This window comes from Enhydra lutris, unplaced genomic scaffold (genome assembly GCF_002288905.1).
Source record: "Enhydra lutris kenyoni isolate GAN:26980312 unplaced genomic scaffold, ASM228890v2 scaffoldscaffold95, whole genome shotgun sequence".
In the NCBI taxonomy this organism is placed as follows: Eukaryota; Metazoa; Chordata; class Mammalia; order Carnivora; family Mustelidae; genus Enhydra; species Enhydra lutris.
Window position 1 is genome coordinate 940,623 of NW_019154179.1, and position 127,208 is coordinate 1,067,830.

A 127,208-nucleotide genomic window follows, 5' to 3' on the forward strand; every position below is an offset into this window, starting at 1 on the left:
GAATGAATGAGTGTGAACGATGCTCTACTTTTCTTATAATTTGTCTTCCAATTTTCTTTTCTTTAAAAAAGATTTTTATCTATTTGAGAGAGGGCATGAGCAGGGGGAAGGGCTTGGGGCGGGGAGGAAGGAGGAGAGAGAGAATCTCTTTTTTTTAATTTAATTTTATTTATTTATATGACAGAGAGAGACACAGCAAGAGAGGGAACACAAGCAGAGGGAGTGGAGGAAAGAGAGAAGCAGGCTCCCCGCTGAGCCCAGAGCCTGATGCAAAGCTTGATCCCAGGACCCTGGGATCATGACCTGAGCTAAAGGCAGACGCTTAAGGACTGAGCTACCCAGGTGCTCAGAGAAAGAGAATCTCAAGCAGACTTCATGCTGAGTGTGGCCCCCAACACCAGGCTCTATCTCACAACCCTGAGATCATGACCTGATCTCAGGTGACCAGCCAAAACCAAGAGTCTGACGCCTAACCAGCTGTGCCTTCCAGGTGTCCCTTGTCTTCTAATCTTCTAATTGTGTTTTTCCTTTTAATTACCAGGATACTTCATCATCTTTAGTTTTGAGTATTATGTTAAAATTTACGTAATTCTGGGAGCACCTGGCTCGCTCAGTGGGTTAAAGCCTCTCCCTTCGGCTCAGGTCATGATCTCAGGGTCCTGGGATCCAGCCCCGCAATGGGCTCTCCGCTCAGCGGGGAGCCTGCCTCCCTTCCTCTCGCTCTCTGCCTGCCTCTCTGCCTACTTGTGATCTCTGTCTGTCAAATAAATAAATAAAAATCTTTAAAAAATATTTACGTAATTCTGCAATCATATATGATTTACAAAATCTCTTTCATGTTTTCCAAACATTCCTTGTTTATGACCGGTTTGTATCACGGATGTAATACCTTTTCTTATTTTGAAGTTTTCTTGAATTATCTATGCTTTCTCTGCATTTCTGTTTTTCTTTCCCAAAGGAAAAGGTTTCTTCAAATTTATGACGAACTTCTCCTATTCATATTTAAGATTGAGGCATAAAAGCCTCATTGGAAATACCACATACCTGGGTAGAACCTGTCAGCGGGTTGGCCTCACTGGGTGGTGATAGGTGTCAGCCTGTCTTTTCTGGAGGGGAACCCCAAATATCAGTATCTACAGAACTTGGGAAAGGGGGACTGGTTGTTTCCCAGCAGAGGAGAAAGCTTAGCTCTGGCCTGGGACCATACTCCTGGCTACCAGTGTTAAGGGACCTGAGCAGATACACAGGGCTTCGGGTGTCCCAGCTCAGTGTGTAGACGTGCACTTGTGATTTTCAGGACAAACTTTATCCCTGTTGGACCATGTATCCCCAGAATCAGAACCCAGTTGCTTAAATGGGTCCTATCTTCTGCCTGCGAAGGGGCGGGGCTGTTCTCGGGCTGTGTGGTGGGTTGGGGGTGGAGTGCTGCTGGAGGGTCTGTGTTTGGCTCCACTCTGTCCTCCTGCTTCTGAAGGACCCAGGACTTCCAATTCCAGAACCATCTCAGGGTTAGGAGTGTAGATCTGCTCACTGCTGATCTTCCCAGCAGGCCGAGACGCTCTGCTTTACTGAGACAGACGCCATCCATGGATCTGCTTGTCAGCTTCCAAAGTTTTCTTGAGTTCTCCCCTTTGTTGCCTCTTCTTTCTTTATTCTTTTGGGTTCATGCCTGTTTAACTTATTTTGCCTTGTTTAGTGGAGTATTGAGAGGGAGCAAAAATTAAAATTTATTAGTCACTGTATTTAATTGTAGGGGATTTGTGTTATGTTCAGTATAAATAATATTTATGTAAAAATAAAAGAAATACTTCAGCCATAGAATAAACTTAAAGTAGAGCAGTAGTGGGGCACCTGGGTGGCTCAGTGAGTTAAAACCTCTGCCTTCAGCTCAGGTCATGATCCCAGGGTCCTGGGATCGAGACCCACATCAGGCTCTCTCCTCAGCGGGGAGCCTGCCCCCCACCCCTCTCTGCCTGCCTCTCTGCCTACTTGTGATCTCTGTCTGTCAAATAAATAAATAAATCTTTAAAAAAAAAAAGTAGAGCAGTAGTTGTAGTAATTATTTAAAAAAAACTACTCGAAAAAAAATTCGTTTTATGAAGATGAATCACTGACTTAATTAAGATTAATATCTGTGTTTAAGGTATTATGTAATTTTTAGTGCATAGTTATATATAATGACCCAGGGATTATGGAATTGAGTTTATGTGAGGACACTGATTATCAAATAAAACCGAGTTTTACTCCGTTTATACCAATTTGTGTCATACTATCTTTTTTTTATTAAAGATTTTATTTATTTATTTGACGGATAGAGATCACAAGTAGGCAGAGAGGCAGGCAGAGAGAGAGAGAGGAGGAAGCAGGCTCCATGCTGAGCAGAAAGCTGGATGTAGGGCTTGATCCCAGGACCCTGGGATCATGACCTGAGCCGAAGGCAGAGGCTTTAACCCACCGAGCAACCCAGGCGCCCCTGTGTCGTACTATCTTTTAATATTATCTTAAGTATGTACTTCTTAGAGGCATATAAACATGTTTAAATGATGGGTGGAAGCAATGTGATTTGAACGTTTATAACAATTATTTACTCTACTGAGACACTGTTTCCAACATTTTAAACCTCACATCTCTTTTGGACAAATACCAAATTCACCATTTCTTCCATCCTTGCCATTTTTGGTGAATTTCTCTCTCTTTATTCAAGCATAATTAACATACAATGTTATATTAGTTTCGGATAACAATATAGTGATTCACCAGTTCTATACATGACTCCATGCTCATCACGATGCTCATTCTTTTTTTTTTTTTAAGATATTTTTAAATTTTATTTGTCAGAGAGAGAGAGAGAGAGAGAGTGCACAAACAGGGGGAGCAGTAGGCAAAAGGAGAAGCAGGCTGCCCGCCTAGCAGGGAGCCTGATACAGAACTCAATTCCCAGACCCTGGGATCATGACTTGAGCCAAAGGCAGACGCCTAACGGACTGAGCCACCCAGGCATCCCATCCAGGATCCTCATTCTTAATCCCCTTCACCTTTGCACCCGTCCTCCCTCTGACGTGTTTCTCTTAAGAGCCCAGAAGATATTGGTTAAGATTTATCTCTTATATTTTGAATTACAAAACTAAGATTTTATTTTTATTTTCAAATATAAAGTATTGAATATAAAGTACTTCAAATCACGTTTTCTCACTTTCCCAGATTTTAATTAGTTCCCCCTGCTGGGGGTGGGAGGAAGGACAGGTGAGCCTTCCAGGTTGGCAATTCTATGTTGAGAATAATTTTAGAAGCAATGTGTTTTTCCCCCCCTTATTCATGAACATAAATGTTCTGTGAAATTTGGGGCAGGGGAAAAAATTGTCAAATGCTCTAAGTATATTACTACATACAGTGATTTCCAGAGGGAGGCCCTTCCCTTCCAGGCTTGACTAAGCCATTGTGATAATTGAACTGCTGATACAATATGCATCTGAAAACTGAATGACTAGATATACGTCTTCATCACGAAAAGCAGTCCCATGATAAGTTACCATTGCAAAACTAAATGGACGGCATTTAACATCTCCATAACCACAACACAATTGTTATTTCGTGCTTTTAGTAGCTTATTTAACTGCATCAAATTTATTGGTGGAAAAGTTATTTTTAAAATCCAATTATAGAAGTATAGAGAAAAATACAAGTGAAAAAAGAAAAATTGTATAACTAAGGTTTCACCAAAATTTAAAACTTTATGCTTCAAAATTATTTGAAATCATTGAGAAAGTGAAAAAACAGCCTTGACAGAATGGGAGAAAATACTTTTGCATGATATTGCTGATGAGGGACTCGTATCCAGAATGTATAAAGAATTGTTACAACTGAATGACAAACAGATAAAAAAACTGATATAAAAATGAAGCAAATTAGGGATGCCTGGGTGGCTTAGTCATTAAGTGTCTGCCTTCAGCTCAGGTCATGGTCTCAGAGTCCTGGGCTTGAGCCCCACGTCAGACTCCTTGCTCAGCGGGGAGCCTGCTTCCCCCTCTCCCACTCACCCTGCTTGTGTTCCCTCTCTCACTGTATCTCTCTCTGTCAAATAAATATATATTTAAAAAAAAAATCAGGGGGGCCTGGGTGGCTGAGTCCTTGGGCATCTGCCTTCACAGCTCAGGTCATGATTCCAGAGTCCTGGGATCAAGTCCTGAGTCCGGCTCTCTGCTCAGCGGGAAGCCTGCTTCTCCCTCTCCCTCTGCCTGCCTCTCTGTCTACTTGTGATCTCTCTCTGTCAAATAAATAAATAAAATCTTTAAAAAAAATCAACAAACTATTTGCATAAACATTTCTCTAAAGAAGATATACAAATATCCAAAAAACACATGGAAAAATTCTCAATACCATTGATTATTGTGGAAATGCAAATCAAAACCGCAATAAGACACTACTTCATATTGACTAAGATGTTTGTAATTAAAAGGCATGACAGTAAGTGTTGATTAGTGTATGGAGAAATCTGAACCTCCTCACATCACTGGTGGGGTGTACAATGTACTTTGGAGAAACGGTTTGGTAGTTCCTCAAAATGTTAAAATGGAGTTACCATATGACCCGGCAATTCCACTTTTAGGTATCTATCCCCAAAAACTAATAACATATGTCCATATAAAAACTGTACATAAATGTTCATAGCAGTGTTACTCATAATAGTCAAAAAGTGGAAATAATCCAGATGTCTTTCAACTTCTGGTTGGGTGGACAGAGGTGGTGTATCCCTACAAAGGAATGTTAGTCCACCATGAAAAGGAATGAAGTACTGATACAATGTAACATAGATGTACCTTGAAAGCATTATGCTAAATGAAAGAAGCCATACACAAAAACCCACATACTGTCTGATTCCATTTATATGAAATGTCCAAAAAAAGCAAATCCACAGGAAGAGAAAATAGATTAATCCTTCCTAGGGGCTGAGGTGATGGGAAAAAAAGGCAGGGACTGATAATGACCATTGGGTGTTTTTTTGGGGGGGGTAGTAATAGAGAGTTCTGGAATTAAATAGTGGTGAGTGGTACACAATATTGTGACTATACTAACATCACTGAATTGTACACTTTAAAAGTGTGAATTTTTTGGCATGTGGAGTTATGTCTCAGCAAAGCTATTATTAAAAAAAAAAGTAATTTCCCTAAATATCTCAAAAATTCTTTGATTTACCAAGTAGTTGTTGGAATCAAGATCTACCAAGATCCACATGATTTGGTTGGTTGATAAATCTTTTAAGGCTCTTTTAAAACCCATCCATTTCCCATCTCTTTCTCATGTCACTTATTTGCTGAAGAAGCCCCTTAAAAGCTACATTACATTAGTGTTATCCTTGTGTTGGAATGGTGAGAGTATATAATAGTGAATTTCCTTTATTTAAAAAAAATTTTTAAGCCCCTTTAACATTCCATTTTCTGGAAAAAGTAAGTCTGTTCCCCTGTTACGGGAATCTCCTGAGCTTTCAAAGACTTAGATTGTCATTAACCCGCTTCTCTTACCATCCCCCCTAATCATCCCCTCGACCTCCCTCGTAGCTGACCTCTGCCTGTTCTCCATTACCCTCCGGCCCAGCCTGGCCTCCCCAGGGTAGCATACAGAATTGCAACTCCAGATGTGGACTGACCAGAGACGCACCCATTGGGATGATTATTTCCCTTGATCTGGATGCCATCCTTCTGTTAATATAAATTAAGGTCTCATTACGTAGTTCACTTGCCAGCTCATTCTTTTGACTCATTTTCTCCTTGAAATCAACTGAAACACCTACAATGTGTTTGCCTGTGGCTGGGTACATTTTTTCACATAAACTTCTTATGCCTGTTTGTGTACTTTACCGTGGCATTTGTGAGCCTAAATGCAGGTTTTTAGTTTTAATTGGTTGCATTCAATTTCATCTTGTTGATTTCTGTCCATCTGTGGGATCTTTAGAGATCTTTCTGAATCCTGAGTTTCATACACTTTACAAATCTGAGAAGCATACTTCTCGGGTGCAAGGTCAAATACAGAACCCTAGAGCTGTCCTTTAAAGACCTTCCCTTCCATGTAACATTGATACATTGCCCCTTTGACCTCTTTGGTGTAATCAGCTACGAATCCACCAAATTGTACCATTATCCAGGCCTTAGTTCTCCGTGTGCTCCACAAGAATATCATGAAAGGCTTTGAGAAATGTCTATCTGAAACCAAGAAACAGTTCATTTATTTCCAGACCCATTTCATTTTTCCTTACCTTTCATTATAGTTTGCTGAAGAACACAGGGGTTTCCTTGCTCTTAAGAATGAAATGAGCCCCCTAGATTCTAGGACTAGCTTATTTTGCTGAAAATTTTGATATTCATATTACTCTGCTCACAAATCTATAATTTCTAGTCTTAGATATGTAGTCTTTAAAAAAGTGATCACTGAATTGTTTTAATAGACTTCTGTTCTAATAGACTTACTGATAGTTCCCTTCTTTCACCTTGTCTGTCTTAGAATTCTGTGTTATCCACGTGACATTTTGGATAAAATATTTATTGACTTCTGTATTTTCTTTTCAGAAAAATATTACCTAATTTTCTAAATTTCTATTTATTTAAGCTCTCTGAGATGAGTCTCAGGATAAACAGCATATGTATGTAGTGTATATCTTAACTACTTATTCATTTTTATATCCCATAGTAGGGAACAGCTTGCTTAAATCCATATACTACTCTACAGAAAATCAGAATGCAAAAAGTAACCACTGAATCCAGCCATGAATGCAGTGAAATCAACCCTAAGGTAAGCTGAGAGTCTCAGAGACTACTGCTTGCCATGTTCTTAAAGAAAATCCCAGACTCCCAATAAAACGATAGGTATTCATGAGACATCCCCAGAATGGCTGGAGAATCTTTCATTTCTGTGACGCACCCTTGCAGGACCATGTTAGGCTCTGTGGTCCTCAGCAATGTGAATGTGGCCAGGTGAACTTGATGCTTTGCTGTTTTCACTGTCATTCATCCAAGGAACATTTGTGTTTGGAAAGCGTGAGTAGGTTTAGGATTACAAGGAACTGGCAGCGCTCCCTCTGCCTGATGGAGTGATCCCACTGTAGGAAGATCTCACGTTCTTTCTCAAGTGGGGCTGCCGGCCGTGCATTCCGAATGGAAAACAGCCAAACTCTGGACAGCAACACATGGTTTGGTCTCTGCAAGGTGCACGCTTGATCCTGCTCAGAGAATTTGTCTCCTGCTAAGATAGTAAACAAAGCAGTAAATAAAGCAAACATTCTGTGGGAATCTTATGTGGGGGTGTGGGGATGGGTGCTCTGTCAGAGCTGACATTTCAGAAACATCTTCAGCCTGGAAGAGACATATGGGTTTTAAGTTACTCAGCCCAGTAATGAATGGACTGTGCTTCAGGGAGACATTCTAAATGTAACCATATTAATGGAGCTCATAACTTTACTAGTAGATTAATGAGGATCTGAAAGATAGGCTAAGTCTGATCTGTTACTGGATAATGTGGTGATTAATGTTCGTGATGTAATGAGGAAGCCCTAATTAGGAAACTACAGCGGGAAAACCCCAACAGGCTTTTTCACTTAACCAGCGTTTCCACCATCGAAAGAAATTTTGAAGTGTCATTTAATAAAGTTTGTGGACTCGGGATGTAAAAATCAGAGGAAAGCATATTAAATGTTGCACCGGGAGTGAGCAACTGAGACTTCATATCTTTCTTTATGAAAATTCCTGCATCAGAACAAATTATTGTAAAAATATTACTTGGGATTACTGGCCTATTTTGTGATGGTTCATTATACTCCATTTTACTCCATTCTTTTAAGAATATGGGAAACATACGGCATCATTTTCAAAGGGATGTTCACCTACAATCCAATTTTCACTCTCATTGTAACTTTTAATAAAGTCATTCAAAGTATAAGGGACAAAACCAGTGACTTCCATTTTTTAAAAGTGAAGTTTACACCCTCTTTTCATTGGACTAACAAACATTTTAGAATGCCAGATTTTGGTGATAATTTTCTGTACATACACAGTATATTTATATTAAATTATTCTTTCATGTTGAAAGAAAATTCTAGAAATAAAAACGTAGAAAATTTTTAATTTATCATGTACATACATACATAATAAGAGACAGACATTTTCTTACATTTGAGCTATATACATGAAACAATTATACAACTTTTTAAACAATACTGGTAAAATGCTTTTTTGCATCCTACTTAGCAGTTTCTAGAGGTTAATGACCAGATTCTAGAGGTTAATGGCCATCTGAGGACAATCAATGAAGCAAAGCTTTGTCAGAACCATTAACCTCAGCCAATCATTAATTGCTAGAAATGTCTTGGGTCTAGGAGGTTAACTATAGTACAAGATTAAGGAGAAGGAAATAAAAACTCTTAATACTATCTTTATGAGCTATGCTCTTTAATGGAATGTACATGGCAATTATAGGCCTATCAGATAGTTTAAACCATCATTCAGCATTCTGTCCAACAGTGCTATAATCAAAGGTCTTTCATTTAAAAGGGACATAAAGTCTATTAGTTTCTGTCTACTTCAGTTGCTTATGATTAGAAAAGTCTAGCCATTTGTCTGTAAGTCCACTTGGGTCCTCAACATGGTCTGGGACAAGGTCAGGAAGTCTTCTCAAACCACTACAATTTAAGTACTCCCCCACATTTCTCGGGTCCCAGAGAACTCCCCCTGAATCTTTCAGCTTCACATTTACCACTGAAGGCTTTGTGTTGAGCCAGGAAAACATCTTGGGTCTGCAGTGTCCGCTTTGTCTTCAGCACAGGAGGCCCTCAAAAACGTATATTGATTGGACTATGTAAATGTGAACCAAGTCTCCTTGTACATACCTAACAAAAGGCATTCTTACTTTCAAATGCTACACAACGCAACTGACCAGAACAGTGATGCCCATGACATATTATTAAGTGAAAGAAGAAAGTATTAAGGTATTAACTATTTTTAAAAAAGAATAGAGAATATTTTTAAAGTATTTGAATTAGTAAATAAAGCCACACGATTATGAACTTATGTCATCAGACGACTCTCTTTTAGAAGAAGTTCCAGATTTCTTAGAGAACAGGTGAGTTGGGAAGCTCTAGGCAAACAAAACGAAAATCCTCATTCTACTTAAGCATCCTACTTAACCTTGCCTTACATCAGTCATCCTTTCTTATTAACCTCTCACCCTTAGAAGCTGCTGGGGATGAGGGAGGGGAGTGTGTGGTAGGCTTGGGGAAGAGGGGACAATTATAACATGCAAATTATATTAAAGGGGGCTACAGCCCTAATAACCACTCATATTTATTGAGAGCTGTCCTCTGAGACTTTCAAAGCATTTATAAATGCTATTGTCTTAATCCTCTGGATGAGTGGGTGGCAAGATTCTTGATCTTTACTTGATAGATATTTTATTTATGATAGAGAAAAATTAAATGCCAGCAAAAGATCTTAACAGGAAGCAATTGGATGATGAGAAAGATTAATTTTAATGTATGCTTGTAAGTACAATTCAAGCAATCTACACTTCACTCTTGATTTTCAGCTGCATTTCTTCGCTTCTTCTAACATGTAAGATTCCCATGTGGTCAGATTCCAAGAAACTGTTCACAGTGGTTGCCTTAAGGGAGAGAAGTTTGGTAGCTGGAGGGACAGACTGAAGGAGGGGGAGATTTTCACTGTATATTCTTTTGTACCTTTGGGATTTCACTGTATACTTTTGTACCTTTGGGAAATAATATTAATTAAATTTTAAAGACACACAAAACAGTTTTCAAGAGAGCAAGTTCAATCAGAAGATCCACTCTCTTAAGGGATGCCTGGGTGGCCCCATTAATTAAATGTCAGACTCTTGGTTTCAGCTCAGGTCGTGATCTCAGGGTCGTGAGATCACGTCCAGCTCTGCACTGATCATGGAGCCTGCCCTCTCACTCTACCCCTTCCCTACCCCTTTGCTTGGGTTCTTTCTCTCTCTCTCTCAAAAAAAAAAAAAAAAAAAAAAAAGAACTGCTCCCTTGATGTTTTCCCTTCACTCCCCAGGAAACTTGGTGGCTGTAACATTGTAATATTATACATTGTAATATTCTGATAGAAATCGTTGCAAAGGGGCACCTGGGTGGCTCAGTGGGTTAAAGCCTCTGCCTTCTGCTCAGGTCATGGTCCCAGGGTCCTGGGACCAAGCCCCACATTGGGTTCTCTGCTAGGCGGGGAGCCTGCTCCCCCCACCCCCACCCTGCTTGCCTCTCTGCCTACTTGTGATCTCTGTCAAGTAAATAAATAAAATCTTAAAAAAAAAAAAGAAACCATTGCAAAGAAATGAATACAAAATTTACAGTCCATGTTAAGTGTATAAATTTGGAGATATAATAGAAATGAGAAATGCAGTGTGCTGGCATATTTTCAAATCACCAAGAGTTTTTAAAGGAAAGGGTCATCTTTCTTCTTTTCCAGATCTTATCCTGCCTTCAATTCCTTATCAATTTGGTCTTGATTGAATAAAATGCGTGTAAGGTCTCAGGCTGACTAGTAATGAAAATACAACTTTATAGCAGAGACAAGGAAAGAAAGAAATCAAGGTAACTGGTGTGTGTGTGGGGGGGTAAGAAACATACTTAATGATTGGGTATATATAATTTCGCACCCACCTTCTAATGTTTGACATTTATTCCAGTAAATCCCAAGGACAGCATCGTTTCCAGACCCTATATTCCAGCCTAGGGCAGAAGAACCCAGGGCCATTTCTGTCTCTGACTTCTGTTGAGTTTCAGGCAGTGCTTCTCCATCTGTGAAGTATATATGTAAACCCCCAGGAAATGAAAGTGCCTAACTCTCTTGTTAAAATGCAGGTTCTGGTTCAGCTGATCTGGAGAAGGGCCATAGATTCTGCATTACGGGAGGCACACTTTGAGTAGCAAGGGTTTGATAGAACTCGTGTCCGCTAGAACTAGATTCGGTTGCATAAGCTAATTATCCTGACACCAACAATGAAGGGGTCCATTTCCTCAGCAAACAAGTCTAGAGACTGCCAGGCTTGGGTTAACGTGGCATTTCCACAATGCCATCAGGAATCTCAGATCCTTTGACTGTTTGTGCTTTGCTATCTTTCATGTGTGATTTTCATTCTCACGTTCAGAATATAGTGGCTGTCCTTCTGCATATCACATTCATCTCCCATGCAGTTTGAAGAGTTCATGGCAGAGGGCAAAATATATATACCAGCTGAATCTGCTTCTTGTAATCAGGAAAATAGCTTTCGTGGAAATCCAAAATGCTACTTCTCATTGGCCAGTAGACTGTTAACATCTCGTTGGCCAGGCTATGTCACATCTGCTATATGTAGCTTCAAGGGATTGAAATAAATGTATAAGCCGATCATATTGTCTGAGCGAGCAAATATATGCTCTGTTAGGAAGGGAGAAGGAGAGAATGGATGCTGGGTATATGTGGTCAGCAGAGTAGGCTCCCCAAAGATGTCTGTGTCCCAGCCACTGGAATCTGTGATTGTTACCTTGCATGGTGAAGGGGACCCTGCAGATGGGATTAAGTTGAAGCTTTTCAGATAGGGAAATTTTCCTGGATTATCTGGGTGGACCCAATATAGTCACAGGGGTCCTTAGAAGAGGGAGGCACAAGGGTCTCAGAGAAGGAGATGTGACGATGGGAAAAGAAATCCAGGTGACATGGGGATGGGAGCCAAAGAAAGTGGACAGCTATTGAAAGTAGAAAAAGGCAAGGGAATGGGTTTTCTAGAGTCTCCAGAAGGAGACAGCCCTGTGAAAGTTGCAGTCCAGAGAAACCTGCTTTGAAATTCTGACCTTGAAAACTATAACATAAATTTGTGGTTTTTTGGAGCCACTCGAGCAGCCGTAGGATCCTGACCCAGTATCTACCAGCACTGCCTGCCACAGAGCTCAGAAGGAGTAGGGCTGCAGCGGGGAGAGAGAAAAGTATGAGGATACAGCACCGCACGCGGAAGGGCCATGCCTGGTCACATAACACACGCCATGGGTAGTCTGTATGGGGGCGAATGGCTAAAGATCGAGAAGACAGACCACAAACACATGAGAGCACATGCATCCAGCAAATGAAGACAATTGTCCTGACCTACAGACATTTCCAAGTTTGCTTGTTCTATTTTGTATTGGCAAAAAAAAATATTTCTTCAGTGGAATCATGGAGTATAAGGGAACCAGAGTGATTAGCCAGGCAAAACCCCTCCATTTACACCTGAGGAATCAGACTCAAAGGTAAGAATGTGATCCCCACAGTCATGTCCTGCCTTCTATGAGAGTGCTTCCTGCACACCCTGCTGCTGCCATGTCCAGGAAGGTTGCCACATACAATACACGACACTTAAATGAAATTTGAATGTCAAATAACAACACATAATTTTTTAATATAAGTTTTGTATGAGTTTCCCTATGGCTCCTGTAACAAATTACTACGCACTCAGTGGTTTAAAGCAACACAAATTCATTACCTGATAATTCTTTGCTTCAGAAATCCCACTGGGTCTCACCGGGCTAAAGTCAAGGTGTTCGCAGCACTGTGTTCCTTCTGAAGGCTCTAAAGGAGCCTTGCCTTGCCTATTCCAGCTTCTAGAAGTCACTTGCATTCTTTGACTTGGGGTCCTTCTCGTATCTTCCCACCTAACATTGTAGCCTCCTGCAATCTTTCTCCCTGTCTCTGACCGTCCTGCCTCCCTCTTATTAGACCTTTGTGATTGCATTGGGCCCTCCCAGATAATCCAGGATAATCTCTCCATTTGAAGAGCCTTAATTTGATCACATCTGCAAAGTCCCTTTTGCTATTTCAGATAACATATTCACAGGTTCCAGAGCTTAGAATGTGGACATCTTTGTGGACCATTTTTTCTATCATAAGTATGTCCCAAGTATTCATGGGACACACTTACTCTAAAAATTTATTCAGTGTCTTCTTGACATTTGAATTTCCTGGGCATATTGTATTTTTATTCGCTAAATGTAGTGATTCTGGTTTTAGGGGGTGTTGATGGGGTAGATCTTCTATGGCATGATAAATTTTACACCTAAGACTCTAGTAATAAACAAAAAAAAAGTTGTTTGGACTGGTGAGCTGCTTTTGAAATAAGTGCTTCCCACTTTGTAAAAATGGATATTAGCCTCTTAATATTTGGTATCATATTTTTAGGGAAAAGCTGCTAGGCAATTTCTATGAAGTTAATCTTCGATATGGACATTTTACTCCTAAGAATAACTGAACGTATCGCAGCAGTCAGAGAGAAAGGACGCCAAGTGTTTATTTCAAACATTTCCAATTTTTCCAAACACCAAATGGTTCAATTCTCTCAACCAGATCATTAATAAATCTGTTATCCAAAAATGTGGGTCTAAACATGGCTTAGCTTGGCTGTACTTAATTATTGAGTGTATAGAATGTCTTTCTTTTTTAACCAAAACACTTCATGGGTGAGAAAGGGACCAGGAGGTGGGATTACTGTAGCCCAGTGTGGGTTCAGAATTGATGTCTCTTGGACTGGCAGTGTTGAAACAGGCCCTGATTTCCACTCCAGTTGCTTTCTGGATAACCCCCTGGAAAAGTCGTGTCTGTAGACGCCAGAGGCCCCAGGCCATCTCCTTTCTACTGGCTTCTCTTGTCTCTTCTCTAGTCTGAGGGTAGCAGGGGACCTCCCCTTCTAGTGAATTTAACCACCTTGGACTCCAGAAATCAGTCAAAATGCCTTTCTTTGAGCAGATTTCCTCACACCTCTTTTATTTGTTTTTTTATTTTTCAAAAAGATTTTATTTATTTATTTATTTATTTATTTATTTGTCAGAGAGAGAGAGAGAGAGAGCACAAGCAGGCAGAGTGGCAGGCAGGGGCAGAGAGAGAAACAAGCTCCCCGCTGAGCAAGAAGCCCGATTCAGGACTCAATCCCAGGACCCTGCGATCATGGCCTGAGCCAAAGGCAGCATCTTAACTGACTGAGCCACCCAGGAGTCCCCTCACACCTCTTTTAATGACTAATTAAAACTGATTATAATTAGCAGTATGCACTGGCATGCTAGTTCAATAATGTTCAAGTCCGTTCAAATTTAAAAAAAGTCCCAAACTGTCTTAAATAGATTGCTCTGATGTTAGGAAAAAACTATCCAAAACTTAGAAAGGAAGCCAAGAAGATGACCGCCTTTTTTATATCATACTAAAGCATTGTTTAACAGAAGCATTGAAAGATTATTTAATTATCTGGGTCTAGGAGGTTGTACTATTATTTTACTTTGTTTGCTACCATTTTTTAAAGACTCAGACTCTATGCAGACTTAAGTATTAATTTGTGTCCCATCCAGGGGAAATGCAAGTTATTTCTCTCAGGTAGAACCCCAAGGGTTAGGATTTCGTTGCTCTGAAGAACATGAACCAGTTTTATTTCTAGTTTAGTAATGTTCTTCTAATATCCTTTTTATTTATTTATTTATTTTAAAGATTTATTTATTTATTTATTTGATGGAGAGAGATCACAAGTAGGCAGAGAGGCAGGCAGTGAGACAGAGGAGGAAGCAGGCTACCCATGGAACAGAGAGCCCGACGCGGGACTCGATCCCAGGACCCTGGGATCATGACCTGAGCCAAAGGCAGAGGCTTTAACCCACTGAGCCACCCAGGTGCCCCTCCTTTTTATTTTTTTAAGTGCCTTTCTTGATGAGCTATATAATCCCTTGTACCACAGAAGTTCTTTAATCCAGCTTTACACTCCTCACATTCTTAGCAGATTCCTCATAAATTAATGAATTGAATAAATTTTTTGACACGTACTCATCCTATATTTATATGACAGTCATGTTTTTAACTTTTTGAAAATTATGCTTTGACACTGGCTAAGTCCATGTGGCTTATGCTATGGATTTGCTTTACCACCTTCTTTCTGCATAGTGTGAAGGTCTGAATTTCTTAGCTTGGCAATCAAAGTTCTTCATATTTTGGTCCCACCTGACATCCCTTTGGTGAAGCACTCCCTCAACCCTCTTTCTCCCACCCACATCAACCTCTCCTCAGGAGGAATTAGAAGCCCCCCCCCCCCCCAATCTTTTTCACCAGCATCCCCAACCAAGTATTTATTGATAAATTGAACTATTTTCTTACCCTTGTGGTTGACATGAACCTAGAAGATATTCAGATAACGCATTTCATCTCTTAGTCACAGTAATTGTTTCTTCGGGTGGGGGGGTCATATGACCCATGCTGCTTCAGTCAGCATTGTTCTCAGGACATTTAGGGGAATGGTGTGACAACATCACTCTTTTTTCCCTGCTGACAATGGATAAAACTAGCCCTGGGATCTGGCAGCAGCCATTTTGGAGCCATGAGAGGACCTGACCTCAGGATAAAGCAGAAAGCAGCTTTGAGAAAAGGAAAGAAGCTGAGGCCTTCGTAACATGGTTTAGTTTCTGGATCAAGCCTTAAGATAGCCCTCCTTCTGGATTTTTCAATTCTGTGAGCCAGTAGATTTCACTGATCATTTAAGCCTTTTTGAATCAGGCTTTCTAATATTTCCAGTCAGAAGCATCTGAGCAGATATACCTGCTTCAGGCATTTGTCTATCCATCAGTGTTTCCTCAGTAATTTTGTATCTGCTTAACTTCCGCCAGAAGAGAAACATCTCTGTGATCTTGGCACCTCACACAGTTTCTGGTTCAGTCAGACTCAATGAGTGTTGCCTGAATTCCTTCTAAGAAAAGGCTTTTGGAGTCTCTATCTCGACATTAATACAAATAATGAAATAAAAACCTATTTTCCTCCCTTTCTGGCGGCTCCAGTGTTTCTAAAATTCCAAGGCTCGATAACCTTTCCCGGCATCCCATTTGTCACACCTGTAGCCACATGAATCTCTCCATACCCCCACCTCACTGTGCCTACTCCTGCCCGCTTCCTCTGGAAATTTTCAGAGAGGAAATGCCTGGGCAGTTAGCCAGGTTGGCAAGCTGTGGGTCTAATAGAGCCCTACATAAATATGCCCACATCCTATGTCAACAAGATGCCCTTGGACACTTCAAACGTGATTGTGGAAACTCAGCATGCAACATGGAGACCTACTCTGGAAGTTGTGTGCTCCACCCTCCAAGCAACCACACTTGGCGACCAGGCTAGGAAAATCACTGGGAAACACATCGTACAGGCAGATCCAGAGGGCCCGAGATTGAGTCTTTTCTCAAGGACCAGGCACAAATACTCTAAGACACTTTGGAATCATCTTTCCCAACCAACACTCACAATGTCTCACTCACAAGTGCACTTGTCTTTCCTGAGTAACCACTTTTTGACAACATGCCTTGTGTGAAGATTGACTATTCAAACTATCTGTGGGAAGCACGAGCCTGGAAAATTATTTTGTACTTCGTATATTTTCATACATTGACCGTAGCGAGGAAAAATCTTACTTTGAACAGGTTCAAGGAGCTAGGAGCCAGATGGATTTGGTTACTTAACCTTGAAATGCAGTAAGTTCTTCAACGTCAAGGGAGGGGATTGGTAAAAAGTGCCGATATCAATTCTAAAAGTATTGAATGACATGAAGCACTGCGTGCTGGTTCCATAATTGAGATGTTACTGTTGTGTTGGTCTCCCAGAAGCCACTTTGTCTAGGACAAATGGTTGCTAATAACCTATATATCATTTACCATCTCTCCATGTTAAAATAGAATGAAATAACCAGTATCAATCTGGTTTTTATATCATAGGCCAGAAACTTCTTTCCTCCTCACCACCTGGGGCCCTTTTGGAGTGTGGTGTTTGGCCACTTAAACATGCTGTTTCCTCAATCCCTATATTTCTCTCTCTCTCTCTAGATTCAGGAAGCACCTAGAGGTAAGGATAATAAGTAGGTGTGTGAGTTAGTCACCCACAGAAGGAAGCAGAATTTATGATTTGTATGACCTGCCCCACAGGGTCATTGTGGACTTTGGTTTTGAAAGGTGAGCCTGAACCTTCATGGTGTTTGACTGCATTCACATTTTAATGAATGTTTTCTGCACCCAAATTGAAAATGTTTAAAGGAAGCAAGATTAGCACTTTAATACAACAGAGGGGCAACTGTTATCTCTATACTGTCTGAGATGCCCTTGAATTTCTAAATTTATTTTATTTTTTAAAAAGATATTATTTAATCACTTGGCATGAGGGAAATACAAATCAAAACCACAGTGAGATACCACCTCACACCAGTCAGAATGGCTAAAATTAACCAGTCAGGAAATGATAGATGTTCTCGAGGATGCGGAGAAAGGAGAACCTTCCTACACTGTTGGTAGGAACACAAGCTGGTGCAGCCACTCTGGAAGAGAGTATGGAGGTTCCTCAAAAAGTTGAAAATAGAGCTACCCTATGACTCATCAAATGCACTACTGGGTATTTACCCTAAAGATACAAATGTAGTGATCCAAAGGGGCACGTGCACCTGCATGTTTATAGCAACGATGTCCACAATAGCCAAACTATGGGAAGAACCTAGATGTCCATCGACAGATGAGTGGATAAAGAAGATGTGGTATACATACACAATGAAATACTATGCAGCCAACAAAAAACCTGAAATCTTGCCGTTTGCAATGATGTAGATGGAACTAGAGGGTATTATGCTAAGCGAAATAAGTCAATCAGAGCAATTATCATATGATCTCTCTGATACGAGGAATTTGAGAGGCAAGGCAGGGGTGTCGTGGAGGGAAGGGGGGGAATGAAACAAGATGGGATCGGGAGGGAGATAAACCATAAGAGACTCTTAATCTCAGGAAACAAACAGGGTTGCTGGGGGTGGGGTTGGGGAGGGAGAGGGTGGCTGGATTATGGACATTGGAGAGGGTATATGCTATGATGAGTGCTGTGAAATGTGTAAGCCTGATGCTTCACAGACCTGTACCCCTGAAGCAAATAATCCATTATATGTTAATAAGAAATAAATAAAAAATTTAAAAATTACACGTATATATACTTGTGAAGCCATTACTACAATCGAGACAATGAACATATCCGTCACCTGAAATTCTTCATACCCCTTGGTCCTCCATCCACCAACTCAGCTGCCTTTGAATTCTGGATTCACGGAAACCATGTGAGGTGATATTTATTGCTGTTTAAAGCCACTAACTTTTGAGGTAATTTGTTACACAGCAATAGGTAATTAATACACAGTCTAATAAAGCTCACTCAGATTTGCCTCAGCTTAGAGACAATTTTTTTCTGACTCTTCTTATTTTTATTTTCCTATAGATCAGCTCCTTCTGGACCATGATTGTTAGATTCTTCATCTTTTCTGAATGAATTACATACTTCTGTTCCTAGTCAGAGTCCTGTTACCTGAACGCTCTTTGACTCTGGTGATATATGATACCTACTTCATTTCTCATAGCAAGCAGACCTCCAGTTCTGTAGTCCTGAACTATTCCCACACTCCATTTAAAAATTTCTTTTCTCCCTGTCCCAGTCCTCTCTTCCAAGCAACTCTGTCCCTTGCATTACACTTTTCTTGTATCGTCCATTCTTTTTGTCCTAACAATCTTTTTCTCTCTTTTCCAATTTTATAGTTTTCTAAATATACCATTCCCTAAATGTGCCTACTTTTTCACAATACTGGTGGCTTTTCATATGTGATTTGTTACAACCATCTATTCATTCATTCATTCATTCATTCATTCTTGTGTTCCTACCACGTGCCAGGCACTAAGCCAGGTACTAAAGGTACTTCTGCCTGAAACACCCTGGCTTCCAAATGCCTCTTCTCTACCAGAACTTCACGTAATCAGTTTATCTTTGATTAAGGGCTCATTCAAGGTCAGACACTGTGTTAGATGTGCTTTAAGTCTCAGTTCCAATTACCATCTCTCACAAGACTTCCTTTTTCCTCCAGCCAGAGTTAATTGCTTCTGCCACACTCTATATGGGTACCTTGAATAATGTTTTGCTTGTTCATTTGTTTATGCATTCATTATTTCATCAGATATTTTTGAGAGCCTGCTGTATGCCTGACACTGTTAGAACCTGGAGAAGCCGTGGTGTGAGGTAAGTGCCAACAGACATTTGTGCCTAACGCAATGGAAACTCAGAGGTGGAACCACTAATTGTGTGTTCTAATTGTTTCCTTTAGTTCTTGTGTTCTTCATAGACCTTGAGCTACCTGAAGGCATGGACTATATCTTCTTCTTGCTCTCTCCAGAAGCAGAACTTCTGGAAAAGGGAAGATGCCTATTAAAGATTTGTTGTGTGTTGGAAGCCCACTACTATGCTATCTGGTAATTGGGAATCAACCTGCTTTGGATCATTGTATGGCCACCGATCTCTCCTGGCCTCCACACGTTTTGCTTTGTACCTGTTCTCGAAGTTGATTTATAACAAAAGCTCACCTACAGCTCAATTGCATGGCAGATGCCCTGCCCTGGTCAGGCTGGTGACACTCCAAACCCAGATTTCTGGGAGATTTCTAGGAGAAGGCAGGTAGCTCATGAGGTGGTGGCCCAGGAATATAGGGATTTGAGAGAGAAATAAAGGGAAAAAAATAAGCTGTTGGAAGAGGAGATAGAGGCCACACACAAGGCTCATCTCTCTCTCCATTTTCCTAGGGCCAGTTGGCCCTGGTAAAGCACAACAGGTAGTTGCAGACTGGGGTCTGAAAATAGATGACCTAGAAACAAAAAAATAACTGAGTAACATTTCCAAATATGCCCCCAGCCCTGGGTGAAGGCCTGCGGTTGCCAACCTGCTGAGGTCCACATTCCTGCCAGCTTCAGACTGAAGCATGGTTACTGCTGAGAGATGTATTAAGAGCTGATGAAATAACTTGCAGCTTTTACACCGAACAATGCAAATATTCCCCTCATTCCTAGATAGTCGGATATGCTGAGCAGACTCTCATGAACTAGTTTTGGTGTGCCATCAGATTTCGTGGTTTAGAATCTATCTCCACTTACTGTGGTGGTCAGCGAGGCTCTTCTCCAGGCCCATTAATTCATGATAGAAAATGAGATGATGAGATCACAGTAAGCACAGAAATATTCCGCTGTTTGGAAGACTTGCATTCCAGTGTGGATATTAAGCTAATTTGCTTATCTTAATCCCATCTTTGTGTTAACCTGCATTTCAAAATGATGATGTGTTCTGGAATCTCAGACCTCCCGGTGGAGGAGTTAGGCAAAACCGAGGGGTGAGACACCCTTAAAGGCACTGCCACTTTGCTAAAAACAAAATATCCCTGTAATAAATATACTATGGTAGAAATCTCTTATGTCACAGAGTCTCAAATGAAAGCATTGATCCATTTATTTCTCTTAATTATATTTGATAAAAACAGGATTCATCACCAAAATAATTACATTGGTCATAATTCAAAAGTTATCTCCAAATGTCTAATTCTACATCAGTAAGTTAATTTATTTTATTAAAATGGATTGGAACAGACACAGTTTCATTCAAGCTAAGTTGTCTGATTACCCCTGTTTTTGGTTGATTTCTTTTGGAGGCCTTTAGGCACCCCTGGAAATACCAGTTAGAAAGATAATGTATCCTGAGCTGCTGCTGCTGCTTCTTCTTCTTCTTTAATCCCTCAGTAGACAAGTTTGTCTACCCTTCTGGGAGGAATACTTCCTCTGATTCAATGCTCTTTCTCTCTTTCTTTGTCCATCTGGAGAACATCCACTCACCTTGCAAGAATCAGGCCAAAGGCCATATTATCTATGGAAATGTTCCTAATTCCCTGCTTAACACTGGAAAAATTACACTCCTTCCTCCGTGTGCATTTCTGTCTCCTATTACCATGTGTGTGCACAAATATTTTTAAAATTAACTTCAGCTCTTAAATTTTGAGATAATTGTAGATTCATGTACAATTGTAAGAAATAATACAGGGAGATTTGTATGGTGCTTATCCAGTTTCCCTCAATGGGAACATCTCTAGAAACTATGCACAAAATCACAGCCAAGGCATTGACCCCGATACAGTCAAGATACAGAATAGTTCTATCTCCACAAGAATCTCTCATTGCCCTTTTTAGCTCCTCCCTCAACCACGCACAAGTGCCCCCTCCCCTCATCTTCAACGGCTGGCAGCACTTAATCTGTTTTCCATTCGTATAATTTTGTCATTTCTCGAATGTTCTATAAATGGAATAATACAGTACATAATCTTGGGGAACTGATTTTTTTTTTTCACTCAGCGTTAATTCCCTGGAGATTTATTCAACTCATTGCATGTATCAATAGTTCCTTCTTATTGAGCAGTTTTTCATGATAATGATGTAACCAAGTTTATTTAGGGGCATACACACTGGCAATTACAAGTCAATCTGCTACCAATATTTGTGTACAAGTTTTTGTGTAAATATAAGTTTTCATTCCTCTGAGGTAAATGCCCAAGGCTGGAATAGATGGCATGTTCGGTTTTGTAAGAAACTACCAACTTGTTTTCTAAAACAGCTTTACAATTTTACATTCCTGCTAGAAATGTGTAGGTGATTCCAACTTCTCCACATCCTTATCAACATTGGGGTGCTCACTATTTTTTATTTTTATTTTTAGATTTACTTATTTATTTGAGAGAGAGAGAAGAGGAGAGGAGAAGCTCAGAGGGAGGGGGAGATAATCTAAGTAGATTCCCCACTGATAGAACAGGATGCAGGGACCCCACAATACGAGATCCCATGACCCTGAGATCCCATGACCCTGAGATCTTGACTTGAGCCGAAATCAAGAGTCTGACACTTAATCAACTGAGCCACCCAGGAGCCCCTCACTATTTTTCATTTTGGCCAGTCTCATAGGTGTATAATGATATGTCACTGTAGTTCAAATTTTTGCATTTCTTTGATGGCTAATGATGATGACATCTTTTCATGTGCTTATTTGCTGTCTGTATACCCTTTTTTGGGTAAAATACCTGTATCTTTTGCTTATGTTCTAATTGGATTTATTTATTCATTCATTCATTTGTTTTATTCTTGAGTTTTGAGACATCTTTATATAGTCTAGGTTCTTGTCCTTTGTCAGATATATGACTTGCGAACATTTTCGCCCAGTCTCTAACTTGTCTTTTCATGTTCTTCACAAAGGCTTCACAGAAAAATGGTTTTGATTTTGATAATGTCCAAACCATCAAAATTTCCCTTAGTGTCTTGTTCTTTTACTATCAAGTGTAAGAATTCTGTGTCTACCTCTAGATCCTAAAGATTTTCTCAAAAGTTTTATTGTGTTACGTTTTACATTTAATTCTCTGATCCACTGGGGTTGATTTTTGCATCCGTTATAAGGTTTATGCTATGTCCAATTGCTTCAGCACCATTTTTTGAAAAAAAACATCCGCCCTCCATTGAGTTGCTTCTGTGTCTTAAAAAAAAAAATCAACTGAGTATATTTATGTGAGTCTAGTTCTCTATTCTGCTCCATTCACCTGTGTGTTTATGCCTCTACCAATATCACATGGCCTTACTATAGCTGTTATGGTAAGCCTCAAATTGAGTGAATCCATCCACTCTATTCTTCTTTGTCAAGATTGTTTTAGTCATTCTAGGGCTTGTGTCTTTCCATATAGTTTTTATAACACACTTGTCTGTGTCTACAAAAAAATCTTGTGGAGATTTTAACAGTATTTCATTAAACCTACAGGTTAATTCAGGAAGAAATAACATCTTTACTATGTTGTTCCAGTTGGAAGCAATTCATGAAATATGTGTATTTCCTTTTATTTATGTTTGCTTTGATTTTTAAAAAGATTTTATTTATTTGCTTGATAGAGAGAGACACAGCGAGGGAGGGAATATAAGCAGGGGGAGTGAGGGAGGGAGAAGCAGGCTTCCTGCTGAGCAGGAAGCACGATCAAGGGCTTGATCCCAGAACCCCAGGATCATGACCTGAGCCAAAGACAGATGCTTAATGACTGAGCCACTCAAGCACCCAAAATGTGAGTTACTTTTTTTTTTTTTTAAACAGAGAACATGTGAGAAAACAGGTACCATGAATGAAAGTCAGCAAAACAAGACACAATAGAACCAGACTAGCAAAGATACCAAGAATGATCACACAGAGGATACACAATGAATATGTTGGATTATATTTGAAGAACTAGAAAGGGCTATTATATGTATGAATAAAGACCAAAAAACTTCATAATGATCAGGCAAACACAGCAAGGAAGTGAGAAGTGATGGGAGGTGAGCCTCTGAAGCGCATGCTGGCGTTACTGTGGAAGCCCCTGATGCCAGGTGAAGAACAGAGGCCTTTGTATAGAGACACAACTGAAACACTGAAATCTGCGAAAGGGAGACTGCCGCATGCTGCGTGGGGCTTAACTAGGACTAATATGGTACCTATGTGCAGAAGGAACTCAAGGGGAGAAGAGGGACAAAAATCAATCAATAATTCCATGGCAGGAATGCCAGCATGTGATCCTAAGAAGAAAATGGAAAAAATGTATGGAAGGGAGAGAAGCATCGTGATGGAGAAACCAATGGTATTTGGTGCCTTCCTGTCAAGGGAGTGGGGAGGAGTCTAGTCTAGGCCTCAGAGTCTCTGACATCTTTTATTTCTTCCTTCTAGAACTTTCCCCAAACCCAAATCATCTGGTTTACCCTCAGCTTCCTCTCAGTCTTCAAGAGTGCCTATTGCTGGGTATGAGCAATGCATGAACAGAGGAAAGCTGAGGGACCCTGACCGTTCTGGAGGCATCAAGATGTAGACCCATCCTCTTACCTACCAGACACATGTGGACGTCACACCACTCTGCTGATACGAGGGTTATAATAATCATGGGTTAAATATTACAAAGCCCATTTGTATACCCTGTCTCATTTGATCCTTGAAACAATCCTTGACATGGGCTGACAAGACGTTTTATTACTTTTATTTTATGAGTGATGAAGCCGAAGCTCAGCGGGGTGGCAGGGACAGTCCCCACGTCACACAAGCAGTTTGGTGGTAAATCCAGGACTAGAATCTGCTAGGTGAAAACTCTTAATTTTTCCGCATCTTGGAAGGGGAGATCTCAAGATGGAATCTGTTGGTTTTTGTTATATTCCATTGTGCTTGAGTCCTTGCATAGGTACTGGGTAAACAAAGAAGAGAAATTACTGGAAATTTTAGTTCTAGCTGGTTCATAGCTATAAAGAGGGAATTGTGGAATGCAATAATGCATTTTGCAATTTCTCTGATGCTTTTGATCATAAGAAAATGGGATATGGGGGAGGGGCTCCGTTGTGGGGGCAGGGATGAAAGAGAGGAACAGAGTTGCTTAGAGAGATACAGTTGTAAAGGGGGATGGCAACTGAGTTTCTGACACTAAATTTTTTGGTGCCCTATGGTGTTAATTAGACATTTCTTTTCAACCTGATTGACAGTGCATTTTAATGAAGAAATAACAGAGCCCAGCAGAGCCTGGCAATATATTCTTTTCTTACAATTTACAAGCTGAACTTCCCTTGGCAACCTACATCTGGTTTGCTCTGCTAGTAAGTCTGTCAGTAGAACAATGTATAGGCTCTTTCATTTCAATAGGTTTGCTGTTATTAAAGCCTTCTGCATTTTCCTTAGCTTAATTCATTAGAGTTGTTAAATTTCATCAAATTACTTTCTTTAAATTACACACATACACACACACACACACACACACATATATATATGAAGTACAGTTTTGACCAGTCTGAATAAAAATAGGATAGTATGGAAATGTGTGAGCTTTGAAAGGATGAGACTGTATGTTAAGGATTGTATAATGGAAGCTTCATGGAATTATTAAGGTTTTTTTTTTTATTAAGGTATTTTTTTCTCCCTTTAAATGGGATATTTCCTGGAAAATTAGAATAAATCCTAAAGGATCCCCTAAGCCTTGTGTGACCAATTGGAAGCAGAAGTTCTCCACGCACTGAACGCCTTGGCCACCTAGGAGTGCTGATACTTGTCTAAGTGCTTGGGAATACTTATTTTTTAAGATTTCACCTTTGTTTTACATTTACAAACAGGTGTTTGAAAAGAAATACATCTTTTTTTGTGTCTGTTTCTACCTAGGAGTAAATGCCCATCTCTACCAGAGACTAACAGGGATCTTTCCTTTCTTTCGATGGGCCAGACACCGTTAAAAACAGGCAGGAGAGACTGGGTTGATGTACCATCCCTCTACTTGAGGACAGGGTTGGGAGCAGGGCTGAATCTACAAATGAGGGGTTAAGTGACTCTGGTAGAGGGCCGTAAAGCCAGAGAGCCAAGCAGATTGTTATAAGCTACTCCTCCAGAAAAATGGAATCCATTTAAAAAATTCCGGGAATAGCTTGGAACATGCAGTGTTCTTAAACAAAGGACCTTTGTGATACTCAGAATTACCAAATTTAGGAGAGGAAAAGACTCACACCTCACCTGCCTCCCTTCCCTTGGTCTACTGCCACTGCTTTGTCTAGATCAATTGAAAAGACCCCCAAATTTGGAGTCTAACCACAATTCTACATTTTTGTGATGAGGGCAAAGGGGGGCTTGTACCTTATTAAAGATTCTGTCCCATATGCTATTTCCAGGTGTTTGCCCACCTGGCTTTCATGATCTTTAGTTCTGTATTAGATGGCTTAGGCAGGAAAAATGCTTGAATTCTTGCTTCATACAAACTTCTTCTATTGCTACAGGCATACGATAGAAGAGGATCATAGTAAGAATGACATTGAAACCCATCCAGTGACTTCTGTTCATATGTTATCTATTAGAACTGGGTTATGTGACCATCCCTAAATGCAGAGGAAAGTGAGTGATTTCTGGGCCCACTGCTGCCCCAGATAAAGTCTAAGGCTGGTGGTAAGGAGAAAGGAGAGAATGGATCTTGGAGGGATACCAGCAGGTTCCTCCAACTCTTCCAATTCTCTTTTGGAAATTTTGACATTTCTTTTTTTTTTTTTTTTGAAGATTGATTTGTTTGAGAGAGAGTGAGTGAGTGGGGGAGGGACAGAGGGAAGACTAGAACCACAGGACTATTCTTGGCTTCCCTGAGTTTGATTACTTGAGATAATCATGCATATTTGTCTGTGACTGGCTTGTTTCACTGAGCATTTTATTCTGGGTTCATCCAATGTTGTCACATATTGCAGGATTTCCTCAATTTTTAAGGCCTAATGATACGCCACTGGAGGTATATACCACATTTGTTTTGTCCACTCAGCATCGATGGACATTCAGGTTGTTTCTGTATCTTGGTTAGTGTGACTAGTGCTGCAATGAACATGGCAGTGTTAGTATCTTTTCAAGATCCTGGTATCAGTTCTTTCAGATAAATATCCAGATGTGGGATTGTTGGATCATATGGTAGTTCTGTTTTTAATTTTTTAAAGGAACCTCCTGTTTTCCACAGCTGTGTGCCATTTTTCATTCCCTCCAACAGAATACAAAGTAGCCCCCCTCTCTCATGGCGGTTTGGTTTGCATTTCTCTGATGATGAGTGATGCTGAGCATCTTTTTACATACCTGTTAGCCACCTAGGTGTCTCCTTTGTTTTGTTTTTTGAATATTTTATTTGTTTATTTGACAGAGAGAGAGAGAGAGTGCACCCATGTGGGGGTGCACATGAGCACCAAGGAGGAGCAAGGGCAGAGGGAGAAACAGACTTCTTGCTGAGCAGGGAGCCTGATGAGGGACTCCATCCCAGGACCCTGGGATCATGACCTCAGCCAAAGGCAGATGCTTAACCTTAACCGTCTGAACCCATGCAGACACCCTGGATGTTTTCTTTGGAGAAATGTCTATTCAAGTCCTTTGCCCATTTTTAAAATTGGGTTATTAGGGTTTTGGGGTTTTTTGTTTTTGTTTTTGCTATTGAGTTATAGTTATATATATTAGAACTAACCCTCATTGGATATATAATACACAAATATGTCCTCCTATTCTGTAGGCTGCTTTTTTACTCCTTTAGTTATTTCTTTTTTGTGCAGACATTTTTTATTTTGATGTAGTCCCACTTGTCTATTTTTGATTTTGTTGCCTGTGCTTTTGATCTTATTATATCCATGAGATGATTGGCCAAGGCCAATGTCATGAACATTCCCCTACATGTTACTTAAAGGCTCAGACCTCAATTCCACAGATGCTGTGACCTTGAGGTGCCCATTAAGGTGAAGGTGGACAGTGGGATTTGAATCCCTTTGCTCCCTGCCCCAGGGATGGAAAATTGGCCTGAGTGATGATCTCTGAGGGCCGGGGCTTGTGCCAGAAGAATGACTGGAAGTAAGAATGGTGCCTAAACCACAAGTGAGAAAGGGCTGGGAAAGACTGGGAGACCAGAAAAGTCCAGGGGTCCCCAAATGGAAATGGGAGGCCAGTGAGGGGCCCTGGTTGCCCAGGCTTATGGTGAGTGGCTGAGGCAGGGCTAGGGAGGCCGGGCTGCTGTGCTAGAAGGCTCTGGGCTCAGGGGAAAAGGCAGGAGCCTCCACTCCAGGTAAAGTTCCTGGGCCCCTGGTGATTCCGTTTACGAACGTCTGCCGGAATTATGCAGGTCTGCTGTAGTTAACGTAGCCTTGACTTACAGAGTTTTTGATGTTTGAAAGCTAGTATCATCTGCTTTGAAATTATGTTAGCAATGCTGTTGTGGGCACTTTCTAGTTTTTTCAAAAGACTTTGATGTGCTTACATGTTTGCTTCATGAACTGCCTGGTGCAGAAAGGTCTCTGTTTCTCTCCCCAGGAAACCAATGTGGAGGAGTTAGATCACTTGCTTAAGGCACTGCGGCTGCCCTTGTGCAGGCTCTCCTTTCTCAGGGAAATAAGCATGACGATCGTGCACCCTGCTCCCATAGATATAGCTTATCACTTATCACAGCTGTTCCCCCAAAGAGCAGGTCGACCAGAGGCTCTGTGGTCACAATGATTGGCCAAATCTGTTGTCCTGGTCCCTCCCTCTGGGCCACCCCCTCAGCCCCCTCCTCAGGCATAGGGTGGCTTCATTCAATCAGCAGCTGGGTCCCCAGCTGCTGTCCTGATCCTGAGGACTCAGTGGTGCTGGGGGTGGGACGGGAGGAGATGGGCGCTTGGCTGCAGAGCATGAAGGAAAGGACCCGGTGGGACCCACGAAGTTCTCTACTTCTGAAAATGAGAACAGGAATGCCCAACTCCGAGTAAATGTGAATATTAGAAAACGTGATGCTATGAAGTTAATTTAGAAACTGAAAATGCTGCAAAGCTAGAGGGTAATATCATAAGAATTATTTTTGTTGTCAGTGTTAACAGTAATACTAATATTTCTTTTTTTTTTTTTAAAGATTTTATTTATCTATTTGACAGACAGAGATCACAAGTAGGCAGAGAGGCAGGCAGAGAGAGGAAGAGAGGAAGGGAAGCAGGCTTCCTGCTGAGCAGAAAGCCCAATGCAGGGCTCGATCCCAGGACCCTGGGATCATGACCTGAGCTGAAGGCAGAGGCTTTAACCCACTGAGCCACCCAGGCACCCATCACTAATATTTCTTGAACACACTCTATATGCCAGGCACTGCGCACAAGGTACACATGAATGATCTTATTTAACCCACAAAATAAGCTCGTGATATGGGTATTATTATCCCCATTTTTATAGATGATGATACAGAGGCAAGGTTAAGTAACTAGTCCAAGGTCAAAGCTGGTAAATTATAGAGCTGGGCCGGGAACCCAGTTCTCCTTGCTAATCTGGGAATGAGTATTTTGTATGATTTCCAGATCTTTCATTTTTCAGGTTGCGTCTTTGGAAGATTTTTTAGTTTGTTGATATTTAGTTTAAAATCCATCACTTAAGACTGAAAAAAATGCTTCAAATAGGGCCTTGACCATCAAAGAGTACGATGGGATCATTACCTCCTTTGTTTGAGACATTAGGCTTTCATTAATGCATCCCAACATTTTATTGGCTGTTTGAACGACAAGGTGACACGGATGGCTTATCTGGATTCGAAGTCTCCTAAATTCCCTCAGTCCCTTTCTCTTGACTTGTTGGTAAACCCGCTCTCCCTGTCTCTAAACTTATACAAATGAAATTGAATGTCAGTCTTTGATATGTTGCCTTGATTGAAGCTGCAGGCAGAGTGTGAACTCTGAAGGAATCATAAAATAATTCTGCTGGGTGTTCTAAGCAAGATTCTTCAGTGCTAATTATTATTGTTAAATGGGTGAGTCATCCGAAAGAGTTTCCTTTTCAAGTTACATTGCATCACATGGGAGCTGTTTTAAATAGACCGCCCTTCGCACAAACATTTTCATCTTAAAGCATTCAGGCGCCACTTCTGTGTAGGAAGAGATGACCTGTCCTCCCTACCTGGCAGACGGGGACGACTTCACAGCACGCCACCAGGGCCGCAGTGAGCCCTGAACTCCTGGTTCTCCCGCATTTCCGGAGGGCTAGATTGTATCTCTTCATAAAAGGGAAAATCTAGCAGGAGAGAGAAAAGGGACTGAGCAACCCAACCAGTCTTCTTCCGAATTAAAAGCAGGCCACTCACATAGCAAAGGGGATTCTTTAAAATGGGGTCAAGAAAGGGGGACAGATGGGGTAAGAAATCGAATTCAAGTATTTTAAGTGCTGCTTTTAACAAGGTAGGGCAAAACCAGAATTAATTCCAAACAGTCCTGGAGAGAGAGAGATTATGATCCTCGTATACAGAGGATGACCGGGTAGAGAGAAACAAGGGCCTCGGCTTGCAGAAACTGAGTGAGGCACGCAGGGATTCAAGCTAACTGCTTAATTTGCAGACAAATAAGAACAATATGAGTTTCACTGTTTGGAGGAGGGGGAAATCTCTTCTTAGGAAAACAAAACAAAACAAAGCAAATCTTCACCTCTCCGTGCATGTTTTCCTTCTCTGCAGTGATGAAAGTGTTTGCACTAATTTTCCAGGGAGACCAGAAAATATGTATGGTCTGTTTTGTCTCCAGTGGCATCCTGGGTCACTGAGCACCGTCATTCAATGCGATTTGTTGATGGATAGATGGAAGAATCGAACCTTTCAGCATTTGGGGGGAAAAAAAATAACCAGAACCCAGCGTCTGTAGGAGCCCCCATTAAACATAATTTGAAATGTTAAATCTAAAAGGTACAGAAAAATGCCATGCCACGGGAGGAAGCCCACTGTCATGGGAGAAGACAAGACAGATCCATTTTGCCTGTGTTGGATAAGATCATGTTTCTAGAAGCTGAGTGACAAAAACAGAGTGTTCCATGTGATGTTTGAATGGGCCAGATTTGGGAGCTCCATGTCAATTGTGTGCAGAGAAAGGCCCAAACTGCTAACCAGGGTTGCCCAGAGAACTGGTGGGCTATGAGTTGACGGGGTGGGGAAGAGAAGGGGGGAGGGGCAGGGGAGGAGCAGATAATTCTCCTCTTGGAGGGGAAAATTCTCCACCAGCTCATTCCCAGATGAAAGCAGAAAGGGGACACACCCGGACACCCCCTCCAGTTCCCAAGGGAACCAGAGGCAGCCTGAGCTCTCCCCTCAGTGCCTCTTGGGTCATTGAATGCAGTGGTGTCTTCCCTGGGGCTGGAGTGAAACCCCAGGCAGCAACCAGCATGGGCTGCCGCCCCTTGAAAGGTTTGTCTGGTTGACTCCATCCTTCACTGCAGGCCCCATGTGTCATCCTCTCTGAGCCAGGCCGAGCCCATTTCCCTGGCCCTACATAGGATATTCAGAGCAAAGTGGATGACTGGGAATGGGAAAGAATGTTCCTTGAGCTGCTCCCTGCCACACGCCAGGCCTGTGCTAAATCCTTTCTGGCAATTCTCTCATGTACCCTAATTTTACACAGTAGGACACGAAGGCTCAGGGACAGTAAGTAATGTGCAGAAGTCAGGTGTCACAAGAGGATGGTAGCCTGGCTCTGTCTGAGTCACAGCTTCGGGAACCCAGAAAACGGCTTGGGCCCAGAAAAGTACCAGCCCTGGGCCTTTAGGAAGTAAGTCAAAGCTTAAGGTATCATGCTTTCATTTCCATGCTGAGAGGGATGACATTCTCGGGCCTAAAACCCTTAAGTGCCAGGGGAATCTTACCTTCAGCATGAAGGGAGGGTCCAGAGGCTGAATTTCAACTTTGTCCCAGGTTGGCATCCCAGCAAGCTGGCTTTGAGGGATTTCCAAGTCGGCGGAGTTCTGTTGGGGAGCGCGCTCAGGATCTAAGTCCACGGAGGGGATCCTCTAGGCAGGACTGGGCAGAGGGAGAAGCTGAGTTGCCAGGCAGTCTCAGCAAAGGCCTCAGCCTACCCCCAGCAGCTCTGGAGCTGAAGGGGCTCTCAGATCCTGAGCTTTCATACCCCTGGCCCACCACTCATCGGATGAAAACTTTTCCAGGGAAGGCGCGTGAACTGGGGATAAGTGTCTCTTCTGAGCCAAAAGGCAAATCACAGGGAAGGTTTCCCTTAGAGCTGTTGGCAACCAAGCCTCAGTAGAGCTGAGGGAACCAGAGGCTCCCCTAAGGGGTAATGAATGTGGGTAACGCACCCACTGCACAGCTGTATAAAAACACTGAAATCAACAGGCCCCGGACAGGACGTGTGGACCGAGACCAACAAACAGGGTAGTTAAAGCATCTGGTCTTCACATATGAACATTTCTGAAATCGGGGTGCATTCATGCCAGAGCAGGCTTGCCAATCCTTCTCCCAACCATGCCTGCCCCAAAGCTGTTATTAAATTGATAGTGGGGGGCGCCTGGGTGGCTCAGTGGGTTAAGCCTCTGCCTTCGGCTCAGGTCATGACCCCAAGGTCCTGGGATGGAGTCCCGCATCAGGCTCTCTGCTCAGCGGGGAGCCTGCTTCCCCCTCTCTCTCTGCCTGCTTCTCTGCCTACTTGTGATCTCTCTCTCTCTCTCTTTCTCTGTCAAATAAATAAATAAATAAAAATCTTAAAAAAAAATAAATTGATAGTGGGAGTTAGAATAGGTGACCTTAGAATTGAGGAAATACTGTATTTGATTTACTGGCTGCTGGGGGTAAAGGGATCTTCCAGTCTGTAAATTGCCTAAGCAGAGGGAAACCTGCATCGCTCGCAGCAGGGTGGTAAGGGCTGCCCTTGCTTCTTTGCCACTGAGCTGCTTTCCCCATTTTTTTGTTCATTTATGTTTTTAGCTTGAGCCCCTGAAACAAGTAAACAAATAAATGAGTACAGATACATTGCAGTGTCTGTTGTAGGTGCCCGCAGGGCCTCTTGAACTAATAAACTATCTTAGTAAATGGCTTCAGATGTCTTTTTCAAATTACTCTAAAAACCTCCCTAGGAGGTTGAGAACTCTGTTATTGGAAAAGGCTAATGTTAAAATACAATTTAAAGTCCACAGCAATTTTTAGGTAATTATTATTTTATCATTACAGTACCTTTATAATATTTATAAATAGAAATAGTATTCAAGAGATTGTGCCAAAGCACAGTGTTTTCTGCTTTCTTCATGCTCCATTCCTTTCCTACGAGCAACTTCTTTCAACTTTTTTAGTCTTTTTTTCCTGGCACTTACATGCCCGTAATTCTAAGTATTGTGTGTACCATGACCTCTTTTCAGTCACCCATTTTATCTACTCACTTGATATTACTGTAGAGGATCCATCCCCTCAGCCTTCCCTCCTCTGTCCCCCAGTATAATTACGTCACGAATTTTAGAATTAGTTAATATTTAGTATTTACATTATTTTTTTAAAGATTTTATTTATTTATTTGACAGAGAGAGATTACAATTAGGCAGAGAGGCAGGCAGAGAGAGAGGGGAAGCAGGCTCCCTACCAAGCAGAGAGCCTGATTCTGGGCTCCATCCCAGGACCCTGAGGTCGTGACCTGAGCTGAAGGTAGATGCTTAACCTACTGAGCCACCCAGGTGCCCCTAGTATCTACATTATTATGGTTATATAAATATTGTTCTCAGCTGAGTATTATAGAGTACTCTGATCACAGTACCTTCCTTCCTTTTCTTTTTTCAGTTAATGATTGCCTTTCTTTTTCTTTTCCTTAGTTTTCTTTCCCATACCTTTTAATAACCTGTCAGTACAACTTTCTACACACAGTCCTCAGGCTTTCTTGTGAAGCCATCCATCTGTTCTGTTATTTACTTAGAGACTTACTTAGAAACTTCCCTCCTGCATACCTCCATTCTCCCTCCTTCTGGGCCTGTGGCACAGCTCTTATCCTGACACGTCTTTTCTGTCATCCTTGGACTTGCCATGCCTTTCTCTGGGATTGTATTATCTAGTTCCTAGATCTTATATCTTCTCAAGGCGGGGGACTGGAAAGGGGTGGGACAAAGAACAGATATACACACACACACATGCACACATGTATTTGTATACATGCACATACATATATCATCTGTTAAGTTTATTGTGGTACCATTTGTATTCAGTAAAAGACACAGATCTTAACTGTATAGCTCAGTGAATGAATGAATATCCCTGAGTAAGATATAAAAATTTCTACCCCCCAGAAATTCCCTTGTGGGGACTAGCCAACTCCACCCCATACTTGGAAAGCAACCACTGATCTGATTTCAATCACAATAAATTAGACTTGTTTTGCTAATTTGAGAACTTCATATAAAAATAGTTTTGGAAATCTGGCTGCTTTCACTCCGAGTAATATTTTTGAGATTCATCCCTGTTGTTATGTGGTTTGTTCATTTTGATTGCCAGAACAACTATATAGATGACCTTGAACAACATGGAATTCAGTGACACTGCTCCCCAGCCCCACCCTGTGCAATCAGAAATCCACATATAATTTTGACTCCCCCACAACGTAACCACTAATAGCCTGCTGTTGATCAGAAGTCTTACTGATAACGTACATAGTCAATGAACACTTGTCCTGGGAGGATAAGCCTCCCTAACAGTGGAGGGGGCATGAAAATTTTTAAAAATTGAGCAGAAAGAACCAAGATTTCTCATGTACTCCTTGCCTTCACACATGAAAAGTTCCCCATAAACAACTTCCCCCACCAGAGTGGTATATTTGTTACAATTGATGAACTTGCATAGATACATATTTTGGGTTTGAATTTGCTTCCCTACACACCATATTTCTTCCAGCAATTGCATTAATGGACTTATTGAATACCTTATGCATCTTTGTGTTTTTGACAAAGGAGCTCACTCCAGGAAGAAGTAAGGCAATGGAAAAATGAAAGTAAGTTTTACTTCCCACATATGCATTTGACTTTGCAACAAAGAAGCCAATTAAAGATTAGGTGTGTTACCAATAACACCTTGTGGAGTTGGCATGTTGTCTTATGGGATATATTACATACTTGGAATCAATGACCAATAGTGTGGTTTCTCCCATTGCCAGAGTTAATGAGTTGAAGAGGGCATGACACCTCTCTTTATTGGATTTACCATCTACTTAAAAAATTTTTCCTTATTACCACTTGCAACGTTTGTTTATTGGCTCTGTTATTTTAGGGTTTATTGATTTAGGATCTTAGTATCCAAGAAAGGAATGTTCCTAATGGGCACACAATCAGTGAATTAGAAGCTGTGACTTTCCTCTTGATCATTTGAGGCTCCTCATACCACTAAGTAATCAAGAAAAAGTTGGACTAAGCATTGGCTAGGGTGATTTATTCTGCTTCTCCAGGAGAATAGGGCTTATGTCATATAACAGGACTAGGGAAGAGTATGAGTGAAACTCAGAGGACCCAGGTGGTTTGACCATGCTCAATGGTAAAAATTAGTGGAAGACCACAGCAACCCTGTGCAGTGAGACAAAGGGCTCAAATTTCTGTTAATAAAGATTTGGGCCAGTCCATTGGATAAATAACCCTGAAAATAAGCCCCCAATTAAAGGGGAACACAGAATGAGTAGTGGAATATTTAAATTAAAAATTGACAACTGAAATGAGAAATCTATACACCATAATCATGGAGGAAATTTAAAAACATGTCTCTCGGTAGCTGAAAAAAAAAATCATGATACAGAAGATTTGAGCAAAGGGGCACCTGGCTGGCTCAGTCAGTAGAGCAGGCAACTCTTGATCTCAGGATTTTAAGTTTGAATCCCACATTGGATGTAGAGACTGCTTAAAAATAAAATCTTAAAAAAAAAAGAAGATTTAAGCATGACTGACAAATTCGACCTAAATTATACGTAGAACATGTCTCCAGAAACTACAGAGTACGCAGTCTTTTCAGCCAAACTGGGGCCATATAAAAATTGACAATCTAATAGGCAAAAGCAAGTGTCAGTAAATTTTACAGAGGAATGTTCTCTGACTGCTGTGAAAGTATGTTAGAAACTGCTCACTAAATCTAAATGCCTAATTAAAAGAAAACATTATTCTTTGGTTGGAAATGAGCACAAAGACACCTAAATATATCGAGTCAAATAAGAGATTATAGTGGAAATGAGAAAATATTTAGGCTGAACAAAAATAATACATATTAAAACATATGGAACATAAAACATATAAAAATAGAAAAAAGTCTAAAAAAATAAACAATTGAAGTACATAGCTCATGAATTCAAAAAAGAACAGCAGAATAAACATGAAGAGGATTGCAAGAAGAAAGCCGTAAATATAGGAGCAGAAGGTACTGAAATACAAAACAAACATATAAAATGAGGACCGATAAGGTCAAAAGTTGGTTTTTTTAAAAGATTAATAATTGAGAAATTCCTGGCATGACTGATCAAGAAAAAAAGACAGAAGGCACAAATAAATCCAAATCAGGAATTTTATGAAGAGATATCTATATAGATGTTGTAGACATTAAAAAGATTATGAGGATATTATGAACAACTTCATATTAATACATTTGAAAATTACAAGGTAGAAACACTTCTAGGAAAAAATATAACATGAAGTTTGATTTTAAAAATAGAAAAAATAGATTGTTCTAGAATAGTGCTGTCCAAGAGAAATATAATTTGAGCCAAAACTGAGAGCCATGTGTGTAATTTGAAATATTCTAGTAGGCACATTTAAAAAAGTAAAAAGAAACAAGCATGAGTAATTTTAATAATGTATTTTATTTAACTTTACATTCAAAATATTGTCATTTCAACATGTAATCAATATAACAATTATTAACAAATATTTTCATTCTTCTTTGATACTAAGTCTTTTGTACTTAAGTGTATTTTAGACTTAAAGCACATCTCAATTTGAACTAGCCACATTTTGAGGACTAATGTGGCTAGTGGCTACTATATTGAACAATGCAGATTTAGACCAAGATTAGAGAAACTGCTAGACCAGATATCAAGATTTTATTTATTTATTAAGTAGGCTCCAGACCCAGCATGGTGCTCAACATGGGGCTTGAACTCATGACTCTGAGATCAAAGCCTGAGCTGAGACAAGAGCTGGACACTTAACTGACTGAACCACTTAGGCACCCCTTAATTTTATTTATTTGCTTTTTGTAATGTAGTAATTAAGACAGTGTAAATTTTGTGCAGATCTAGACAAATACATCAAGGGCTATTTTATTAATATCAGGAAATGCATATTAACACCAGATTTCCAGAAATGGAAATTTCTGATAATACCAAATGTTGGTAAGAATATGGAGCAATGTTTTATTTATTTGCCTGGGATGCAGTTATTTACATGATCAATTTACTTTTAAAAAAATATTTATTATTATGGAAGCAACACTGAAGAAAATCAGAAAATGGAAACAAGCAAACCAAACCAAAACTAACCCAAATCCTGTTTCTAGTACCTAGAGATCACCAGTACGACACTTGTGTGTGTCTGTGTGTGTGTGAATTTTGGAGGGAAGGTGAGAAAGGCTTGCTTTTCAGAAGCCTCAGAGATGCCATGGTTTGCTGAAAATATTAAAACAGTCAAGAAGGCTGGAAAGGTCTGAAGTTAAATCTTTACATTTGTCAAGAAGGATTATCTGAAATGGAATATGTAACAATGGGAATCTAGAGGCTAAAAGATCAGAATTTTTAATACTGCATTATAATGCTTATTGATTTTCATAAAGACAAATGTTTTTGGTAGTTCATGGACAATTTTTGTATATAATTGTTCTATTTTAAAAAATAACATTTAGAAAATATTAAAAGCATGCAGAATATAAAAATCTCCCCAACTCCCATAAATGTATCATTTTGGTATGTTTCCTGGTGTGTTTTAAATAAATTTGATTGTGTGGCTTTGAAAAAAGTAATATACATGCACCGAAAAAAGTATAGAAACTATACAGAAGTATTTAAAAAATCATCCATAATCTCAAAAGCCAATGGATCCCTTCCAGCTTTAATCATCTTGCTTCTTTATAAACTTTTAATACAAGCCAAGCAAAGCAGCTTTGAGGCTGCACATTTAAGATGAGGGGTAGTGAAGCATTTCTCCACTTCAATGAAACTAGGAAATCGAATGGGGTCTCCCTCACCCAGTTGGGCGAAGGAAGCTGGAGCCACATAATAAGGCTCTGCCGCGGCATGTATAATTAAGGGGGTATGTTGGTAAATGTATCATGAGCAAAAAAAAAGTCACAAGATTTAAGGAGCCGAGCGTGATGGATTGCTTCCTAGCAGGTTGTTTACCAGAGTGGCCTGTATCTTCTGCAAGACAAGCTCTGCAAAGAAAATCACATTGTTGAGGATCCAAAGGGTGTATTTAGATGGACACAGACATTTAAAAATCTCTTGGATGGACGTCTGAGTGGTGCTGCCCTCTTTCAGTTTCAGAATTTCCACCTGGGAACTTACTTTGCCAAACCAAACTACCCTAGGTCCGGTTAATTTGCAGTCTATATTTTCCCCCATGGTCACCTCGGCCTAAGATCTTTAAACCATTGTCATTTTTCTCCACATGTATTTAACTTTTCCCACCAAAACAACATATTACAGTCTACAAAAGTTCTTTAAGATAAAATTCAGATTCTGTCAGTTTCTGTGCTTGGTGGTAAGATGTTCCATTTTAAGTCAGAAAAGTGAATTTTTCTCCAGGTCTGTAAAACTGTGGTTATGCCTGTATCAGAACAGAGGAACGAAAGTGAACTTGGATCATCGTAGTGACATATCGTAGTGATATATCTCAAAATGGCAAGTTGATTCAGTATCTGAATAAAAATATAAAGATACAGACAGAATACATAGGAGCAGACAATAAATTGGATTTTCAAATTTTTATTCAATTCCTTGAGTATTATATAGACACGATAAGTGTCCAGAATTAAAATCCAAATTGGAGGCAGGAAGGCAGCAAGGAACTGAGCATCCAGCTCTCCCAGGTCAGGGTCTATGTCAGAGGCACGTCATCTTCCTACCATCCTGAAATCAGTTCCTGGAGCTTGTGCTCAAAATATGTTTGTTGATGGACTGACTGACTGAATGAGTGAATTAGTATGTGAGCGCGTGGAGTTGTAGCCTCTGCTGTAGATTGTGTGTTGGAGCCCGTGTGTTTGCCGAGTCATTGAGATTGTAACTGTGTGAGAGCTCAAAAAAACAACCAAAAAACCTTTTAAAATATAAAATCAGCAGATCAACAACTTTACTCATGGATCTGTGCTAGAGACTATAAGCACAAAGATGGGTAAATCTTCATGTGGGGAACATGCTGGATTGAGATTCAATGACAAATGAATATTAAATGCGTTTGCAAATACTGAGAGCCATAGGAAGAGCGAACAGCTTTTAACTGAAGATCTGCCGATTCCCAACCCCAAAATTAAAAATAGCTTTAAATGCTTCTTCTTATGAAAACAGAGAAGAGACTCTTAACTATAGGAAACAAACTGAGGATTGCTGCAGGGGAGGAGGGCTGGGGATGGGGCAAACTGGGTGATGGGCATTAAGGAGAGCACTTGAGTTAATGAGCACTGGGTGTTGTATGCAACTGATGAATCATTAAATTCTACCTCTGAAACTAATAACAGAGTATATGTATATACTTCATTAGACTGAATTTAATATAGATTGAATTTAAATAAAATTAGATTGAATTTAAATAAAAAATAAAAAAATAAATTCAACACATGCGCACAAAATTCTTATTACTGTTTTTTAAAGATTTTATTATTTATTTATTTATTTATTTATTTGACAGAGAGAGAGAGAGAAAGCATGCACGTGAGTGGGGGGAGGGGCAGAAGAGGAGAGGGAGGGACAGAAGCAGACTCTATGATGAGCATGGAGCCCCATGCAGGATCCCTGAGATCGTGACCTGAGCCAAAACCGAGAGTTGGGTACTTAACCGACAGAGCCACCCAGGAGCCCCTACATTCTTCTAATTTTGTTGTAATTCACTCCTTCTCCCTGTATCACTGCCAACAAAGGCCAAGTATATCTGCCTAATTGGTATATGTTGGGGTCAGACTAACATCATGAGGATGAGACTTGACCTGAAGTTTTGATTGGATCAATTTTCAAGCCCCACTGACCCAGAAATGTAGAGATGATGTCTACCACTCACACATTAACCATTCTGCGTGAATATTAAAATCATGCTTTACTGGGACACCAGGGTGGCTCAGCTGGTTAAGTGCCTAACTCTTGGTTTCAGCTCAGATTATGATCTCAGGGTCGTGAGACTGAGCCCCATGTCAGGCTCTGCACTCAGCAGAGAGTCTACTTCTCTTCTTCGCCTTCTTCCTGTGCCTTTCCCTCCACTTGTGTGCACATACTCTCCCTCTAAAATCAATCAATCAATCAATCAATTTTAAAAATAAATCATGCTTTGCTTACTAGAGCACATAGATTTAGTCTAACAGGCTAAGCTCACCTGAAGTGAGGTGAAGTGTAAAGCTCACATCTTATATCAACAGAACATTAAAAGAGTCAATGAATTTGGTAATGTTAAGTCAAGCCAGAAGTGTGTTCATGTCTGGGAGGTAATGATGGCTGCCTGAATCCAAATCTCTCTCTTTCTATCCTTATACATCTATTTCCTAAAACATAAAACACCAAAGAGTGCAAATAAAACCATGCATGACCCACATCCTCAGCATTACTAGGACACAGAGAATTCCATGACCTTCAAATTACCTGTAAACAAAGAAATAAATACCAAGTTCCACTGCAGCAGATGTTGAAAGCAGAGAGAGAGGGAAACTTATGTGACCCATAAAAAATAAGAGAATAAGAGAGGGAAGGAAAAGATGCAGATGAAGCATGGGCAGAATCACTCCAGAAGAGTCCAACCAACAGGAGGTGTCAAGATAACAAACACATGTCTGGGACTTTGTAATTCAAAGCACCAGTGACAGGAAAGGAGACTTAAGATAAGCAGCACCAGAAGAGGCATCGTTGAAGAAGCATTGCTGCTTCCATGGAAAAATCAAATGGAGAAGGGGTTGTTGCCCCTGAAGATGTTGCCAAGAAGGACAAGAAGGAAATAAGAGGGGGAAGTTAAAGATCATGTAAAAATAAAAGAGAAACAAGGTGTTCAGGAGACATAATGGCCCACAAAGACTAACAGCATCTCTTCCCAACTCTGTGTTCAGTGACATCCCATCGGTAACTTGAAATCCACCATGGAGGGAGGATATGTACCACAGCTACAATTCAGCCTACTTTTCCCCCTGGAGATCTGGTTGCTAAGGATTTATCAGCACATCACTGGACCAATCAGTTCTCTCCCCCTGCCAACACAACTGTCAACATCATCTATCAAAGAAACTGTGCTTTAGTAAGCTGGCATAAGAAGGTACTTTTTAGCTAGGAACACTACCCACAAGATAGCTAGAAACTGAAATATCAAGATGACTTCTTATAAGACCTTTGTAAAAAGAAAATGAACATGTTGGTGGTCACATTTGCATGGAAAAAAATTCTCCTCCCAAAACCCATTCACAAAGCAGAAGAAAACTTAACAGAACTCTCTAAATTGAATTAAGTATCCTAAAGCAAATATATGGAAATAGATTTTTTTATTGAATCACGAATTTTAAAAAAACCCCAAAGAATAGAAATGGTTGTAAAACAAGAAGAAATGCAACATGAAATTGATTGAGAGATATTAAAAGAAAAAGATATAATTATCTGATAAATTAAGAACAAATTAAAAGTCCCAAAGGAGAATAAATTTCAATAGAACTGTAATAAGGGGTATCAAAAAAGAGTAGACAAGCAACCAAGAGAATTAAAATGAGATACAGAAGTTAAAAAGATCTAAGAGAAAGTGGTTAAAATGGAAGGCAGATGACAAAGGTCCAACACATGAATAATGTGGTCTCTGAAGAAGCAAACAAAACATTGGAATGGAACTAGTGTTTAAATTTTTCATCCAAAAATTTCATCCTGGAAATTAAAGGACATTTCAGTCTACATATAGAACTACAAGGTAACTTTGAAAATTGACATGAGACAATTATCCCCAAGACATATCTTAGTAAAACCATTAGACTTTAAGACCACAAAACAAACAAACAAACAAACAAAATAAAAACAAAAACAAAAGACACCCTCAGAGCCTCCTGGTGAAAAGGTCCACTAACTTCCAGGTCAGAAATCAGGCTGGGCATCAGCTTCTCATGAACACATAGGAAGTAAAGCAACAGTGAAGTAGCATTTTCATGACCTTCAGGAAAGAAAGTGCTAGTCAAGGATTTTATACCCACCTCAGCTATCTAAACCATGGAATACTGTGCCCTTCCTGAAGAATACAGGAGAGAATGAACTTCATCCAACTAAGTAATAACAGAGGAAATTTTAGCAAAATAACCAATGGTGAACATGTAATATAGTCAATTGCTGAGCTAAGAGTAAAGCAAGGAAGCAAACATGGGTGGAAAACACATAAATGTATGTTCTCACAAAGTAGAAAGGAAAGATCCAAAAATGTGAGGAGACATGATAAAGGCAGGGAGAGCAGAATATAATCATTGCCTATTGTAGTAAGTGAATGTCAGAAGATACCACACATGGGTCAGATAATAAGAAGATAAATACAAATAAAAGGACTTATGGAAATTACAATATATAAAAACAAAGGTAATAACTAGAACAAAAAATTCTTAAATACCAAAAAAAAAAACCATTTAAAATTAACATACATGATAGATTTAGTAGAGAAAGAAGGGTATCAAATACAGTATAATATTCACTATAATTATAACATACAAACTATGACAGAGTTGAGACCAAACGTTGGTCATCTTGTTAAATGTGAATAGGTTTCACTTGCTCTATGTGAAAAGATCTTCAAATTGGCTAATGTAACAAAACCCAACTCTATGCTATGATTGAAAAGACATACCTAAAACACAGTGAATCAAGCAGTCTAAAAAGAAAGAGATGGGCAAAGATTGATCAGGCTAAGGACACAATAAGAATTCAAGGATCATATATATAAAATACAAATATAAATATCATATATTATAAATATACATAAATATAAATATCATATATGAAATATAAATATAAATATAATTTTGATATAAAACAAAGTAGAATTAAACCCCAAAAGCATTAAACAAAATAAAGAAAGACACAGTAAAGTTAAAACCCTAACTCACAAAGAATTGGAACCTGTACTGGAGGGGAAAATACTATAAAGAAAACTATCCGGATAAAACTGTCAAGTTTGGAATATGGACTGTAGTTTAGATTAATAGTGTCATATCAAAGTCAAACTTCTTAAATAAGAGAATAACCTTGCTCTTAGGGAATTCACAGAATTATTAAGTAGTAAAGGTACATGATATATGCAACTCATGCCTAGTAAAAAAAAAAAGTAGTGAACCTGGGTAAATGGCAAACGAGAGCTCTTTGTATTATTCTTGAAACTTTTTATTAAAATTGAAATCATTTTTTTAAAAAGGTAATTTGTGGGGGCACTTGGGTGGCTCAGTCAGTTAAACGGCTTTGGTTGGAAATGATGATAAAGACACGTGAATATATTGAGTCAAATAAGAAATTATAATGGAGGGGCGTCTGGGCGGCTCAGTCATTAAGCGTCTGCTCAGGTCTTGATCTCAGAGTCCTGGGATTGAGCCGGGCATCAGCATCAGGGCTCCCTGCTCAGCAGGGAGCCTGCTTCTCCCTCTGCCTGCTCTGCCTGCCATTCCCCTTGCTTGTGCTTGCTCTCTGTCTCTCTTACTCACTCACTCTGTCAAATGAATAAATAAAATCTTTAAAAAATAAAAAATAAAAAATAAAAAAAAATTTTTAAAAAGGTAATTTTTGCATTTATGCATTGGTTATTATGCATTGGGTAAAACTCATCCGAAGATCCATTTGAGATTTATGCATTCCTCTGTATGTAAATTTTACCTAAAAAATTCCACCAACCATAAACAAACATTAAATTCCAATTAATAGGTGCACACTGAGGTGCTCCAGGGGGAAATACACCGTCAGTGACTTCCAAATCCTTGCAGAATAAGATGGCCTCTTGGACACGTTCCGGGGGATGGATGGACGGTTTCACATGTGATAAAAGTGAATAGAGCAAAGTGTTCATCATAGAATGTAGGTCGTGAATATTCGGTTCTTTCAGCTGGCTCCAGGTGTTTGAAAACGTTCATAACAAAATGGAAGGGAGAAAAGATAACTCAGTAGTGTGATTTTGTAGATTTTATCAATAACTAGAGGGCTGACTAGATTTTCTACTTTCCAGCACTTTCTCTGTTTACTTGGCTTCTGTCAGCCTTTGCCATCCCGGTCTGGTCAAACAAAGTCTTGGAAACATCAGGATCACCACCCCCGGCTGTGTCTCACCTGGGTCTGCCGTACTGTGGATGGGCAAGTTGGTTCACCTACAGAATTGGGCTGCACAGATCTAGCTGGTTTTCCTTTTTCTCTAGCTTGAGATAAATCAGGCCAAGGCTCTTCATACTCTGAATTTTGTTCCCTTTAAAACACACATGCACACAGTCCCACCTGTCCTCGCCTGGGTGAGGCCAAGCTAGTTCTTGCTGCATGGAAGTCTGGTTCTGGTTTATTTTTTAGGGTTAAGAAAAAAGGCCATTAAAATTCTCTCTGATGGTTGCGTCGGCCCCTGTGGGGGGAGGGGAGAGACGGAGCCAAGGGAAGAAATGTCCTGGAAAGCCCAAGCCCCCTTAAAAATTTTCCCTTTCTTTCTTTTTCTTTTTCCTTTTTTCCCTCTTGAAGCTGCTCTCCCTGGAGTCAAAGCATTTTACAAAAACAAACCACTCCAAAGCTTTCAAGTCCAGGGAAAGCTCAAGCAAAGTTAATTAACATGAAGGTTCTCACAAAAGTTAATTAACATGAAGGGACTCACAAAAGCTGTCTATTGGCATCTGCTCGCCTCCCATGTGCAGCGGTCTCTTTGTCTGATGGCAGACCCCAGCCCTGCCCTGCCCCACAGCATCTCCCAGAGGCCAGGCTGCCTTCGCTTCTCCCAGAACACATCCGAAGCCTTCACGACGTTCTAGGAGGCTCTTTGCTTCCGAGAGGCTCCGTGGCTGCTTGCAGGCCATCCCTGAAGAAAGCTAGTTTTCAAAATGCGAGTTTCAAAAGGGAAAGGAGGAGAGAAGGGTTGGGCTGAAATCTCTCGTCATCAGAGGACAGCTGCTTCTCACAGAGTAATGAACACCATAAAATATAGAATCACCAGGGACAACGCTCTACTCAAACAACATAGTATAATGAACAATGAAAAATGCAGCACATTAAGTGAGAGCGTAATTAGAAAATAATATTACATTGATATCAATAAGTAATATTGAAAACTATTTGTAAGAATTCCATCACGACAACGTACACCCTCTCTGCCTTTGCCTCTGCTCTATGACAGCTACTTTCCTCCTGAAAGAGGAATTTAATGTAGCTAATTTTTTCGTAATCTGTGGTTTAATTGATCAAGAGATCATGAAGTTTTTTCAGTGTCAGTAAACATGTAGTTTCTGCAGTCCCACGAGTACTTTTCTGATCTTGCAGAAAATCAAATTGTCACGAATAAATATGCATAAAGGTCTTGCCACATCACGTATCAGGCCTCTTAATCTGTACTCAGCCAAATATATGTGTGTGGGATTTATTGAACAAACCACGTGAAACAAGCTTATTTCTCTTAAACAAAGAAAGGCTGACTGTGGGGATTCCCCCCCAGAAAGCAGTTGTGCAATTGTGCCAGAAAAATCCATCAGTTTGGATTTATGGAGTTGTGTGTCATTGACCTAGAACTTTGATATTGGCGATGTTGGCTCGGAATGCTGATTTGGTTCTCTCTAGAGACTTTAAAATGTCTATTTCAGAGTTCCTAGTGGTTACAAATCTTTCTTCATTCATGAACTGCCCACGGGGAACCGTCACAGTTCTTTGCTTATCCAGAAGCTGGTCTCGGTGTGTTCACTGGGATTTATTTAGGACTTTTTGGGGTGCAAGACTGATGTGACCAGGACGCAAATAAAAGATTCAAGGAAGACTTGATTTTCATGGCAGATATTTCCTTTTGATGTTGCCAGTTTTGTTTTCTCAGTTTTTGTTTTGTTTTGTTTTGATTTTTGTTTGATTTTGCAAATGCGTCTTATAATTTCAAGTATCACTAAGACCACAGGGTTTAACTGCTGGGTGACTGCTTGGATAGCTTGCATAAATAGAAGATTCTGAAGTGACTGGCTCAGGAAGAGGAAAGAGTGCCACACACTGGAGCCTTTCCAGTGCTTGAGGCCATGGGAACAGGTAGAAACTCAGTGGCTTGCTTTTATTTGCTCCCGTATATAGGGGAGCTCCGGTTTTAGGTGCAAATTTAGGTAGTAGAGACCAGAAATGTTTCTAGACAAGTCCCAGACAGAAAAAAGTCCCAAATCTGAAAAAAAGAAAGAAAGAACATTCTGGACCATAGGAAGTGTACTGTGCAGTTTGAGAGCCTGTCGTGGATTTGAATACTGGCTTTGCTCCCTCATGGCTGGAGCACGTTGTATATTACTGTGGTGGATTGATGTTCTTACCTTTCAGAGGTGAGGAACTAAAAGCATTTCCCAACTCCCTTGCAGCCAGGAGTTAGGATCTGACAAATCACCTCCCGGCCATCCAGTGTAGTCGGAGAAGGTGGAAAGTAGAGGGGAGTCTGAGGACATATTGTGTTGCTTCTGGTGTTTCTCTTAGTTATGGTGGCTTGGTTCAGGACCTGTCAAGAAACTTTCCAGTGTCACTCTTGGCTTCTCAATCTTCAAAGAGGCAGAAACCCTCTTGGTAGTCTGCTTCTGTGGCTTTGATATTACTCCTCAAAACCCAGCCCCCAGTTTTTTTCTCCAGCCTTCTTGGTAATTCTGTTATTGTATTCAATTGTTTGGTACCTTGTGGTGACTCTTTTTTTGCTTAAGCCAGCAAGAATGGATTCTGTTCTTCATCACGGAGTCAACAGAGTTGATTATGTTCTTCATGGTGGCTTCTGAAGGTCTCCTTGGCTAGGCTCAACGATAGTCCCCAGCATTCTCCTTCATTAGTTTCTGGTTAGGGTTATTTTCCTTTGAGGACAGGGGGGTTGGAAGGGAAGCAGTGGCCATTTTATAAGAAGGTGCATGCACCTTTCCCAGTATTTAATCAAATCCTAACACGAACATGCTGTGAAGGAATATTACAGCTGTGATTAAAATACCTAATCAATCACATTTAAATTGACCAAAACGGAGATGATCGTGGGTGGGCCTGACCCATCAGTTGGAAGATCTCCAACAGAGGTTTCAAGCTTTCCTGGAGTTAAAAGATTCTCTTCCTTTAGGTAATGCCTCTGGAGTTCCAGCCTGCTCATCATCGTCCCTTCCTGTCTGCCCTAAGGAGGGCCTTGGACTTGCTTAACCAGCCCCCACAACTGCATAAGCCAGTTTGTTGTAATAAATCTATCTATCATCTATCTGGCATTTCTTTTATTGACTCTGCTTCCCTTGTTGGGCCCTAACTGATGGACTCTCTGAGCCTCAGTGGGATTAGTTGCGTGGTGGGACTTGATGTCTCATTCCAGGCTTGCTCAAAGGGTTACATAAGGAAGTGAATGTGAAGCCAGTACCTGCAGAGATGTCAACTCAGAGACAGATGTCAACTATCTCTGCTCCCATCTGACCCTGGATATTTATGCACAGAGTGCCAATAGCTCTGGCAGATAGGTAATCTCAAAAACCGGTCCCGTCTACCACAAAAATATCAAAATGACCCTGCCAGTTCATAGTGACGCTTCCCGCTTCTGAATTTCTAGGTTCTGCTTACCTGTTCCTGAAGCTTAACCCCATTTGCCATTTAGCATCCTTTAACCATCTGACACAGAGCACTATGCATCATTTACTGCCTCCCAGCTCCCACCAACGTACTCCAGATTAGGCATATGCTGGTTAAATCGACTCCAACTCAGATTCTATCCTAAGCTACATAATATTCTTTGCACATAAAATACCTACATGATTAGGATCAAAGGACCCATTTTTGTCTTCCTTTCCTCAGCTCACCCCCAAGAGCAGGTGATGATGGGAAAGGACGGGGGTACAGCTAAATCCATGGCTACTCTGAGATCAAATGGGGTACCTCTTTAGTATGGAAGACTTGACAGCTGAGAGGTTAGGTCATTCTTTAGGATGGTCATTTGTTTGCTTTTGTTATTATTTGTATTTGCAGGTGGGGAACGCTCCCAATATTCCTGGAAGTCTCTCTCTTCGAATAATTAAACATAGATTTCCCACACGGACTCAGCAATACCCAAGAAAAATGAAAGAAGTATGTCCATACAATAATTGGTACATGAATGTTGATAGCAGCGCTATTCGTTATTGCCAGAAGGCGGAAATGACCCAAATGTCCATCAATGGGCCAATGATGAACAAGATGTGCTGTAGCCATCAGTGGAATATTATTTGATCCTAAAATGGAGTGAAGTGCTGATTCATGCTATAGCCTGGATGAACCTGGAAAACATTACGCTAAGTGAGAGAAGCCAGTCACAAAAGACCATGTACTATGTAAGTTCATTTGTATGAAGTGTCCAAAACAGAGCAGAAAATAGGCTAGTGGTTGCTGGGGGCTGAGGGAGGTGGGGAGGATAGGGAATTAACAGTGAAAAAGGAGATGAAAATGTGCGAAAATCGACTGTGGTGATGGTTGCACAAGTCTGTGACTGTACTAAAAACCACTGAATTGTACACTTTGAATAGGTGAATTGTATGGTATGTGAATTATATCCCAATACCACTTTTAAATGAAAACAGAGAGTAGGGATAAAATTAAGTCAGCAAACATACTCTTGTTTTTGAAGACTTTTATGTTTTAGCCAGCAAATACACATGCTTCAAGTACACCTCTCCCATCCCCAGGTTCTTGATTCTTCTCCTAATTTAAATGCCTATCAACTGATTAACCCCCACCCAACTCATTTGCCATCACCTTAAGTTCCCTAGCCAGTGAATGTTCACAGCCATATTTGCTATCGTGACTACTATCTTGGAATTTGCAGCACTGCCCAATTCTGCTGCCTCTTTAACTGCTCCTCATTTCTCCCTTCATGGGTTCCTTTTCTTCTTTTTGTCCCCTAAGTTTCATCCTCCCTCCTTTCCACCTCCACTCTCTCGTGGCAGGTGCTCCTCAACTATGCTTTTTATTCTGACGCTTCCCAGATGGATGTCGGTCTGGACCTCTGGGAGCATCTCCTCAAGTGTTTAAGCACCATCGGTCCAGAATTGCCTCCGCCCTGTCCCAGACTGCATCTGTTCCTCCTCCCTCCCTCATTTCAACTGCCAGCATCCCTGTCCTCACAGCCGCACACTCAACCAGGAAATCTGGCTGTGGTGAAGGTTGGGCTGCTCCCGCCAAAAGGGGACTCAGCGTTCTTCCCAGCTGTGGGGTTGTTGGTGGCTGACAGCTCAGCTCAGTCTCTCTTTGGGAGTTGCACTTGGTGGAGGAAACATGTCTGGCCCGATATCCTGCCCCTTTCCCGGTGGCAGCATGAATCCTGTGACTGGTCAGTGTAACAGTGTAGACATTTATAGCCTCCTTGCTCTAATTTGATCTGACTTGGAAGGGCCATCTCAGCCCCCACAGGACCAACAACATGGCAGTTCAACTTCTCCCTCTGCCCAGCACTGCTTCTTCTACTGTCCTATAGGTGTTGACCCTGGGAGTGCTCCCCAGTGAACGTTCTACACGTCTTCTTCTCAGAGTCTGCTTCTCATGGAATCTAACCTGCAACACCATCAATCACCTTTGACTTCCTCAATCTCTTCTCCTTTCAGTGAAAATCCAAAGCCTGTCCGTGTCCTGTGAATCTGTGGCTCCCTTATCAAGCCCAATGTCATGCTGAATTTACGTCATTCAGGACAAAACGAAAACCTGCCTCCAGTTGGCCAGAACACAAAGATTTTCAGAACCGAAAATTTTGAGAATGGGTTGGCTGTAGGTACAGCTTGATCCAGTGTTCAAATGATGTAAGCAGTTTGTACTTCATCTTCTTGTTTCCTTGGCCCTGCCTTTTGCACTATTGGCTCCTTTCTCATAAAAGCTCTCTGCCCCTCCAGTCACACGGAGGCTGCACATTTCTCATTGGAAAGCAAATCCTACCAAAGCATATCTACTCTTAGATGTTTCACATGGAGCTTCAGAACATCAAAGAGATTCTGATTGATTCATGTTCCCATCCTTGAACCAATAACTGTGACCAGGAAATGATGCTCTTATTGGACAGTCTGAGTCACATGATCAACCTTGAAGCCTGGACTGCTCTACCTGAAGCAGATATACTGAGGGTTGGGAAAAGGGTGTCTTCCTCCAGAAGAAACTTGGGCTGGGAACCCAGGCAGTGAAGGGATGTTGGGAAACACAAGCAATAGGTTGCTGCTGTAATTGCATTTGACAGTCTCTGCGACAGCCTATGTTCTTCCTGCTTCGAGGTTCTATTTCTGTACCTCTCATCCATCCTTCAGAGCTCTAAAACACAGGCACAACAGGTATCTGTTTAACAGTCTTCAAGAGGGCAAGATAAGGCTATATCGCCAGTAGGCTAGCTTTTTGCCTACATGTGCCCTTCCTAAACTTCTGGGAGCTTAACAATCACCTGCAGAGGAGGTGCCTGGGTGGCTCGGTTGGTTAAGTGTCTATGTGTCTACCTTCCCTGAGGTCATAATCTCAGGGTAGCGGGATGCAGCCCTTCATGGGGCTCCCTGCTCAGTGGGGATTTGTGTCTCCCTCTCCGTCTGCCCCTCTTTCCACTCATGCTTTCTCTCTCTCAAATAAATAAGTAAAATCTTAAAAAAAAAAAAAAATCACCTGGAGAAGAGCACTTCGCTGGCTCAGTTAGAAGAGTATGACCACTGATCCTGAGTTTGAGCCCAATGTTGGTGTAGAGATTGTTTAAATAAATAAAGAAAAGAATAAAAAGAAAAAAAAAAAGGTAAAGAATCACCTGGAGAACTTATTAAAACAGATTCCTGGGCCTCAAACCCAGAGATTATGATTTGGTAGGGCTGGGGGTGGGGGAGCCTGTGAGTTTACATTTCTAGCCATTTCCCGGGTCATGTTGAAGCCACCAGGCCTAGGACCACACTCTGAGAACCATAGTTCTTGGGCGGCATCTGCTCCAACATAATAGACCTCACATTTTCTAGACACACCCTAAATTTCTTATCTTCTGGGACTTAACTCAGTCTCTTTCTTTTATTGGTAATGCCCTACCCACAGTCTCTACCTACTGAAATCCTATCCACAAAGGCCAAATTCAAATGCCATCTCCTTCATGACATCTTTCCTGATCTAGTCATCCCTTTAAGTCCCATTTTGCTTGAATTACTCTTTTTTAAAAAACAATTCATCATATTCTATATTATATTTAGTTGTACATCTATCTTCATTTATCTAACATATTTCTTTTTAAGATATAAAAAAAATTTGTTTTTTTTTTTGTTTTTAAAATTTATTTATCTAAGCAATCTCTACACCCAACGTGGGGCTCAAATTCCTGACCCTGAGATCAATTCCAAGACCCTGCACGATCTTACCAACTGAGCCAGCCAGGCACCCTGCTTTTTTGTTTTATTTTGAATAATTATAGAAATGGTGAAATGCTTGAAAAAATAGGAGAAAATAAACACACACACACACACACACACACACACACACACACACACGTCAACTTTGGGACAATTGCGGGAATTTGAATATGAATTGGGTATTATGCGACATAAAGGAATTATTGTCTTTTTGGTTTGGTGTCGGAAAGCAGGGTGGTTAGGATACCAGAGGGGGAGAGAGGGAGGGAGGAGGTTGGGTAAAATGGGTGGGGTGGGCAGGATGGGCTTTCCGTTATGGGATGCATAAGTCACAGGGATGAAAGGCACAGCCCAGGGAATATAGTCAATGAGGTTGTAATAGCATTGTACGGTGACAGATGGGAGCCAACTTGTGGTGAGCCCCACGGAATGTATAGACTTGTCAAATCGCTCTTTTGTACACCTGAAACTAATGTAACATGCTGTGTCAACTAAACTGCGTAATGAAGTATCTGTCGGTGGAATGGGATGATGTCTGGGATATATGTTCAAAGATCCCAGCAAGCAAGGAGAAATTGGAGCACAGACAAAACACAGAAGCACAGAACGGGGAAAAATTACCAATTGTTGGAACTGGATACATGGGGGTTCATTACTCTATACTATATGTGTGTGCTTGAAATTTTGCTATAATAAAAAGCAAAGTAAAACAAAACAAAATGCACCTGTATGTGTCATTATATTTATATATACTTGTAGGGAAATAGAAAGAATCAGATTTTAAGGTTCTTTATATCAGGGACTCTGGTCCTATTATTCTTTTCATCCTGCCCAGAATCGGGAATGGTGCCTGGATCCAGATAGGGTTCTATGCTCAGTAACTAGCTATGATGGGAATGCACAGGAGAGGCAAACAGTAGCATTGAGTTCCAGTGGTTAGTGCTTAAGGCTGGTGGGTCAGAAATTGTGACTCTCATTACAATTTCTAGCAGATCTTGTAACCTTCTAGTGTTCTCATCTGTAAAGTGGGAGAAATTAGAGTAGGTACTTTGTAGGGTTTATTCGCTTAACAAATGCTGTACTTAACTGTGTGCTATGTTCCAGGCATGGTTCTAGGCTTTGGGGAATACAGTAGTAAATACCATAGCAAACATCCTTGTCTTCAAAGAGCTAACATTCACTAGGGTGAGATAGACCATAAACTAATCAGTTGGCTAAATTTAGAGGATGTTAGAAAACACTAAATGCTATGGAGAAACTTAGGCAGAAGGGGGGATGGGGTACAGGGATGGAGGTGTAGATTGTATTTGCGGTTTTGAAGTGGGGGAGGGGCAGGTAGCCTCCCCCCGCTCCAGAAGGCGGCCTTTCAACAAAGACCTGAATTTGGTAAAGGAGTGAGTCATGTGTCCATCTGGGAGACAAAATGTGCAGTCCTGATGGAGGGAAGAATTAAGCACAAATATCTTGAGGGAAACCACTGCCTGGTATGTTTGAGGAATAACAAGAATTAGCCCATTCTGTACAGGGGCCAGAGTGTATACATGAGTTAATGCAGAGACATCATATTCTAAGGGGTGGCAAGCTTTTTCCATAAATGGCCACACAGAAAATATTTCAGGCTTTGTGGCCATATGGTGTCTGCCGCAACAGCTCAGCTCTGCCCCCTGTGGCATGAAAGCAGCCTCAGACCGTACAAAAGTGAGCATGTACATGTCGGTGTTCCAATAAAACTTTATTTACAAAAACAAGTCCTTGGTCTGGATTTTTAGTTTGCCAGCTCTTTCTCTCAATACATTCTCTCCCTTGAAGATTTTGGAAAATAAATGGAAGAGAGAGGGAAAAACTAACACGTAAGACAAAGGAACCCTTCCTCTATTCTCTGTCTTCCCCTTTGGTGTCAGATCAGCACCATCTCCGGAAATTCCTCTGGTGTGGGGCCACAGAGTCCTGTCCTGGCCTTAACTTCCCAGAGCCACTTCTTCCTCAGGCTTTGCCCTTGTCTCCTCTTACCTCACCACGGTCATTCCTCTGATCTCTGCTAGTGCTCCTGCTCCCTGGGGCGGTGCTCCAGCAGTCTCCGGACTCTGGAGAGGCTTCCCTTTGGCCTTGATGTTGAGTCTGCCTTGACTATGTAAGGGAGCATGGACAAGCCTCCTCAGGTGAAAGAGAACAAGCGAGAGAGGAGGAAATTCGGAAGGGGTCACAGTGGACAGGTCGGGACTTGTGACACAGTTGGGTGTGTCTGGGCAAGCGCGAGCATGCCCGATGGTGTTCTGTGGCCCCGGGTGGACGGCGGCCATGTCCTCCGCCTTGGAAGGATCGTTCACAAATTCAGCCATCCTCCCTCGCTTGCATGTTGAAAATGCCACCTTAATTGTGTGTGCCTTATGATTACGAGCCATTAGAGACCATTAGTGAATGAACTATGAAATTTCAATCGTGAAATGCAAACCTAGCTTCACATATTAATTGCTTCTAATTAAGGAGGAACATTTTAGCCAATTAGCTTTTGGAATTTAAGTGTAATCAGAAGGATAATTCAGAGATTTGCTAATTGCTTCCTCCACTGTGGCCGTTTGCCTTTAGTGCAGATATATACTCTGTGCACCTGGTTGTGGACCCATGCCACGGCTGAGGGGCCCCGGAGCCCTGCTGCACATCAGTGGTGTAGAGGACAGGCACTCCTACCTTTGAAATTAACATGTAAAACACGTGGCGAGGTGGCGGTGAGGGGGAAGGGAGGTGATAAGGGAATAAGAACATCAGACTGCATTAGATTTCGGTCCTAAGTCTGACTTGACTCCGGAAGTTGCTGGCCAACGTTGAGAACGTCATAGCACATCTCCAGCCTTTCTCAGTCTAAGATGGCCAAGGCCTGGGACAGCTTTGGGCTTCCATGATTCTGGACAAATTCGTATGATTCATCATGACCCTCCATGATTCCATGTAAGGTGGGAGCTGAGTAAGACAAGAAAAATCATCCATCCGATGGAAGATCCCAGGGTGCTTATTGATGTTTTGGGCCCAATAGAAGTATTATGGGCTGGCAATGGCTCTCGCAGTCCGTGGATGTTTTGTCTCTTGGCATTCTATTCCATTCTTTTTTTCATGCCTCTTCCCCAGCTGAATGGTCTTTTCCTAGTTTTGGCGGCAATTTGTCTATTTCCATGGTATCGGCCTCATTCTCTGGACATCTTAGCACGTGCCCTGTGACAGAGAGCTGTTTTCTCTCTCAGCCCGCAGCAGACCACCTCCTGCTTTTCTCCCTTCCTGCCCCATCTTGCTTCTTGTCTTGCCGCAAAAGAGCCTCTCACCAGGAGTCCACCTACTGCTGCCGCTGATTGAAATTTGTAATTACAAAGATTATCCTTTTGGCATCTTCATGTGGGCTCAAGGCTGCAATCCTCACCAGTCAGAACTTGCTCGTCAATGTCTCCTCCATCTACGTGATTTTTCTCTTTATAAAAATAAAACCGGTTCTTGTCCACCACCCCCTTTTCCACGAGAATACAAACTGTTGTCCATTGTGTACGAAGATGCTGCTGTTGACAGAGGTATTTTCTGGGTTTGCTTTCTTGTGAACTCTTCTCTGGGTTTAGTTTTTGCCTCAGTGAGACCTAATATCACACTCCAGTGCCCTCGGTCTTAGGTCCTGGATGGGACACCAATGAATGAAGAGAACCCGCTCCAGGAAAAAGGAATGCAAAGGGGTTCAGTTGACTCTGAGGAAGATGAGGCTGTGTATGCCTGTTCGAGCTACACTGCTCCCTAGGGTGTGTCTCATTGTCAGCGCAAAGTCTCCCTCTCAGTCGAAAGGCCCCATTCTCTTGGCCCCAAGAAAGGGAATTCCTAAAGGGTAGGCGGGAATCAAAGATCACCAAAACACCCTGCCACGTAGAACGTCACACCTGCTTTGGCCAGGCCAAGCTTGATTTGGATCATCTCTACTGCTCCCTTCTTTATGTACCAGAGAGCCCCAGGTCCCTCTGCTTTCCTGAGTTCTACCGAGTTCCTAAGAGATCAGAACGTTCCTTCAAGATCCCTAAGATGGCAGTTGTCATTTCCTGACAGAAAATGGCATCCACCACACTCTCCATCGCGACAATGGGAACCATGAAGCAGATTTGTGTTCGAGGCATATTCTCATTAGGCACAACCTTCATTAAATGCGATTAAAACTTGGCAGATGTTCTTTCTGGATGATTAATGGGCCATCTCCACTTCTCCTTTTGGGAGGTCAGTTGCCAGTTACCAAAAATGAAACACCTGCCTTTACATCGACGCGGCTGCTGCCCGAAATTTAGCAGCGTGCAGCATTCCCAAAGCTGTTAAATATGCCCATCGTGCCAAAAATAATGGGGCCTTGTGTTTACCTAAGTCCTGAATAAATATGGTGGATTTTGGGACACAAATCTGATTAAAAACTTCTCCCCAGGCCAACATGAAAAACTAAATTAGCTTACTTAGTTAGGTATATGTAATTTATAAAGAATATAAAATTGGATGGCAACGAACGGTCATTTTGGTGGTGTAAACCTCTTCTAAAAGAAAGCGCCTCTCAATCTGAATTCCAATTAATGCAATTAATATTTTCCATGCTAAGTTTCAGGGGGCACCTATTCTCCATGACCAAGTGAGCGTTATGTGTGAAGTTCACCACTGAAGGGTTTTAGGAACAGATGGTAGATTAGACCAGGAGAGAGGAGGATGAGGTTTTAAGACAGGAAACCCCGCTTAACACTTGATGACTATGGTGTTCAGATGAAGCATCCATTAAGGAGGACATTGTATTACCTGAGCATCTTATTCAGTGTGGGGTCCACGGAGGTTCCCTCTGGGCCAAACCTCATCACAACCATCATTGCTTTTGACCTTCAGAAGTATGCAAAGGACACATATTATCTTTAGTTTATATACAGATGAGGATATGGAAGCTCCAAGGTTTCAAGGGACTGGTCCAAGTCAGAGTGGGTCCCTTGCAGCCCTCTTAGCGGGAAGGGCGGACAGGGTCTGGCCCGGAGTGACCATCCTCCCCTGCTTCTGAGGTGAGAAGCTCACGCCCTCCACTGGGATCCTGCCCCACAGCAGTGGCAGAGCACTGAAAAGGAATTCCTCTCTCTGGGCTTCCAGACACAAATGCTGTTGACAGGTTTCCACTCTTGTCCCTGGAGGAACACGTGTTTTTTGTGGAAAGAGCAAACAGAGGAGTCGGCATCTCTACGTTGTTTCCAGATCTGGCCTGCACTGGTTAAATTATAGAGCTGCGGTCACACGCAGCAGGAAGGGGTTTAGGGATGTCGCTGCTGGTGCAGGACTACCAGGACACCTGGTAAATGCACGGATTCCTGGGAATCACTCCCAGGAGTCTGACTCAGTAGGTCTGGGGTGGCCCTGAAGATTCTGCTGTTCTAGAAAGCTGCTGAGGTACGTCAATGCTGCCAATCCATGAACCACACCTGAGGATCATTGGCCTACGATAACACTATCTTAAAACGGGTCAGCGAACTCTATCTCAAGGGCCAGTTAGTAAATCATCTTAGGCTCCATGGGCTGTACACCAGGTCACAACTATTCAACTCTGCCACTAGCTGGAAAGTGGCCACAATCTGTATGTCACTGCTCATGTCCATCTTGTGAGAAAACTTGACAAGAATGGGAGGCCTGTGGACTGACCCCTCACCGGGTGTTTTGAACAATTTGGGCTTTGAGTTCTTCCCCACCACTCCTTGCTTTCCGGTGGGTATGATATTCCTGGTCTTATTTTTTCTCCACGGCTACAATGAAAATGAGATATAATCGTATCATAAACACCCAGAAAAAGCCATTCTGTATCAGGTTCAACCAGTCCCAGGTTTTCAGCTACCCTGAGTTAAGTATGATACCTTCCTTTATTTGAATAATCATCACATTTGTCTTGATCAGTGTTTCCTCTAATTATTAGGCATCACATAAAAAAAAATAAGAATGTTAAGAGAGGACAGAGGGGATCATTTTGAATGGTATTTAGGAACTTTCTTGGTGTCAGAAAATAAAAACCTAGAGTTCTTCTTATATTAAGAATGCTTCTGTGAGGGAGAACAAGAAAGCATTCTTTAGCAAGGTTCCTAAAACAAAACAATGACCTTTTTGGTGGCCTGACATGCGAACCGCCTTTGTAAAACATTCTGTTAATAGAATTAAAAAAACATTCTATGACTAGGGGTGCCTGGGTGGCTCAGTGAAGGGTCCAACTCTTGCTTTCCGCTCAATTCATGATCTTAGGGTCCTGGGGTTGAGCACCACAATTGGGCTCCACACTCAGTGTGGAGTCTGCTTTTCCCTCTCCCTCTGCTTGCACGTGTACATACACACACACACTCTCACTTTCAAATAACAAATAAAATCTTCAAAAAAAAAATTCTATGAACGAAGACATAACCAACAAGTTATATTATTTTTTATTCATGTTAGAATTTCTATCAGTGTTTGAACATTAATATTTAGAGAGTTTGTACATTTTTGCCTTCCAAGGTTTAAAATGAGAACCACACTAGGTCACAAATGGTAACTAATACACATTTCACAATTGCATGAATATTTACTCGATCTCTCACTCTCTTAACACTGTTAAACATTTTCTTTTCCTTGCTGTACTTACAATGAAAAGTGTGCCCCACTCATGTCTCAGCAAAGTTCCAGACATTATGGACTCATCACATATAAATTCTTTAAAAATATACTTCTGTCAAAAGACTTGATGACTACTATGTACACTACAAAAATAAACTTTCATATAAATAAATTATATGGCATACTTTTATCTTTGTAATTGAAATGACACAAACCCATTTCTGCCAAAACTGGCAGACAATGAGACCCAGTTTGAATATTTATTTCCTTTAAACTCCTTACACTAACACCTACCATGAGTCTTCAATGAAAATGTTATATACTCTGAACTATTTAACATTAGTAAGCACTCTATACAAATAAAAATTCTGTTCAAAAGTAAAACATAGCTGTAATAGTGTTTCCAATAGAAATAAAATCCCTGCATTTTTTTGTTATAAACTGGCATGACAAATACTGTAGGAAAACATTCTTATGATACAAAATTATAAATATCAGCAAAGATTTAAAAAAAATTAAAACATCCAAATGAACAAACAAGACAGACAAAATAAAACTATTTTTAAAAAGAGAGAGAGATAGAGAGAGAGATAAATTCTGGCCGTCTGCCCGCCCCCGGGTTCTCCCTTTGCCAAAGTGACTGTGGGAGAAAGTTCTACGCTGTGCAGAAAGCAGAGCCGTGTGAGCTCTCATGCACCACACAAGCTGGGCTCAGGAAAGGAGCAAGGAGGGCGTGCCATGAGCCAGAGAGAAGCAGACCTCAGAATTCTGCACCATCTCTCTCTTGAACGCAGGACATAAGTTTTCTGAGCAGAGCTGGGTATTAGATGGACAGACAGTGTGGCCGACGGAGTCACTGGACAGTAGACGCGGGCCCCCCGAGACCCTGGCACATGAACACACACACCTGGTGGCCACAGGGGGCTTCCAATGAATATCTTACAGTTTTGTGGCAAGGTTTTGGGTCTGAGGTCACTATGCTGCTGGGTACTACCGGGAGCCCATTGCCTCCTGACTGAGTTTTTCTGTGGTGAACAGGAGGGGACTGTGGGAGCTGCCACTTGTGTGCTCCCACAGAGCCAAGTCTGGGTACTGACCATCTCCCTGACACACACCTCAGAGCAAGACGACAGAAGCAAGACAGAAGCAAATCTTTAAAAATCACACCTGGTTGAGAGACCTGCCTCCAGACACGTTCTTCAGCGGGGTGTATTGAATGAACATCTCCCTGCTCTTGGATCAACATCCCGTCGAGGGAACACTAATGAGGCTGAGAGGAGGGACACGGTCTGTTGAGGGCGCGTGGGCCCATAATGGGAATATTCACACACTGAGAAGGATCCTTCGGAAGCTCCTACCCTGCAGAACTTCTGACTCCACATCACCACACTGGAGGCTCACTATTTATTTTTCAAGAAGATACAAACAGACCCAGAAAGTCCCAGCCAACTGTGCAATTTAGGAAGAAGGGGGAGTTTAAATTGTAGGGACTCAAAACATCACCTCTGGGTTGACTGTGGTAAAAAACCAGAATCAACAGGTTTTTCTACTCATAGCGGGGTCATGGTCTCTGAAAGATTTCCAATCTGCCCTTATGTTTTGAGGGTGCGTGTATGTGTATGTGTGTGTGCACGTGTGTGTGTCACGAGAGGTACAACGAAGGCTGCATAGTCTAGAATATATATTCATGGCCCAGCTGAGGCATACCACTGAGCGTGTTCTATAATAACGCTTTAATACCAATGAAGATGAGCGGATGTTAGCTCTAAACCCTGAGGTTCCACCGTCCACCACAACGATCCACACAACAGAGCCCGTCTCCTCTGAGGCATGAATTGGGAGAGTCTGGATAGCAGCCAATGATCTCAAGAGAGCCCTGGGCCTGAAGGGAGTCCGGCGAAAGGGTAAGGTGACATTCAGGGCTAGCTTTCCACCAGCACCAAGCAATAAAGACATCCTGACTCTTCCAGCTCAACTAGGGCAGAGCCCACTGAGGGTTACAAGACAGTGAAAAGAAACAAAAAGAGAAAAAAAAAATAAAATCACAGTACAGTACATTGGGAATCCACACACATGTTCACACACATGTTCTCACACACACACACACACACACACACACACACACACACAGCCAAACGAAACCACATCCCACTACACCTGGAGAAGCCACTGGGGTCAGCGTACCTTCTTCATATCTGCTCATTAAACAACAAAATTATCACGCATAGCGTGTTTGAAAGTTAACAGTAACATTTCATACTACCACAGGGTTGTGATATGCAAATTTAAAATATTTTAAACAGAAACCTTTACAAAATAATCCTATTACATAAGCAATATTTGCATAGAATTATACAGGTAAATTATACAATATTTAAGCAGCAGCAACATATGCTGAAATTTAAGACTAAGTTAGGCTTGTTTGTGGCACAGAGACCCATGCACAAATCGGGAGGGGCCCCGCGGCTGCCTCCCCACCACCCACTCTGGGGGCGGGGGTAGAGAGAGCCCAGATCGCACTACTGTACATCCGTTCCTTCGTATATTACATATGTGTACACCTCTTAAATATTTATAGAACTATTTCACAAAATAATACAACCGGTTACAGTAACGCGGAACTGCTCTCCCGGAGCGCACGCCTGTGGGACTCTAAGCGGTTCTCTTCAAGCAGTTCGGGGGTAGAGGGGGTTGGGGGGGTGGGGGGCTTCCAATCTTTGGCCTCTGCTTCAGATTTTACTCACCCTTTAAAAGAAAAAAAAAATAAGTCAAACGAAGCCACGGGTGTATGAGTTTGTACTTAGCACCAAATCAAGGAAACTGGTCAATGGTACTAGAAATCAGGATGGGGGTGCTGGGTGAGCGCAGGAGGGGCTCCTCAGGGTGGGTCACGAGACCTTCCCCGATGTGAGGGTTAGGGTTAGGGTTAGGGTTCACTGAGCCGTGTATCAATCACACCTGTCACGGGGCTTTAGGGAGATCGAAAGACAGGTGGAAGCCAGCTAGCATCCCCATGAACTTGCACTAATTCTCAACAAGGCCACAGCAAGGGAGGGACCCAGTTTGGGAGAGGACCGGTTCCCCAAAGATGACAGAGCTTGGATGTGGTAGAGATCAGGGGTCACCGGTGTTTGGTTTGGGCCACACCAATGCCCAGGGGATCCTGGAGGGGGTAGCCTGAGAAGCCCCAAGGAGCTCTGCTCTCGGTCCCCGCCCCCCGAATATCCCTCCACTGCTGCCGAGGGGCAGCGACTCGTGGGCCAACACCCTCCCACCCCGCACATACCTCAGTTGGAGCTGCTGCCCCGGGGCCTCTCCTCACATTCCACGTCCTGCAGCTCTATGACTTCCACCTTGGAATCCCTCCTCTCGCACCGGACGTTAAAAGGCACGTGGGGGTCCTCAAATAGCCCGTACTCAGTCTCGGGGTAGTCCCCGTAGCCCGGGCACAGTCCCCCTCGGGTGTTCCACGTGGAGCCGGGCCCGGGGGCGGGCGGGGGGTGCACGGCCACAGTCACGGATGCCGAGGCCGTCACAGTGGTGATGGGCTGGCAGTAGCTGGGTGCCGAGCTGCCCATGGCAGTGAACGCTGGGTGCCGAGGGTTGTTCGAACGGGCTCCCCGGGGGCCCGCACGGTCCCTATTACTAGGGCCAGGATGCCCGTCAGTAGAAATTTCGAAAGCGTCTCTGCGCGGTCTGTAGGGGGGTGGCCGCAGGCCTTCTCTGGGGGGTTCCCTCCGGGGCTGCTGGCCTGGTCGTCCAGGAGGCAAAGGCTCTGTGTCCAGGGGGGATTGCTGGCGAGGGTTTGAGGGTGGGTGATGTCTCGCTTCAGGATGGACCACCTGCAGAGGGTGAGGACAGGTTAAAACAGGCAGGACGCCATCCCCAGGCGGGGCGTCGCCCCTCACTGCGCCCCGCCTTCCCTCCTTGGCTCGGGCTCCCGCCGGCCACCCACACACAGCTCTTCACCAAGTGCTCAGTCAACCCCACAAATGGCTGGGAGAGGCCCCCGGGGAGCCAGCGGGGCCTTCTACCCACAAAAGAAAAACTTGTTCTTTTAGAACCTCCCCAACGTGGCAGAGGAGGGCCTTATTTGGAGCCTAGGTCTAGGCTTTCTCTAGCGCAGCTGGCTGGGCACACATGGCTGTGGCCCCTAAACGCAGGGCTGTGGTCACAGAGTCCCCGCGCTGCCTCCCTCCTGCTGTTTGCACCCCACCCTGCGCTGTAGGTCCAATCCCAAGCTCCTCCTCTTGGAAAACTGCTAAGCATCTGGCTCTGGCTCACCCCAATGCTGCATGCTGGCAGGATGTCTATGCCTACACCGTTGACTACGGCAGCCACTAGGAACACAGGGCTCTTTGCCCTTAACTGAACACCAATTCCAAATGCGGTTCCTTCGTTGTACCAGCCACATTTCAAGGGCTGAACAGCCACATGTGATCAGTGGCTACTATACAGGCGAGCACAGAGGGAGCATTTCCATCATCGCGGAAAGTTCTATGGGGCAGCGCTGCTCTGTCCGGTTGTTAGGAATCTGGTTTCTGGGTCTCTATACAAAGCGTGGAGCAACACAGTGGCCACATCAATCAAAAGGACCGTGACCAACTTCAAAGTCGTTCAGCTTGTACCTATTTTTAGGCTCCTGCTGAACAAAACCAGATTCACACTGCAGCTCAGCAGGCATCGTCACGGGGGGTAAGAGGAGGAAAATTTAGGTTATTTGGTTGGCCTCTCTCTCTTTCATGCGAGGGCTGCTCTGGCCTGGGACTGGAATACCCATTTCCTGGAGGGACAGCAGGAGGCCCTCAGTTGGAGCAACACGAGTCTTAGAACCTTCCTCGGGTTTTGTGTACTATGCTCTAGGCCTGAGGGGGGCTGAGCACTTCCTGGGGAGCAGAGAAAGTGCAGGACATGGCTGGGGCTCTCGGAGTCTTTCAGAAGGGGCTCCTGGGCTGCTCATGGCTTTCCTAAAGGCTAAGCTTCCCACTTCTAGTAAAGTCTTAGACATCAACAATTGAAATAATTTTGTACTGGGGCATTTAAAGGTAACAGAAGTGGGAGGGGAAAAAAAAAATCACTATTGGCAATAAAAAGACCACTATGTTTTTAAAAAAAGTATTATTCTAAAATGACGTGCAGCTTAAAAAAAACAAAAAAAAAGCAGCAGCAGGAAGGCAGGCTTTCCCTCTGGGCCTCAAGCTCCAAGTGTGCTACGTCCGAGTAAGATACATGCCAACGCTGCTCAGAGCTGGGGATACTGGCCCCCGCCCTTTGTAATCCATAGGACACCCAAACACAAGGAACTAACGTTTTTGTAGTTTCAGAGGCAAATATAGGCAATTTCATATGATTCTACATAATCTCTATTTTAAAATCCTATCTGTCTGGGATTTGCTGTTCACAGGAGATAGGGGCTACCCCCACCCCCACCCCCACCCTGTCAGGGTGACTTACAGTGGAGCGGGCAAAGACAGGGTTTTCTGTGGCTTCCACGATCACTTGGTGGGCAGGGCCTCCGGTGCCCTGCTGGGCCTCGTAGTGCCGAAGCTCTTCGCTGATGCCCGACACTGTTGTCTGAGAACTGTACTCCGAGTCAGAGGAATCAGACCCATTGTTTGCATGACCGGGGGGCACAGCAAAGCGGACCACGCTGGGGGGCGGCTCGGGGGAAGGGGTGGGCAGTCGGTTCAGCCCGTTGGCTGGAGACACCTGTTTAAGGAGATTCCATATCAGAAGTGTTATCATCCATTTACTGCTGGTCACACTCAGAGTGCAAAGCACTGTACGGCTCAGTGGTCTCTGTACCCGTCCCCCTATGGCCCGGCCTCTCCCACGGCCCTGTGCTCACCTCCCCCACTCTGCCCCTCGACAGCTGGGGCCCAAGATCCAGCCTCTGCTCTTACGCTTTGGAAAAGGCAGGCTGTGCCCTTTTTACTTATTTTCAAGCCCAGATATTCATCTTGGGTGTTAACTGCTTCATGGATACAGAACTACAAGACGCAGACCGCCAATCACTTGGTTTAAGACACAAACAAAACAAGTACGACATCCCCCCAACTATTACGTTGAAGAGAAAAAAGCCATAGTCGTGGAAATGTTTACTGAAAAAGCACATAGTAATGTTGAGATACCTAAATATCTAAATTCACAGGGACCCTGGGACAAACAGCTTTCAGGTGGCCTTAGGGGTGTACGTTATAGCCTGGTATGATTACTGACCTCGGGGTACGGTCCGAAGAAGGACAGAAGGACTGGGAGCAAAACCAGCCCGTTGAGAACACCCAGGATTGTTAGGATTGCCAGGACAGCAAAGAAATACCTTGAAGATAAAAGGGAAACAGGAACATTCACTGTGGCAAAAGTAAATGAAGCCAGGCTTCACATGCCCAAATATTACGTAGCACATCAAAACACAAAATTAACGAAGCCCACACGGTTGCAAAGGCCGTTACAAAACTGTGGTTCAAATTCAGCATGAGATTAGGTTTTTTCCTTTTTTGCTTTCTTTTTTTTTTTACCTTGTGACTCTCAAGGACTACATTCCACAACCCAAAGTGTTAGTTTGTGAAGGGACGAGAGAAAAATTAGTTTGTTAATTTGCTGAAATCTCCTGGCATGTAATGTTATTTATGAATGTGTTACACAAACACAAAAATATGGAATGTGAGCTGAATGGCTGAGCAGATTGGAAGCACAAACACAATGCAGAGGGGCCCGTCCGTGAAAACCCAGCAGAAGCAAACAAATGAAGTGAAGGGTGTAGAATTTAAACAATTTAGCTCAGGAGGAAAAGCAGCCCACTTCTGCAGGCAGCTAATCCACTGTGAAATGCCGCTGCATCTTAGAGCAGAATCTCTAATTAAGTCTCCAGCGTATCAGGTAAGGCTTTCCCTGGGCTTTCATTAATCACAACTTTCTGCCGAGAATTCTGTGAGTTCCAGTTTTACCAAACGGCTCCGATTGCAACCTTTTTAGAACACAAGAACCAGCTTTCTGCAAAAGAAAGCACTGCCCATTCTGTGGTTGCTGGGGCATTTGCGGGGGAGGGCGGCCCACAATGAGGGGGCTGCTCTGTGGGCCAATCTTTTGTTGAACAATTTAGCATCTCTGAATACTCTTGTTTTGCGTCAGCCAATTCAAACATAAAGGCCTCAGCACCATGAAGAAGAGGAGAGTGCGCAAGTGGCCCTGCTTTCCCACCATTGAGGGCTAAGGTCTGGGATCCTTCATGAATACCAAGGTAAACCTGTCAGCTCGGGAGAGCGGCTGGCCGAGGCTGCGCCCAGCTGGAGGGAGCGGGCTCCATGCTAGTGTACATTTTCTGGAACTAAGAGTGTCTAGGGCAGCTCTGCTGGAAGGAGGCTGTGGTGGGGGAGAGCTCAGGATGTGCCGGGAAGAGGGAGGGCAAGATATCTATCTGTTAATGGTCCTCTTGATCATAAAACAGAACAGGCACCCAACTTCGCCATGACTCTATATGTTTCGACATTAGATGAAAGGAGTGAGAATCTCTATAAAAATACAAATACCTCGCAGCTATTGTAAACACTAGAAACTTCTGAGCTGCATTAGTAAAAAGCAAGCCGCCAATGTCTTGCTCTAATGTAAACTGCTGGAACTTCAGGCTGAAGCATAGGTCAGCGGCAGCATTACAACATTTGCATCCCATCCATCTAACTGTAGCATAAACAGACCAATTAGATTTCTGACAGCTTAGCGTATACAATGTCTGCTCATGCAGTTGACCTCAGTGAGGGCTTTATCAGGTTAATCCATCCAGTTCTAGAAAATGGGAAGCCCTTTTAAAGTGCTTGGAACAAGAACCCTGATATCTCTGGGAGAGAACAGGGAGCCAGGGGTTAGATGAGAGCCAGGACTCTGCCCTCCATCCTGGTGCCCAGCTGGTTGCTGGGATTCTGGCAAAGATCCCCTCTGTGGCTCACTGGGCATCCCCACAAGGCTGAGTGTGATCCTCTGAGAGCCCATCCCGCCCAGAGCTTCCCATGCTTCTGAGATGCCTGTGAACTCCCTCTCCCCACTGCAGACTGTAAGCCACATGGAGGGGGATAGGGTCCACGTTACTCGCTGCTGTGTATAATGGCGCTTATGAGGTGCTTGGTACATTGTGTCCAGGGAGAAGTCACGCAAAAGAGACTCTCCTTGACACAGGGGTTTTGTGCCATAAAGAAACATCAATTAATGCCCGAATATGGGTAAGCTAAGGAAATAAAGGAAAAGCCAAAGTCAAGTTAAGAGCTGAAAATAAAACTCTGGCCAAAAGCTTGATCTAATTTAGGCACACATCTACCTGGTATTGGCAAACAAGAATGTACTAATTGGCTTGTGAGCTGATTAACAGTGTTGTGCTGAGAAGACCAGCAGCATGGGTATCACCTGGAAGCTGGCTGGAAATGCAAACTCGGCTCCACGGCCTCCCTGCCCCCAGTGAAATCTGAGCCGCGTCTGCAGAGCCTTGGGTCAATCATAAGCTCGTTGCGGTCTGAGGAGTTCGGGTCCGCACTGTGATCATGGGCCCACCTCTCCATTGGCACGCACTGACTACACCCAGGGAACGCTGGGCCTCCTTCGGGGAAGGCTTAGTCTCTGCTGCCCAACTGCCCAGCGGGGTAGGCCACAGACCCACGGGATCCTGATCTGGCTTCTGCAACAAGGGAACTTGGACTGAAACTCAAAACCCTCTTCTTTTCACTTGAAAACGCAAGACCTATCACAGGCCCACACAGCGAGAAAGCCTGTTTAGATTCTCCCTCCAGATTCCTGAAGCGTCCCAACCCAGACAGTCACGTCTCATGTTCAGTTCTACTTTAGCACGGTTCTAATCCTGGACTGTCTTCCTATGGATGGTTCTGGCCTTGCCTGTCCACGGAGCAGCAGCAGCGTTCCACCCAGGAGCAGCTATTTCCCAAAACCATGGGGGCCGTTGGGAGCAGAGAAGGGTCTTTCCCTGCAGAAGGCAAATTTGTTCTCCTTTTCTACGTCACGAACTCATTCTCTTCATAAAGCCCCCAGAAACTGCTTGCCTGGGGATCCAAAAAGAAGGATCCAAACTAGGTCTGGATTTCCGACATTTGACACCGAAGTTACACATTTAGCGCTCCCTAGATCTTACTTAGAACTTCAATGTGAAGTCTGGGCGTGCTACCTTTGCTTCTTAGAAGAAGAAAATGTAGGTGATAATTTTAGATACTTGTAAATTTTCTTTTCTATCATTTTGAAAGAAGAGTGAAGGTCAAACTCAGTCAGTGGAAGGGAACCAAGGTCAGAACTGGGGGGTACTGGGCGGTCCCCTGGCTTCACGCTGTGGAACTCTGCTGCTTGTCACACTGTCCATCTCTCCTCCCCAAGATGTTCCCTAAGACAGCTCTAGAAGAGAGCTTGTCCTTCTACCTCCCCGCAGATCTCTGAGTTAGGAAACTCAGCAGAAGAGGAGTCACGGACTACGGTGATCGTTTCACAGTGTATTCACAGGGCACAACATCGTGTTGTATACCTTAAAAAATATATAATTTTTACTTGTCAGTTACACCTCAATACATCTGGGGGAGAAGAGTAGAGTCATAATGAGGATGTGCTGCTATCCACAGGACACAGAAAGGAATATGCAACAGAGATCGTAAAGATGATAGGGATTCTTGGAAATTAAGAACCGTTTCCCCTCCTGCTTACCTGACAATGAAATCGAACTCCGATCCTGCAAGCATCAGCACTCCCAGCAGAGTGGAAACAGCGCCGTCCAGGACGGGTGCGAACATGTGCTCTAGGGCGAGCACGGCCCTGCGGTTCTTATCGCCAATGGCCGTTAGAAAGGCCTGTGCAAGGAGAAGAGGCTGGATGAGCAGGTTCCTGGACTGAGTGCGGTCCGTGGGCAGCTCTGTCCAACACGCTATGAGCTGTCTTACTCAGTCTGTGCAGACCTTCTCACACCTTCCTTTCTAGCTCCTGGAATATTTAACCTGGGGTGCTCAAGTACTAAATCTGGGCTTATGCTAAAGGGGCCTGCTAGTGATACTGTGTCATGTTTGGCATTGATATAAATCTTGAACCACCACCAAAAAAGACAGCAAGCATATTTACTTTAAATTAAAAACCAAACCAAAACTATACAAACAAGAGCAAAATGTCCCCTTCTTTTCACTGTTGCTCCCTGGGGGTTTCTCACCCAACCCATGCAATCCCACGGCTTCTGCATGGGAGGCCCACGGTGTGAAGAGGATAGCACCCTTCCTGACTTTGTGGGAGGTCAAGATCTTTCTTCCAAGTGGGCTTAGTTGAGGGGCGCGTGCAACTGGGTGCACAGGCTGATGCAGGGTTCAAGCTAATGGGTCTGTTGTACCTCTAAGCACCACGGAAGTCTCACAAGAAAAAATACAGGACTCGAAATTCACATCGCGCCTGTTCTAACTCCGTGTGGTCATATCACCCCCTCCTTCACTTCCCAAAGCCCTGCTAGGTGATGAATACTACCGATGCCAATGGCAACATTACAGAGTAAGCCCCAGCGTATTGGACTGTTGGCTTGACGGGGTGACCATTTTGATGGGAGTCAGTTCCTGTCATACTCTGCCTTGCCCTCAGGGGGCCCTGACAGGAGCTGGCACAAGTCCTTTGTCTGCCTGAAAGGGATATGCTTTCTCTGCAGACCATAGCTCCTGAAAAACAAGGCCTATCACACATCGGGCGCACTCCTATTCCTTGTGTTGCTTCTGGAAGAACACTAGGTTGTTCTCTTGAACAGATAAAGAAAGAAAAGCATACAAAAATGTGCTATGAGTTTCTGTACTTTTCTCTAAAGTACATTTTCTCTAAAAAATGCACATGCTTTCCCAGGGTGGGGAAGGGTATCAGGTCAACAGAATTGCCTCTTTGTCTTGGGAGGAAAGCAACAAGACAGTCTGGAACCATGTTACTTTGTGCCATACTTGGGCCATGAGGCTGTAAGAGCTAAGTAGGGTTTATCATCTCACACCCAACTTATACTGTGGGAATAGTGAACTGACAGGAACCCACTGATTCCTTGAAGAGAGTTCTTCACCAACCTTATTCCATCATTTTATAAAGCTTGAAAGAGCAGTACCTGCCTGCTTTCAATAGACCTTCACACAGAGGCTGGGTAAGAACAGCACATCCTGCATGTGATGGTCCCGTGATGAAGGTGAGGGCCACAAGCATTTAGCAGGGGTGACTGCTCACGAAGCCAAGCTGCCTCTTGAGCTTCCTTAAATTCTTGGAATTAAACCTTGCACAAGTGGCGGAAGCATTCCTTAATTGCTTAGTCAGCACTGGTGTATGCATTTACATTCATTTCACTGCACGTGTAAGGCCCACGGTGCCACCACAGGTTACACTTCTCATTTCCACTGTAAAAACCTGTTCTAGAATGTTCTTGTTTGCCATGCTAGCTATCCCCCCAAAAAGTGGTTTTCCTTCGCATCAGAATAAAATGACCGGGTGGATTCTTAACTCTTATGTCAAGTTTTCTCCTTTTTGAAGAAATGATATTAAGAATTAATTATGTTCTAAGCTGTAGGCTGGTGGGCTCTTCCTTTTAAAAAATCCCCTCTCCCTCCTCCTGGCTCAACGGAGGAAAAGAATTTGGACAGGTTCAAAATTTAGAGAATATTGTTTCTATATTATCAGCTTTTTGTTGAAAATGGGACAACCTCAACAAAACGTTCCTTCTGGAACCCAGAAGTTTACAGTCTCTAAACTGCATAAGAAGGCTCCTGAAAGACTCCTCGCGGAGAAACCAGGAAGGCACAAGACAGAGCCTATGTGTAAATCCACGCATGTGCAGACATGCATACGCCGTGTGCTAAGCCCCAGGAAAATCAACGCTAGTAACCCAAAAGGCAAGGCTAATAGTAATTTGGCCCAGGCTCAGTGCAAGGTTTCCTACCTAGGGCATTCCAAACATCAGTATTTCTTCAGTCAATAAATGTTTATTGAGTGCCTAATAATAACCCCAAAGACTGAGGTTATAAGCACGAGTGTGGACAGAACGTAAGTCACACACGGCTAGGAGGTTTTGGAATAAATTCCCAATAAATGTACACGATGGGCTTGTCTCTGGGTTTAAAGACTCCTCCTGATGTTTAACTTCCTCCAACAAACTGCGCACAGGACTGGACACAGAGAAGAGGGCGGAACATTCCGCTGAGAGCAACCATGGTCCTCTTTTTCTTCTCTCATGAATTTGGAGGCAGGGAGATTGAAGGAGCTGGGTGGGCTTAGCAGGAAGAACCAGTTCCTCTGTCCCACTGGCTCCGGGCTCTGTCCTTGGCTGCTGACGGGCCCCACCACGCCTGTGAGTGTGGTCTCACTTGATCTCTGCTGTAGAACTGTACTTTTACAAACTGTGTGCGCATTTGTATGCTCACACATGTTCATACTATCTAACTTAGGAACAAGGTTGACAACTGACAGACCTGTCATGACACTAAGGTCACCAAATAAGCACCGTCCTTCCTGGTCCCCCGCTGACCCCAAGAGGGAAGCCTCCTTACTAAGGCCCGTAGTAGTAGTACGTGTGTTCCTTGGTGTTGGAGAAAAACAGAAAGTCCCTGACCTGGAGATTACCAGAGCTAAAGGAACAGCTGTTGCCTTTCCATCAAGTTATCGATGAAGAGGTCTCCCATACCAGAGCAACGTGAACGGTGAACTCCACTCCAATGCCAACGGAAGCGATCAGGATGACCACGGGCACGGCGCTTAGCTTGATCCCAATGAGGCCCATCATGCCAAAGAGCTCGACAGTCATCAGAGCCAGGACTGTCACCTTTAGGAAGATGCAGGGGATGAGTGGATGGGCACAAACACTCCAAGTGCTGACAGCAGGGGAGAAGATCCCTCCAGATCAAGAGTAGAGAAAACACCTGGGACCCAAATATAGTGAACACGCTGACTCACTTTCACTCTGGGCACCTGTCTTTACTTTCTAATTCACCATGTCGCTGCTGAGAAGAGAGACTTCGGGACAATTTGGGGATAGCTGCTTTGGGCCAGCAGCCTGTTTAAGGAGTACAGAAAGGCAAAGCTTAGTATTACTACCGCAAGCTGTTTTTCCAATATATCTGTTCTAGAAAGCAAAAAGTACAATAAAAAAAAAAATTCACAACTATTCCCTTTGAGTCATCTAAGAATTACACAAACACGGACTGGTCCCTAGGTACAAATTTAATATACTTTAAACCAAGGTATTTCCTTCTGTTTTGATAGTAATCATCAGAAACTGTCCTTGAATTTACAACAGAATTGAAACTTGCAGAGTTTTTGGTTGCCTGCCTCCATTCTAAAGAAAGCAGATAGGACGGGTGAATAAAAAGTTCTTTCTTTGACGTAAAGGCAGCTCTGCTTTTGTTTGGAGAGCGCACGCGTTAAGAGAGGATGCGGAGGGAGAAAGGGGACTTCTGGTCAGCTGACACGGGTCAGGTTACAGGCGCCTTCACTTTGAAGAAGTGAGGAGCAAGACGGGTGGACAGAGCAGACAGCTCAACCCAAGGAAAAGTCCTGTTTGCCTTCCGTTGGCCTTGTAAACATTTGCGCAGAGATGGAAAGAAAATCTGCAAGGTAGCTTATGGAGTTTCTTGAACCAAAGGGAAGAAAACACAAATGAAACAGTAAACTTCCCACAGATGGAAGAGAAGGAGTGAATGAGCTTTCCGGATCGGGGGTGGGGCAGTGGACAGCGGTGTCAGGGAAGGACGAGTCCAGAAACAGTTCCCTTTGCTTTCTTTTAAGAACCTAATGAAAGATGGACGACATCAATGACTTAAGTACCATGAAAACCCCTATAGACTAAACATTTACCTTTTAACATACCTGCTGCACAGACGTATGGTGCAGAAATGAGACCTGGTCTCTGTTTTTATAATTGTGGCATTTTGAAGGCTATACCACAGTTCGTGGAATTTAAACACTGCCGTGATTTTATTAGACTCCACATGAAACTTACTTCAGATCTGGGAGTATTATACTTGGAAAAAGGATGCCAAAAACTCGGCTAGTAATACTGGTTCATCAACGTCCTTCAAGCTTTAAAACACGCACAACACACAAAACTATCTCAAAAATCATTTAACCCATAGACCACTATCCTAACTTCTCTAATTACCTCCCCCACCCCTTTTCTAGAAGAATCTTCTCTATGTTAGGTCTGGGATGTAGTCACAAAAGGACCCTTTAAGTTAAAAAAAAAAAATTAGTTACATTTGTATTTAATAAATGCTCAGAGTGTTTGTGTTTAATAAATGCTCAGAGCGGTTATAGAGAACGTGTTTTAAAAACTTCCCTGTCTTTACACAGACAGTTGAAAGCTGTAGGACAAGGGACACAAGATGAAGGCCATTAACGGCTCTACCTGGCCATGAACCTCGCCACCTCCCGCAGTATAAATATAGCAAGGGTGATGCAATCTATACCCTCCTCCAGAGGCCCAGACATAAACACAGCTTCCCGGCTGCAGCAAGAGCTAGGCCGAAAGGAATCTGACTTCCACAAAAACCCTGCGAATGAACTCACAATGATCCCGGCCGTCCAGGGGTTCAGGAGGAAGACAGCACACACCAGGAACGTGCAGGCCAGCACCACGCTGATGGACAGCAGGAGCCAGTGGCGGAGGCCGATATACTGCTCCCAGAAGAGGAAGGGGTAGCCGTTGGGGTAGCTGGAGAGCCCCAGGCTCGTGTAGTTGTTGCAGATGGTTCTGACCTTTTCTATGGCTTCCACGAAGTCTGAGGTGTCCCGCAAGCCGTTGAGGTAGAAAGGGAACTGAGCGTATTCGATGGGCTCTGCTGCTGGGACTAGACAGGGAGACAGCGGGAAGAGGCCACAGCTGAAGGCTCGGGGCAACGGGACGGGGGCGAAGGAGCGTGACCTGGGTACTGGGGAGCCACCGCACGCCCCAGGGCAGGCCATCCCAGACCCACAGCCCGCTGCTCTGGGATGACCAGAGAAGGGACTCTGCCACCAAGTTCCCTGACTGTGCTTCTTTCAACGTGAAGCACAGACTGTACCGGGATGGCCTTCGGGTCTTTACAATCTTAATCTCTGGTTTAAAAGAGTTTTAAGCAATGATCAACATTTGATTTTTTTTTCCGGTGGGGGAGGGGAGGAACCTGGGGCCTGTGTATTTATTTAAACTTTGATTTTAATCTTCTAGAAGCAGTCACTTTTGTGATGGGTCTAAACAAGAATTCAACGGGGGAGCATTTTTTGTTTGACTGACACAAGGGAAAATACTAAGTTCAAACTGTTTTCCTCAATCACTTACCAGAACAAAATAACTCAAAAGTCATGCTTTCCTGCGAAAAACGCTTAACTTTCTTATCCTTTTAGTGATCTAACACACTTAAACCTTGCATGCTTCTTTTTTAATGCAATGCTAAGTCTTCAGCAGCAGGGGAAGAAATCCTTACACAACAAGCATTTAGTTACTGCCGTTGTGTGTTCCAGACCCTTTGGGGTCATTCAGTTGACTTGCTAAACATGATTTGCCCTATTATAATCTCAACTATAAATTTTCATTAAGACAAGCCTTGGCTGCTTGCCACAAGGCTCTGGGGTTTAGATACAGAGAAGCACAACCCACTTCCTCTCCGGCCACGTTTGCAAAGGGACCCGTCTTTGTCACGTCCTCCCTCGGCCTCCTCTCCAAGGTGGAAGCTACTAATATCTCTAACATCAATGCAAATTAAATCCATACCGGACCACCTTTCAAAGTCAGGGCTGAGAGGGGAAAGGAAGAGGACGCTGCTGTATACAGGCTATTCTGCTCGGGTTTAAACAGCTTTGACAGAGTACAGGTGCTTGGTGGCTTATAGGAATGACCCAACTTGCCAGAAATTCCTTCAACACCAGAGTTGACAAAGCTAAGATAAACATATAATCCCCAGCGATAAAACTGTGCAATAGTAAAATAACACTCGACCTGGAGGCGTCCCCAGCTTTCACATGGAACAGCTGGCATGAAAGAGAGCTGCCTGGTGGGCGTCCTAGGGTGAAAGCTACAAGCGGAGATTAGGGACTCTCATTTCCCAACGTGATAGAGCACGGGTTGTATTCCATTACACATCCTCATCTGTCTCCCAGAGTTTTCAACTCAAAGAAATATATTGTTCTGTTTACACTTTTGAACCCTGGGTAGCGTCAGCAGATGAGGGCCATGGCCGAGCCGGGGAGAACAGGGCGAGGCCCCACGTGGCGGGCCCCCACGGAGGGCTACTTACTTCTGAGTCTGGTTTCGGGCATGTAGTCGGCTTTGTCGTGCACCCACTCGGGACGGTGAGGCCGGATGTTGGCCTGGGAGGCGGCGTACGCCACAGGGTCGTTGCTGACCCAAGCGGTCAGGTAGATGTAGAACGCGCTGGGGTTGATGATGCCGTCCGCGTCCACCAGGCGCCGTTTGGTCAACTGCAAAATGGGAAGAAGAAGGTCCTTCAGAATGGGGCCGGGGAAACACACTCCTGTCTGGAGTTGGAAAGAAAAGCAGAGCCCTACACCAGCATGTGCAGCACAGTGGAGGATGCCCCCTCTTTGAACATACAAGAAAACACCTTTGGTTTCTTTCAAAATGCACTTATTGGAGGATGCCATAATCGGTGTGTTTGTAGCGCACACACAGTTCCGCAGATGGTCCGGGGAGTGACTGAACCAATTAAATCTGAACGCTAAAAGACGTCTGCAGCCAAGGCAGAGAATGAACAATCTGGAGAAACATATTTATAGGAGGGGAAGGGGGTAAAAAAAACCTGGCAAGAATCCCCATACACGTCTGTGTGCAGTTAACCTCTGCTGTTAACACTGAAGGAAATGCCACCCAGTAAATGGAGGAGAGCTATAAAAATAAAACAACATCTGTATAAATTTTGCTAACACTAGCCTCCTATGACCTGTGTATTCACAAAATGCCTATCGCCAGAAAGTGGAAGGGATTGGTGCACAGCCATGGTCCTCTGGGTACCCCGATTTTGGAGAGAGGTGGTCCCACTCCGCACAGCCCATCCCAGGCCACGGAATACTACGCTCCCTCTATCTAAAGTAGGTCTTGGGGCTCTGCTTAGGTGCAAACACTGTGACACACACACACACACACACACACATCCACAGAAATATATTTTTCCTGTTTACTTTAGATTCAGGCCTGACTCCAGTGCTTTTGGCCTTCTCAACAAAATGAGAAACACCAGTGACAGCAGTTAATAGAGAAAGAGTAAAGAAAGAAAGAGTCGAGTGACAAAATGAAATTTCAGGGGTCTGGATTCAATTAATCCCCAGGATATGGAACAACTGCATGTCTTCAAGCCGTCTCTGGAATTACAGAGAGCACAGCTCATGGCCTCCGTGCATGCAGCACGCTCTTCTCCCTCCCAGGCGCAGGAAGTGATATCCGGGGACCGGGCCCAATCCCATTTGTTCCACAGTGTCCCTGGTCCCCGAGACCCGGCCCGGCCACCGTGTATCCCCGTGCTATCTCTTCCACAGGCTCCTCTGCCCACATCCTTGTCAAACCTGACAGCCTGCTGCACGGGGCCATAAAGCACCAAGTTCACACTCCATAATAACTCTGAACAATGTACTTTGTAAATCTGTCACCTTTAATGCCAACAAAAAAGGGGAGACAATAAACAGTGCTGCTGGGAAGATCATTAGCATGATGGTTTTCTGCCTGAGGGCGAAGCAAGTAAGCTACGAGAGCCGGTAGTAGTGTTGGACTCTAAAGGGTCCAAACACGCTCCCCAACATGCCTGAGGAATCAAAAGGGATACGCTGGAATCTGAGCATCACAGCGAAGATGCAAGTGCAGTCAGAGATTACGATTACGGGAAAGAAACAGTCTTATTACCCAGGGGAGTGAGCAGAATGGCAAGGGCACTCAGGTTCCAAGGACTGGCATTTCTGTTTGCCCCACTCATGACAGAGCCGTCTGTCTGTCCTCCTTCTCCACCTGCTGGGCCAGGGGGACCCCAAGGAATCGAAGGCAACCAAACCTCCCATCCTTCTAGTAACCTCTCTGATCTCCTAGTTCATCCACCCACCCTAAATTCTGCTCATTCAAATGACAGTTACCATCCTTCCAAGTTTGAACAGAATTAACACCAACACGGTAATGAGTACTGGAATTCAAAAGAGAACAGTACAATCCAGCATTTCTAGTATCTGAGAGAGCCTGCCCTGCCTCAAGGGTTCTCAGGGGGAACAAAGGCCCCACGTGGTGATCCACATGTCACCACTTGACAGAGGAGCAGACTGAGGCACTCAGTTAAGCTGATGGGATGAAGTGAATCAGAGCCAACTCAATATTCTCCCAGCCCTTGGTGTCTCGGGTCTCCAGAGGGCACAGGCTGGGCGGGCAGGTGTTCTCTGCTCAATGACGCCATGGGAGCTTCCAGGGTGTAGAGGTCGGGGAGAGTACCTGGCTGATGTCAATGGGTTTATCACGGCTGCCAGTCTGCACCAGGAGTTTGTAGGCAAGGACCGCATCATCCGATCCATTTTTGTAATTGTTTGGCATGATTTTCCCAGTTTCCCAGTCACTGTCAAATGCATCCTGAAGTCCTAGAAAAGGCAAATGTATACAATGTATTAAGATTCTTCACCGTTATGATCCAGGCCGTAACTGGGTGGGCTGAGGACAAGGAGCCGGTATCAACCTTAAACACTCTGTGTGCTACTTGTTTTCCAGTTCAAGTTCAAGTGACACCCTTAGATTTTTCATGAATGAACTTCAGGTTGCTAATAATCACTGCTTCAAAGGTGGAAGAAGGGAATACTTGTTTCTAGGAAACAAATATACATGTTTTACCTTGACACAGAAAAGAAACCCCCTCTTCTCTCCCCAAGGCTATTCCGAAAGAAAGGAAGGGAGAGAGCTTGGGGGAGCGGTGGGCTGGGTGAGGAGGAAGCCGTACAGACTCATCAGGCAGTTCACACCGCCGTCAGGTGCTAAAGCCTTGGGTTCTTCGGTACAACCAGAAACCCACTCAGAGGGGGAAACGCGCCTTCGAACTCCCAACTTCAAACAGCAACTCAGCTGCTTCTCCAGCCCAGGGTGAGTGAACACGATTCTGTCAATTTGTTCCATCTGTTCGACTTGTGGAGCTAATACAAGCTGTGGGATCGGCTGCCAGGTTGTGTAAAGATCACAGCCAACACCTATTCACTCTCCACTGTTCCTCTTTGCCACCCTTCCTCAGAGCGGGGGTGTGCAGGAGGGTGAGGGAGGGATCTCGTGAGCGCCTGTGTGAGCAGGGAAATGCCTCACGGGGTAAATTTGGATCAGATTGAGAACAGGAAGCCACAGGCCAATACAAGGGGGCTCTGTGAGAACAGATGACAAACCGCAAGCACAGGGAGGGGAAGGAAAGGGCTTTCTGGGTGTGGGGGATGGGCGAGCCCACCAGCCCACCACACACAGCTGCGCTTGGCCTCTGTAATCAAAACCATCATTACAGACCTGATGGTTTGGCTACAGCTGTAAAGAGATAAGCGTGCTGGAAGAGAAAACAGGGCCCTGGTGACCCGGCCTTAGGGGCTGAGTGATCCCGTGTGCACACGCTCTCCCCTGACTCCCCCACCTCCTTTCCTCGGCCCTGCTCCCCGCCCTCCCCAATTCCCTCCCAAGTAGAACTCCCAAGCCCCAGCAGCTCAGGAAACCACATCTTTTGGAACAGGCTACATTCGCAGAGGTTAGACATGGCCAGTAAGAAGGGAAAAGAGTTCATTTCATGACATGCCTTGAGTGACTTCAGAGACACCCCCCCAATACTGGTCCCCTCAGTGCTTACAATAATTAAGCTCTGGGAGTTTGAAGCAGGGGGAGAGGGAGCACAGGACCCTGTCTCTCTCTTTAAAACCTTCCTGCCCACATTGCCATGGGCATTGTTTTTACACGAACAATGTGGGGATGAGGCCCCGAGGCTCCGTGCTGAAAGAAGGCCGTGTCTGGGGCAAGCGTGGAGGAGCAGTGGGCGGGAGGGACCACCGGCACAGGCCGTGCTCCCGACTCTCACACAGACTGTTTTTCACAGCAAGGCAGGCACACAACAAGCTGTATGGAGCAGATGTGATTTTATTACCTAAAACCTTTTTGTTTTTGAAAAAAAATAAACAGGAGAGGAAAAACAACCCCTCCTCCCTCCCCACTCCTCCAAAAGAGACCTGGTCTGTTTTCCCCACCTTAATAGAATTTTCATCACTTCATGGCCTGTGTGGGACTTTAACCCTTTCCCTCTTGACCCGTCAATCCTAAGGAGCAACTCACGCTCAGCGAGCATGGGGCTGTCCCAGCATTTTATACTCATCGCCCTTCTTACAACTACCTCATGAGACAGCCCTGTTAGCCTCACAGTTCTCGCTTTACAGATGAGGAAACCGAGGCACAGAAAGCAACGTGACCAAGGCCACCCAGCAGGGCTCCAGGGCAGGCTTGAACCATGGTTGCTCTAAATCACCGGAGCACATAGAGGTACTCAGAAAGTTCTCCGCTGAAGACGTGAATACGGTCAGCAGAGTTACCGTGCGCACCGATGATGTCTAGTGGTAAATAGGGTTCCAAAAATGTGAGTGTAGTTTTAAGATATGTATGCACTAAGAATGTGGGGACACCCTAGAGTGAGCCAAAGGAAGAAAGATTGGATCTGGGGAGGCCAACCCTGCGGGCGGCTCAGCTCAACTCATCACCGGCACCGCCAGGCTCCCGCGCCATTTGCCGTACTGGGAATACAACCATGAACGAGAAATAGTCATTGACCTTATGGAAGAGTGAAATCCTTCTCATCAGATTATTTTATTTTCTGACTAATTACCAAAAAGCTCAAGGAACATTGAACCGGCGGCCTAAGAGTACACGTACAACATGGGATTCTATACACAAAACGAGGGACACGGATTTGCCTCTGCTGCCCGTTGGCCAACATTTTATGCTCTAACACACGCACACTGTAGAAGAGATTTGTGACATTTTACCTACTTTACAGCAAAACGTGAAAGTTTCAGCTAGAACTTTTCTCATTGTAAATTTTTTGCTAAATGTTATTTTCTAGGGCAAAGTTCTCAGCTACTTATTCCAATTGTCAATTTCTCTTTGATAGGGGACCCTAAGAAGGAAACATTAATTTAAATTTTATCTGGACAGTTCAGTGTGAAACACAAACACCACTGGCTCATGATACGGTGTGGTTTTTATCTGCAATTTCGCCTTACTGGCATGTGTGTTTCAAGATGACCTGGGGTATTACCACTATTTTTATGAGTTAACCACCACCCCCGACCCCCTAACTAGTGGGATGTTGATAAAGACCAATAGCATGACATGGTTTTTAGTGATAATTCCACCAAAAACCAATGAGGCGTCCCAACACTTAACAGCCACACAAAACGTTTTCGAACAATTCAAGGACAGCTGATTCCTTGCAGGAAGTGTTCAAAGACCCAATCTATCCCTTGACAGGCCTGAAAACCCTCTAGGCAGCCCAACCATCCCGTTATCTGGCCATTCTGTGTCCAGTGCTCTCTGGTGCACCTCGTAAGAGTCATACGCAGAGTTCTTGGGCTGGCTGGGGCCCTGACTTGGGAGCACAATTGGGTCTTACTTGGTCTACGTGGGTGCTATGCGCTTAGCAATCAAAAGAACATGATTCAACTGCACCTTTAAAAAAGTGCGGTTCTCGAGTCCAACTGCTTTAGGTCTTTAAAGGGATGAAAGCATAGGGATAATTTACAATACACTATAAAAAGGTTAGCCCTCGCCACTGCCTGAAGACAATACCCTCTGCCCTCTTCCCAAGCTCCGCCTAACATGCCATATTGAGCGTCCAAAGGAATGGCTGAAGACACTGAAATCAATTCTACAATAACCCTCCTTTGCTCAGATACGGGCCCTGCAGCCGATCTCTTTGTCATTTGTGGCAAGCTATTTGCATGTCTTTGGCCAATGGGGATAAAATGAAAAGCAAGGAATCTCTCAACTGTCTGGTCCTGTTTGGACTCATTATCTGAAAGACACAGCCTCCCAAACTACTGTAAAAAAATAAGACTCGGAACAAATTCACATTAATCTCGGGAGCATGTTAAAAAAATAACATTAACGTCACGTAGTTCTCTTTGCCTTCCTCAAAAGAAGAGGTCAAATCTGGTATACGTGTATGAACAAAATTCTAGCAACAGAACTCAAGGCCAGCAACTATATTGAAGAATTTTCAGTCAGACTCAAGTTGTTTACCATTTCATGAAAACTCCCAGGGAAATTGGCTGCTTAATCTTTACCTACAAGTGTATTGACTTAAGACCAAAAAAGGCACTCGAATCTGTGTTTAAACAAGCCTAATTAAGTGGGAAATTAAGACAATCATTTGGATAACTTAAGCCAAAAAATGTTGGGGGCCATAATTATTTGGGTATTTCACTAAAAGCATTTTTGCCTGAATTGTGTGGATAATTATCTTGATTCCCCACTTCACTTTGCATGTGACAACATGGAATAAATGAACAGATGTTCTTGGAATCACTGAATACATTCATATTCAGTCAGCAGTTAGGAGCAAATTTAAGCCTTTTTTTTTTCCTCCAGTTGACTACTATTTCCTAGAAACGTTTCTAAGGACAAGGTAACAAGTTAAGAAAGGCATTTTAAAGCAGAATTTGATTATGAAATACTGTGAGATGTGATTAAGCACTGATAAGTTTATTTCACATGCCAAGTCAAAAGATGGTCAAAATATGGAATGTTACATTATATTCACAGAAGATGCAAAATTTACCGGTGTAAGTAAAGTCATAATTTGTCAATACGTCAGTCTAGAAATTCCATTGATGCTCTGATTTCACTTGATCATCAAACTAACCACCATCCAAAAAAAGAGCACTAGAAGCACCCAGCTCCCCATTTTATAACACACTTTCCCATTTCCTAATGTGCACCCATAAATTCTTAACAGAAGTTCCCGAGTCCCCCATCTGAATTGTTTGCATCATTTTATAGGTAAAAGCCAGATTTGGGAGGCTGTCCCAGAAACAGTCTATATAAGAATTTTAAGCAACACTTAGAAGTCAATGAAACATGTCAGTGTTACGTTATAATCTAACGCTTTAATAGTGAACAAAGGGAACTTGTGGAAGCTGCACATACCAAAGACTGAACGGTGAAAGTTTACAAACGGCGCACAGCCTCTAGCAGCACCTCACCTTGGAGCCAGTCTCTGAAGTAGTGCAGCCACATTTTGGGAAGCTGTTTATTTTCTTCCAACATGACATACTTCACATTGCTGAAACTCTTGTGAAGGTCGTAAAGTAAGTGCTGGATATTCGGGTAGTCTGCTTTCTGGGTGACTATATACATATTGTAGAAAGAAAAGTATTTGAATTGTGCAGCAATAAAGTCGTATTCTCTTGTTTCCCGAGGCACAATGTCTGTAAGGTCCAGCCCATCACGCACTCGGGTGGTCCCATAAAGGCTGACACCCAGCAAGCCCAGGAAAAGGAAGATCACCACGACCTGTAACACAGTAAGAGGCACAAGATCAGACCCAGAGGACAGGACCAACTGTCCCTTGACAAAAGGAAGCTGTTTGGTTCAGACATCACTTTTACTCCCACAACGGCCCTGATGAAGCATGTAGGGGTCATTCTCCAGAGAGAAAAATAAGTAATTATAGCAATCACATTTTAAAACAATCTCATGAAAAATAAAATGTTTACAATTGTTGATCTAAATTCACAGAAGCATTTGCTACATAGAGATTCACTCCTGTAGATGAGCTCATTAAAATGGCCCCACATGCTAAATGGACTGACTTTTTAGGAGGCCTGAATACATCACACCCAAAGAAGCAACCTGATGAATTCTAAAGGAGACTGTTTTGTTATTTCTTGAAGACAGGAAGAATCCTGTGTTGGTAGATTACCTTGGCTTTTGGTTTCAAGAGGAAAGGAGCATAATGTTTCTCGGCAAAAGATGAAAGTGTCCACTTGGTGCAGGGGGGCTCAAGGCAATGGAGGCTGGAGTCGGAGAACTGGGAGAGAAGGTCCCTTGTGGAGCTGGTGCTCTCAGGGCTCTGGCAGCTGAGGGTATCCTGGGTCATGGTGACGGGCTGCACGGAGATCTCGGAGCGTGGCTCGGCAGTGGTATAGTACACATGAGTGTGGGGGTCGTACTCTGTGCGGAGCTGCACTGTGGACTGCATGGTGATCTGGGTTTCATGGGTGAAGCTGTGGCTGCTGTAAGGGGGCGGGGGGCTGTAGCGGGTGTTATCATGAGTCTCCGTGTAGGCCTGAGGTTCAACCTGAATCACTCTGCTGACACAGGGACTAAGAGGGGAAAATATGTTGAAATGGTACAACTGAAACAGGGATACAGTGCTTTCATTTTAGCCAATGACTGACAGTATCCATTTTACATAGTTCTAATTTAGAAGAAACATATCATACTGCTGAGCTCCGTAAACACCACCTGATTTAACCATCTGGACATAGATAGACACTAGTAAGTCAAAGGAGGCCAAATGGATGGCCAATTCTGAATGTGACTGGCAAAATCAAGTTGCACGCTGATGAGCCCCTTTCAAAGTGCAATTCCTAAAAAACACACAACCCCTCCCCTCAAAACCTCACAACACCCCAAACGCTGCATTTTTTTCTGGATGGCTGGTTTTCAAGCCTTTGTTCTGCCTGAATCAATAGAGATATGACACACTCCCAATAATCAGCCAAAGTGATCCAGAATAGAAATAGCGAGCTTGTGGATCACAACCCCAGAGCTGTGAGTCTTTAGTCAGGGAGGGGAGAGCCCCAGTGACACGATATCCCCAACAGAGCATCCTTTGTCCATCATCTCCTCTGCCTCCATCACATCGGTATAAGCCCAGTAAACTATACTTTCTTCCAAGTCGACAGATGAAAGAGTTCTCTAACCCTACCGCTCTGTACCCAACAAATAAAGGCCATAGTAGCTCATGAAATTGTACCTTGTAAAACAGCAGAAAATATCCAACCTCCGGTCCTCACGTCGATACAAATCCATGCTGAGAATCGCAGGAAAAATTAGCAGAACCATAGCAAAATTGAATACCACTACTACAGCGGCCTGGAAGCAGGGGGGGAAGAAAAAGTAGAGGTCACCAGTATGTCTACTCCCAGTCAGAGGACTGCTCTAAAAATAAAAGAAGTTTTCAACAACATCCTTTCAGTTCTCTACTGAAGTGTTTAAACTTGAAATAGATGTTGGAGTTTCTCAACATTTTGCTTCTCTTCCATCATTAAGAGGCCATTTGACAGGAAGAGGCCCCGTCATTCTGATCCTTTCCATCTCTTAGAATTTCATGAACCCATGATGTACAAACACAGGAACGAAATGAGTCTTGCTCACAACCTAACCAAACCAAATCTACAAAGGCAGAATATGGAATATACTTGAGATGTTTTAATTGAAAACAAACATTCTCCTTTCAGAATATTTCTAAGAGTTTCACGCAACTCTGATTTTATACTCAGAGTATTTATACGTCAAGTGGATTGGGTATATCAAAATGTCACCTTTAAAACATGAAATAAAATTTCAAACACGTCCCCTGAGGTTTTTAATAGGCACATTCCAAATAGCCTCGGGAGTAGCCTGTGGGGTGCGCGAGCACAGTAACATGAAAGGTCAAGGAGAGTGAGGCAGAAAGAAATTCCTGTGTGTGATTATAGTATGCAGAATAAATAAGTACAGATTCAAAAGTCACTCCATAACCTAGAATAAACACGGGGCTAGATTCTGTAGTGCTTTGGCAAATCTCCTGCTGACCTAGTAAAAATTACACAATTGGGCTGTTAATAGGGGAAAGTCAACAGAGGACAGTTGAAAGGGCTCTCCCATTCAGACAGGAATGGAAAGAAGCGGCACACACACACACACACACACACACACACACACACAAAATCCAACTGGAATGCTAAGTAACCAAGAAATCATCAGAAATTTTTTTGAAAATTAAAAAGTCTCAGGAAGTTTTCCAAAGAACTACTCAGTTCTAAAACGTCCTCCAACTGGGTAAATGTCTCTGGGGGAGAAAAGAAAACCTGCTTATAAGAGATACCCAACAGAATCGGAAGAGACCTTTGCAAAGGGCTTCTGATAATAATTGTGAATTTATGCTCAAGGTGAAAGATCAAGGATGAGGTCTGGAAAGGTACCTTTCAATAATTAATTCCCTGTCAAGTCTACAAAACCAAAAAATCATCAAGAGTCTTGTTCTAAAAATTACCTAACTCCTCTCTTCTTAGTCTGCTTTGAAATTCCTTACCAACTTGAAATATTTGAAACCTGTGAACTTAACCGCTCTAATGAATGGTCTTTAAAGGCCTGCTGGATTGACTTAATACGAAAATCACTATTTTGACTAGAGGATTCATCTTAGAGACAAACACTTTAAAAAGGAAAGTGAGGACATGGTGCTGGGAACTGGAGACACAGAGAGAAATAAGACAAGGACTGACCTACCAAAAACTACAATCCAGGCTAAGAAATGTAGTAATAGGGGTGCCTGCGTGGCTCAGTCATTAAGTGTCTGCCTTTGGCTCAGGTCATGATCCCAGGGTCCTGGGATTGAACCCTGCATTGGGCTCTCTGGTCAGTGGGGATCCTGCTTCTCCCTCTCCCACTCCCGCTGCTTGTGTTCCCTCTCTGGCTGTGTCTCTCTCTCTGTCAAATAAATAAATAAAATCTTAAAAAAATATATAGTAATAAAAGCTTGCAAAGGGTTCCAGAGCAGCTTGGAAAGGGAGAAGTTCCCAGGTAGGGGTATGCATAGGGGTATGTGGAGGCAGGGGGCAGAGGGCAGTGGATGGTCAAGGGAGGTTCTCAGGGAGGTGTAGAAGACAAAACAGGCATCCGGTGGGGCCCAGGAGGAAGGATGTGCCATGTGGAGGAATTCCACAAGCGGTGTCTAAGAGGGAGACCCAGAATTTTGTTGTGGGCAGAGAAAGGACAAAGGGGGAGTCATGGGAGACCAGGTAGTTAATACACAATTCACTCAATCCCCACGGCAACCAGGACTGCCGTAATCACTGCTGACACTAGTACCTAACAGAGACTCCACAGTGCAAAGGATGGTCACTGGTCTGTGGTTACTGAGTAAATCAAATTTAGATGCAGGCTTGATGTTGAAGCCCTCAGCCTGACTGAGACCTGGGAGTTCTTGTCACCTGGTCACCTCCTGAGGGGATGGACACAGGCTGGGCTGGGTCTCCTGACCAAGCTGACCACAGGGATGCTGGCAGGGATGGGTCTGATTCTCAAGGAGATTTTTCAGGAAAACTCAATCCTGAAGGTGGAATCCTTTCAGCTTTTCTTTCTATGATCAGCATGTTTAGAATTTGGGGGTGGAATGCGACAGAACACTCCCGGGCATCTCACTCTGGACAAAAGTTCCTGAGGCTGCAGAACCCAAGCAGCCCAGGTGCTCTGGCAGGAACAGCACCGAGGCTTCCACGCTGGCTGGGGACACATCTGCTACCAGCTTTATCCCCCGGAGGAATCTGTGGAGGACATGAAGAACCCCCAAACTCTGAAGAGTAGCGTCCTGTCTGCACTCGCTGTCAAGTGGCGTGTTGCATACCTAGGGAGGACATATCCGGACAGGAAAACGGCACAACTTCCACGTCCCATTCAAGTGCACCCAAACGGTAATGACCAGCAAGCAGCAAGGACTTCTCAGCAAGGGAGAAGTGTCATTGCTGGTGCAAAGGGGAGTCTAAGACATTGTAAGAAAAGATGAGAAGATGATGGGGATGATTTGCACTGTCAATCGATTCTAATTACTGTGCTTGAAGGAAATGTCCCCACCCACTCTGTTCCCCCCGACCTGTGGCAGAACACCCACCGGCGCCCTGCTGAGACCCTTGCAGAGCAGAGACAAACTGACCCTGCCCAGAGGGCCCTCATCTAGAACTCCTCACTGTGTGGAACAATACAGCGTTCTGTTCTGGGAGTTTCCATTGAAGAACAAATCCCATTCAGGTACCAGCAAAGCCCCAGTGCAGGGCACTGGTACCCAAAGAATTCGACGGTGCCATTGCTTTCTGGTATAGAGGTGGCATTTGGACAGATGGATGGAGATTGGTAAGGAAGTCTAAGACAGTTTTTTTGGGAAAAAATAATTCTATTTATTTTGGTAAAGTTAGATAATTGCGAAAGTTCCAAAAAGACAAATCCTAAATTAATATGGATTTATTACTGGACAGAACCACTGTAATCTCTTTCTTTTGAGGCTTAATCTATAGAATCCTGAGAACACAAACGCAAATGGATACCTGGAGGCACAATTTAACCCAATCCACTAAAAGAAAGAGAAGCTATATCACGATCAACTTTGAATGTCAATATATTTAAAAGGAAACCAGTGTAAATTTCTGATGGCTACAGCAAAAAGCAAAGCACATTCACTCTCTTTTCTTCTTACATTTTCTCTTTCTTTCCTTTTCCTTATTTATTTTTTTAGTTTGTTTTTTTGACAGAGAATGAGCCAGTAATATGGGAAGCCAGTCATTAATACATGAGGACTCCTGGAAGGCCTCAGTTTTCTAAAGTGGTACCCCAGGGGCTTGGAATAGAAATGCAAAACTCACAGTACTCATTTCATCTCGGTAAGGTGCTTGCTTACCTTGGGAGAACTTTAGCGTACTGGATTTTCTAAAAGGCGTAAGGGAAACTCATGTAGCTTTTCAGACCACCACACCATAGGGTATCATTAAAGGACAGTATGCCTTGATGAATCATCAGTGTACTGAGAGAGGAGAGGACAAAATGAGAGAGAGAGACACAAGAAGAAATGAAGGAGTGTGAGGCGGAGCAGAAATAAAGAGCAGCGAGGAAAAGGCGAGCGGAAAAGGAGAGAGGCGGGAGAGGGTCTCACTGTTACAGGAGGGGGACAATTTCTCAACACTGGCGTCTGCTGCAGGTGAAGGCAGGAAGATTGGGAGACTGCAGACAGCTGTACAGATACCCATGCAGAAAGGCATTCTAGAAAGGTAATTGTCCCAACACTTAAGCGGGCACCTTTCAGTTGTCTTCCACATCACTGAGCAGTTAGGCAGCTAGACATGTTTTCATTTTCTTATTCAGATTTAACTTTATCCATTAGTTCACTTACTACTTCTACTTTTAGATATTTATAATAAACCCTTTATTCTTTTCTTTTCTCTCTCTCTCTCTTTTTTTTTTTTTTTTTTTTTTTTTTAGTATTTTTTTTTTCGGGGATGATGGTTGCAGTAATTGGTACAAAAATCTTTTCTCGTGTTCTGTCTTACACTAAGTATTAAGTAAGTCTAATGTCCCAGACACAGCAGGATCATTAGTTGCTCAGGTCTTCATTAGCCATCGCTGAAATGAAATTCAAATATGAAGACTACGAAGGAGCGAAGAGTGTGGACAAAAGCATTAAGAGAAACCAAACTCATGATTTGTCAGTTTCTCTTCCTGGTCACAGGAAATCGAAATCACCCTTCTGGTGATTAACAAGAGTAAAGCAGTAGGAAGAAGCTGGATATAACAACAGCTTAAAAAGTGACCCCAAGGGGGCACCTGGGGGCGCCAAGGTGGCTCTGTTGGATAAGCGACCCCAGCTCTTGATTTTTGGCTCAGGTGACGATGTCAGGATTGTGAAATCGGGCTCCGCGCTGAATGTGGAGCCTGCTCTCTCTCTCCCTCTCCCTCTGCCCCTCCTTCTTAAAAAAAAAAAAAGGTGATACTGAAAGTATTTTCCCTTAAAAACCTGGCCATCTCATAAATTATCATCATACTGAGAGATGACAGATGATATCATACTGATAGAGAAAAAGGGGGGAATGCCGCTGCTCCTCTCTTGGAAAACAGTTGAAACTTTAAAGTGTGAATTTAATTCACAAAACTTCGGTAACATCTTTGCAATACCAAAACCTGAAACCATTTGGGGCTTAGGAGGACCCCATCCCAAACCGGTCAGTTAGCGTTCTTCCTCCGCTTTGCTGACCGGTGTCAGGATTCCTCAGAGTTTCGAGCAGCCGCAGAGCCCTGCCAGCACTCCAGACCAAGCACAGAATGGACCAGAGCTGTGTCCCCAGCCTAGGGAGCTCTCCATTCTTACCGTTCGTATAAGCTGGCTCTCTGCGCCAAAGAAATATCTTGGTGGCCTCTAGGTGTAGAAGGGTCTGGTTTGGGAAGAGAGAGCAGAACAATGCAGGAGCCACACTGTTCTGCAGAAGGAGGGCGGAGGCATTTTGACTTTTCTTTGCAGCCTGAGAGGAGAGTAGGAGACCAAAAGAAGAGAGAGGGCTGGAAGAGACTGTGGAGGAGCTAAGGGAAGAGGTGGTGAGTGCGGGCCCACCGACAAACCCCTACAGGCGGAGGATGGCCCCTACATTTGGATGGTGGGAGCTAGTCCAGCGGACCCTCGAACAACACGGGTTTGAACCTCACGGGTCCACTTCGAGGCTGACTGTTTCCAGGAAACACACTGCAGCACTCGAGATGTATTTTTCTGTTCCTTAGGATTTTCTTAATAACGTTTCCCCCTAGCTTATTTTGTTATAAGAAAACAGATGGATTAGGCATGTGTTAATTGATTGTTTATGTTATCAGTAAGGCTTTCAGTCAACAGCCGCTATTAGTAGTTAAATTTCAGGGGAGCTCAAAGTTATATGAAGATCTGACTGTGTGGGAGGGGTGTCAGCATCCCCAAACCTCATGTTGTTCAAGGGTCAACCGTCCACAATTCTAAGTGATCACCTGGCCTGGTCTATACTGTAGCCTCTTCCTCTTGGTCAGGAAAATCTGCTCTGTACAACTGCCTTGTGTTGGTGCTGCTTTAGGGAAACAGAGAGGGTGGGTGGTGCTTTGGGGCTGAGGCAGCCAGCAGGGAAGCCCAGTGGGCACTGGCAGCAGGGATGGCCACGAGCTAGCCACACTGTGGATGAAACCAGAGGACTTCCGGAACAGGGGGGCTTCTCAGCACCCTATACAGAGTGGCCCTCGTGTTGTTTTAGTCTCACTATACAGCGAAGGACCACTCCCTAAGGCAGCAGGTCTTGGGGCTACCTGGGCCCCAGGCGTCTGGGCTCTAGGACTGAAAGAAGGGGGAAGAGCCCTGGGATGTATTTTAGAGGGAGTGTTGGGTTTGTTGCATCAGGAAGCTTCTACCGGAAGAGCCCCAGATGCGGACACGCTACTTGGATTCTGGCAGCAGTACCGGAAGCACGTTAGAGGGGGAGGGGAGGCGGGCTGCTCGGCCTCCGTGCGGTGCTCGCAACACGTTTCAGCACTGCAAACTCACCTGGAGGGAGAAGGCTCGCAGGGCGGGGATGGGGATCAGTGCGGCCATAAAGAAGGCGGTGACGTTGCTGATGGAGGTGAGGGCCACGCTGGCTCCCGTGCGCTTGAGGCACTCTCCAGTCCTGTCCTGAGGACGAGAAACCATAGTGCTGAGAGCTGCACAGCGCGGGGTCCCCTCATGCCACAGGTCGGGCTGACAAGTTCAAATTCACGACACAGGGAGACAACACGTAGTTTATCATGCTGACGTCAGAATGGAAGAAAGGGTTATCTCTGCCCACCCCTGATACTGGCATCGAAAATGCTATATAGTCCTATATATATATATAGACCTATATATATATATAGTCCTATATATATATAGACCTATATAGTCCTGTACCATTCCCGACTACCGCATCCAAAGCACAGAGCTGCGAGATAATCACTGAAGTCAATTTTTGGGATTTAAAAGGGGTGTGTTGGGAGAGGAGGGAAGGTGGGGACAAAGTGATCCAAAAACCCCACAAAAAATCCAGAAAAGCAAATATGGGCTTTGAAATAGGTGTTCTGCAATTCTTCTCATTCTTTCACTCATTTAGAGGCAGTAACGTGTCATTGACTTGGTCTACTAGGCCAGATTAAAGAAAATTAAAGGACAAATACTCAAGAACGGAGGTGATTTTGGCTGGCTCCAAAGCTTTCTTCTTTTGTTTTTCTATTACCTCAAAAGGGATTCTTTTATTCTGTCCTGTTTCACTAAACGCATGTGCCAGAAGGAAAACGTCATCCACGCCAACGCCAAGAGCAAGAAACGGCAAAACCTGCAGTGAACGCAAAGGGCAGTGCGTTAGACACATGAAGTCCAATTTGGTTTCTTCTAGAGCCATGGGGAACATTGCTCCCAGCAGCTACCCTCAGGACAGCTTACAGCAGCTCATGGTGAAGAACCTAGTTCCCAGGTTAAAATCCCCTGGATCTAGCCCTCTGGCTCACAGGAGGTCTTATCCATTTCTATTTTTAAGCCCTACTGTTTTTTTTTAAGCTAATAAATGAGAAGGAAGCTAACTCATCAGAAGCAGTGGTTCTCAGAACACCATCCCTGGATGTGCATCATGGAGAGCAGGTAATTAGAAACTCCAGGAGCGGGGCCAGCAGTTGGAGATGTCACCAGCCCTTCGCATGACTCTATGGCACACTCATGTCTGAGAACCATGGCTCTAATGAATGACCTTCATTCACTGCGTTGATAAGTGAAGCTTCTTTACCACCACCAAGTCCCCACAGAACTTCCACCCAGTGCCAAGGGCTCCACTCAGAAGACAGCAACCCCCCCGCCTCCCAGGAAGTGTGGCATCTTGGTAGTAAAGGTCGGAGGACCCTGTAGGTGACATGGACACGGAGGAGGCCACTGGGCCAAGCCCGGGGAGGGGTGTTTGTCGACAAACAGTAGACGGATGGCTCCTTGAGTACCTGAGTTGTTGCAGCGTTAAAGGAAATCCCGATCAATGAGCACAGGCCCAATCCTGCAGCCACTGAGAGTGCAACCAGCAGGACGCCAGCCAGCCCCACGGCACCCTGGGACTTGGAGCAGTCCCAGCGCAGCATGGTTAAACAGGCATAGGCAAGCTGCGAGCAGAACAACGGGGTGGGGGGCAGGTGAAGGAGTGAGGAGGGGGAGACAGGGAGGGGGAGACACAAAACAAAAGCCAAACATTAGAATGTGTAAGGATTCTAATGTTTTCCCCCACCCGTCACCCCAAATCAAAAGGTAGAACTTATTAAATCCAACAACAACAATTTACACTACAGACATCACACGAAATGATACGAGTCAAAGATGGGCAAACCGCAAATGGGAGAAAATGCTTTACACGACCACTTCTGAAATCAAAGCCGAGCTCTCTCTGTCTTGGATGCATGTGTGTGTTAAAGCAGTTAAAAAGCAGGGGCGGTCATGGAAGAGATCAAACCCAAAAACTAAACCAGCTCTCCGCCCGTGCTCCCCCAGGAGAACTGAACTGACTGTTACCATCAGTAGGTAGCCACTGGCCACTCGGATGACACTGACATCAGAGAAGGACTTCAGGATGTCGTCCAGGGTCGTTGTGGTAAAGGAAAGCACCTTCTGAGTGGAGTTGGGAGCAACACTTTGATGAACCACCTGTGGTCATGACATAAAGTCCCAAACAGAACGGAAGTGTCAGTGAGCTTCAAGAGCAGACCTTGGGGGATGTGTCCCCTCCACTCAAGCCTCACTTTTTTCTGACGCACTAAAAAGAGTTCTACATGATTCCGGTTTGAACTTGGGACTGACGTGAAACGACCCTGGTCCCGGGACAATGAAGGCCACTGCCGATCAGCTGGCAATGTGGTGCCATGGGTGAGCCGGTGCCCGACGCCTACGGTACCTCTAGGTCCCACGCACCTGAGGCCAACCTTCTCCTCTCCGCGGCTCTACAACAGACCTGTGGTCCCATCGGCTCCCCCCAATCCAAAACAACTCATTCTTGTGGCCACTCCTCCCCGCTTCATTCGCTGGCCACTTTTAAAAGGTCACATGCAGCTCAGCAGAGGTCACTGCTTGGGAAACAAAGGCCAGCTCCTGTCACATGACCTAACCAAGGGGGAGTGCAGCTGTGAACAGATTCAATGCTTTGCTAATGTTTTCCAGACACTTTTTCTTGCTAACCCAGTGTTTTTTTAAACACTGTTACGCCTTTGCTCTGGAGTTCACAATTGGTTACTCAAAACGTCTTACGCATCCCAATTAAAATTAGCCATCACCCACACAGGAAGGTTTTCCATATCTAGAAAAGGAAAAAAAGTTTTCACTCCACCAGGTCCCCAAAATGACGATTTGTTTTGAAAACAGGTTCCAGTGAAAAAACAAAACAAAAAAACCTGTTTTAAAACATGGCAACAACGAAGCACGGAGTAACTGAGGGGTTTGTACCCAGATTCAAAGGTGGGCATTGGAATGCGCCGATTTACCTCCACGTATGTCCTCTGCCAAGCCTCCAGGATGGCTGCTGCCTTGTCCTCGTTCCAGTTGATGTGCGAGACATACTCGTACCCCTTGAAGTGCTCGTACATTTGCTTGGGAGTCATTAACTGAAACATGGTCTGCAAGGCGTGGGCACTGTGACAAGGAGGCAAAGACACGACATCAGCATTCCCAGGAAGCTGTCCTCACTGCTTAAACTCCCGAACGCACGCCCCCCCCCCCCCCCCCGCCTCACTCACGGCCCTTCTCTCCTACATGAGCACATGTTTCCATTAAACGGGACCTGGATGGTGATTTTATTTAATAGATGGATGTACCATATTAAAGGTGTAACCTTACAAACCTTTTACAGATATACCCCAAAATTCAATTAATAAGCAATTTCCTTTCTCAGTTTCTAGTCAGTGAGACAGGAAGGGTAGGGGAGCAGATAGCTTGACCAGATACGCTGGGCTCAGCAGTGTGCGCTCGCCTGTGCAGAAATCCCAGCCGACAGCTCTCCCCAGGGAGAGATCTCAGATGGAGAGCTTGACGCTTGACTGAGGGGAGTCCGCGAGTGCCCAGAGGAGGATTCTTGTTCAGCCGTCAGCTGTCGGCCAGTCTGTGACAGAACTGAGCTCCTACCGCTCCTCCCTACTCGCTGTGACCACTGCCACCCGCCTGCCTTACACTTGTCCCCATTTTCTACATAATAGGTCTTCTACAAACCTACGGTCACTAACTACGGTCCCGATGAAAACAACAAATCTCCGCTTGAAAAATTCCCCACAAGGTGGTTTTTCAGGCTTGTCTGGTCCACTAGTATTTCCTAATATTCTATTACACCAGACGGCTAGCTAGGATAACAGTTAGGTATTAGTACAAATACACTTGCAGATGTCAGGAGGGAAGTGGTTTCTGAGGAAAGGACAAAAAAAAAAAGATGGCTTGGATTTTTCCTCCATGTGCTGGATTACCTGACAAGCTTCCCGGTGCTATTCCTGACTGTGCCACCCACAATCAGTTCCTCCTGCCAGTGCATATACTTTCTGGATAATCCATGACATCCACCGTTCAAAACAAGGGCCACATCAAGAGGCTAAAATAAAAAGACAGCCACATAATTACGGGAATTAGCAGGCAGGTCACATGCCTTGTTAAAATCCAGTGCATTAAGGGCTTGTTTGTTTCAGAGAGAACATTAATAACAAGGCTAATGAGAGGCATACGGCAAATCTTGCAGCAAAATTTAGCTCTATAAACAAACTTAGCTCCATAGACAAAAAAGGTCGTTGGAAATCAAATCTTAAAAATGAAAATAATAGGACTAGGCATGGGGGGGAAGACAGCAAGCTTTGCTCTCGGTCCCCGGGAGCAGAATCAATGACTGTACTCACTTTGGTTGCGTTCTTGTTGGGGGCTGTGGCCGGGCAGTCTGGATCAGCCGGGTTGAGGCAGGGCCGGTCCATATAACCATGACCAACTTCGGCCTTATTCAGCATTTCCTCCCAGCTGTCCACTTGATAGTTTATTTTCTTTAACTCTTCCAGGAATTCCAAAGGGTCAAAGTTTGTCCACTGCAAAGGAGGCTTACCTCTGTGAAAGAAATTAGAAGGCGAGACCATGAAAAGAGGCTTTTCCAAGCCTCTGAGCCTGTGCAGATCCGTGTATACTGCGTCCGGGCTGCACGAGGCTTTCTGGGAGTGCTGCAGCGTGGGGACCCTGGCATGGAAAACGAGTGCTCCTTTCCCGGGGATCTGTATGCAAACCCGGTCAGGAAAATAACTCATGAATGGACATGGCAAGCAGAGAGCTTGTAAGTTAACGAAGAGATCAAAGGCTTGTTTCTGGCTAATATGTCCTCTTTAGCACCTGAAATCAAAATTTGCCGAAGGGTGCTTCTTAGCAGAAGACTGAAATCCAAAAATAAGGGTTGGGGGTGGTGGGGCAGTGGCGGGGGGCGGGGGGAGAAGAGGGAACCATGATGTCAAATTAGCACTTGCCAGCCTTATAAATGCTTTGTAAATGTCATCAATCAAAATATTTGATCTCCATTACCTTCAATAATCCCATACTTATGAGCTCTCTCTGACAGCCTGGCAGTGGACCCCGAAAACCCCCTGCTGCCTCTGCCATCACCACCATCAAGGCCACTTCCCCCCACACTCACTTTTGAATCTGTGCTGTTGACAGACCAGAAAGGCTTTTGGCTGCCTGTTATGTGGTTCAAACCACACTGTAGCTGCTTAACCAGGCTGAAGTCATTATTCAGAATCTCCCAACCAGAAAACACAAAACCCCTTATTTCCCATCTAAAACTGTACACTGAAGGTCAGGGTATGGCCACTGCAAATTGCTTTTGCAGATATGCGTAAGCTAGGACAGAAACAATAACCCAAGCACGAACTCTTGCATAATTAACTGAAAATGTCTACACTGATTAACAATTATTCCTTAAACGATGCGGAGTATATAATATCCAACTGGTAACCCGTGAGGCATCCCCTACCATGGCCTTCAAAGATAGCGGATTTCCCCCTTCAATGTCATTACTGTGATCCCAAGAAATGTTAGTGTTTAACTCTGCAGGAGGATCCTGAACTTTAACTCAATATATTTAATTCTGACATGTACGCACTAATACATTCCCTTTCCTTACAAAATAACTCAAACCTATGGCAGTGCCTGGTTAGCAAAACTTTGAACACTTTATTAAAGAGTTAAAAATCATACATACTCTGAAAGAATTTGCATTTTATTTGCATATAAATAGGTTGGTAAAAGTGAATGAAATTTAATGGTGCCTTCAGAACTTTTTTTTTTAAAAGAGGAAAAACATTCTGCTGCTCTCCCCCAACTGGTCACTCAAAAAATGCCCGTGGAATTTCAATGTTTTTATTTCTTGTTCAAAACTGAAATAGAATAAACAATGATCCAGTAACATCCGAAACATTCTAAAGTTTAGAAATCACAGACATCAGAAAATAAGATCACATACTTACAGTAGGTATGCTGTCCCAGATTGTAACTTTGCCCCTTCCCAGAAGCAGTCCAAAGGTGTAATAATTAAACAAGGGTAAAGATATTCTATTATCTGTCAGAGTTAAAAAGAACAGGCCACACGTTAGGATAACACACACCACTGGGGAATTTTTGAGAATTTCTTGCAAAAAAAAAACAACAAAAGGAAAATATACCTGATCCATGTAACCTGTTTCTGTGATAAGTTCTCCGGATTTGTAACACAAGTGTTCCAATTTCCACTGTCTAGTGAAATAGAAAGCAGAGACAAACATTCTCACTGTAATAACCTAAGGAAATCAGTGCAAGATCGGAACTATAGAACATCTAGAAAGAACTGCAATTTCGATCACTTTTAAGTATCTGTCTAAAGGAGCACAACTTTTGCCAAGTAAAGACTCAACAGGCTTGCTTTAATGAATAGATAATACTCAATTGTAACTAACATGTGGGTGTTTATGTAAATGAATGCTACCAAAGTACTTGAAAAGTCTTGTTTTCTTAAGTATCCTCCCAATAATCTTGTTTACACCATTAATCTGCTTTTTCCTACATACATTACAATTTCAGGGAAGATAATTCAGTTGAATTATTACAAATTCAAAATAAATGGAGACTAATTAGTAAGGTTTCTAATATATTAACATAAATTCAGGTGGGAAAATATTACTTTTTTTTTTTTTTTTTTTTTACTGGCAGTTAATGTCCTTATTAACAGTTAGTGTTCAAAATGAATTCTCCTGCTCTTAACCATGAATGCTGTAAACAACACTGCCAGGTGGCCAGATTTCCTACTTTCCAGCTTTTTATTCTTGTTCTATAGACATGACATTAAATATACTGATCCACAATTACCTTATTATCTATCACCTATCTCTTATTCTGTCATCTCTACAAAAATGCTCTGTAAACCCATGCCTTTCCAACTGTCTCAGGGAGATAAACTTACCTTGAAAAAAGAGGTATGGCAAAACCAGAAGACAAAAACATTTTAAAGTCTCTCTAAACCGCTCTATTTTATTGGTCTCCTCTTTTTTTTGTATCGGTCACCCAAAGGAACGTTCTGGACTTAGCCCACTTCCCTATGGAACCTTCACATCTATCCTGCAAGGTCCCCAACGAAATGCCACCCCTTCCCACTAGGCTATTACTGCCCAGTGCTACTGAAAATCACCCCTTTCTCTTGAACTCCAGGGCACTGCTGGTCCGATCTGCTTCATACCTGGAGTACCTGGACTGGGAGTGCTTATGCTTGGCTTTGGATGTACCTATCTACACTGACGTCTTCCCTCTTTCTAACTAGACCATCAGCTCCTGAGTGAAGGGCTCAAGTTATTCATCCATCCTTCCACCCACCCACCTACTGATGCATCTATGTATATGTTCATTTTGAATTCCACACAGCATCAACATAAACTATCTGGCCTGAGGAGGTCCTCAACATCACTTGGTCAGTGAACTCACTTCCTTGAGAAAGGGCATGGCTGTGCATTAGAGAAACCTCCAGGGGATCCTGGAGCCAGAAGAAAGCATTTGAAACCTGGCTCTAATGTTTAATAATTGTAAGACCTTGGACAAATGCTCTAATTGATCTACTTCCTGATTTTCTTGCCTAAAAAATGAGAAGGGTTGAACTAGGTGTTCTTTAAAGCTCATTGCAATGCATACATGTTCTCTGGTTCCATCATACATAAAGAGTGTAATTTTATTGTACAGACACCCACATCTTCTCCTTAAGTGTGTAAGTGACAAGTCCCTTCAAGATAGGGTCCCCCTATGTTAAAAATGGGTCAGCATGCTTGCAGTGGCCCTAGAATACCCATTTCCACGTTCTTTACGGGGCCTCTCCTTACAAACTGTGCAAAACTGCATTGGGTAGTTGCTTCCTCTATAGAATGGGAGAGATGTGCTGATTGAGCAGGGTGTGCTCACTAGTCAAGTTTGCCTGACCAAAGTGCCACAGTATCTCCTTACGTTTTCCCTTTCATCCATTACATGTATCTCATTTTGTTCTCAGAACCCCCTGAGGATAGTAGACCACATGTGATCAGTAATTTTCAGATGAGGCAACAAGAAAATGTGACTCATGCTGGATGCTATGGCTTGGTCTCCAGCAACATGGGTCTTAGCCCATCCAGTTGAGCCCATGGAGAGAGGAGGTTACCACAGCAGGGATAAGTCCAGATTTTCCTTTTATGCTTTCCCTTCATTCTCCCTGGCCACTGAGTATGTCTACAGGGCCACTTACTCACCTCTCCTGTGAAAAACTGTACTATCAACCACTCAGTTAAAAGGTGCTGCAAAGCAGTGCCTGGGTGGCTCAGCTGGTTAGGCGTTTGACTCTTGGTTTTGGCTCAAGTCACGATCTCATGTGTCGTGGGATCGAGCCCTGTGTCAGGCTCCACGCTCAGTGTGGAGCCTGCTTGGGATTCTGCCTCTCCCTCTCCCTTCCCTCTCCCTCTTCCTCTGCCTCTACCCCTACTAGTGCTCTCTCTCTAAAATAAATAAAAAAATAAAATCTTAAAAAAAAAAAAAAAAAAGAGGTGCTTAAAAGCCTTGGTGAGGGACAGGATAAGGTTAGGTAAATTTCAACTCTGTGGTCCCCTGAAAAGAGGGTTTAGTGATAGTCCTCAATAGCTCAGGGAGAAGACCCAGTTCAAATTCATAATCTAGGCAATTTAGTCAATCAATAAAATCCAAGTGCCCACTGTGATCTAAACGCTGGGGTGCAAGGATGGACAAGAGATGTGGTCCCTGCCCTGAATAACTCACTGTTTCAATAGAGAAGAAAAAGGACTGTCAGTTTTGAGCCAGAAGTCTTTGTATGTTTTTACTATACCCACAGCATTGTTAAATTAGCTATGAAGCTAAGGGATAATATTTTGTGAAGCAGTATATGACTCCTGTCAGTAAGAGTTCACCATAGTGGCTCAACCTATTGGACACTTTGTAACACATACCAACTGCCATTAACTGTGGGGAGTACGAAGTAACCAGAAGTAAGTTCTTACTTTTTCTTTCCCCATTCTTTTAAAGTCGACTAAAGGCAATTCCAACGGTAACTTCTCCAAAACCATCTTAAGCAATGGCATGTCTTCAGAATGGGTATATAGTCCCACAAACAACTGCTTGAAGGATCAGATTCATTTTGGGTATAGAGGGCCTAGATACTTACTGAAAATACATTAACATGTATTTGATTTATCACCAATCTCTAGAAACAAAAATCAAGATTTTTTTTTAAAGAATCACTTCATTAGAAAACTATTTGAACTAACACTCTAAGCATATTTCCAGGGCAAGGTAACTTACTAAAACCAGCAGCTTCTTCCCACCAGCTTACCTGTTATACATATATACATGGACTCGGCTGGCCTGGAGGGCTGAGTCCAGGTGTTGTCGGAGGGCTTCCGGGGTCAGGACATTAGCACCGTCTTCTTTCGGGGTCTGAATCATGAGTTGAGGATTAAACATAGCCTCTTCTCCAATCTTCTGGCGAGTATAATTTAATTCACGACTTACTCGTCCACCAACTGACAAACATGTACAGGCTTCAATTAGAACAGCAACATCCCCACAAATTCATGTTCTGTTATCTTACCAGAGGTGCAGGATACGTGATAAATGATCTCTGGTCATGAACACGTATGGCAGACATTTGAGGGTGGGGGTGGGTAACATTCACCATTATTATTATTGGCGATGTTCATTTTACCAATAAAAAACATAAGAAATATTCACTAAACCCGTGAACAACTGTCCTGCCCATTGCATATGCAAACTTAATGCATACGTGTTTGTGCACCTCCTAACTAAGACACCATCTGTGTGGAGGGGGAGGGGGAAGGAAAACTTGAGACACCTTTTCCCTGCAGTCCAGACCAAACACCCCTGTTACAATTTCTTTCACTTGTGTAAACAATGTGCCCCTGCAGCCCAGTTCAAGAGAAATGGCTTCAATTTACAGTCTTCTTCTAAATAATCTAGCAAAAGAAACAAGGAAAGGTGGCAAATGTGTGTTCAGCACAAAACGTGCCAGGAGAAGATAAATAATGTGATTCACATCAGCTGGACTTGAGAGGAACCAAATGTCTCCGCCATGGCCCGGACGGCCAGTCTCTGGGTCCTGGCTCCACCAGACTCATCTATCTGGTCAGCATCCTGGAAACAGAGGTGCCAGGTTCTGAGCGGCCCGGAAGCAGGCAGCCTGTGTTCCAGAAGCTTCCCATGTGATTCTGAACCTGCTGCAGAGGCCAGAACCCCGGCCCCAGGACCAACCGGCTCTCCAGCAGGCCAGCCAGAGTGGGGCAAGCCACAGGCCAGGGCAGCAAGGTATGAGGCACATTGTTACTACAAACTGCTTTTTTGCCTTCTTTCTTAGGTCCTGCGTTATATTTTAATTATGGTTTTAGAACAGGCCAAGTGCAGAATGCTGCCACCTGGCTGGGAGGTATGGGGGAAGGGAGTTTCACTTCCCAACAGGGTAGATGTGCAGGGATACCGAAGGAGAGTGCTCTTGGAGAGGAGGGTGCTTTGACCCAATAGAGCCACAGGGAAGGGGTTATTCAGGAAGGGGGCAGGAGGGCAGCAGAGAGAGAATCCTAGAACAGCACCCCACCCCCTTCTCCCCTTCCCTACACACACACTCCAAGGCCAGCTGATGAATCTGAACAGTGAGTCTGAATAGTTCCTGAAGTCGTTGGTAAGTTGCATGTTTACTCAATAACAGGCCTTCAGCAGCAGTGTAGAGAGACCCTTCAACAATCATCCTAAGCTTTCCCACGAGGAGGAATCCTTTTTCTTCAAATTTAGTATTCAAGGACATAAACATTTGGTTTGGGCAAGTAAGTAAGTACTGGGAACAGCGGGTTGTTTAGCTCTCTTGGCATATTTTATAAACAAGGGGGCAGGCTAAAAAAGCAAATAATGCCCTCATTAGGAAAGCTAGTCCAGATTCACAGACTGGTAGGATCATTTGTGCAGGTCCACGTAGATGGTCAAGGCCACTGAGGACTACTGTGAGGTGAGGCGGAACATACTGTGGGGTGTGTCAAAGAGGAGGAGAACGGTGGGGGGCCGGCATGGGGGAGAGAGGAGGGGTAGAGAGGGGGAAATTATCAATCGGTTACAGAACCTATTCACCCTCCTGGGGCAGAAAACGTTAACAGATGCCCTGGGGAATTGTGAGGACCCTGCCACCATTCTGAAGTTAAAGAAAGACCACATAGGAAAACATAGGAAACTTGCAACAAAGGATAAATTTACAAGAAGTCCCAGGCCTTTTCAGGATGCTCTTCTAAAGCTGCCTGCAGGCAGGGTCTGGCTCCTTCTGGCAGGAATCACAATGCATTATTTCAACCAATTAACTAGTGAACTGAATTAGACTCAATCCACATTCTCTGGAGATAAAAAGGCTGTTTGAGGCTAAAAAGCCAATTATTAGTCCAGAGGTCACTTCTGAAAAGCTACAGAGCTCCAAGCCAAGGAGCTCCAAATAGCCTTTTGTGGGGGGGGGGGGGGGGGCTGAACTCCTTCCTTCCTCTTTTTTGGCCATATGACATCAATGCCCCACACCTATAAATCATAAATATTTCCACCAGCTCCTCAAGCATTGGCATAGCATACGATCCCTTGTTCTGCTTGCAAAGTCCTGCTTCCTTTTATCTTTCCTGAACCTTAAGACTTCAGGTAAATTAAAACCATGAGGTACAAACAAAAGAGTAACAACAAAGTGGGACTACAGACAACCCCCCCTCCTCTTCCCTGCCTAAGAGCAGCTGCCTGCGACTATAACGGAAAAAGGTGAAGCCCCAAGAGAAGAGCGCATACAAAAATAAAGATCACATCAAGGTTCATGCTCCTGGAAAGAATTTTCTACGTGCTTTCAGACCAACCTTACAATAGGTCAATTATTTTATTACAGGGGGTGTCAGAAAGGATGCTATTTGCTATAAGATACAAAATGTACTTCATAGGCTTTATAGGGTCACTTTTTAGATGGTTTAAGGTATACATTTTAAATAAACGGAAACATTTTAATAAAGGTGTGTGTCTGTCATGTCTCTGGAATTGAAAATCTTTTTATTTGTTCATCTCTGTGCTCTAGGGATAAATTTAGTATTTTGCTAACATAACAACTGGTTTCAACCAAGACCAGACTATCACTGTGGGTAGACAGAACAGCTAGAGATGAAAGACCCTTAGGTGGTTGAAGTGTCTTCAACTACCTAAGCTGTATCCCACTTTTGAGTACTGTTAAATTCAACTTCTTTTGAATTGAATACTACATGGCCATATTTTATTTAGTATTTCATCTTATATTTAACCAAATATGAATGCCTTTGCAAAATTATTCAGTCACTTTAAAGAAGTCTCACTGACATCCACTTTCCTTGACAGACAGCCACACCACAGTTCATTCACCTGACGAGCAGATGAAGACGCCTACTGTGCGCTCAACAGTGGTGTGCTACGGTGGGTGAGAACAGCATGTTCTCAGCTCCAAACAGCTCACTGGCCAGTGAAGCACAGGGCTGACAGACAGACACATCAATAAGCTAACTTCACGGCAGGATAAGTGCCACGGCAGCAATCAAGGTGGTGTTGCCACGCGAGTCACTGGGTGGCAGGGAAGGGGAAAGACCACTTCAAATGGAGTGGCCCGGGGAAGATCTAAATGGAAGGAACATTCAGCCTGACTTTGAAGGGCTGGGGGAACAGTGTCTGGGCAGAGGAACCAGCCCCCCTTTTGGCTTGCAACAGGAAGAAAAAGGAGGCCGGTGTGGCTGGAACGCGGTGAGACTATAATTATGTCATTCACTTGGTTGCGCTGGTAGACTTAGCTCCTTCTCGGGTGTACCTGTGTCATAAACTGCGCGGCATTCATACGCTCTTACATCAGTATTCACCCAGGGGGCTCTGGAATGAGCTACCAGAAACAGAAACCTCTCTGGAAGGAGTGATTTTACGGACTCACCTGACTTTTGCTACCCTAGCAAAAACCTAGCCTAAATCACAGCTAGTGACAGACCAGAGCTCTTCCTAATCTAGCCCATCTTCCCCATCAGGCATCGGTGTGAAGCTCCACGGCCAGGAAGCCCCACAGAACCCCTTTCAAATGGCTAAAATCCCAGGTGCAGTCTGGGAAATGGTTTCTGACTACTGAGCAGAATGAGCCATAATTCTCAGTATTGGTGATGTAGATATGGGTACATACTGACAGCTAGGAGGTTTATGGAGAATATTTACCCATTTCCCTTTGGGGAGGTTTATTGCTATTTCTTAATTTTTCTGCACGGAGCTAGTACAATGAAAGACTTCCACATGACAAAAGGGGAAAAATACGAAGGCTACTTGGTAGGGATCTGAATGAAAAATAAGCTCAATGCAAAAATAACATGCATATTCCTCATATTCCAAAGTCCTCTTATACTCTTTTCCTTCTTCCAAACGCAACAACTTTTAACAATGAAATAACAACCAAACTCTTTGAATGAGATGCATAAAAAATGTTATCTCGGGATCCCGGGACACAAAATAGCCTTTCAAATTTGTGTGTTTTTCATTTGCAAAGCCATCTCACATGCATACTTTACCTATTTATAAATATTTTGCATGGTGCTGCTTCCCCGCTGAGCTGAGGCAAGCTGGACTGGACAGTCACGTGATGAGAACCAGCATCAGAAGGGCTGGGTTCTGAGTCGAAGCTTTGCAACAAATCCCCGACACAGCTGGGCCTCAGTAACCTTCTCTGTGAAATGGGATGAAAATGCTACTACTAACCTCATAATGTGGTGTGGTATTAACAATGTGTGAGAAATGTCCCAAACCCTTAACCAGGAGCTGAGCAGGCATCCATTCATCTGGTCACTTATTCATTTATCACAGGCCATGGAGCATCGCCCTTATTTTACAGAAAAATTGCTGCAGTGTGGGGGACTTGCCCAAGCTCACCCAGCTGACAGGAGGTAGAACCAACCCTCAACCCAGCATCCAACTTCCCTGAGAGAAACTTGTGGCTCCTGAGCACTTGTTGAGGACACAACTCTTAGCCAAATTCCACACACCAGACCATACCCAGCTCACAGCTAGAGGTTTTAGAATGCTCCAAAGTATTACAAGGGACAAACAACTGGTATTTTTTAATTTGAAGGACAACAACATTGTCTCCCAGAGTGTTTCCTGCCACCGAGAAGATAGCTTTTCCAGTAGAGCCCCATGGGTGGCTGCCAACAGGCCCCCATTTTCCTCCTGGTCCCCAGCGGGGGCCTGTTTTAGAGGGGGGCAGAGAGATGAGGGCATACAGAAAGCAAGCCGTCTTATGCCTCTTTACCTGCAAATTCTCTAGAAAACAATTCTTCGAAAGAGGTGGGGTAAAAAAGCATCACTTGTGCAAAGAAGTTCTCGTTCAAACTCTGCTGATCCTTTCCTCCTGAAATCAAACCATTATGGCTTTCCAAGGTGAAGAAGGGTCAGCTCAGGTGGGAAACCATTCCACCCAGGGGTCCATACCTCAGGGCCAATGCTATTCCAATCCATGGCTGAAGAAAGATGCTGCCCTCGTGCCGCTCTCCCGCCTCATACCATTCCTCAGCACAGCCTCTGTGCAGAGCTTAATAAACGCCTGTGGCACTCATGCAAAAAGCTTTTAGCAAAAGCTTATTGTGATCCACATAAAGGTGATCTGAGGGACCATATGAAGTGCTGTTCCCAGTAAATTCCAAGTCCTTTCAGGGAGGCACTGCCCGCCGCCCACTTACCTCGGCACACCAGGCACATGCGCACACCCGGCGCGTCAGAGGAATGAATGAATGAACAGCCTCAATACAGAGCCTTGGGAACAGGCAGTCATCTGTGTAAGATATTAATTCTTCCCAAAGCCTCAAAAAGTCAATCAGTCAAAACAAATGACCCTTTCAGCCTGAAAAGTACCCACTCAGAGTCCAATTAGGAAAATGGGGTCTGTGTATATGCAAGCTGAGCATTTGCATTTGATTAATCCCATGAATTCTCTAACAGCCTCTAGAGAGATTTTTTTTCTTCCCCTTTAGTTACTTCAGGTCCTTCTTTCAATGTTGCGATTAGTTATTGTGAGGGTGAAAAATTACAAATCTCCAAAAGGGTGTAACTGCAAAATTATTAGCACCAGCTCATTTTCTAAATTGAAAAAAATGAAGATTCAGTAATTTGGGCAATTGGCTGAAAACTCCTGAGCTGTGAGTTTTAGTCACTCTTCCAGCCATCTCTTTTATTCATGACTAGCCAACTGCTGCTTAAGCTTCTGGGCTGTTTTTCTCCTCGTGGGATTGTGCCCTTGGGTGTTGCCATGGGAAAATGCTAGAATCAGATAGCCCAAAGAGAATTTGCCTTCATGAAGTGAGCCCAGTGAGTGAAAACCACGAAAACAAGACAAGAGCAGGACACATCCCCACACACCTCCCCACACCTCCCCAGGGGCAGCCTAGGGCAGGAGGGGAGGAGGGAAGGATTGAGGGGGGTGGTAAGGAGGGCAGAACTCAGTAGAAGAGGTTGTGGGCCTGAGCATGCGCCCCCACCACAAGCCCCCATACCAGCTGTTTGTGGTGCCATCTGTTACCGCCCAGGCTGCTTCTCTGAATGGCTTTCCCTGAAGCTGCCCGCTCACCCTGTCGGACACGATCAGGTCAGCCCAGCACTGTACCCACCCCAGACCTGCCGCCTGCCACAGCTCCCCCCACCTGGTATTTTCTTTCTCCAGGGCCACCGACTCCCAAGATGACACTGTGTCTATCGGGAGACCCATTCTTCCCCAGTCACTTGCTGCTGTGGCAAATGAGGGCTGCGGTCAACCCCACCAAAGCCAGGCCACGTGAAGTCGCAGCTGCAGACTCAAGGCTGTTCCTGGCGTCCTGCTGGACGTAACAGAATGGAGCTCTGCTCTGTCCCTGGCTGTGTGCTTGCCCACTGTGAAGTGCCCCAGGCCCTACGGTGATGTCACCTGAATGCTCAAGTCCACAAGCAAGTAGATGCAAACCCAAGTCCTTTCTTTCTGCAGAAGCCACAAGCCTGGGAGAGGCAGAGGGAGAGCCGCTCAGTCAGAGGCAGTGCCGGCCCAAGAAGCAGAACCCATGACGTTAGTGCTGTGATCAAGTCCTAAGTTCTTAGTTAAGACCTCCTAAAGTCTTCATTAAAAAAACAAACAATAAAAACCACACAACCCAACCGCTACAACAAAAGCCAAGAGCTTGCATGGTGGCAGGGCTCTCTACCCCAGCATTCAGGCCGCTGAGTAACATTAACCCCAACTCCCTTCTCCTAGCTTCTGCAGGGCTGACATCACCTTTCCGCTCTGGACAGTCTTCTTGCCATTATCCAGCCTGGGCCTCCTCCTGGAGCTGCACAGGGGCGAAAACAATGAGAATCCCCACCTCCACAGGCAGGCCGGGGCCAAGGAACATCACGCCGGCCTGCTTTATCTCCCACACCCTCACCGGGGGCTACCCTCGGGGGATTCTGTTGCCATCAGGATTAGCTGGATTAGGGGTTGATGCATAAGGACCCCCTGGGGCTGGGAGGAAGTCTCATCACCAGGTCAGCGTGGTGTGAACTCTGTTCTGTCACCACCACCACTCCTTACAGCCACCAACTGGAAAAGGGGAGGGGACAGCAGGAGAAGCGCTTGGAGTGCAAAATGCATGACCTCGGCACAGCTATAAATTCCCCCATCATGCATTTCCAAGGGCGTGGGCCATTCTAGACGGTCCTCCTGTCAAGCAGGAGCCCAACCGAAATGGGTCTGACAGTGGTGGTGAGCAGAGTGGTAAGCCGAGCTGCCCCAGAAACACAACACAAAGAAACTTGTAGTCCTTTGCTAAAACCAGTCAAGCAATTTGGGAAAAGAGCTGCGCTGTTGGAACCTTATATCATAGTCCTTTCCCTTGTTGGGGGGCGGGGGTCCCATTTATTTGAAGGAAAACAATGGGGGCAGGAGTGGAGGTGGGCAGTGAGAGGTTGGCCTAAGCCAGAGGACCTACTCTTAACTCCTTTTCAAAATTCAGTGACTGAAACTTTTCCTCCCAAGAAATCACTTGGCCCTTTTACCTACCCAAACCCGCATCCTGGCTGTCGCTCATGTGCTCCCTGCACGAAGCAAACACAATTTATAGAGAAAGCAGTGGGATTTCTGCAAGGGTGTGCGAGGGTGTGTGTGTGTGTTTTATAGAACAGTCCCTCTTGCACAGAACTGGGCTGTTCCATCAAAGCCGTATCTGTTATATTTCTTTCTCTTCTGTTTGGCGTATTCACCAACAAGAGAAAAGGAGGTAAGCTTTGGCGGCCCTGACCTGCAGCTGGAACACAATACTTTCGCACAGCCCTGCCGACCCCTGACATAAATTTTACACCGCAGCTGGCATTTACACACTCAGCATTACCATATGTATGGATGCTCGGTGCTAATTATGCTAATCACCTGTCTAACTCGCTGCTGCGAAAAATGGTTGTATTTAGCACTCCAGTGCCTACCAATGCAGCTTACTGTGTGGCTGAAATGTACATTCAGACGGCCCTGAATGGCAAGATTTTTCCACGTTGCTGGCTACATTCAGGCCTCAGAAAAATTTATTCAAGTCAACTGGTTTCGGTCCGCAACAAAAAAGTTACGAGAAAAAAGTGAGTGTGTTCTTGCCCTAACATTCTGGATCTGCTTGCAAGCAAAATGATAAATCAATTGGTGTGGGAAACAAAAAGGGAGAGAGATTTCTTTTGGGAGCCATGTGAAACTGTAGCCTATTTAAAAAAAAAAAAAAAAAGAAAAAGAAAAAAAAAAGGAAAAAGAAAAAAAGGGTCATCCTATTCCCCAAATCTCTAGAAAGAGCAGTTAATAGATATTTAGCCCTAATCCCAATTCTCTCAAATTGCAGGCTTTGTTTGCAATTAAGCAAGGTATTAAACATGTGCAATTTTTTTTTCTGGATCATGTATGGACTAAAATGATGGCATCATATTTATTGTTTTTAAAGTTACTGCAACAATGCAAAAAAAGCATGGGGGAAAATCAGGTAAGAGGAAAGAAATAATTTCTTAGGCAGCAAGGGAAAATTCTTTTGTTATACTTAGAAAACTTCTATTTAAAAAGACACTGTGTCTTTTTTGTGAAGTTTTCTGGTTTCTCCCCTAAAGGAGCAAAGGAAATCAGGGAATGGGGGTGGGGAAATGGGAGAATTCAAAACAGAAAAACAGAAGTGCTGGGGGAGAGTCAAGAAGCCTACATTCTCCTTAATTTCAAAAATTCCCATTTTTACCATCACTATTTCTAAAAGCAACGTTCTCAGAGCCCTCTGTAGTATGGATCTCTAAAATCGGGATAATATTATTGCAGGTTGTTTAAACAATTCCCCAAGTTCAAACTGAAACCCCATTTCCTCCTAACTCACAAAATACCTTCATATTAATGTTTAAAAACCCTCAATTTAGTCAGTCTAAGGACTGCTTAGTACTAGATTATTTGGACGTACAGATAACGTCTAGGCAGTCCAATTTCCTCAAATTGCCGGCAGCACTACAGAAACACGTTTGACTGATCCTTACCTTCCAAGGATCATCATTAGTAGATGTTTTACTGAAATCTAGACACTGGGAGCCAACTGGAAGGCCATTTATTCATAACATATCTTACAATACATCCATATAATATATCTATATAGATAGAACATATCTATATAATATATCTGTAAGATATCTTGGGCTGGCCCCCCAGCGCTACCACACGGCTGGGCAGCTCTGTGCCCTAGCTTAGGTGTACACACAGAAGGGACACCGACCTAGCAGGTTTTCTCAGACCCAGGACAGCGTGGTGGGAGAAGCTGCTCCCTCCTCTTGCTTCACCCCCCCTTGCCCTGTAACTCACAGCAGATGAAAAGGGTGACGCTCACAGATGATACTGGGAAAACGACAGCTTGGTTCCTATCAGCCCCTCCCCATCCTGTTCAACATTTTATCAATTTATCTGACCCAGTGAGGCAACAGGATCCAAGCCACATCTTGCTCTCTTTGGCATCCCAACTCAAGTGGCTTTTGTTTGCCAGTAAAAAGTATTAATTCCTCTAGGTTTTTGTAGTTCCAAATCTTGACTGAGCCGACAAAAGCCCAAACACCATGACCACTACCGCCGCTGTAGAGCCCAGGGCATACCTCTCGGCCCCTCCCGGTCTCTGGCTCTTCTTTAATAGGAGCGGACCACCCTGCCTCATGGCACAGAGCAGTGTTTACATTGCAGTACTTGACTGTGTAATACATCTGGCATTTTTGGGCAGGATTCCTGAGCTAGGGGCCAGAAGCCCTTAAGCAATGATTTAAGGGGAAAAAAATCGTGCGCATTGACTTCACAAAGCCCACTTCTAGTTCCTTTTGCTTACTTTTGTACGCGTTTCATCAGCAACTGAAAACTCTTTTGGTTGATAAACTGGGGAAACTGATTCTTCTCATTTATCTTAAAGACAATACATCAAGCTTGTGTGGTAGTACTTGCTTCTCACTAGCCTCACCTCACCACACCTCACCAGTGGTACTGTGGGACCCACAAGCTGTGTGGACGATTTGGGCCAACTCACACCTGGGTTTCTAGAAATAAGGTCCTACCTCCACATGATAAATCTCTCCAACCACAAACTTGTCATTCATTCGCAGGTACCTGATTGCTCGCCAACAACAGTTTCCCTAACACATAGTTTTCCCAACTATGCTATAAACCCAAATACAACAAAATATTATAGTCTTGAAGGGACTGGGGACAGAATGCATCTTTCCCATATCTTTCTCTACAACAGTCAAGAGGTTTCTCAATGGCAGCATTCTACTGTTTTAAATTTTTTTTTAAGATTTTATTTATTTATTTGACAGACAGAGATTACAAGTAGGCAGAGAGGCAGGCAGAGAGAGAGGAGGAAGCAGGCTCCCAGCTGAGCAGAGAGCCCGATGTGGGGCTCGATCCCAGGACTCTGAGATCACGACCCGAGCTGAAGGCAGAGGCTTTAACCCACTGAGCCACCCAGGCGCCCCATTCTACTGTTTTAGAAGACGGAATTATTCGTGTCAAACCTAAAGATACACACAAGTAGAAAAATAGGTATTACCATATAAAGGAAAAAACAACAACAACCCTAAATCCAGTTTAAGGGAAACAAATCCAATAGGTTTTATCATGAAGGACCCAAATTCAGAGTTTGGGAGCGGAGAACAAGTAAAAAAAGTGCTTATTATATCTTGATGACCCTGATGATAGCTGTGCCTTCAAGGAGGGTTCCCACTAAGAAAATCCCTAGGAGTTTCCTCCTTATGAACTGCTGGAAGCATCTTCATGATCAAAACCATCTGCTCTCTGGGACCTCTCATGTGGATGGTCCATCTAATGTGGCAGAGTCGGCCAAAATCTGAATAAGGAACTCTGCCCTCTTCGGTGTTCCTTTTGCCTTTGGTGGGAGTTCCATGCAGGGAGAACCTGCAGTATGGTGCCTGGGTTAGAATGTCTTGGTTTACATTTTACTTAGCACCTCAAGGAATGCTAAAGGGCCCAGTTCTTCTGTATTTCACACAACACATTCAACACAGGGGACCAAGACGAATTTCACACTCCATCTGTCGGTGAATTCTAAGGCACCTCAAAAGTCCAAAAAAATGCCATGGCTCTTCAATAGGGGACGTGCATCTTCTGCTGACGAGACCCCATCAAAGAGTAAGGTCGGGTAACCAACCCTTACTAAGATAAGAAGGCCAAGGATGCAAACGGCAGCTTTGCATGTGGTATCTCCCACAGCTGGTTTGAAATAATACATTTTCTAATTCCCTCCTGTCAGTTTGTGATTAACCAGATTTACTACCATTTCAGATTTCACACTAGTAACTCCAGAGATCCACTGGGAGGAAATGATTAGGGCAGTTTAGGAGTAGGTGGGGGGAAAGAAGGATGGGAGAGGGGAAGGGGAGGGAAGGAGAAGAGGTTCTGGGAGCCAGTGAGGGGCAAAGAAAATAGTATTAGGATCACACGGGTCTGGTGATTATTTAGGGGTGTCTTTTTTCAAAATAGTATCAAACTAGCGCTGAGCTAAAATACTATACTTCTGCAAAACAGCCTCTATTAAATATGGTCTCCTGTATAATGCTTTTCAAATATTTCCGTATTTGTTTTCAAAGCTAAAAAGACCTTTCAAATCAAGCCCCCTCCATCTTCCCTACCTCCCACCCCCACAAAATAGACTACTCTCTGGGTCTAAAACTGGGCAGACAGCTGGCATGAAGCTGGGGCAGGGAGGGGGCGAATGGCAAACCACGAAAGCAGCCCCTTCCGCTGCACAATTGTGACCACCACCACCCCTGCACCCCCAGACACACACACATACACACCAGGAGAAGAGGGGCAGACAAGTTACAGCTTGGCCTGAGTGGACAGAGCTCTGGGGGTCACAGGGAGGTCAGCTTTGAAGGAGAAATCCCAATGAAATATAAACACAGCATTGTGGAAACCAGACAAATCTCCCATAGCTTGTCCAGCCAGCGTTAATCTCGCCATCAGCTGTGGTGCATAATCCAAACAAATGGATCCGGCGGCTCGTACATCTGGAAGCTGTCATCTTCTGGAGCCTCCAAGCGGCAGTCCATGTATCTGATACAGCCCGTCGCCCAACCTCACTTCGACACTCCTTCGGAGGGTCAAGTATGGTGGGCAGCAAAGAGACACGGGGGATTCGGAGAGTCAGGTGCCCTGGGAAGAAGGCACCTGAGGCTATTTGGTATTTTCAAGCAATTATTGTTGGGTGTTGATTTTTCAGTCATTTTTCTCCAAATATGAAGAAAACCAAAACTCCTTGCACCTACATGGGGGCACCCACTATTGCAATCTAATCTGATAAACATCTTAATTTTTCAAAGTGCACAGGGGACCAAGGAGAAGAAAGGAGCTGCATTTCAGCAGGTCTTTCTATCCCTTGTGAAATGCCCCCAAACTGACAGCCCCAGAGAGCAGAAACTGGGGGATAATTTTGAAAAGGGGAGGTAAAGTTAGAACCCACTGGGCCCATACAGGCTCAAGGCCTCAGCCCCTTACCGTGTGCCTTTGGCTCTGCTGCGGAAGGGCACGGGGTGGGGGTAGGGGGAGAGGTTTGTGACGGGAGCATCTGGAGGAGACCTAGACCACGGAAGAGCTAATGCACTGCACAGGCTTCCAAACGGAGCTCTTGTTTCAATGTGAACTAAGTCCAGTGGTGTCTTTTCCTGCTTTTGATAAAGTCACGTTCATGCTAAACCTTCACTTTACTGTTCTTGAAATGCAACGAGGTCTGCCTTCAAAATTAAATTATCCAAAGGAAGAAAATATTCGAATATACAGCTTTTTCTTTCTTCCATGGCTTGCCCTTCTATCTCTCTGTCAACTTGTCATGCTGGGTTTTGTTTTTTTTTGTTTGTTTGTTTGTTTTTTAAATTGGACACTTAATGTAATTCTAAGAAAACAAACTTAAATTATTAGAATAAAAAAAATTAGTTACCATTAGTTACCTAGGCCAGTAAATATGGAGGTGGGGAGGGGGCATTACCTTAAAGAAAATTCTTTTGCACTTATGGCAGTGTCTTTGCTGTCACAACTCCATCATAATAAAAGCCTTCCCTCTGCACAACATGGGTCTTCCAATTGGAATCTATTATCGAAACCAGGGCTTCTCAATTGGAGTGAGTTTGTACATTCTCTCCCCCCTCAATTTGGCAATGACTAGAAACATCTTTGGTTGTCACAACTGGGAAGTTGCTACTGGCATCTAGTGGGTAGAGTTCAAGGTTGCTGCTAAACATCCTACGAGGCACAGGGCAACCCCCATAACAGAATTATCCAGCAAAATGTCCATAGTTAGAAAACTTGCTCTAAACGGAAAGAAAGGATAGTGAAGTTCATGTATTCCTACAACTGCCTGAGTTCAAGAACGCTGAAGGCATCATACTAGCAAGGAACAAACTTGAGAACACTTATAAACATCAAGCAGGCATTAAAAACATTTAAAAAAATTTTTCTAAAAAAACAAAGTCAAAACTTGCGTCCCCTTCTCTTGCTAGCCCTCCAGAGATGTTAATAACCAAACACAAGGCAATATAGATTCATTTCAAGGCTATTATTACCCTTTGCAGTAAAAGATGCCAGGGGCTGGGCAGAGCTTGAGGGGAAAAAAAATGCTCAAAGAGATAAATGAACATTCTGTCACTGGAGAGCTGTCACAACAAACTTGTGTCTGAGACAGGGCTGGAGTGGGGGAGGGTAGATATTAAACGGGGCAGGAGGATAAATGTGTTAAGCAAAAAGAAAAAGCCAACCAAGAAAGGGCAAGATTACCAAGTTATTTCCATTCTGTGCCCAGAAGGGTGAAATCCAGGTGAAGCATGCCAGTAGCAGGGAGGGCCCTAGAGGCCAGATATGCCAGTACAGAGAATGAAACAGGCAAAGAAGGGCTATGAGGGAGAGCTAGCAGCCACTCACCCAAACGGCCTGCACACACCAGTGACCTTCCTGCCACACAGCTTGGCCTTCCAGGCCTCTGGGGTCCCCACCGGTGACCTGAAGTTCCAACCAGAGGCAAGTATTTGGGAGTTCTCCTGGAGGCCACAGCCCAATCCACTGAGCCTTGCTCCTGGAATGCCCCAGCACCCTCAACTCTCCAACCCCTGATGCCTGGCTCAGTCCCTCCCTGTCCAGGCTGTCCTGGAAGGTGTTCCTGCCATCCTGAATCCGGTCTGTGTGCCCCCTGCTGGGTGGAAGTCCTCTGAGAGCACAGACTGTGGCCTTTCACCAACACCTCTCTGGAACTGTGTGCAGGGCCTGGCACAGAGCAGACAGAGAGCGTGAGCTGAAGGGATAATTTTGTATTTAAGGAACAATTAGTCTCTCCCTGACCTTGCCGCCACTGGCATGTGTTTCAGTAACAGCAGATGTCCACTACATCATTCCACATACTCTTTTCCTGAACCTCATGAGTTCGGTCACAAGTGAGCTACATTTGATATTTTTGACTTGCAAATACTATAACCCTCAGACCTGAGCTAGTACCCAATGTATATTGAGTTTCTTAAAAGAAACCGGTTGTTGTTGCAGTGATCGCAGCGATCATTGTATGAACATTTTGATGACAGAGTCAAAGAATTCTTATCACCAATGTGATAAAAAATATAAGAGAATCTTCCTTCCTCTAGCTTATATTGGTCTGTCCAGTGTGCGCAATGTATTCAAACTGCCTTTATAAAGCCACATTTCCCCAGCATGCCGAAGCTGAAAGTCAAGTCAATGATACAGCCTATCAAGTGGACCCCTTTAACTTGCTGGGTATACTAAAAAGACATTTATTTTGGCAAATATAAGGACATATGTAGTAAGTCTACATGGATACATAAATAGTGGAGATAAACACAGTTGAACAACACAGGTTGGAACTGTGCAGGTCCACTTATATGTAGATTTTCTTCAATAAATACAGTATAGTACTGTAAATATTTTTCTTCCTCCTGATTTTTGCAATAATGTCTTCTTTTCTTCAACTAACTCTCTTCTAAGAATACAGCATTTGATACATGTAACATACAAAATATGTGTTAATCGACTACTTATGTTATCAGTAAGGCTTCCAGTCAACATAGACTATTAGTAGTTAGGGTTCTGGAGAGTCAAAAGATACACATGGATTTTCAACTGTGCACAGGTCGGCACCCCAAACGCCCCACACCATTCAAGAGTCAACTGGTATATACATGTATTTGTGTAGAGATACATAGATATACACATTTCCAGTTGCCTTTGTCTATTTATCTATGTAGTGTGTGCGGCATGTCTTTAAAAGAAAAAAAAAAACACAAGGTAAATAAACATTTTCCCAAACTGTCCCTCAGCATTCCTCTCTCCTTAAAAATCTCCTATGGTTTCTCAGTCTGTTCCTTTTTACCTAGGGAAATAGGCAAACTCTATACATTTGGTTTCTTTAGTGTAGCAAGCACCCTTGTTTATGTTCAGAACATTTATAGTCTCCCTTAAGAAAAAAACATCTAACAAGCTTCTTTGCTGATAGTGATGAAGAATTTATCAGAGATTAAAGCACAATTAACCTGCATTCCAAGTTGCTACTCAGAGCAGGAAATTCCAACTCCTGAAAACAAATGCTTACACTACCTACTGTTGATATGAACACTAACCTCACTACACATCATGAACAAGAACTCACTTGTTACCTCTTCTTTGAACTTAAGTTAAAATTATAAAATGGGGGGCACCTTGGTGGCTCAGTGGGTTAAAGCCTCTGCCTTCGGCTCAGGTCATGATCCCAGGGTCCTGGGATCAATACAGGGCTCGATCCTGTCTCGGGCTCTCTGCTTAGCGGGGGGGGGCCTGCTTTCTCCTCTCTCTCTCTGCCTGCCTCTCTGCCTACTTGTGATCTCTCTCTGTCAAATAAATAAATAAAATTGTTAAAAAAACTTATAAAATGGTATGATGGCCTCATGTGAAACCCTGGTTGAGTTTACTTGTATTTATGAAACTATTGCTTCTTCTACATGGGAAGAGTCTAGCACCCAGTGAATGAATATGAATGAATGAATGACAAATCAAGAGACCAAGTAGATGTCAGTCATTAGAAGGCAAAATTTGTAAAATTGAATAATGAATCAGTTATTATAGATAAACACATCACATATACTATTATGTCATAAAAATAAGGAAAGGAAAAGTGAATTGGGGGAAATCGGAGGAGGAGATGAACCATGAGAGACTGTGGACTCTGAGAAACAAACTGAGGGTTTTGGAAGGGAGGGAAGTGGTGGGATGGGTGAGCCTGGTGGTGGGTATTAAGGAGGGCCTGGATTGCATGAAGCACTGGGTGTGGTACATAAGCAATGAATCTTGGAACACTGAAAATAAAATTAAATTAAAAAAATAAAATAAAAAAATAAGTGTAATAATAGATAGCTACTTTATTGAGTTGTAAGGCATGTGCAAATAGGTAATAAACAGTAATGATAGTTGAGCAGCAAGTGATAGTATTAAGTAAATAACATTTAGTTAAATAACATTTGGTTAAAGAACCCGTGAGCCACGCTGAAATTACCAAAACAGAAATGGGAAGAAAAATAACTGAGGCCCAAAGTTGGCAAAATGACACCTGTCTGAGGTGTCACTCCTTCACAGTCTCTCACTAAACTAGAGCCCAGGTGAGACTGCCACGTCCTTTCAGGACTTGAAACGAATTGTCTCATGCAGAAACACAGTTGCTTCTAGAAATATACAATGTTAAGAAAATAAATCACATTATTTCTCTTTACACTTGGGTCTACTGAAAAAATCTTGCTCAAAACAGCAAAAAATTATCTTCTGTCATCACCACTGATACTAACAAATGTGCTGGTCTGAGTGGTGTAAAGTGAACAGACAGAGCTGGGAAGCCCCTCAGCTCATCCCTTGCTCTCCCCTAGAATCTGGTAGCCAATCACATCATTTCCCAACTACAGCGCTATTGTCCTGGGCACACCTGTGTCATAGCATCCTATTCCCACCACACCAGAAGCCTCCACTCGGCTGGGGCCTCTGTTTGACTCCCTATCCCAGCTCCTGCCCAGACATCCCTTCCTCCTTCTCTCTCTCCAGGTCATCCTAATTTACTCCACCACTTCCATGGAAGCTTTTTTTCCCATTTGACTTTCATGGCCCACTTCAATGGTGAGCTCAAGTTTACTGCAAGCCCACTGAACTCCAGTATTTCTAATTGCGAGCGTTTGTGCACAAGGAGTGTCTCACAGACTTCAGCGACCCTTACAGTACCTAGCACAGTGCTAGGGGATGATAGGTACTCAGTAAACTTGGGACTAATGTATCATAGGTACTCAATAAAACTCCTTTATCTACCAAAGACACAGAAGTGCTCAACTGAGGTAAATTACCCCATGGATTCAATCCAAGGAATAGTTTGTATTAATTACCAACCTACTTAAGGCAAGAATGTTTTCTGGTCTTAATTATTTGGACTATTATTTTAATTGTCACTTCTCAATTAAAGACTCCACCATATGCTTGCAAAACACTGACAGCTGAATTTTCACAAACAAGGTAAACTTAACAAAATATTCTCCAAGGTTAGTTTTCCAACAGCATTCTGAAAGGGATCACTGACGTCATCACACATAAAACTCTTAGGCTTCCAAATTTTGTGTTAGGTAGCTCTCACTAGGAATGCTCCAGATTCTCTGGTTTGAAATGTCTACATAAATACCTCAATCCTTCCTTCCCATCTCATTGTAAGAGATATCCAAAAGCAGTATGTAGGGGTTAAAATGTTTCCAAATAGCAAGACTGTTACTTTCCAGAAAAACAAAACAAAACAAAACAAAACAAAACAAAACAAAAAAACCCCCCAAAACCAAAAAACCCGTATCACCAAAAGAATGTAAAATGTTTCCTTCGCGAGGGGTGAGGGGGATCTATTTTAAATTTACAACTGCTTTAAAAAAAAAAAAAAAAGGCTTCAAGAACCCCCAAATTGAAGAATGTTGGATGAAAGACTGGCAGAGCCCCTTGGAGAGCTCCGGTGTGGCCCCTCCCTCCAAACCCGAGTTCTTAAAACACATTTCTTCTTTCAGCCTGCAAAACGTAGCCCTGCCCCGAAATCATTCCATTTAAAAAGCCCCCACCCTCGAGGAAACATTAATCTACTTTGCAAACATGCGTTCCAGTCTATGCTTTGCTGGTTTTTTTTCAATTCCTTTCCTCCCCACCCCCACTTTTTTTTTTTTTTTATACCTTGAGACAAATGTTTTTTTCCCCCAGAGTTGAAAGCTGTCCAAAAACAGGACCACACACGCCGCCGCCTCCGCAGGCCCGCGCTGCGCCCGCCCCCCCGCCCTCCCCGGCGCGGCGGCCGCGGCCGCCGGGGGCGCGCACACTCCTTCCAGCCGGAGGGGTGGCCTCTCTCCGCACCCCCCCTTCTTTCTCTTTGGACGCGGTGGGTGGGGGTGGGGGAGGGAAGGACGCCGAGGACTAGCGCCAGGAGCCGAGAGGCCTTCCCCCAGCAGCGTCTCGGGCGCAGCAGAGGCGAGCGGCGGCGGCGGCAGGCCCCGGGGACCCCCGGGCGCGCGGAGTGGTCCGGCCCGCGGAGGGGCCCCGCGCCCCCGCCGGCCCGCCCTCGCCACTCTCTCCCACAACACCTAGCAAAGCGCAGCGCCCCGAGTAGATTACAGCGCGGCCTTTGTCGGGCGGGCCTGGCTCCCGGCCAGGCGCCCAAACAATAAACAATTCCCCCTGGTGCGGGCAGGGGGTTCTCGCTCGCCACAGAAAGGCTCTAGGTGTATGCTGGCAAATATCTTTATCAGTTGGAAGGAGGAAGGGAAAGGGGCCCGGGCTGGGGGGACGAGAGGGCGCCGCGGCGGGCGCTGGGTCTCTTACCTTCCACCCACAGCTCCTCCACGTTGGTCTCGAGATTAGCTGCCTTTAATCCCACAGCGAAGGCCCCAAATATGAGGAGGCCCACAACCAAGAACTTGCCGCAGTTTTTTTGAATGTAACAACCCAGTTTAAATAAGAGTCTCTGAAACTTCGCTCTCAGCCACAGCGGCGCTTTCCGGCCAGTAGCTTTCCCCTGAGGATGAAGCAGAAGGGAGGAGTGAGCGCTGGGGAGTCGCGGCCCGCGCGCCCACGCCCGCTTGCGCGCACCCGCCCGCGGATCCCGCGACAGCCGTGGGGAGGAGGGGGTGCCCTCGGGCCTGGATCCCAGGCCCGCCCGGGGTAACGCGAGTGGCGTGGGGAGGCCTGGCCGTAAATCAAAGTCGGGATGCAGCGTGGGAGCTGCACCTTGGCGACAGCAGGGGCGCCCCCACGCACGACCCGCGTAGCCTCCCCGAAGGTGTCTTGGGGGCACCGGGGAGAAGGGCTGCAAGAACAGAGGGAAGGGGAAGCCAAGGCAAACAGGAGAGAAGGCACTCAACAGAGGCAATCTTCACACGGGAGCTGGGAAGGGAGGGGCTGCGGAATCTCTGCGTTGGAGCCCACCATTTAAGAACCAGCAAACCACGGGTCGCTTCCCCGCAAGTCGAGGGCCATCCCTCACCCCTCTCCGGGTGCCCCCGCAGGGAAGGGGGCTGGGGGACGAGCTCGCTCTGTGAACAATGTATCGCGGGCTTCCCGACCCTGACCCCCGCCCGGCGTGGTAGTAAGTGGGGATCCACGTGGTGAGCGCGGCCGCCGGAGCTCACTCGCGACGCATTTCCAAAGCGTTGGGAGACGCTGTGTGAGCTGAATTAGGAAGTGGGGCAGCCATCTGTAACTTACGACAATATTTGTGATCGGAAGAGGGCGGCCACATGGATCTTTCCCTCCTCTCCCTTCCCATCTGGTTAAACGTAAAAAGTAGCCAAGTGCACAGGGGAAGGGCCCAGGCCGGCGCAGGCGGGGGTCCTGGCTGGGCTGTGGCTGCTCCCGGCGGCGGCGTTTCCCCGGCGCTGGCCGCTGCCCCGGTGGGCCCCCGTCTGGGTGCTCGCCTTCCCCGGATTCCACACATTTCAGCGAGCCTCGTAAACACAATGAACCCGGCCGCTTGGCAGACCAGCACCGCGGATTTAAGGTGGCAATTTGTTTACAACTTTCCCTTTCCCCCCAGGCTCTGAGAAGAGGTGGCTCAAAAACTAAAAAGGAAGACGGGAGATGCCCTCTTCCAAGGATAATTTTTAAGGGGGCCGAGATTTCATGCTCAACAAAAGCAAAACCCTCTGCCAAAAAAGGAAACCACCTTTATTTCGGCTCCCTCCCCCCCTCCTTTCTCCGCCTCCCTACACTCCGCCTCCCCCTCCAAGATGTTAAGAAATGTGGCAGCATTACAGGGGTTTAGGTTGCAAATAGAGGCAGGGGCGCGGGAGCAGGGGTCTCTGGGGTTGGGGGCACTGGGCAGTGCCGCGCTGTGGCCGCCCTTGAGGTGGTCCACTGTGGACCGCTTTCCAGTACTCCGGAAACGGCATGCCGGGGAGGGCGCGTACACACACACACACACACACACACACACACACATACACACACACCCTCCACCCCCTGCGGACCTCAGACAGCCCTTTCCTCCGAGGACCGGAGGGAGGGTTTGAATTTTTCAATCCCCACTTGTCTGCCTCTTTTCCTGGAAAGGTGTGTGTGAGTGCTAGCGTGCGTGCGCGCGTGCGTGCGTGTGTGTGTGTGTGTGTGTGGCGGGGGTGATCCCAAAGAGGAAGAGGAGGGAAGAGTGGGAGGAGAGGAGAAGCGTCTGAAATGCACCTTGGAAATCTGCTCCAGAGCGAAGGCGGCGTCGCAGTAGCTGGGCCGGTGCAGATAGTCCCGGTCCAGCGCGGCGTTGCGGCGCAGCCCCCCCGGTCCGTCTGCGCCTCCCGCCGCCAGCCGGCCGACCCGGGGCCCCGCTGCAGCTGCCGCCGCCGCCGCGGTCCTGGGGCTCGGCGGCGTTACCAGCCGAGGCCATGTTGCCGCCGCCGCCGCCGCCGCGGGAACCGAGGCTTCCCGGGCGGCCCGGCGCGCTGCTGCCGCCTCTGCGGGCTCCCGGCGCGCCCGGGCGCTCGGCTGGCGAGGACGCTGCTGGCCGCCGGCAGTTCGGGCTGGGGCTCCGGTTGACAGACCTGCTGCTGTTGCTGCTGCTGCCGCTGCTGCTGCTGCTCACACGGCGGGCGCTGCTGCCGCTGCGGCCGCAGCCGCTGCCGGGGAGTCAGACCCTGCGCCTTCCATTGCCACATTGCGCGGGGGTCCCGAGGTCTCTGTGGCCGCCGCTGCCCACATCCAGTTCTCGGGAGGGCGAGAGCCGGCGCGCGGAGCCAGCCTGTCCTTCCGACGCTCGCGCGGCGCTCCTCGAGATCCCCAACTCCCCCTACCCGCCCCCCGCCCCGCGCCGCGACCCCTTCACTGCAGAAAGCGCCAGCAAATCCCCGCCGCTCCCGCCGGCCTCGCCGGCTCCCTCGGCGCCTCCCGGGTCGCTCGAGCGGCCGCGGAGGGTAAGCGCAGAGCCACTGCCGCGGGGTCCGTGGGTGCCCAGTGGGTCTCAGCGCTGCCGGGCCGGGGCAGCCGCCGCCGCCGCTCCTTTCGCGGCGGCTGCTGCTGGCGGTGGCGGCTCCTGAAGCTGCTGCTCGGGCTGCTCGGGCTCTGGCTGCTGGGTTCGCGGTGGCTGTTCGGTCCCGGACTCTGCTTTCTTGTGCTCCTCGCCGACCCGCTGGACCATTCTGCCCCAGTGCAGCGCGCCTCACTCGCTCCCGGGACTTGGGGACTCCGCTCTGTGTGTGTGCAGCGGGCAGCGGCCGCAGCAGCTCCTTGATTCAATAGATGAGATGGAAGAAGAAAAAAAAGAACTCTCTCCATTTGGAGAAAGAGGAGGAGGAGGGGAGGGGGTGGAGGGGGAGAGACCGAGCGAAAGAGAAAAAGGCTGGAGCTCCCGCCCCCGGGGCTGTCAGATGGCTTGGGTTTCTGCGACGCGATTGGCTCGCGGAGGGCAGAAATTACTCAGCAAACATGACTATTATTAGCTGCTTAGCAACAGCTCACCAAAGTAGAGAGACCACCCAGGTAGGCAACCCCAGTGTGTGCATCCCCGGCTTCGGGGGGAGCCTCCGAGAGCGCCAACCTTCTCGCATGCAATACTTCCATTAAGGAATGCTCCCCCCTCCCTTTTCTTTCTTATTCTTTTTCTTTTCAACAGTGTCTTCTTTTTGTAAGACGCCTTTTGCGCGCGCACGCACACTCACACACACACATACACCCACGAGCATTTGCCTCGCGATAGACACGGGGGTAAATGTAATATTTTTTTAAGCGCTTAAACAATTTCTGAAATTCCTCAAAGAAAACCCTTTCAGAGGCACCTTGGCCTCAAGCTGCAGCAAATACTGGGAGGTCCGGCTTGAATTCCCAGGCCTGCACCAATAATGACAGGGTGGTGGATAGGGCGGCAGTGTGTGCCAGATTTTTTTTTTTTTTTCTCCTCTCTTTTCTTTTCTAACTAAAGAGAAGACTTAGGCTCTCGCAGGGAACAACGCCTCGCATTAAGATAAACAAAATGGAAAGTTAAAGAGGAGAGTAAGGACGTTGGGAAAAGCCACCCTTTCTTAAAATCCTCCCCCCCACCCCACCCCAAAACCCAAGGCAGCACAGTCCCCGTTTGAAGGAGTCAGTTTTTTAAAAATGTGGAATCCAGACACCGAAGCAATTTTGTGGAGGCAGAGGCGTTTTTATTTGAATCTTTAATGTGACATATGTAAAAGAGAAACAACAGAATCCTCTTAACAACCAGGAGCAACGGAATTGTTTCATTGAGAAAGAGAAAAAAGTTTCCCTGACTTTTCGGGGTTCATTTGGACTCCCCCTTTTCTTACCCGTATGTCCTTGTTTAAATTATTTAAAGTCCGTTTTAAACGTTTCCCCCCCCCCAAACTGGTACGCATCCTGTTATATTTAATAATAGCGTGACGTTGGGGAGAATAAAGGCTTTGATGTTGGATTCATTCGAAACAAATTGTGCGCTGATTGCGAGGACTTGTCAGTACACTGCGGCCAGTGTCACCGAGACATCCCGGGGATTCGCTTCCCGTTGGGGAAGAAAACACGCGACCCTCTGAAGTGGATCCTGCGGCCAGAGACAAATTAAACTACCTACATAGTTCCGCTTTTTATTTAAAAATGTTATTTTTGAAGAGCGTAATTTGTTTTTCTTGTTTGCAAGTTATGAAATCCACCCTGAGATAGGGACCAGACCCACAAACTCTCAATTCTGCTTCATTTTACTATTTTTCCTTTTCTTTTTTCAAAACGTGGTTGAACTGCAGAGGGGGACCCGCGCAGTTAGAAGCCGACTGCAGCCGTGAAATGGGGCAGTGTGGCTTTAAGATGCACACGGTGTGTGTTCATTGAAAAAAAAAGAAGAAAGGAAAGGAAAGAAAGAAACCCAGATGGAGGGAAAGGGGGAGGAGCGGGGGGAGAAGGCGGAGCCCAAGCGACCACGTGACCCAGGGCCGGGCCGGGGCTGCGCGCGCTGGGCGGCTGGCAGGCCTGAGCGCGCGCGCGTGCGTCCGCCTGCGCGCGCACCCGAGCTCCGGGACTCCCCGCGCGGCCCAGGCGGAGCAGGTAGGGAAGTCGGTGCGCTTGGCTCGCGCTGGGCGGACTCCAAGTCTCCAGCGCGGCCTCCCGGGAGCCCAGACGAGGCTCGCGCCCCGCCGGCGCGGACGGACGTGCCGGACGCGCCGTAGTACATTCCTGAAGGCGGTCCGGCCCCCTTACGTTGCCCAATGTCCGCGCGGCCTCCCCGCGGCCGGCCAATGGCCGAGCGCACGGGTCCCTTCCCCTTCAGCGGCCGGGTGTCCACGGCCCCGGCCCGAAGGGGACTGCAGCGGGGCGCGCAGGCCACCGGGGCAGCCCACGCGGCTCTCTCGGGGGGCTGGTCGGCAGCCCTCCCCGCCCTCTTCCTTCCTCTTTGGCGGTTCCCCCTCCCTCCTTCTTTCCCTCTCCCCTTTCTCCTTCCTCTTTCACCCCTTTCTCCTTCCTCTCTCTCCAGCCTCACCACCTTCCTTCTAGCTTTTTCTTCCCTCCTGGTTTCGTGGGAGGCCCTGTCTCCTGAATTCCAAACCAGCGGAACGTGTGCGGTACCCCGGGCGGGGAAGGGTGTCCCGTAGGATAGAGACAAAGACAGCAGAAGTGTCTGAGGGTGTTTAAGAGATCAAGAGGAGGACCGGAGTACCGGGCCAGCGCGGACATTCAAAACTCAAAACTCCGGAGGAGCACGTGATTGTGTGCGCCGCTCTGGGAGGGCTATTAAAATCCAGAAGCGAAGGCAAGCACCGTGCAATTAAAATGACACATTAATAAATAACATCGCAAGAGGTTGGGGCTCTACACGTAGCAAGTTTAATCTTGAAGCGATATCCTGATTTTTGTTATGTTTGCTAAAGAACATAAAGTAGGAAAGGAGATTTATTCCAACTTTTCTTACTGAGTGGTTCTGCAGACGTTTCAAGTCAAACTATTACATGCTTGCCGCTGGAAATTATTTTTTGGAGAGTTGGGGGTTGTACCCCTAGTTTTACGTGTCAGTCTGTTTGTATTTACATCGTGCTGTATATAGCAAGGTAATCATGTTAGTCATAGGTTGCTACGTTTGTCTCTTCAAATTCCTTTGCAGCATTTTTGACCAAAACATTAGTTGTGCCTCCCAGTCTTTTATTTACAGCAATTTCAGTTTAGCTGCTTGGATTATGGAATTCTAAAATGAAATTATAGGCTGTGTACTCATCATGGTTCCTTATTACTCTCTGCACGCAGCTGCATATCCTCTTGTGCTGACTGCTGCTACGTGTGCACCATTTCAGTGGCAAAGCCTTTTCCACTCGGGCTCATTTCCCTTAGTTTGACTTAATTCCTAAACGTTTTGAACATTGATCTCCCGGGTTCTCAGCGCCCTCAGCCTCCTCACCCGCTGTTTGATAGGTTAACTTTTCAGCATCTCAGACAATAGTCCCGGCCTGTAAATTCTGCCGATCGGTTCCAGGACGCAGTCCCCAGCCTGGGCTCTAACAAGCGCTATCTTAATCTCCCCACCCCCACCCGCCGCTTCCCCTGTGGTCTGCTTTTTTCATACACAGAGATGAATTACTTTGAGGATCTAATTGGCCTTGTTTCTGTAACGTTTTAAGAAAGGGAAGAGGAGCCAGTGTAAAAGCCTGCTCGACTTGGGTGGTCAGGGCTGAGGCTGCCCCCAATTTGCCTCATTGCTGATGCATGCGAGTGCGACATTCCCAGCGATAATGTTGTTCCTAATCAATCTGCCCTTATTTACATTTGTAAGCGTTGCCGGCTTTAATATGCATGCCCTGTGCAGGGGACCGCTGCGCCACACCGGGTTTGTTAACTTCAACTAACCATAAGAATGCTCCAGACCTGAGATGAGGCTGGCTGGAGGAGCCAGGCCTGTGAAGGTGTCTGCTGGGAAGACAGTCCCTTTACTGGCCTGTCTGCAGCATGGCTCCCCTCCTGAGAGTTACCAAATAAGCGAGAGCTTGGGGCCTTTTCAACCGGTAGGAGTTGCTGGCCCTCTTTGGAGCAACCCTTGAGTGTTCTGTTTCCCCTTTCCAAGTAGAGGGGAATGGATCATCTCAATGCATCACTTGTCACTTAGGTCTTCCCACCATGCTCCAAGACTTCATAGGACTCTGTAGTTTTCAGATTTCCTTAAACTTTTAAAATATGAATATGAAAAATATTTCCCCTTCTCTGCTCCAATACTTAAAATATCTGTGGCCACACCACACACATCTCAAAAATGACATCCGATTATCTGAGTGATAACATTGAAATGAAACATCTGCCCTTTGTATTTGGACATTCCAATGATAAGCAATTGTGGGAGCTGGACTTGGTTGACTAATGAGAAACCATTGTGAGATTTCACTTTTCACTGGTTTCTCAGATCCAGTTAAAGGGATCTTTAAAATCTAGTGTAATTTAGCTACTTTTTGCAAAGTTGAAATGAATAAACAGGTTAATGTATTCTGGTAAATTGACCTTTGGGCATTGTTATAATTTTGCCCGAGTTTAATATTCTTTTCCACAAATGCAAAGAATTGCAAATGTTACATTAAGTCCCACAGTGTGCCTGTTGAGTGTGCCTGGGATGGGGAGAGGAACTGGGGATTTGATGTAATAGTCTGTTTCTGGGTGGGGAGCCCAGGGTAGAGGATGTGAGTGATGGGCCAGAGCCTGAGCGGTTGAAAGCAGGTACTTTGGATAAGGAGTCTATACTTAGTTCCAGCCAGTATGCCACCATCCACCACATTTTCTTGGCTCTCTAAGAATGCCTTATTATTTTCTCATTGGCAGCTTTTGTATTTACTTAAAAGGTGATGGTAGAAAATGAGTCTAAAAGGTTTCGGGGGGAGGGGGAAAAAAAGATTCAGCAGCCGCAGAATGAGAAACCCCTGAGCATGACTCCCCTTCCCCTTTCCCTTCTACCTTCTGTTTCCTCCCCCTATTCCCTCCTCCCCAGGACTGGAGGAAAGGGAACAGCTCTAGCCAACTTGTCAAAATAATGCTGCTAATTACCCCTGATCTCCTTTAATGGGAAGCTGCTCCCAATTCCACAATGGAGTAAATGAGGGGTCTACAGCACAAACTCAGGAGCACTGGCATTTTTTGAGCCTGCAGTGAGCTTGGGATGGGGCAGAGGGTGGCAGAGGAGAGATGTCCTGAGAAGGTCCCAGAAATCTCTGCATTTTATTACTCTGGGTTCAAATACTAGCTTGAAAAGGGGAATTAGACTTTATGCGGTGCCAAAGCTTTTGGTCACCAACTACAGAGAAAATGTTTAGAGCCTAGAGTGAACTTGAAAGAAAACATAGCATTGATCCTTGTACCGATTTTCCCCCTTCTCAAATATCTTCTTAGCCACATTACTCCAGTGGGTAGAGATGTAGTCTAGAAAGACCCAGACTCTGAACATTTTTTTTTCTCCATCTCTCTCTTGCCTCATCTCTATCTCCCTATCTAATATATCTATATCAAGCTTTGCATTTGGCAGAAGGCACACCATTCATTTCAGTGATCTCTGCCATTGGGTCTTGCATGAAAAAGAAGCTGAGCAACATGATCCCTTTGACCCACTGCTGGAGCAACAAATTTATTAGAGATATAGGCATGAGAAATGAAAGGGAAGTAAAACAATTCCAGCTTATTGTGTGTCTTTCTTTCATACTGCTAATCCGGTTTACACATCACGCCTACATGTCTCAATAGGGCTTTATACACTGTGGCAGAGGCGGGAGAAAATAAAAGGTGTGTGTGTGTGAGAGAGAGGGAGAGAGGAGAGGAATGAGGATGAAAACAGGGAAGACAGATATTTTAATCCATATTGAATTGCTTCATCAGTTTTTCTATCTGTAGAAAGTTGAAGACAATTTATAAAAACAGTCTTTTCCCCCCCACAAAATAAATCCAAATGGTGTGAACTCCTGTTGAAATAGCTTGTTAAATTAGGACTAGATTATAACCAGAAACTAGATACACTTCTCATAGTGAGTTCGAAATGAAGCTAATACCCCAAATTGAGAATGGGCCTATTGGTGTCCACCTTAATTCAACATTTTAATATAAAAGATCTTGGACTCAAAGGCATTTTACACCCTTGTGGAAGAAAGCTGGGTGACAGCTGGAACACACACAAACTCGCAATTGAAAGCCCCTTGTTTTACAACATGGGGGCACAATGCACCTGAGGCAATGATTTATCCTGAGGTACCACCCAGAAATAATAAGTTACAGTAACAAAGGATGACACCAAAAAGCATTGTCTTTCTTTGTGAAGGCAATTAATTGCATGTTGAACTACTGGCAGGAAAAAAAAATTTTTTTTTGAACACAAAGAATGCTGAAAAAGGACTTGTAGTTTAAGACCTCAGTTATACAATTATTAAATATTTAGGGCCGCCCATTGTGGGTCTTTATTATTTATGTCTGGTTCTTTTAGATTTCCCCTCCCCAGGGAGGAAGGAGGGATAAAAATGAAGAAGACAGTCTTCTCTCCCAAGTCTAGAAAAGAGAGGTCTCTCTGGGTGTCTTCCACAGACAACAATCCATATGGTTCTTCTTAGGTGTTGGAAACTGAGATCTGAAAACTTTGGACTGATTGCTCATCCACACACTAGGCGTCATTGTTAACACGGACTAAAATATCTGGAGGCATAGCATGTCATCCCAGAGGTACAGTCTCTGGAAGTCCTGTGGGCCCCGGGTTGGCATCGGGTCTAAAGGGGTCTGAGTCAGCCCGCCCCACCTCAGGGCTCTCCTGAGGCCACACTCAGCACCAGCTAGCCGCCGACCTCTTTAATGGGTGGCAGGCACCAGAAGGCTTGGTGTGCGGTGGGCGCAAGCGCAACACGTACCTCTCTCCCACCCGTGGCCCCTTCCTGAACTCAGAAAAGCACCCCTAGCCTTTTTCCCCACCAACGGCGGCGGAGGTGGGGGGCATGTGTGCGCTCCGGATTTCTAAGGTGCTGCTCGGCTAGCCCCGGGTGTCGCCCTGAGGCTTGCGCCCGTGGCCTCCTGCAGGTCTCCACGAGCGCCACCGAGACGAGAGGGCTGGCTCCGGTGCGCGCGCGCCCTCGGCCCCCACCCTCCCCCCAGCGCTGTCATTCTCCGCACCAGCCCTTCCGACCCAGCTCTGCCTCCGCTGGCGAGTCGGGAGCCACCAGCAGGCTGAGGAGCGGAAGCCAAGGTGGCGACCCTTTCAAGCGTGAAAATGGGATCCCAGGCGACCCCCTCCGTGAGAACTCCCCCCGGAGCCGTTCCCCGGCCCGGCCCGCCGCTGTCGGCCCCCTCCCCGCCCCGCGGGGCCGGCCTCGGGGGGCGGGGGCCCGCGGCGAGCGAGCGAGCGCGGAGACGCGGGCCGGCGCTCCCGCGCCCGGGCGGCGCAGCCCACCCAGTCCCGCGGCCCCGGCGCGCCCGCCCCTCCC

At 44.6% G+C, this 127,208-nt stretch overlaps 1 protein-coding gene across 1 annotated transcript; it reads right to left on the reverse strand.

The window, feature by feature from the left end:
- Positions 1-60,113: 60,113 nt before the first annotated feature.
- LOC111139086 (patched 1) lies at positions 60,114-119,236 on the reverse strand. The gene is given in 25 exon segments (XM_022491224.1): positions 60,114-60,174; positions 60,716-61,271; positions 62,884-63,138; positions 63,649-63,748; positions 67,117-67,259; positions 70,088-70,225; positions 71,968-72,248; positions 73,674-73,857; positions 75,860-76,002; positions 80,629-80,938; positions 81,348-81,750; positions 82,407-82,525; positions 88,731-88,856; positions 89,434-89,532; positions 90,182-90,337; positions 90,741-90,872; positions 91,703-91,850; positions 92,672-92,793; positions 93,092-93,290; positions 94,697-94,788; positions 94,892-94,961; positions 98,059-98,248; positions 117,145-117,337; positions 118,996-119,088; positions 119,090-119,236. Coding segments are annotated over 24 exon segments (4,356 nt in total). The 5' UTR covers positions 119,195-119,236; the 3' UTR covers positions 60,114-60,174; position 60,716.
- Between the last annotated feature and the right edge of the window lie 7,972 nt (positions 119,237-127,208).